General features: G+C 43.8%; 1 protein-coding gene across 1 annotated transcript; it reads left to right on the forward strand.

Annotated features, from left to right (window-relative positions):
- Positions 1–4,211: 4,211 nt before the first annotated feature.
- Positions 4,212–108,045, forward strand: LOC144783919 (extracellular calcium-sensing receptor-like). The gene is made up of 6 exons (XM_078662655.1): positions 4,212–4,469; positions 32,235–33,059; positions 56,816–57,043; positions 94,412–94,535; positions 104,769–105,645; positions 107,940–108,045. The coding sequence occupies exons 1-6, from the start codon at positions 4,212–4,214 to the stop codon at positions 108,043–108,045; spliced, it is 2,418 nt and encodes an 805-aa protein (XP_078518781.1).
- The last annotated feature ends 36,134 nt before the right edge of the window (positions 108,046–144,179 follow it).

Consider the following 144,179-nt stretch of genomic DNA (forward strand, 5'->3'; position numbering starts at 1 on the left):
CAAGCATGTAAAATTACTATAACTCTCAATGTGTGAAGCTCAAAGTCAAATATTATGTGGAAATTAGAGACATTACAGGAAAGTCCAATATATCATAAATGTAATACATTTTCCTAAACACCCAATCCCGTTCTTTTGGAGAGATGGACAGGAAGCCAACATATGAATTAATATTGAATTGATACCAAGGGCATCATTTAAGGCATTTGGCATAGGGCAGTGAAGCAGGGCACCTTTCTATGCTGACCAAGGCCAAAGTGAAAGTGCAGGAATGAATCATATTTAAGCAATACAGTACATTGCTGTCCTTTTTCCCTGCGCTTGCTCTGTTTTGGCACTCTAGCGCCAATGTACGCACTCTTGCACCATGGTGCATAGGTACCTCCATTGTATGCAGGATAATTTTTGTGCAGGAAAGGGCACCTTCCTGTACAAAAACAATCCATCGTTGTGTTTTCCTCTTCCTATGTCTGCTGCAGAATGCGTACAGATGTGACTCTTCCCCAGTGTTTCATGACTTTGTAAATCTGGGGCAGCATCAAATTCCATGGGTGTTGCATGGAAAAACCCACTGCAACTCCCAAGGAATGCCTCCCGGGCACAGAGCGATTTGTGCAACATCACCCTACTCTTTGTTTAAGAGGCCACTCAAAGTCACACAATGTTGCTTTGTGAGGCTTCAGAAGTCAATTTGAGAGCCCTGCATCAAGCATGTACCACGTTATGTGGTGCAATAGTAACACAGGGCTCTCATAAATAAGCCCCCAAGTTCTTTGGACTTTACCCTTGTTAAGATTTCCCGATTTATGGAACTTCTCAGACATAATGTGTGTTCTAAATATAGTATAATAGTATTGCATACGGAGTTTATCTGGACTCACTGGCCACTTTACCAGAAAAGTATCTGACCCTTTGTGCCAGTCCTGTGAAAATCACACAAAATAAATAAAAGGAAACTAAAATGAATCTGCTATTTGTTTCCATTTCTAGAGCCATTGTTGCTGCATAATTACAGACAATCCAACATGTTGCTGATATACATGATTCTGATGCTTAACTTGTGCGTAGAAAATAAATCTGCTCTGGAGACCCTTAGATCATGCTGTGCACTTTCCAGCCTCAACATGGCGGCGTACACCATGGAAGGAGATTTCATCTTTGGGGGTATTGCACCTTTTTTTGTGGAAAGCTTTTTTCCGGCTTCCAATTTACAGTTCCAGGACATCCCAGCTCCCAGACGCTGCCAGAGGTATTCTATTCATTTTATTTAATGTTCTACTAATGATAATATATGTACTAAACAATTGCTGGTCCTGGAGTGCTGTAGAACTCACTTAAATATTATAAATGATATATACTGTAAAAGATCAGAATACCAGTTTACACATTCACCAGATTAAGGAACACAACCTTAATGGTTGACTGATCTGAAACAGACAAGCACTAAAAATAATGAATTCCTAAAATAGAATGGAACATACTTCAGATTCTCTCTCAAATCAAGCTAGCAGGAGGCTTTCTAAGGAGCAGCATAAATTCATCCCACAATCTATGCACAGACTGAAAGCAAGCCTTTGTGATTTTAACATTTCGAATGCCAAGCAGAGCCACATTATGAGCAGAGAGCAATGGTGTTACCATAGTGAACAGGTACCTAGTGGTGCATACATAAACTGCCCTGCAAAACATATATAAGAAAAGGAATAAAAATATCAGCCGCTATATTTTTACATGCCTTTACTATGGCAATAAAGTTTTCCTTCTTTTTTTATTATCTCAAAGCCATATGGGTTGACAAAATAAAGGTCTCTTCAGTCGTCCTCAAATCCAATGCAAAAAACAAGCATTATTCAAAACATAAGAATCATATATTAAATATAATAACACCATCTTATCCCACTCATTGATGTAGTGTATTTTGTAAATGTAGTGTATTTTGTAAAGCGCACAGCTGCCCCAACGGGGCGTCCCGGCGCTGTATAACGCTGTGGAACCCTTCCTGCTCTCCATGTGAGATGCCCCTCCTGGGCACCCCCAAGGCGAAGCCAGGCATCACAGTGTTGTAGGGGCCGTTGTGGAGATTAGGCAAGCTATTGCCCAGAGTTGCAGCGTGGGACCCATGATTAGAGTAGGCACCGAGGCGATAATTATCGAGTCCACGGACATTGAGCCCAAGACCCTGCCGCGTCGGGACTTGAACCTTGGTCCCGGGCCTGATCTCTGCTTCAGAGTCTGCCGCTCAACCAGTGAGCCACACTTCTCCACTCCATTGACGTCTCCCCTTATTATCTTAATACTACTCCCCCTGTACACCTCAGGTTAAGAGGTGTACTGAAGAGCCCAATATTTATACATGGTGCCAGCTTTGAAGTAGACATTTCTGGAGGTTTCCACCCCTAGAGGTGTTTTGAATGTTCTGCCTCCCTGCCCTGGACCCAGCCTGTCTGAGGTAACAAAAGGCTAGTTTCAAACCCTTTGTGGATGTGCCCAGGCAGAGCCTTTGTGATGTGTAAGTGCGGTAGAAGACAGCTTCTCTCCCTCATAAAGTCAGAGTTGGCCCATTTTGCCATCACATATTGGCCTTTTTTCACTGTCCGGGAGCAATAAACAAAGACCAACAGCTAAACCTAGTCATGTGGCCCAGTTTAACTTAAGTTTGTCATAAATTTAATTTAAGACAAAATCCTAATTTAAGACAAAATCCTAATTTAAGACAAAATCCTAATTTAGGACAAAATCCTAATTTAAGACAAAATCCAAATTTAGGACAAAATCCTAGCTTAAGACAAAATCCTAATTTAAGACAACATCCTAAATTAAGACTACTAATTGCCTTCTGTGAATACCAAAAGTAGCAAGTTTAGGAATTTGTCTTAAATTAGTTCTGTGAATCTGGCCCGTAGTGTTTAAATTGCTGGCCCTGTGCACATGTAGTACCACTTTACTAGGGACTTACAAGTAAATTAAAAGGCTGACAGGTCTAACAGTGGCTTTCTGTACATCGAATTGTTTTCAAATAAGACATTTGCAAAGACATTTTTTAAAATGTGGCGAACATATAATGTGCATACACTACACGTAGCACTTAGATCGAACAGGCTGCTAGTAGTCATAGTACCTCATACTTGGACGTATAAAAATCCACAAATCCAGTGAAATCGCAACAAATGTCAGAGATTGGTGAGATTGTAAATCATACCAAGAACCATTTCTAAAACCAACATACATAATTATGTCTTAAAGTTTATGAGCTACATTCTCTTAAAATGTAAGCACTGTTTTAGAGCACATGCTCACATACCCACATCCTATTAAAAAAAACAGGCAGAGCAAACCTGAAAATGCATTCAATATTAGGGTTATGCATTGCACACGTGTCAGAATCTCAGGACCTCCAAACCAGCAGCTACACTGCTTTTTTACTTTCTTTTCTTTCTCTTTTGAATATTCAGGAATCAAGACCAATTCCTGCTATTCATTGGCTCTAGTAACTGTTTCTGTGCCTTGCCTGGTGGTATATTTCAAATACTGTATACTATCAGTGCTTAATTTGAACCATTGGTTGCATATAGAGGCCCAGTAAAAATAATAGTTGGAGAATACTGCTTATCTTTACTCATCAGACCTTGACTCAGAGCAAGAGAGAGAAAAATACACAAGAAAGAAATAGGAGGAAGAGAAAGAAAGAAAACTTTGCTCATGGGCAGTTGTTCTTTTACAAATTAAGCACTGGATATTAACAGTTTAGCATTCACCTTAGCCCTCAATGACTTTGCCTCCTGTATGCTTTGTATGAGATCTGATTCTTAGAGGTGATAGAGCATTGGGGCAAGTATTATGCACTGTCACAAACCATTTTGAGTTTGACTTCTAATTCTTTTGTCCCTGGATGCGCAGCTCATTCTTCAGCGCAAGCATTGTTGTACCAGAGAATAATCAATATGTGCACCAATATTGCACATGTAGTATGTAAAAGAATATATTGTATGACAGAATAATACCACTGCTATTATTGTAACCCATGGCATAAATTAGTACTCATTTTAATGTTAAATACACTATTTGATCACTTGTCTTTTTGTAAAGATAGTTACTGCAGTAAATTCATTCTTAGATGCCTAGTTTTAACCATAATGTCAATTCAATACATTTCTTTGCTTTCCTGCTGTATCTTCAGTCCTTCTATTGACTCCTACATTACTATCCTGGCCATGGTCTTTGCCACCAATGAAATCAATCAAAATGAAGAGCTTTTGCCCAAAACAACGTTGGGATTCAAGATTTTTGACTCTTGTAGTTCAGATTCTGGACCTATTGCAGTGGCGCTGCACCTACTCTCAGGCAGAAATAAGACCACTCCAAACTTCATCTGTTGCTCAAAACCCAAGATGGTTGGATTTATTGGAGACAGTCGCTCCACAGCAGCTGTGTCCATGGCCAGAGTCCTAGGGGTCAGCAGCATCCCTCAGGTATGTGACAAATCTTTAATTTAATATAATAGGCATAAATACCCATGAGAAACGAGGTTTATTTAGGGCTATTACTCAGATGTGCCAGGTATGCCAACACAAACATGAACATACAAATCTGAGCCCAATATCAAATACTTGGCACCCGCTTTTAGCATATGGTAAGTGTATCCATTTCTCTGCCATGGAACTGCCATCCTGTAAGAGAGTCTAATTTCAGGGCCAATTATCTTGGTACAGATACAGTGATGCACTCATGTAGGGTGGGGTGTACACACACTAAAGGTTTCAACAGATAAGATGTGTTAGCAAATATGGTAGATGATCAGTCATTTCAGCAAATCTGAAACTTTTTGTGAAATACTAGATCATCCTAAAGGAAAGGTGAACTGGAGATTGTAGAAATATAATGCTGGTCTAAAAGTTCTGATGTTTCAACTGTATCCATGGCCAGAGGTCTAGGGGTCAACAACACCCCTCAGGTATGAGGCAAACATTTAATTTAATAAAATTGGCATATATAACTATGTGAAATAGAACACATTTGGGGATATTCCTCCGATGGGCCAATTATACAAACACAAACATGAACATGCAAATTTGAGGCTGATATCAAATAATAACTTCAGGGGATAACTTTCTTGGTACAGATATGTCTGATGTGCATATGTGCAGAGTGTGGTGTTACATAAACAAACAAAACGTATCAACAGAAAATATGTTTTAGCAAATATGGCGGGTATCAGTCAGATCAGGTACTCCGAAAACATTTGAGAAATAATAGTTCATCCTAAGTTGCAGATGGCTGGAAAATACTGTTGAATTAGGTCTAGATATTTCACATTGGCTGGCAATTAGAAAAAACAGTGTATTTTGTGACTAAGGGCCACCTGATTTCAAGACAGGCTGATGGGATTCTCCATCCCAAACATGATGGTTATCCCTTCCACTTTGTTACAAGTGAAATAGGACACAATTCACTTGTAATAGGGTGGATCCATATTGTTTGTGACAGTGTATCCCATCTGCAATGCTCTAAATCGGTCATGAAGGGTCTTAGTTAGAGTTTGGTGGTACAGGGCACTCTGCCTCAAATGTGGCTGGGTACCCTGTCTTCGAGTCTTTCTGTTCCCCCCTCTATTTATAGTTGAGTGTGCTGCTTTTTTCCAGAGAGTTTCTCTTCCTCTGCCTCTACTAGCGGAAACCTTTGACAGATGGCTCAATTGATGTCAGTCAATAGTAATAAGGCCACAATCGCAATATAAGGTCCGTTCAAGGCCTCAGTAAATTATTTCCTTGCTCAACCCTTGGTAACTGGCTGCAAGCAGGCAGGCTTAACTTAGGAGACAGGTGTGTATAGCATTTACAAATACCAATACAATAAATAAGTGAGACACAACACACAATGAAAGCCCAACACTAAGCATCGGCGGATTTTGCGGATTGGCAATCCGCGAACTTGCGTATTTACGGATTCGCAATCCGCGAAGATCCGCGAACTCTAGCGGACTTGCGGATTTTTCCGTTTTTTGTGTTGGCGCGTGTTCGCGCCGATTTTGGGACAAGTTCGCAATTGCGAACTTACTTTTCGGCTTGCAACGGCCGCGACTATGTTGTTTCTACGTCTGGTTTATCATCACAGGTTCACAGCACCCTCTGTTTCACCACTGCCACCCTCTGGGACACCCATGCCACCCTCTAGTACATCCTCACAGGCACCTATTAGGTTTATTTATTACTGTAGATTATGGTGGTTGAAAAAAGCTAGCACACCTGCCCTTCTTCAACTGCCATCAATTAATTTGTGTTTCATTAATGTGTCAGTAATTTTGAAAGTTCCAGTCTGGCTGGCACCTGCTTCCTTCCTTATCTGTAATTTGCTTTTTGTTGCAGTGAAATTTTTTTTTTACAGGACCTTTATGGTGCTATTCTATGAGCCTGCTGTTTGGGTCATAGCAGGGTCATAGAATTGTTGCAAACTCTGGAGGGGCCCATCAGGAAGCACTACCTTGAATGTTACTAATGTTAAGTTTGAACTTTTGCACCTGCTCATTGCTTTCATTTTAGCTAAAATCGTTTTTTTTGCAATTTCGCGCGTTATTTGGGGCGCGAATCCGTGCGAGATCGATTTCGGAAGCCGCGAATACGTGCGAATACAAAATTGTTTTTGTTGCGACGTGTATGTTCGCGTGATCTTGCGCGTGTTCGCGAGGCGCTTCTAGCTATTCGTTTGCCAAGTTACCCTATCGGTCGTACACGGGCGCGGCCATCTTGTTGGCGTGACGTAATTCCGTTTCCGCCCGCTATGTGTAATCTCGCAAAGTGTGCTGCTCGCGAGTACAAGTTCGCGCGTACTCGCAAGGAAAATCTCGCGCGAACTTACCCACGCGGTCGTGAACGGGCGCGGCCATCTTGTTTCTCATTCATTGCTATGGTTCTGGGCATGCTTTCTCTATCCTCTCTCAATCTCTGCCATCCTTTGCTTGTTTGAAGTTTTTTTGATCTAATTTTACTTATTATCTAACCCTCTATTTTTCTAGCTCTATATTTTTGTGTTTTCTGCAGCTTTTATTTACTTTTAAACTACTTTTTTAAACTCTTTTCTTTTCTTCTTCACTATTCTATTTCTTCTTTATCATTTAAGTTTATTTCTGCCCAGACCATGGTAAAGGGAGCCGGGAAGCACCCTGAGAAGGGGAAGGGTCCCGCACCCCGTGCCCGGCTCCCGTGCGGGCGTTTAAGGGGGGAGCAAGTGGTCCCGAGGGAGATCTTTAGCGCGGAGGAAGTGGCGGCACTGATCTTCCATGTCCAGCGCCGCCTCCCCAAGACGATCCTGGGAGGCGGCAAGATCGCGACCGGCTATGGCATCCGGGAGCGCCGCCAGCGGTGGGAGAAGGTGTGCCGGGCCATGTACAAGATCTCTGGGGTCCGGCGCACATATAACCAGGCCACCCACCGCTGGACCGATGTCATGGACCGGGAGCGGGACTTGCTGGACGCGCTCGGCGTAGAGGTCCCCGGGCTTGGTGAGTAGTAGTAGTAGTACATTTACTACTCTGTTTTATCCTGCTCTGTTATTTGCAAATCTTTGTTCTTTACCAAGAGCAATAATGCTGCCGATTACATCGAGGTAAATTATATTTCAAAATCTTCTATGCATTTCATTTTCAGGTGCACTGCTCTCCTTCTCAGTAGCCTTGCTTGCTACTATGCTTCTTTGTTTTGTATGTTGTGTTCAGAAGCATTTCATTGGCCTGAGAAATTATGTATCAGTGTACTGTAAAGAAAAGAACTGCGTAATGCTAGACAGTAAGGGTCATATTTTCAATTACCGGCGCATCCCTGCAAAGTAGCAGGGATGCGGCAGTAATTGTGTGCCATGCCACCACCACCCATTGGCCCAAAACGTCACAGAAGCCTTACGCATCTGTGCCGTAAAGGCAGCGCATTGCTGGAGTTGCGTGCCAACGATGGCGCAGCTCCAGCAATGCTCTGGGGTACCCTATCTCCCCAATGCTGCATCAAGCCGTACGTCGGCTTCAAGCGCGCAGGGTTTGAGTCATGCATCATTGTCATAAAAATGACTGATTGACATCTTGTAGATTTCCCTCAGCCACTTTTAGGATTCGTTCCTGCGCAGGTACGCCCTCCCTTGCGCCGGAACGCCCCCTGATGGCGCAGGGCTTTACAACGTGATGCATCGCCCATATGCCCATATGTGTTTTTTTTTTTTATATATACGCCGCACCAACACCATGGCGAGTCTTTTGTTCTGCCGCTGCGTCAGAAAAGGCACGCAACAATGGAGGAAAATCAGCCGCAACTTCCGCAAGGGACTTATAAATCAGCCCCAACAGACTGAAGTCCAGTGTCCTTCCTTTAGACAGTCACATGGCTATCAGAAGAAATAGTGGCGGTGGTGGCGGGTGGATTGATAGTTTGAGTATTCACTGATCTGCAAGCAGGATGGACTTTGTCTGTCACGTGTTGTGCACTACTGCCTGCAGTGCCAGGCCTAGGCAAACCTCTTTAGTAGTCTGTTTATTGAGTTACATAGGAACTTTCTAAGTCAACGTTCCGCAAATCAGGCAATACGAATAACGTAGTATACCACATGAGATAGATCCCGTGGAATAGTTGTCTATCTATTTGCTATTTTTCCAAAATATGTTGTTATTGTTCTTTTGAAATGTTTGATTTGGTTGAAAAATCTCATCCATGTTTTATGGTTTTTCTTTCTTTCATGTTGTACATCAGCTCCCCCCAAGGGCAAGAGGACACAGGAGGAGGGTGCTGAGGATGCAGGCCAGGATCGGGCAGGCGAGGGCTCCTTTGCTGGCCCCAGTAAGTTTACATTTTACTAAACAGTACCTATTTTTTCCTAGCGTTCCTCATTCGATTTTTTCTAAATCGTCTTTGATCTTCTTGTAGACTGGATATAAATTCTTATCCTGCCTCGAATATGATGACTCCCTGTGGTATTACTAGACTATTCTTATTAGTCTGTCTGTGTAGCTAACTAAGATTGGACATTTGGCAATTCCATTGGACTCCCATTATATTCAGCAATACCTCTATGCACTGTCTCCTTACTGACTAGATAGTGTGGCAGAGTCATTCAGCTCCCGAAGTCACCGATTATAGATCCCCAATGATCTCTAGATTATCGTACGCAGGACAAGAGAGTAGTACGGAGTCACAGCACAGTCAAGAAGTGTCAGAGGCACTCATGCTTGCAAAAATTCCAAAACCTTTAGCTCATCCACTCTAGTCTAGAGGAACAAAAACCACAGAGTCTATTTAAGTGTAAAAGCTTTATTAAAAGTAAACACATTTATTGAAATCTACTTTGTCATAAAACTATTTAACTGTAAACGGAAAAGTGGTTAGTGCTGACGATTAATTGGACACATTTCTTGTGGTCGAGCCGAACTCTCACCTACTTTGAACTTGATCCTGGTCGTGTTCTTAGGACTCAGGAGTCAAGCTTCTGTCTGTTAGGAGAAAAAGTGGTGCGTGTTAAAAATCAAAAGCAAGCATTCATCAGTTGTGCATAAAAGTGCAGCAAGACAACAGCCTTCCCTGGAAAATGGGACATTTTTACTATGGAGTAGACAGTCACAAATTATTACATTGTATTCTGTTTTTTTAACATTTCTCCTAGACCAAATATTATATAGTAGTGAGTGGTGTATTCTAACTTTCTTAAATGTACTTTGTAGGTGTAACATCTGGTGACGGGGCCAGCGCGGAGGTGGCTGATGTGTTGGACTTGGACTCGGAGGCCTCTGGGGAGGATGCGGCGGTAGAAGAGCTGGTGGCCGTTCCTGTGGGGGATCAAACGGTGGTGGCGGAAACAGGTAAGCTATATATTCCTTACTTATTGAGATTGAAGACTGCATAGTGTGCTTTCTGCACGGGTGTATTACAATTACAAATCAACCAGGTAGTAGCCTCCTCGAAATGTACTTCGACTTAGCTGTGAAGTTTTTGGTGAGAAGAATCCCAATAAGTTCTTAGACGAACGTGATGGATGGGATGAACGAAAAGCGAAAGAAGGGTGTAAGTAAGTGGGACGCGAACTTGTATGATGGCTGGCAAAGAAGAACGATATGTGTTTGCTTGGACCCAGAGGTGGCTGGGAAGGAAAGAATATGGTATGGTGCATGGCTGGGTCAATGATGAAGCAAGGATGGGTGGAAGGACAGCAGCCTGGGTGGGTGAAACAGAAACTGTATGTGTGCGTATACTTTGAATGAATGGATGCCTGGAGCATGGTATTCTCTGACTCTTACATAGCAAATGTGTATCTAGAGAGAGTAGATGGTCGCCAGGTGAAGTAAGTGTTACCTTGAAGAGCATGTACCACCGCACCCGCACGTCCGTCCCAGTGCAGGGAAGGCAAGGAAAAGAAATTGTAAATGTGTCCAATACTTCCATGAATAGTAGCAGTACTTTGTATTGCGTTTGCATTCACAGCATATATCTGGTTATTACGGTGGACACTCCGTACCTCTCTTAATAACTTTAGTTTACTTGTAGTACGTCATTCATGTGTGGGTGTATCACTGTGTTCACTCAATATTAAGCAAAGCACCTAAAGTCATCTCATCTGTCATTAAATACGTCCCATGTGAAGTGATAGATAATCAAATTAGTTAGCTTCTTCAGTTTCCTTTTCTAGTACTCATTTGCACTGTAGGGTGAAAGGTAAATTAATTAAGCAGTAGCCCTTGTAACAGAGTATTCTCAGTGCCACCCGTAATAGAAAAGTAATAGCTTCACCACCTGCATGTACTGGACCGGTACAGTAACGCAAGTCTGTCTCCATCATCATGGTGTGCAACTTTTTTTCTCGGGTGCAACTTCACTGTGCTGTGTCCATGTCATTCTGCCGGCTTGCATAAGATAACGTACCCATTTCCCTAAACAAGAGAGAAGAAGAAGAATAAGACTGGTGTACTGTCATAGTCGACTGTAATGGAAGTCCATAGTGGTCGTAGAATTAGTTCATTAAACTACCACTACTGTTAGAGCAAGGATGCAGAAGTGGGAGGGTTACATAGATACTGTCCTCAATAGTTATGTACTGTGCTTTCAATTTGCTACTTGTACTCTGTGACCCAACTTTCGGCTCAATCACTTTGTGTTATTAATAAGGAGCATTGGTTACAGACTATGTCTTTCTTTCTTCATATAGTTGCTCCTTCTTCCAAATCAACAACAAGGAGGGAGCAGGCTAGATTGGCCCGGCAACGGAGGCTGGAGGCCACAGTCGCCGAGTATCGGCGGCTGGTGGCCCTGGAGGAGGAGGAGGACACGCAGTCGAGCGGGGCAACATCTTCGACTGCATCCTCCTCCGTGACTAAACCAGCGGGACCGAGCCGGGCTAAGAAAGCCGACCGCCACCGCCAAGCACCCGAAACACCAGCTGCCCCCCACAGGAGCTGCAAGGAACGCCAACACCGCCTACGAGTCCGCATGTCCAACCTGGAGCAGGAGGTCCTGAGGTATAAGACCTTGGTTAAGGGCCTCCGCTCCGAGCTTGCCACCCTCCGCAAGGAGTATGATGCCCATGCCGCATCATGCACCAGCACCAGCACCCTCCAGTAGTGGAGTGTCCCTTGCCCTTTTTTTATAGACTTTTGGGGGGTGGGATTTGGGAGTTGGGATCGTTTTGGGACGTTTCAGAGACAATCGTTGGGGTTAGGGTGGGTGAGGGAGATTATTTTGTTAGGGATAAATAAATATATTTTTCAACTACTTTATCTGACCATACCTGTTTTTTACTGCTTTTCAGTCTGGTGGGTGGGGGGCGGGGGTGTAACAGTAACTTTGTTTTCCTGAACAGTCGTAGGACTTTAGTAGTACAACCGTCAAACTCTTGTCTACTCCGAAATAATACTCCATTATACTACCTCCCACCAAACGCTTATCTTACCTGTAATTTGTGTTAGAAATTAGGGCTAGGCCCAGGGCTGGCTCCAGGTGAAATGGGGATTAACGTTGTCATTCCTGGGCGGGTGACATTTCCTCATTGCGGTGTTACTAGTGGTGTGACACAGTGGCAGTTGCATGCCTATGGAAAAAAAGAAAACGAAACCTTGTTTGTACTCCTTACTGTAGCATTACAACGGTTACGGTACGATCGAGAAAATAGCAGGTGACAGTACACTAGAACAGTGCCATAATGTAGCCTAACAAATGGTAAAGTATTGCAAGTATAACTAGTACTTGCGTTGAATTTATTTGACATTGGCTACTACTACTAGAAGATATAGTACTGAAGCTGAGTAAGTCTAGAAGATATCCTCGTATTCCTTCACCAGCCTGTTGCTGCTATCACCTTATCCTCCCCAGCAAGTGTGTGGAATTATTGATGTCATTTTAGTCAGACATCAAGCAAAACAACACAGCCCGGGGGAAGAGGGTTAGGGTTTGTAAAATGGATGGGAATGGGGGTTTCTTTTTGGGTAGGTTTTGTTGAGAGAAGAAAAAAAAAGCAGAGCATGGACAAACAATAATTGAAGATACAGAGTTTACAGACAATCTTTGGTTACAAAGTAAAGGTAAGCACATGCAGTCACACTCATAGAATAAAAGACAACAATGGATACTGTATCTGTATTGCGTATGTTGTTGGAGTTGTCCTGTTGAAATTGGTAAGTAAGTTGCATGCAGCAAACAATTCCTCTTATTGGCGGCACTCCTCCATTCCAGCTGACGCTTCGTCCATCAATGTGGTGGTGACCACTGACAGAAGAGACACCCTGTCCACTGCCTGCCTGGCGGATGTTGACTGAAACCCGGCCTGTAATTATTGAACGGAAAACAGGAAGTGCTATTACAATACCACTGATAAATAAATAAAAGGTATGTACGCTGTGTGGTTCAAAAAGTCACACTTTGATGATGCCTAGCAGAAAAATGGTTACAAAACGTACTTTGAAAGTAACAGTAGACCCAAATACAGACCGTGGATTGTATTCAAACCACTTGCCTGCAAGCAAAAGTATCCATAGCCAGCATCGCTCCAACAGTGCTCTACAACAACAGAACCGCGTTGCAATAGAACCCCCCTAAACACATGCAATCCTGCTGCTAGGGCTAACCCTAACGAACCCTAACTTACAAAGTGCCAAAACTGGTGTTTCCTTATGGATTTTGTCCAACTAACTTCTAGCCGGTATTAGACCTTCCCAGGAATGCCCCAGGCAAGACCCGCCAACCCACCCGCAAAAAAACACCCGACACAACACCACCAAACAGCGAAAAAGCTAAATCTCATACTTACAATGTCTCTCGGCCTTCGGTCCAAACGCGGCGCTGTGCAGCTAGGTCGTCATCATCATCATCAATCATCATAACTCCTGTTTTCCACCACGGATTTCCTGAAAAGCAAATGCAATCAAGATTAGACTGTCGCAGCAGTGCTTCGACAGAGACCCCGGCCGCAACCCACCCACGAACAGCAGGAAGCCCCCCAAAACGCTACATTGAGCAAGATGTCTGAAGAAATGGCAAAAAAAAGGCTGTTCCTTATGGATTTTGTCCAAAACACTTGTATCCGGTATTAGACCTTCCCAGGAAAGCCCCAGGCAAGACCCGCCGGCGCCAACCCACCCGCAAAAAAACACGCGACACAACACCACCAAACAGCGAAAAAGCTAAATCTCATACTTACAATGTCTCTCGGCCTTCGGTCCAAACGCGGCGCTGTGCAGCTAGGTCGTCATCATCATCAATCATCATAACTCCTGTTTTCCACCACGGATTTCCTGAAAAGCAAATGCAATCAAGATTAGACTGTCGCAGCAGTGCTTCGACAGAGACCCCGGCCGCAACCCACCCACGAACAGCAGGAAGCCCCCCAAAAGCTACATTGAGCAAGATGTCTGAAGAAATGGCAAAAAAAAGGCTGTTCCTTATGGATTTTGTCCAAAACACTTGTATCCGGTATTAGACCTTCCCAGGAATGCCCCAGGCAAGACCCGCCGGCGCCAACCCACCCGCAAAAAAACACCCGACAACACCCCCAAACAGCGAAAAAGCTAAATCTCATACTTACAATATCTCTCGGCCTTCGGTCCAAAGTAACGCGCTGTGCAGCTAGGTCATCATCAATCATCATAACTCCTGTTTTCCACCACGGATTTCCTGAAAAGCAAATGCAATCAAGATTAGACTGTCGCAGCAGTGCTTCGACAGACACCAAAAATTACACACAAACCCCCGGAACCCCGCCAAAGAGCACCTCAAAGGCAAGCAAGTCAGCAAAAACGGCAAGAAATTTTCACCTCATATTTGGTCCAAAACACTTTTGTCCATTATTAGAGCTTCACAGCAATGGGCCCAAAACCGTCAACTCACCCGCAAAGAAGTACAACACCCCCACAAGTGCTGAGTCTTTCTTCATTGTGCGTAATCCAGCACTCTGCTTGGAGGGAAATCGCAGTCTGGAGGAGGAGGATAGAGGAGCATGTTCTTCAGAACTTGTGAACCTGAGGAATGTAGACTGCGGCACCTTCAAATCAATAAGCAAACAAGTGAAGACAGTTCTGATGATGGTCTTCTTTTTGGGATTAGGTGATTAAAGTTTGAATTAAATTAACTGTGCAAAACAAAGAAAGAGAGACACAAAGCACACAGGAATAAAAGTGAATAAGGACGAAAAAGAAAGTTCTTGATTGATTGTCTCATTTTCAGGGCTCGGTGTCAGGGAATAAGAACAAGATTTCGTCATCATACTCTGCGAATTCAGGCTGGATGAGGTCAGTGGCACCGAACAGAGAAAAAATCCCCTCATCTACGTTGCTGTCCTCATCGTCTTCATGTGGCGTGCTTTCTCGCACTTTGTAATCTGGTGGTATGAGGTGCTGATTCATCTTGATCATTGTCAGCCGCTCCACATTTTTGGGCGATAGGCGGCTCCGTTTGGCAGTTACAATGCCACCAGCAGCACTGAAAACACGTTCAGAAGACACACTTGCGAGTGGGCAAGACAAATAGTTTATAGCCAGGTTGTAGAGCTGTGGCCACAATTGTTTTTTGCCATGCCAATACTGCAATGGCTCCTCATTAAGAAAGACCACTGTTGAGTCATTCAGATAGTCCTGCACCATCGACTCAAGGTCATCAACTGTTCCTCCACTTTGCTTACTTTTTGCTGTGCCTGTGACATTTTTTAGAGAACCATACCCCATCAAACTTAGCCAATCCTCCTCCCCAGCCACTGTTAGTGTTGTCATTGTGTGTGGTGCAGATGATCCAGTTGCCGGTGTCTTTAACGGCTGAGAGGTCACTTGTGCCCCAGCCACAGGTGCAGAAGTGGATTCTTGTGACTGCGGATGGCCTGCTGATGCTGATGCTGATGTACTGGCTTCTCCTTCAATAACCTGCCGTTCTTTTTCAAACCTCTTGGCTGACCAGGCTAACCAATGTTTGTACTTTTGAACATCTGCATCAGCGAAAGGAAAGAATGCGTTGTCTGCCAGCGCCTTTTTGTAGCGTGGATCCAGAATAGTAGCACAAATGTAATGCTGATCTGAGTTGATGTTTTTAAGACGTTCATCACCACGTAGGCGATGTAATAATTTCTCAGACAAAATGAAATGGTTTTTTTTTTTTTCATCTTTTTCAAACTCAGAAGAAACCGCCATCAGTTGGTGCTCCAGTATGCACAACAATGGGATAGCTTTTCCCAAATTACAGTCCTCCTGGCTGACTGCACGCGTGAAGAACTCAAAAGGACGAAGCATGTCTGTCAGGCTTTTAACTATGGCCCATTGCGCCTTACTCATCCGCAGGTCCTCCTTCTGAGATGTAGCCTCTGTCAAGAAATAGTGATCGAGTACCGTATACTGCTCATGCAGACGCTCAAGCATGTAGAAGGTTGAGTTCCAACGTGTTGCCACCTCCTGGATGAGTGCTTTCACTGGCATTCCACGTTGAAGTAGCAGTCTCCGCAGATGCTTCCGGGCCTTAAAAGAATGGCTGAAATGGTTGCACATTTTGCGGCAGGTGGCCATTACCTCGAACGCTGGACTCTCTTTATCACTCAAGAATTTTTGAACTACCAGGTTGATACAGTGCGCCAAACACGGCACTCTAACATGGTGACCCTGTGACATGGCCTTAACTACATTGGCGCCATTATCCGTGGAAACATAACCAATCTTGCGTTTTAGGGGGGATAGCATTGACAACACCTTTTTGTCAAACTCTTCCAAAAGGTTTTCTGCTGTGTGACTTTTCTCCAAGGCAAACATGGCTAGTGTTGCATGTTTCCGAGCAGCTTTGAAAACTTGGTCCGGGTCAACACCTGCGTTTAGCTTTGCTATAACACCTGAAAAAGAGACCCAGTGTGCAGTGATGCACATGTAATCATCGCCTGGGCCACTGGTCCACATGTCTGTTGTCAGATGTATTGTGTGAACAGCACTCTTCTGCAAAGCTGCCCCAATCGCCTGCAGCACATCTTCATGTAGTGCTGGAACCGCAACTCTGGCAAAATAGAACCGGCTCGGAACCTTCCATTTAGGGCAGAGCGTTGCAACTAATTCAAGAAAACCTACCGCTTCTACAAAAGAAAAAGGTAGAAGGTCCACAGCTAGCATTTTAGCCAGCTTAGTGTTATACAGACGCGTCAGTGGGTGGTTGCGTTCATATGGCACGTCTGAAGTAAGCATTGTTCTAATGTTGGCCTGGACCAAGCATTTACGGGCTGATAATGACTTCGTTGACCCAATTTTGCTCGCTGGTGAACTTTTGTGCGTTGGTGTCTCACTCGCTCCAACACTCTTAGTGTGCCTCACATTGGGTGTGCTGCTGAGAGGGGTACTGGGTGTAAGGGAAGTGTTTGACACGTCTTCTTCCTGCTCGTCAACATCAGATGAAACATCAACGTTTCCTTGATTTTGGCCTTTCTTGATCGCAGCTAGGTGCGCAAACCATTGGACACCGTGCTTTCTGTCAAGATGACCACTCTGGCCGCCGGTACCATAGTTGCTACCTGGCTTACCACGACTAACTGCAAGCTTACAAAGGGTACAAATGGCAAACCTTGGATTTTTGGGACAAACAGTAAAGAAGTCCCAAACTGGGGACTTGAAGTGTCTGTGGGACCTGGAGGAGGCGGCGATACTGGTGGTGGTGGTGGTCATGAAGCTAATGCCAGATGAAGTGGAGGATCTGGATTGGCCAACTTTTGTACGTTTTCCACTTTCACCGCCACTAATTAAGGTCGAGGTTGACGCAGGTCTCTTCTTGCCAGAAAGAAATATGGAAGCGGGACGAGTTGGTGTACTACTTAACTCCAATGATTGTGGTGTTTCCACTGCCTCCTCATCGACAACATCATCATCATCATCATCACGCGCAGCAGCTCTTCGGGCTAGGGTCAAAATGTCTGTTTGCTGCATGCCCGCTGGGGCTGCAGTGACCTTTATGATGACTGGGTCGTCGTTGGCAGAGTCTTCATCAGCAGCAGTATCCGCCACTTCTTGTTGAGCCTCATCACACTCCATAAGTACCTTTGTTGGATCATGGTGTGCCTCACTCTCAGACGGCTGTGGTGCTGGTTCCCAAGTTTGATCCGTATCATCAGAAGGAGGTGTGCTTGAAGAGGATGTAGACACCACCCTTGATCTCTTCCTTGCTAGGGTTGTGGAAGACAATGAAGGATCATCAGGAGGAGTGGCTTCCTCAAATGATACCTCGCCTTGATTGTCGATTTCCTGATGTGCCCCTACTTCGGGAGGAACAACTATTGTGGGCACTTGTTGTGACCCTCCATGCACCTCTGCATGCGCATCTCCTTGCGCTGCCTCTCCTTCCACATGTACTTGGGCTTGTACTTGCACATGTGATTGTTGTTGCCGCTGTGGTTGTTCAACACTCGTCAGATGAGCTACAACAACCTGTGTTGATTGAGGGACATTGCTGCTGCTTTCTTGCGATGAGCCAACATCACTGGTCGATGGTGATTGAAGAAGTATACTGGCTGCCTCTGCAGCACTCAAGGGCTTGGACTTAAGTTGGCGTGGTGGTGGTGGTGGCACTGAGCCCAATGGAGCGGGGGTGCTGCTGCCAGCTTGGTCCCCAGCAGATCCCGCTGCAGCTGCTGCAGGCATACTTTTTTTTTTACTCACAAAAAAAGGGGCGGGCGGCACACCAGTGTCCTTGGTAACTTGCTTCTTCTGCTCCTTACTGGCACCTTTCTTGCTAGAGGAGCTACGGGTTACTTTTTTTGGGGCCATCTTCTTCAGAGCAGGTCAGCAGGCAGCAGTTGCACGAGTTGCAGAGGGTTCTGTGTCCAGACGTGACGTCGCGTGACGTTATGCTGCACACACCGCTGCAGGACTTCTTCCTGGCACTGGTGGTTCTATTGAGTCTTCTTGTGCACCTAAAAGCAATGGAAGACAGAGGAACATCAGTTCAGTTATACACCCCAAAAAATCGACAAAACACAGAAAAATGAGCACAATCCCATGCCATCCATGATGTTTACATTGAAGACACCCCACAGAAAGACTAGGGACATGCAAGTATGCAACACTCACTACCCCTGGGCATAAGGGATGAAAAGTAGGCAAAATAAGTGCAGGCCTCAGACACTGCCTCTCCTCAAAATGGCCCCCTTACACCCCAAGCACATGTTGCTGCCTGTACCAGCCAGCACTCAAGATGGCCACCACCACCACCCACATGGCCAGTCCACATCAACAGTACACCCCCAAAAAACAGAAAAACAGCCAGAAATCACCACAATCCAATGCCATCCATGATGTTTACATCAAAGAGAGTGAGACAACACCACAGGCACACTCAGTCCATGCACCACCACCACCCCTGGGCAAGCAAAAGGCCACACCAGCAGCCCCCCAAAAACGACAAAAAACAATAAAATAAGCACAATCCCAGCCCATCCATGGCCTCAATTATGTTTAAATTCAAGAAGACACCCCTCAGAAACACTAGGCCCATGCAACACTCACTACCCCTGGGCATAAGGGATGAAAAGTAGGCAAAATAAGTGCAGGCCTCAGACACTGCCTCTCCTCAAAATGGCCCCCTTACACCCCAAGCACATGTTGCCTGTACCAGCCAGCACTCAAGATGGCCACCACCACCACCCACATGGCCAGACCACATCAACAGTACACCCCCAAAAAACAGAAAAACAGCCAGAAATCACCACAATCCAATGCCATCCATGATGTTTACATCAAAGAGAGTGAGACAACACCACAGGCACACTCAGTCCATGCACCACCACCACCCCTGGGCAAGCAAAAGGCCACACCAGCAGCCCCCCAAAAACGACAAAAAACAATAAAATAAGCACAATCCCAGCCCATCCATGGCCTCAATTATGTTTAAATTCAAGAAGACACCCCACAGAAAGACTAGGCCCATGCAACACTCACCACCCCTGGGCAAAGGGCCACACCAGCAGGCCCAAAAAAACGACAAAAAACAATAAAATCTGCACAATCCCAGCCCATCCATGGCCTCAATGGTGTTTAAATTCAAGAAGACACCCCACAGAAAGACTAGGCCCATGCAACACTCACCACCCCTGGGCAAAGGGCCACACCAGCAGGCCCAAAAAAACGACAAAAACCAATAAAATCTGCACATTCCCAGTCCATCCATGACCTCAATGGTGTTTAAATTCAAGAAGACACCCCTCAGAAACACTAGGCCCATGCAACACTCACTACCCCTGGGCATAAGGGATGAAAAGTAGGCAAAATAAGTGCAGGCCTCAGACACTGCCTCTCCTCAAAATGGCCCCCTTACACCCCAAGCACATGTTGCCTGTACCAGCCAGCACTCAAGATGGCCACCACCACCACCCACATGGCCAGACCACATCAACAGTACACCCCCAAAAAACAGAAAAACAGCCAGAAATCACCACAATCCAATGCCATCCATGATGTTTACATCAAAGAGAGTGAGACAACACCACAGGCACACTCAGTCCATGCACCACCACCACCCCTGGGCAAGCAAAAGGCCACACCAGCAGCCCCCCAAAAACGACAAAAAACAATAAAATAAGCACAATCCCAGCCCATCCATGGCCTCAATTATGTTTAAATTCAAGAAGACACCCCACAGAAAGACTAGGCCCATGCAACACTCACCACCCCTGGGCAAAGGGCCACACCAGCAGGCCCAAAAAAACGACAAAAAACAATAAAATCTGCACAATCCCAGCCCATCCATGGCCTCAATGGTGTTTAAATTCAAGAAGACACCCCACAGAAAGACTAGGCCCATGCAACACTCACCACCCCTGGGCAAAGGGCCACACCAGCAGGCCCAAAAAAACGACAAAAACCAATAAAATCTGCACATTCCCAGTCCATCCATGACCTCAATGGTGTTTAAATTCAAGAAGACACCCCTCAGAAACACTAGGCCCATGCAACACTCACTACCCCTGGGCATAAGGGATGAAAAGTAGGCAAAATAAGTGCAGGCCTCAGACACTGCCTCTCCTCAAAATGGCCCCCTTACACCCCAAGCACATGTTGCCTGTACCAGCCAGCACTCAAGATGGCCACCACCACCACCCACATGGCCAGTCCACATCAACAGTACACCCCCAAAAAACAGAAAAACAGCCAGAAATCACCACAATCCAATGCCATCCATGATGTTTACATCAAAAAGAGTGAGACAACACCACGGGCACACTCAGTCCATGCAACACTCACCACCCCTGGGCAAAGGGCCACACCAGCAGGCCCAAAAAAACGACAAAAAACAATAAAATCTGCACAATCCCAGCCCATCCATGGCCTCAATGGTGTTTAAATTCAAGAAGACACCCCACAGAAAGACTAGGCCCATGCAACACTCACCACCCCTGGGCAAAGGGCCACACCAGCAGGCCCAAAAAAACGACAAAAAACAATAAAATCTGCACAATCCCAGCCCATCCATGGCCTCAATGGTGTTTAAATTCAAGAAGACACCCCTCAGAAACACTAGGCCCATGCAACACTCACTACCCCTGGGCATAAGGGATGAAAAGTAGGCAAAATAAGTGCAGGCCTCAGACACTGCCTCTCCTCAAAATGGCCCCCTTACACCCCAAGCACATGTTGCCTGTACCAGCCAGCACTCAAGATGGCCACCACCACCACCCACATGGCCAGACCACATCAACAGTACACCCCCAAAAAACAGAAAAACAGCCAGAAATCACCACAATCCAATGCCATCCATGATGTTTACATCAAAGAGAGTGAGACAACACCACAGGCACACTCAGTCCATGCACCACCACCACCCCTGGGCAAGCAAAAGGCCACACCAGCAGCCCCCCAAAAACGACAAAAAACAATAAAATAAGCACAATCCCAGCCCATCCATGGCCTCAATTATGTTTAAATTCAAGAAGACACCCCACAGAAACACTAGGCCCATGCAACACTCACTACCCCTGGGCATAAGGGATGAAAAGTAGGCAAAATAAGTGCAGGCCTCAGACACTGCCTCTCCTCAAAATGGCCCCCTTACACCCCAAGCACATGTTGCCTGTACCAGCCAGCACTCAAGATGGCCACCACCACCACCCACATGGCCAGACCACATCAACAGTACACCCCCAAAAAACAGAAAAACAGCCAGAAATCACCACAATCCAATGCCATCCATGATGTTTACATCAAAGAGAGTGAGACAACACCACAGGCACACTCAGTCCATGCACCACCACCACCCCTGGGCAAGCAAAAGGCCACACCAGCAGCCCCCCAAAAACGACAAAAAACAATAAAATAAGCACAATCCCAGCCCATCCATGGCCTCAATTATGTTTAAATTCAAGAAGACACCCCACAGAAAGACTAGGCCCATGCAACACTCACCACCCCTGGGCAAAGGGCCACACCAGCAGGCCCAAAAAAACGACAAAAAACAATAAAATCTGCACAATCCCAGCCCATCCATGGCCTCAATGGTGTTTAAATTCAACAAAACAGTTGTATCATGCACCCATAACCAACCCTGGTCCTACTGGATACTGTGGCTACCCACAATATAATTTATTTAATTTTCTGAAAAAGTTCCAAAATTGTACTTGCAGCAACTGTAATGCCCCAAACAAACTTACTTGTGAAAGTTGATTTCTAATCCAAAAGTGATCCAAAGACAGTCAAAAAGGCCTCAAATCCAAATATCCAGCAGCACCCACAAAAAGTAATCCTTCCAGCTCCAGATCCAAATGAAAGTGACCAGGAGATGGACAAAGCACTGGGAGGAGCCTGCTGGACAGGAACAGGAAGTTGGAGACTGTGGGGCACTTCCTTCCTCCCCCCCCCCCCCAAAATGGACTCCTTGCAAAAAAAAGGCCATGCAAATGTCAACCTGAGGAGTGATTCTGATAAAAATCATAATTTTCTGAAGGTTTATCCTGTTTGCTGGTGATTTTCTTGTGCGAAATTGCAAAATCTCTATTTCGCAAGTGCGAGATTGTTCCTTTCCGCCGCAACTACATGTTCGCAATTGCGAACTCTCGCGAGGTGTGCTGTGCAAGGTGGCAAGCCGCGAGTACGTATTCGCGGGCGACAAACTCCCGCGGGAACACGCAGCAAGATCTAAAATGGCGCGTCACTCGCAAAGAAAAACAACTCGGCAAACGCTAAAATGACGGAAAGTGAACGCCGTGCACCACGCCGCGCTCCGCAACCAAGCAAAAAATCCGCCGCGAGCGGATTCACGGATTTTCGACAAATTCGCGAGCGTTCGCGGATTGCGGATTTGCCGAAAATCCGAAAAATCCGCGAGCGGAGCGGATTTTACGCCCATGCTTACCCAACACCAATGATGTCAAAATGACAAAAATCCAATGTGGGGAACAGGAGAGATGAATTTTTAAAACATAAACACTTTCTAATGTCTGAAAGGCAAAAGCGCCACTTTGAGAAGTTTGGTCACGCTTGACCAGGACAAAGTCAAAGTTTGATCCTAACCGCAATGGAGTGGGGTCGGATACACTGAGTAGGAGGCCTCGGTCAAGTTTTTACCTTAGTAATTTTTCTGTGGCATTTTCAGCTGCTTGGTTCAGCGAAAGGCCTCTGAGAAATCCTGGAAGTCTTGCGCTCTGGAGCCTTTAGCTAGACAAACCGGAAATACAGGCCGGGTCTTGGTTTGACGTCAGTGTCTTGACTCTTGTCACCGTATGGTGCTTTTTTCTAAAAGGAGCTCCAAATCTCTGGAACTTTTCCAGAAGGTTAATTTGTGGGTTAAAAGTGTCCAAAGCACCAGTCCAAGGGTCTAGAAGCTCTGTGATGGTATTTGGGATGTTTGGACTATTTTTACCACAATGCATCTGGCCAAGTACTTAAAGGTCCACTGCAGGGTGTCCAGCTGCCATTCCCTCTTCGAAGCCCAGTTCGGTTACTCCACCCCCACCCTGTCATTTAGACAGCTTGACTCAGACTGGCAGAGGCTTGCCAATTTGAGAAGAGCTGCGAGAGAGCTGCAAGAAGGTTGGATTTTGCAAAAAGAGCAATTGATGGATGGAATGCTGAACAATATCAAACATCCACCTCTAGTACAGAGATCCGTTTTTTGGTTCACCACGCCGTTCCAGTTTGGGCCTATCTGTATTCAAATCACTCTTGATGCTGTTCCTCATGGGCTCAGCCCAGCCAAAACTGCCAGACCAGGTCCTCGTACACATATTGCCATATTGCAGAGATGGGGTACATAGTGTACAACGCATGCCCCACATGTGTCATTCATGTGTGTACAACTGCATGTTTTCTGTGCATTTGCACCAACTTGCACTGACATGTTAGGGGAGAGGGACACCGCTGACAATAAGAACTCCCTGGTAGCAGAAATTGCATCTTTCCCAGACGTGTCTCTAGTTACTGAGCTATCTTCAAGTTCTTGCAGATGGGAATTATCCATTTTGACCTTGCCGTATAATACTCTGAGCATGCACCATAGATTTTGTCAGCCAAGCCACAAGTCGGACAGTCCTGCTCCTCTGAGTTATTAGGCAATGCCAATTTATGGGTGAATGAGCACAGATGGAGGGACCCATGTCTCAATCAGATGTAGAGGTTCCTAGCTAGGTCGGGTTCCATCTCATCCAATAATTCTTCAGTTTTATATTGGACATTGCGTATTATAAAAACAATTTGCCAGTGCAACCAAAGTTGGGGTTGAAAGAAGACTACTTAGTTTATAGTTTTTAAAGCTAATATTAAGTTCCAGTTTAGCGATTTGCATGTAGGCTTACCCAGGGTCATCCCAGGGCCTATCTTTACCCATACAGCGCAAAATATCTCTGACATGTTTGAGTCAGGGTAGGTCCCCTGCCCCCTAAATGCCCAATATCTCTTCCAGCCATCTTCTGTAAGAGAGCTGCTAATAACAGTCCCTTCGGTGATTGGTAAACCCCCAAGAATGAACATTCTTTTCCATGGCTTAGCCTGTGTAGATTACTTCTATTTCCAGGCATGACAGTAGAATGTACCTGATATGGTAAATAAATAAGACAACCTGGTGAATTTAATATATGACATGCATGTTCTATTAAGGACATTAAACACTGGTATTGTATCTGTCTCTATTATCTCCTTGTGGTAACAGGAAATTCCTGGGATTGTCTTCCAGTTGTAAATGCTTGTGCATGCCTAGGAAGTAAGCAGAGGGATTACCATGGTACATTAGGCTGCAGGAGAGATTGACGCTGTCTCAATCTCCTTGTTACTTAGGGAATCCACAGGTGTTCCCTTAGCCTGGGGAAGAGGGGTATCAAGTGGCAACTTCAAGCTGTTGGGCTCCACCACCACATCACCACCATCCTGCCTCTGCTACGGCAATGCCAAAATTGAGCACTCTTACTTGGCAGTCTTTGGAGGAACGCTGGCCTGAGGAAAGGCAGCAATGCCACCATCTGGATGATGTGATCCCCACATTCCCCCCTGCCTTGAAATTGGATGGGAGGCAGGTAATGAAACCTTGGTTAAGGGGAGTGGAGAGAGTACTGCCATGTTCCACCAGAATTTAAATTATGGTTTTATTTTACTACATTCCATTTCTACTTTCTGCTGGTGCTCTTTACTCACTGAGCTCACACCATACTTTTATCTTAGAAAACATCTAAAAGAAAGCTTGCTCTGAAATGTTCAGAATTAATAGTAAACTTGTTTGGATTCCATGATAAACTGCCTCTTACAGCAGCTCGACTTATATGCATATTATTTTATTTTATTTTATTTCATTCATTTTATTTTATTTTTGGGCGTTTTGTAAAGTATACAAACAACAGTTATGGAATCCTGTTGCTAGACGTAACTGATGTGACTCAAGCAGGGGACACTTATTGTGTCTTTGACACGTTTTCTGGTTGGTTAACAGAGTTGTAAAGTCGGCTGCTATTTTGGGTTTTGCAAAGCGATTGGGTGGGAAACCCTCTGAGGCTATATTGACCATCTATAGAGCCAAAACCATAGCCATTGCAAGGTATGGGGCCTCGATATGGGGCTCCAAAGACTCTGCCCTGATACAGAGAGAGGAAAATAGATTCCTGTGATCCCTTATGGGTCTCCCCCAATCTACACCAGCGTTTGCAGTCCACATGGAACTAGGGTTGGGGTATATCGAAGATACCCTGTCTATGGCCCCACTTTTGTCATGGATCAGAAAATGGCTAAATCCCAATCTATCTCTAAATCATAAAATCATTAGGGACTGTATGGGGCGGGACAAAGTGGTGGAAATACGGTGGTTGGCATTTATTAAATCTACAGCAGGTTATCTGGGCCGACCTGAACTGTACACTAACCCTGAAAACCTGACAAGAGAAGATATTAAATGGGTAAAAACACACTTCACAAAAAAACGAGAATCGGAGAAGGAAGCGTGTGAAATTATGAAGCCAACTGTAAGGTCACGTTATATGTTGATCACGTCAATCTCTATACAATCATATTTGACGATTGTTACTAAACCATTCCATCGGTGGCTTCTTACAAAATTCCGCTTTAATCAGGTGCATTTTCTGCTGGGTACTTATGATAAGTGGTGCAATCCTCATGAGAATGCACCATGTAAATGTGACGATTTCTCTGACCAGGATTTACTGCATTTTGTGTTTTTTTGCCCCTTTTTTAAGACTGGCAGGGAAAAATTTATCAAGCCAATACTAAGGGATAAAGGGTTTAAGCAGATAAAACCTGCCTTGCTGTATCTGCAACTTATGGAGTCTCCACTAGTCATGTTCGGGGTAGCCAACTTTTTGACTACCTCTATTCTCTCCAGACAGAATAGACTTCGGTCGATCTCTGCTTTACACTATGTAAATGTTGATCAGTGATAGATGTCATGATTGATTTGTTTGTATTAAAAGAAAGAACTCCTGAAATTACCATTTTATAGGTATTTGTAAAGTTTTAGCTATTAATCTCCTCTGACTGCCACTGAACATTGTGCACATATTGAATTTTATTGTTTTTAATTTCTGAACTGCTTTTTAATCAGTTACTGTTATTGATATCCCAATGTATTTGTATAGCATACTTTTATGATTTTAAAAATAATCGAATAAAGTGATTTTGACCTGAAAAGAGTTGTAAAGTGCGCAGGGAATTGAGTTCTACTATGCCAGGAGGAATGGAAATGAATAGCTACCTTTGCCTATTGTGCCAAACTCTCTATCTTCAGGTGACAGACAGAGGTAGAAGTGAACAGTACAGTTGAGGCAAACCTATCAGCTCCTGAATGTTAAACACCTGACCATGGGACAGATTATTAGAAACTGGCATACAGCATGGTACTCTTAAGAGCATGTGTGGAAAAGAGAACTGAATTAGTTGAATGAGCTGCAAAAGGCAGTGGGAAGACCAAAGTAAAGGCCATATCCTTAATCAAGATTAACACTCAAGAATGACCAAAATCACCACAATGATTCTGGCCTGGAATGAAAGGAAGGACCTTTTATAAGGAACTCTATGTTAAAAAAGCAGGTTGAATTGACTGTAGCGGAGAGATAGTAAAAACAAGATCAATATTAAACCCCAGATTGCAAGCAGAGGGGACTAAGCATACAGGCCTCCACTACCAATAAGGACATTTTGTTTTGTTAATGTTGAACTTTATACTGTTTCTTTATTTGTGTTGGTGGTTGCCAGTGAACGCCATTGGCTCGCATTTTACAGGAACAAGAAATCAATGAATAGTGCTTCAGATAGCAGTCCCAATAGTAATTTTGCTTCTCTTAGATATGGAATTAATAATTTATTTCCTGACTACCTCAACAGGCATTATATCATGTATGTTAGACCATTACATGTTGTCAGTGTATCAACATCACATGTCAACAGTCTTGTGCAGTCCTCATTTTGACGAGTCATTCCACACTGATGCTTTGCTTGTGCATGCTCTGCCTTGCCGGACATCTTTACCTCTGTCTCAGACTTGCCGACATTTGATAAAACATCACCTTGCGCGAGGAGGTGTTGGGACTTTGATGGGGCAGTCATTAGAGCCAGGCACAGCCGCAGGCACTACTGCCCACCCAAGCTTCAAAGCTTGGGCACAGCCACATTTCACAACCCACATGCCCATCGGCTGTGGAGGGCCTAGAAGCACAAGCTTGCAGCCCACACTGCAATTGTTTCCAGTTCATCTTTTGTGCCACTACATGATAGAAGCTGTTTACTGGCAGACTGTGTTAAGGGGTTTGATATTGTGTTTTACAAAGTGGCACCATGTGATTTGGCAGGTCTGCTGCCCAACTGTGAAGTGTGACTGGAAGCAGCCATCAGGAAACAATAATGGGTAAACCATTCAATCATAGCGCTTGTTTCTAATATGTTTAATTTCACAATGCTTGTGGGTATACAATATGTTTTTGTCCATCCTGATGTATGTAGACTAATGTCTATACGCGTCCCTTGTATTTGTTGCACAGCAACCAAATCGATAGGGTCTGTTTGGGTTGCAAAGTGAACCAACTCCTTCCCCCTCCCTCCACTCACTTCCCGGTCTGCCATCCTGACACCAACTGTCCATCCTAATATATGTAGACTATTGTCTATAGGCGTCCCTTGTATTTGTTGCGCAGCAATCAAATCAATAGGGTCTGTTCGGCCTTTCGATTAAAAATACGCGCGTATTGGACACGCGCGTATTCAAATCCAACGTTGTGTATATATGAACACACGCTAATGTTGCAAAGGGAACCAACTCCTCCGTCTCCCTCCAACCAATTCCTGGTCTGCCATCCTGACACCAACTGTCCATCCTAAAATATGTAGACTATTGTCTCTATGCGTCCTTTCTTAATGTTGCAAAGTGAACCAACTCCTCCCCCCTCCCTTCTCCCACTTCCCGGTCTGCCATCCTGACACCAATTGTCCAATGTAATATATGTAGACTATTGTCTATATGCGTCCCTTGTATTTGCTGCGCAGCAACCAAATCAATAGGGTCTGCTCGGGTTGCAAAGTAAGCCAACTCCTCCCCCTCCCTCCACCCACTTCCCTGTCTGCCATCCTGACACCAACTGTCCATCCTAATATATGTAGACTATTGTCTCTATGCGTCTATTGTAGGTGTTGCGTAGCAACCCAATCAATAGGGTCTGTTCGTCCTTTAGATTAAAAACAAGCGCGTATTTGACACGCGCGTATTCAAATCAAACTTTGTGTATTTGTGTATATATAAAGACGCACTTATTCGAATTCAAGGTTGTGTCAAAATTTCAAATTAATCGGTGAAGAACTTTCGTAGATTTAAGATTTTTATCAAACGCACATTGACATTTTTATGTGTCTGTTTGTGCTCTCGATTAAAAACACGTGCGTATTCGACACACGTGTATTCAAATCCAACGTTGTGTATATAAACACACGCGCGTATTCGAATGCAACACTGTCTCAAAATTTCAAAGCAATCGGTGAAGAACTTTCTGAGATTTGAGATTTTGAACAAACGAACAGTTACATTTTTATTTATATAGATAAACATAAGGGCCTGATTATGACTCCGGCGGGAGAAACATATGGAACTACGCCGCAAGAACGACGCATTCCCGAAGCCCGCAAGCCTAATCATGCATGCCCGAACAACACAGTTGCCTAAACCACACATATGCATCATTAAGGTGAATGTGCTCTAGTGCTCACTTTGCCAATGGATTCAAGCTAGCGTGGTTAATGAGGGGACTTAGCCCCAAAACCGGTTCCAAGATGATTGTTTCGAGTCCAGGGAAGACCTGGCTTGGCTGTTCAGGTTGGACTGTTCCCATGAGGCACGGGGTCGACTGATTGCAAGGGTGGTGAAGTGAGATAACGAAGGATGATGGATTCAACCCAGATCTGTGACTGGGGCTGAGTGTCTGAAAAGTTTCAGTGCTCCGTCCATCATTCCCTTGTGTTTGCTTTGTTCACCCTAAGTTGACAGGGTATGCCGGGACGTGGGTCCATTGCTCACTTTGCCTCTGGATTCAAGCAAGCCTGGCCAATGAGGGGAATTACCCAAAAACCGGTCGCAGGATGCTTTTTTCCGGTACAGGGAAGACCTGTCTTGGCAGTTCGGGCTGGACTGTTCCCATGAGGCACAGGATCAAGACTGATTTGCATATAGCCTACCTGGATCGTCCAAGCTTGATCCGTAACAAATTTAAAAAAATCTCCTTCTGCCAAAAGTAAAAGATGACGATGCTGTGTCTTAATGAAATATTAATTTAATCGTCAGCTGCTGGACGCGTTTCGCCTGTCCTGCAGGCTTGTTCACCAACAGTTACAATAAAGTTTTCAGCCATTTTAAATGCCAAGAACGGCGTGTCACTTGTTGAAAACTACTACAGCAGTGTATCAGAAGACAGACTAGTAGTTCCAATTACAAACTCTGCATTTAAACACATTAGTATGATTAAAAAAACTGTTTACGATATTCATTGGCTTTCACTTTTTAATAAAACATAATGTCCCGATCTTTATCAAGTGAATGTGCCCTGAAAAATGAAGGCAACCAAGATAAATCAAAATAGCAGTTTACCTGTAAACAACATTATGAACAAATCACTGCAAAGTTATTCAGCTTCGGATCATTTCGCATGCTGTGCCTGTGGAAATAAAGCCTTCATCTCCGGTATTGGGCCTCTGTGTGGTATGTTACGGAAGTTAAATTGATGGGCTGCGCCGTGCCCTTTGTTAGAGGCCGCCCTGTAGGGTTGGAGGCTCCTTGCTCGGAGTCATGTTGTTGTATATATATATATCAGTGGATCCGGGCGAAAAAAAAAAACGAACCGCGAGTATGCGCCAGGGAGCTGTGTTGCAGAGATGTGTTCAGAGGCCACACCCCTTTTTACACCTCACTGCAACGCAGCTCTGTGGTGCTTACTCGAGGTACCTAGTGGGATACTTGGAACCTAGGGACCCTCAGGATTCAAGGGGACTTAATCTCCCAAATTAAAATGGCCACAGGGCGTGTTTACACAGTGGTGAAGGGTGGGGACGGGCCTGAGGTGACGGGTGCAAGCATGCCCTGTGGTGTGTTTTAAGTTGGGAATTAAGTCCTCTTTAGTCCTGAGAATTCCTGGGTCCAACTAGCCCACCATGTACCTCCAGTAAGCACCACAGAGCTGCATTGCATATAGGTGGTCCGAGGCCATGCCCCATTTTGCACCTCTCTGCAATGCAACTCTGTGGCACTTACTGGACATACCTGGTGGGTTAGTTGGGCCCCAGGGAACCTCAGGTTTCAAGGGGACTTTATCCCCCAACTTAAAATGCAAACAGGGCATGTTTGTACACATGTCAGCTCAGGCTCCCCCTTCTCTAGTGTGCAAACGCACTTGTGGCGCATCTTAAAAGGTAGTATTAAGACCCCTGCCCTAATATATACCAGGGGCTTACAGAGGAGGTCATGCTAATCACGGGGGTACCCCAAGGCATAGTGTTCCCTAGTGTATGTAGGTGTTATCACTGTATTCTAAGTGTCTTTTAGCATACCACTGGCTCTAGGTCTGGTTAGTCAGAGTCAGTTAACACCAGTAACTGTCTGAAAAAGTTGTGGACACAGGATGATTTGGTAACAAGGCCTCTTTCTGCTCCTCTGTTGGTTCTTTCTGCACATATCTTGCTTCTTCCTGCACTTTTCTTCACATTTGAGGACTTCTGTTGCTTCTTTCTGCATTGCTTTTGCTTCTTTCTGTGCATTTTTTTCTTCTTTCTTCTCATGTCTTACCTCTGTAGGCATAGTTAGAAAGTAGCATTTAAAAAACCTTTGAAATTCACTGAAAAAACCATAGGTTTCAGAGACGTTATAGTTAGGAATTAGCATTTGAAAAGGCTTAGAAATTCACTGAAAAAACAATAGGTTTCAGGGGCTTTATAGTTAGGAATTAGCATTTAAAAAACCTTAGAAATTCACTGAAAAAACCATAGGTTTCATGGGCTTTATAGTTAGTTGGACATTTGACTCGTTCAAAACCATAGAAATTCTCCTGTTATAGTTAGTTCAGCTAACTATAACTCGTGCGCCCGCAATGCACAATATTTTTGTTTCACCATATTTAGGGTGTTGATATTTTGTCAGTGAACCATTTAACCATTTAAAACTTTACAAATTCACATATATCGAGTTACCCTTATTGGAATTTCGTTGTATTGTTCATTGAAATATTCTCTATTTTTATAAATTCCAGTTATTGTGCTGTGTTTTTGACTTTTTTGTTTTTTCATAATTCTAAATGCTGTAAACTTTTTCTTAACTTAAGCCTGTCCTGTCTGTGTTCTAGGAAAAAGGGTTAAGCTTAGGCTTAAATTACTGAAACCTTGCAGGAATAGTGACAAAACTCACTTGTGGAGAACTTCCAGCCACCCCAACTAATAATCCACTTTTTCACAGCTACCGTAGATGATGTTCATGGAACGGGACAAGATGGTGGAGGATAACCCAGGTCAGGTCCCTTAACTGGTACGGATATCCAGAATCAAACTGATGCAGTCTGCATGGGAAAGTTCCTCAGAACCTGATTCCCTCCAATAGGCAAGAGTGCAAAATATTGTCTGCCAAGCTATGTGTGTAGTGTAACAAACTCTGTAACACGAACAGTGTAATAAGGCAATGAATGATCATTATTGAAAAAGAAAAAGATAGCAATAATCTCCAATGCTGCGTACACTAGACAAAGAATTTTATAATAGATTGTGTGATTAAATCTCATCTAAACCTTTTACTATGAACAGTTTTAAATCAAATTATTTTCCTCTTAAACAGATCAGTCATGGAGCAGCACTCTCAGTTCTAAGTGACAAAACACAATTCCCATCATTTCTCCGAACAGTGACCAGTGTTGACATCCAGTCTTTGGCATTAGTTCAGCTTTTTCTCACATTTAGATGGACATGGATTGGAATTTTGATCTCCAACAATGATGTTTGTCTTCAAGGCAGTCAGATGCTGAAAGAAGAGGCAGAGAAAATGAGGATCTGTGTTGAGTTTTTTGAGACACTGCCAACAGTTCCTAGCCGTGCCTCCCTAGACCGTTTCATCGGGTTACTGCTTCGATCCACCGCCACTGTGATTGTCTGCTTTGCCTATGAAGTTCATATTCTCCCAGTACTGAAGGAAATGTCTATGCTTGGCTTCTCTGACAAAATGTGGATTGGAATTGCAAGCTTGATGGCATCTCCTATGTTTTCTCCAAGAGAATTATGGAAAATGCTGAATGGCACATTGGGGGTGGCAGTGGTAAACAGAGAAATTCCTGGGTTTAAAGAATTCACCTATGGAATCCATCCTTCTAGGAACCCAGGTGACATATTTCTGACAAGGATTTGGGAGCAGGTCTTCAGCTGCACCTGGGTGAGAGATTTGAATCAAGGTCCAGGAAATGCTTTAAATCGGACGACACTATGCTCTGGGACAGAAAGTCTACGAGGGCTTGATTCTTCAGTTCTTGACGCAAAGTTTACATTAACTGCATACAATGCCATCTATGCTTTGGCACAAGCTCTCCATGATTTGATTTCCTGCAAACCACACAAAGGTCCTTTTGCCAATGATTCATGTGCCGATCCTCAGAACTTCAAACCGTGGCAGGTGAGAGCACTAGTGTACTAGTGAACGAAATTTTGCTTTTCCGCATTTGTTTAGCTCACATATAAACTTGCATCAGTCAATCACTCCATCCTTTGCAAGCTGCGTAACTTGAACAGTTGGGGGCAGATTTATAATTTTTTAGGTCAACCAGCACAACAAATTAAGTTGCTGCACTGTTTTGTTTAACAGGGAGAAATCGATGCATAGCCACATTTTTAAAAATGGCCTGCTGTTGCTGTCATTCCCTGTGCTGGTGCACTATAAATACTGCCTAGCATCACAGACAACCTTTAAACCTTAGTACAAATGAATGAGCATGCTGTGTAGCCTATAATGTGCACTGAAAGCATAGCCTTCCAGTACAAAATCCTATGATAAGACAATTCTGACACATTCCTCACATTGTTTGTGTGCTGAACAGTGCATCACACATGCAAAGTGTGGAATGTTTGAAAACATTAAATATTTCTTGTTGTTAGTACCGGCTTCAAGGAGGCGTTGGTTTTTTATGCGATGCCCAGAGTGTCTATCTTTGTAGATTAGGCTTCAAAAATGAAGTAGACATGCACAGATCCACCCACATTGCAACAAAGTAAAGCCCCCTGGATGCAGAGTGGTGTAAAGTAGAGCAAAGTGCTATACGTGCTCAGAAACATGCACTCTTCCAGTCAAAATACCTTTTGCATGGGAAAGTAAATTTACTTGTAAGGCTTTAAATTGCTTTGTGTAACTTTGTGCCAACACACAGTCGATGGACATTATGGCCCAGACTTAAACTTATATAACCCATTAGAAAATGAGTTTATTTTAAAGCAAGATAGAAGCTGTGAGCATCCATCAGCAGGTGTCCAGTCTCATTCAGTCTGACTGCACACCCTTGATTCCATCTTTGCATCTCATTTATCTGTTACTGAGAAAGGAAACTGACCATCAACTGGATATACCACCACACCATATAATTATATAAACTGTTGTAAATGGCAAGTCCATCAGAACATGAAAGAAAGACAACCTGACATTTTTACAGTCGCTACTCCTGCTAATTAACTGTGTGATAGTTGTACAGTGTTTATTAGCTTGGCTCACTTATATCTTCTTGTTACTGATGCTACTCAGGATCCCCAAACCACACTAAACCCTGTGAATTTCCAAAGCATTAAAGGCTGTAAAAGAGGAAAAAAACCTATGGCTGGAAATGTAAAACACTAATCAAAAGCTTTGCTATGAATTGGGATGACCACTCTAAAAAAGCCTGAAAGATGATGACCCTTTGGCAGTTAGGTCACCACCTGTAATTGACAGCATTGAAGGTCAATAAGGAGTTCACTCTCCACCTACTGCTTTGTCAATGAATTTAACATAATATCAACTGATATAGTTTTTACACTTTAAACCAGATAGTGAAGATTAGGAAGTTAAATTGTTGACACCATCATATGCAAGGATCTTAGATTAAAACGTTTGGCATGATCAGAGATGGTGATAATATTAGGAACATATGAGACAACGTGTCCGGGCAGTTTACAGTTCTGTCAGCAAATAAACCATTACAGTCAATTAAATGAGCTTAAAATCAAAAGGGATACTGTCCATTAAAATTTAGAAACCACAAGGTTTATTTTTAAAATTGAAGAGCAATACAGAAGGCAACATCAAGGTTAATCAGAAGCATGGTAAATCAATCAGTTGCAGTAAAGTCTGACATGAAGTTAGTCTCAAAGCAAAAAACAGCCTGACCAAAATTCTACTCTCATAGAGTCGGGGCAAACTAAACTGACACACCTCCAATATGTACCAACTTTCAAGGGAAAATTCACATTTAAAATCAAGGGAAATCGTACAATCAGCATAAGGCGATCACAGTTAAATGACTCACTGTTTGGAAATATACAACATCATCTATTTCCATCAGTACCTTTCCTAAATGAATATTAATGCCCCCCTAGTAACATACCAATCTAGTTACACACAAAAAATTAGAGTCTCCTAAATTGCCTACAGTATTTATGACAGAAAGAGGCTTGAATGTTGCAAAAGGCTTCCTCCATGGTTCTTCTAGAGTAGCATGTCAATACAGAGCATAACATAGTGCACATTTTGCTTATGTTCGATGAAAAGGGAAATGAAAATGCACTTCATGGATGTATGAAGAATCAAAATGGAGTTGAGGCCTATTTCAGTGTCAAGGTCAGGAAATATATATTCCAAAGGGAAGTGTTTTGCTAGTAATCAGAAATGTTAATAATGCTAGTCATACATATTTACTAAATCAAAATCAACTCTTACAATACTCAGAGTTCAACTGTTGCATGATTTTGTGTTGACACCTGGTCAGTGATTTCCTAAGCCTTTAACTCGCCATAAACTCTCCTTAGTCTCCTGGTCAGTCTGTCCTCATTACACAGTTACATTATCCAAACTCCCTCCATTGCCACAAACACTTAACTTTTTGCCATCCATTCAAAATAACGTCAATCCTAACAGCTGATCGTGTACCCCCAGTCTACAATTGTGCAAGTAATTATGAAGTAAATAGCGGGTGTCAAGGTTTCTGCTAGGTTGGCACCAGCCTGTTTGTGAATTCTCAGCATTGTACTTTTTCATTCACACAAACACACACACGCACACACCCCCACACACACACACACACACACACACTCAAATACACTCACCCTACATGTTTGGTTGATTGAATTGCACAAATTGCAAGGAAGAAAAACACAGACAAAAGAAAAATATTTCATGGTTCCCTTTTAACCATGGATTTTGTCAACATCATGATAGCCTCCTAAACCACTCTGATGACCTTTACCATTGTCAGGACTATTATAATTATGTCTCATGGAGGACTAAGTTATGTTGCAAGTCTAAGTTAGTAAACTTGTGTCTTAAAGTAACTATAGTTCACACCCCACCATTCACAATTTTGTTATCAATTATGTAATGTCAGATGTCATTAGGAATGTTATCAATGCAGTCAATGAATATGTCATGAGTGATGTAATATGCGAGGGTAGAAGCAGTGCATGGCAAGGGCATGAGTTATAGTTACTCTAGGGCCACATTTATAGTTACAATAGCTATAACTGGGGAATTTCTGTGATCTTGTTAATTAAAACACTATTTTTTAACTGACATTTTAACCTAATAATAATGTCCCTTTAATGTTTGTGATATTCAGAAAGTTTCTAAGCATCTTTTTTTCATTATAAAGTAAAATATTATTCCAGTTCCTAACTACAACCCCACTTTAACATCTGTTTATTTCTGTGAATTCTGTTTTAACATAAAGTAAGAAGTTCATCATCGTGTGCAGCACAGGGCGAAGCACCCAACACCCTGCAATGGATGTCCTTGGGACGACATGCATGGTGTGGGGTTGGGTGTGGGATCTGACCAACCCACTCTAGGAGCCCAAACCCCGCAGGCACACAACTGGTTTTTAATAATTATTTTGGGTTCTGTTGATCCGCAAGTCGACCGTGATGCCACCAGACTCCTTTGGGGATTCATTCTGGATCCTCAGATCCACTGTGAAGACCCAAGGGTGTCGAGATGCATCTGTGCATGCTCGGGAGCCTGCGCATGCGCATTCTTGGTGAGGAATGCGCATGCGCAGGCTCCCGTGCATGCGCAGATGCACCTCGACACCCTTGGGTCTTCACAGTGGATCTGAGGATCCAGAATGAATGCGCAGTTTCAAGAAGAAGGCGCGATAGACCAGGAAGATGACCCAATGATAAGGTAAGTGATATTACATCTTATTTTAGGCTTTAATCATTGTTTATTATTGTTGACGGCAGGCGGGCAGGAGGCGGGTGGGAGGCGGGGGGCCAACTTCAGTTCCGCCCCAGAGTGTGCGGAGATTTGCCCCATTTCTCCACCTTCTTTGCAGAAGGCGGAAGAGGCAAATCTCCGCACTTTCCGTGGGCGTAACGGATATGTCCGCCAACCCCTGGTTGTGGGTACAGTGCTTTTTTCAAACAGAATGTTACCACTTAAGATGTGGGAGGAAACTAATGATTTCCCTGTGACACTCTCAAACACAAACCAGGTCTCAGACCCCACCACGAGGCATAGGGGATCAGGGTATTCCTACCGTGCCCCAATGTTTTTCTTTAAATGTTTTCTTTCCTGGGACCCAGCCGAGTCCGAGTCCCAAGAACATCTTAAGATTCGTCAGATCTGTGGAGGATTTGCATCCCTAAATATCTCTAAATCTTTTATCTTTAATACCTCAAACACCTCCGAACAGATTTTCATCAAATTACATAAAGGGATCTTTCTTGACCAAGAGCTAGCTTTCTGCTAAATTTGGTGTAATTCCTCTCAGTGATTTCAGTTGTAGTCTTGTCTAAAATCTCAATGGGAAATTTCGCGGGGAAAACATGTTTTTAGACCCCCCCTTTTTCTTGGCCCCACTTGACGTATCACCCAAAAACTTTCCAGGCAGCAGCTGAGGCGACCAGTACACTACTTATGGAAATTTGTTGAATATTCTTCAAACAGCACTGAAGCTATTAGCAAAATAAAAAATCCTTCATCTATGGATGTATTACTTATTTACAAGCCCCTTGCACTGCTGTGGCAGCAGTTTTTATAATGCTCCGGTGGCGCAGCGTGCTGACCAACATCTATGAGCCCATGCAAAGCCACTTTGCATGACTCTTCTTTGCCTCCTAAATATGGTGTAAGGCAACTCAGCGCAAGATGCTCCTTGCCTTACATTGTGTCATGGGGACATTTCATTGGTGTTGCAGTGGGTTTCCCACGCAACGCCTATGTGTTTTGGCACATTCCCAGATTTACAAGTATCTGTATTCCTGGGAATTCATCAAAACTGTACGCCACCCCAGGGGAGGCATAGCGAGGTGAAATATTTTTTATTTCTCCCCATTTTTTCTTCTTTCTATGTGTGCTGCAGAAGCTTACATGGAATGTTTTTTGCAGGAACGTGTCCCTTCCTGCACAAAACAATCCTGCCAACAACGCAGAAACTCTTGCACCATGATGCAAGGGTGCCCGCTTTGTTCATCACCAACCCCTTTTCTGAATCATTTTGTCCACCATAAGCGTGGAAGGGTATACTCAGATGTGAGTCCCTTGCTCATTGCACCATCAGGATTCAAGCAAGCCGGGCCGACGAGGCTGAAATGCCAGAAACCGGTCCCCGGTAGCTTGTTTCCTTCCCAGTATAAGAATTGGCTTGGTAGTTTGGTTTGCCCTGTTCCCATCATGCACTGGGACAGGAACAGACTAATTTGCATGTAGCCAGGTTCTGAGCTGGGATGGTGCAGTGAGCTAAAAAACGGTGATGGATCAAGCCCTGATCTTTGGACTGGGTAAGAGTGGTCTGCTTAATTCAGACACTCTGTTCATCACCACCCCCTTTTCTGAATCGCTTTGGCAACAGGCATCAAATTGTGCGCCAGCTGAAAGGACAAGAAAGCACTGTATCTTGTAAATACGGTGCATGTCTGCCCTTTGGAATTGGCGTACGGCAGCGCAGCAAAAAGACTTGCTTTTTAGAACAACAGTGGTCCCATGCATTTAGAGATACATAAAACAATAAATATAGATGAGATCAAATCTATATTTGAAATGACATGTCCAGCCGGACAGAGGTCTTTCAGGTTTATTCAATAAACAAATGATCCATGCAGAAAGAATACCTTCCACAATCACACCAGTGTGGTACACAAGCCTGTGCCCAACACTCAAGGATCAAATACAGAAAGTAAGTTTGAAGAACACAGAAGGGCTTTTCAAGGCAACATAACGTTTCTGTTATTAATCCAATTGTACAGAAATGTCATCAATGCACCATTACATAACATAGAAATCAAGTATTGTATAGGGTGCTAGACAGGTCGACGGCGTTTCGGTCCCCCTCTTTAAATCATGGGGACCATCATCAGGACATACAATAATTGCCTTTACGTTAATTAGCCTCTAATTGCCGGGGCAATGTGCTAGTTGCAGAAAAACAGGACAGGGTAGCCTGTATTTTCGTGACCGCAGCCCGGAATAAGGCGCGGTATACCGTGTTGCAGTAATGCAGTCCCACGGGGCTAGGCATCAGGGAGCAGACAGACAGACCGACTAAACCGGCACTTCCCTGGCCCCGTGGGACTGCATTACTGCAACACGGTATACCGCGCCTTATTCCGGGCTGCGGTCACGAAAATACAGGCTACCCTGTCCTGTTTTTCTGCAACTAGCACATTGCCCCGGCAATTAGAGGCTAATTAACGTAAAGGCAATTATTGTATGTCCTGATGATGGTCCCCATGATTTAAAGAGGGGGACCGAAACGCCGTCGACCTGTCTAGCACCCTATACAATACTTGATTTCTATGTTATGTAATGGTGCATTGATGACATTTCTGTACAATTGGATTAATAACAGAAACATTATGTTGCCTTGAAAAGCCCTTCTGTGTTCTTAAAACTTACTTTCTGTATTTGATCCGTGAGTGTTGGGCGCAGGCTTGTGTACCACACTGGTGTGATTGTGGAAGGTATTCTCTCTGCATGGATCATTTGTTTATTGAATAAACCTGAAAGACCTCTGTCCGGCTGGACATGTCATTTCAAATATAGATTTGATCTCATCTATATTTATTGTTTTATGTATCTCTAAATGCATGGGACCACTGTTGTTCTAAAAAGTATGTTCCCCGAGGTCCCCTGCTGACTGAATTGGGGCCCCTTGTTGTTACTAATATGCAAAAAGACTTGCAGCACTGACCTACCCCGATTCATTGTAAATGAGTGACCTAGTCTCCACAGATGAAGCATTTTTTATTTCAGGTATATTGGGGTTAAACTGTTTCAGAACCCCAAGGTTCAAGTATGTCCAGTGGAGCCTGCTTTCCCGGGCAAATTCTTTTCTGAAGATGCAATGTGCACAATGTCCTAGAGATGGAGAACACTTTGCTGGTTTTGAATTACTAAGTAATTTAGGGGCATATTAGCAACAACTTGGGAAAATTATCGCAAACCACACTTAGCGTGAATTTTTTATCGCCTCCTATCACTGGATTTTATTGCGGAGATAACGCAGTATTAGCAGGTTTATCTCCACAGCAAAAAAAAATCCATCAATAGCGGCAATTCCCATCTATAATGTGAGATTTCCAGTGATAAAAATCCTATCTCTAGGGAAAATCTCGCTAAGAGGCAGATGGGGACTTGGCCATAGAATCCCCCTCCCATTGACTATTATGGCTAAGTCAGGTTTTTACCAGGTGTAAAATTCTAGTGCTAATCGTTGTTAGCGCACGTTTTTTTATCGTGCACGGGTATTGCTAATAGTCGATAGCTGTGTTAGCGACTGCTTTCAGTCGTTACCAGTTTGGGTACGTACACTTTGGATGTCATTAGCGATAAATATCGCTGACATGCAAAGCGGGCCCCAAATCTGTCGCCCTCGCCTGGAAGCTGTCGCTAACTGCTGTTAGCGACAGCTTGGTAATTGGGTGATAAAAAAATTGCGGCTTTATCTGCAAAAAGTGCAGCTAACGCTGCGATAACGCCCTTACTAATCAGTCAGTCAGTCAAAACTCTTTATTTCGATTAGTTAAAATCATAAAAGACACACCCTTACTAATATGCCCCTTAGTTTGTAGCTGGAATGTTTTGATGCTGTTGCATATGTACCATATGCCTTCCTTCTGAGGAAGGTCCTACAGTTTGTTCCAAACTACCAGTGATGAGCTGGGAATTCCTTCCAGAAACTTTGTCTCTGACAGAAATCAGATTATTTTGTTTTTTCAGAGCTCAGTCACAGATCACCATAAGGATGTGGCCTCTCTCTCATAACTTAGCACTAACTCAAACCTTAATTTGAGCGCTACAATATTTTCACAAACTGCAATTACTTAGATGGAATGACTAATGTATGGAAAGGAAATCAGCAATAAAGAGGTCACCATTGGAAAACACATCACATTTTCTTGGGCATCACAGAAAATCACATGATTTGGCCCCTGTGGCCACCCTTATCCTCATTAGCACAGCATCATTATTTCAAACAGTAGTCCTCCTAAGGCATGCATCGAAATAGCTGCTGATCAATGTGGTATTTTCTTTATTATTCAGATAGCTGTAAATTATCAGTAAGTAAAATCCAGTGTCCCTAAAGTATTAGACTGATGTGTTGCTAAAAATAAAAAGCCCACTTCCTAATCAGTATGGTTGGTAAACATGGACTTGTCCTTCTGCAACAAGAGAAGTATGCCTGCAACAAAAGCTTTCTGCAGACCTGTTCATCCTTCTATTCTCGCTCCCAGTAGACCTCAACCTGTTAAGAACACAGCATTCAAAGTCAGTGTCCTGTTCCCTTGGAGGCCTTGGGGTATACATTCTTCTCCTTGCACTATTAATAATGAGCCATCATTTAGACTGATGCCCTACACCGGACAACTACTTACCACAGCCCAGCTGCCCACAGAGAATGTGCCTACCCTTGCCTTAACCGCTGCACACAGTACCACATCCAGATACACCTTATGTGTCACTTGCCTCCATCATCATGGAAGTCTGGACATCTACCTTACCAGGATCACTCTCAGTGAACGTCTATGATAATTACTATCTACCATAACCCCTTTGGGTACAGTGAAATCTTTCTCGTCCAGCCACTTGTCATATATTCTAGAAGGTCTATATGGTATTTTACTAATACAGATGAAAAGACTTTCTCCTATGTTGCAGCCCAATCTATCAAACAGTAACCTCAGAGTACATGTCCAAGAAAAAGGATCTCAGTGCTGTTTCATATTGCTCCGATCATCCATAACATCTACCACATCCAAAAATTCAGATAAACAACACTAATTCAAAAACATTACTTGCAGAAAAAAATACTTTCACACACACACACACAGTGTAGCTGTGGTTGGAAAAGGTATGGATAGGAATTTAAGAATGTCCAACAAATGTAAGAGCAGGGTTCACACACTTTGAAGACTAACCATATCTATGTAAGCACAGGAATGGCCACCTTCCTATCAATTAGAAGGACTCACTGGTGCGGAAAACTCCACACTTGTAGTGGAGATCTCTATTCTCGTAAATGGCTTTACGACTGCAGGGAACCACTCTGTAAATTCCTGGCAGGCATGCGTAAGGTAAAAAGTAAACACACATTTATGGTTGAATATACCTTTGTGACCAGGGCCCTATGTTCCCATTTATGTCAGGAAGTATGTTTTGGAATTCTCCACCTACTGATCATGCATCATGATAGAGGAGAGTGAAACGGGGAAGGTCTGGTGATCATTTTCAGAACCCTATATCAGTGCACCCTTTTCGACAGAGCATTTTAGCAGAAGCGGAAGGGATGGGATTTAACATCTACATTTCTCTTAACTTCTCCCTGTCAAGGGCTCTTGTCTAATGCCCTCTAGGCTATGTAGCAGAATTTGTAAACTCTTTGCATGAAGTATCTGAACTTCTCCTTGGTGGGAGATTTCAATTTATATGCCAATTGCACAAGCAATACCCTGGCTGACACCATACTGGAAATTCTAGCTGCCTTAAATCTTCAATAACTGGTATTTGTCCCCACTCATGTTGTGCAACACATTATTTGCTTGATTTTCTCAAATCTGAAGAGAACGGATGTGTTTCCACATATAACCTTGGTCTGCTTATCCCTTTTGGTCTCACTACACCTTGCGTACCATTAGGAGCAACAAAACATGCACCCGGAAGAAATTCAGTATGCAGGATCTTACCAAATTCTGGAGAGATCTTCACCCTCCTTATGGGGATCTATGGAGGAAGATGTTGAACAAATACATTTATGACTGTCCTCCGCTACAGGTCAACTTGCCATAGCTGAACCATTTCATTCCCCTAAGCTGTCCGTCTCAGCCCCTTGGTTTTCACCCCTCCTCATGAGGGAAAAAAAGGTTGTCAATTATTAGGGAGGAAACGGCAACAAGCAATATCACAGAGGATAAAAAAGTTTATAAAAGCTGTAAATTCCATTTGTAAAGCTATTAAAATAGCTCAGACATGTGAATCAGTGCAGCTACAAATGTTCTGCATGAAATATTTCAAATTGAAAAATCCTTCCTCAATGATAAGGCTTTCATGTAAAAATTCCCCAATAAGAAGAACTATGCAATAACAGTGCCACTAATTTTGCGGAGAACTTTTTAAAATCCAACAAGCATTCTCTGGTGCTGACACCACAAACTCACAGTGGAAGGAGTCATAGGAATCTTTTTTGAAGGTCTTGCGTTCCTCTCCTTATTTTAACCACATTTTCATAGAGGAAGCCCGACATTGGCCATTCCTAGCTGTGATTCCGGTTCATTCAGCATCTCATTTCCACACAGGATGCTAACTGTGGCTGCCGATGTTATTAATCCATTCGTCAATGCAGTATTCAATACATCACTAGACACAGCCATGGTTTCTAATGAATGAAAACAGGCCAGAGTACAAGAACTGTTGAAAAATAATTCATTTGCTGATTGTGCCACCCTCTCACATTTTAGACCTATCTACTTTCATCCAGCAGCTTCTTCAACAGTGAAGATGCTTATCAATATCCACCTATCAGTTGCCTAAAGTAGTTTGACTTTCTTCATCTGCCGCACTATGGCTTTAGACCTAGATATTGCATCAAAACTGCCCTCCATTCAGACTTCTGTAGATCAAGGTAAGACTGGTCTTCATCGATCAGCCGCAGGCATTCAACACAGTTTCCCATCAGACACATCTATAGTGACTAGCATATAAAGGGGTCTGTGTAACTGCCATGCAAGGGTTATAATCGATTCTCAGCAGCAGAGGTCAATTGGTATCAGTGAACACCTTCTCTTCTGCTACTAAGTCTGTCAACTACAAGGTCTTTCAAGGATCGTCAATAAGTCCTATACTTTTCAACGAGTACATGGCCCCACTAGTCACTATGACAAAATGGCATGGCATACAGGCTATCTCATATGCACATAATACTTATTCTCTCCTTGGTGAAAAGGCTGGGGTATCCAGCATTCTTATAAAAATTGTTTGGTTCATGTAATTGAATGGATGGAGCAGGGTTGTCTGAAGTGCGTCTGATAAAGATATTGAACTGGCCATCAAGGGTATGCGCTCCTCTGGGGCGATGGGCCCGGATAAACTCCCAATCTCGGTCTTGAAACAAAACAGTGCAATGTGGAGTAAAATCCTTTTCTCGGTCTTTAGATTCTGCTTTGCAAATAAAACCTTTCTCCCATCTTGGAAAGGGAGTATTTTAGTCCCCCTCTTCAAGAAGGGAGACCGTGACGCCCCACACAATTACCAACAAATTGCACTTTTGGATGACGTGGGTAAAGTCTTCGCCAAATGCCTCCTGATGCAAATCAATATCTGGGTGGATTTAGGCGAAGGCATGGAACCATGGATAATCTAATGGCATTGCAAGTAATAAGTGAAAAATATGTTAAAGTCCGAGGAGGGAATGTGTATGCAGCTTTCATAGATTTCTCCACAGCATTCGACAAAGTAGATCATCCTTAGCTGTGGAGAAAACTATCGGACCTTGGCATGCCGGCCACCCTTCTGGAGTTGGTTCAAGCTCTCCATACTGACACTTGGTGTAGAGTCTTGATGATGGGGGGGGAAGAGGTCTATCCCAAGTTATTTCTACAGCAAACGGCCTAAAACAGGGTTGCTTGTTGACCCCCCTATTATTTTCTTTATATATATCTGATCTATCCAATGCCCTGTCCTTAAGTGAAGGTATCGCCCCATTATTGGGGGGAAAATCGATAGTCTGTTTGCTATATGCCGACGTCATATTAATACTGGATTTAACACCAAGGGGATTAAATAGTCGTCTGCAGGTATTACATGAATATACGGTGGCCCAACACTTAAAGATAAATGTGTCTAAAAGTAAAATAATATGCATGCGGGGAAGAAAAAAGTTGAAGTTTGGGAACTATGTTTGGTCTGTTGGTGGACAAAAATTGGAAGTGGTAAATTCATATGTCTTCCTAGGAAAAATAGTGTGTGGAAATGCTCATATAGGAAATAATATTAGGAAAGCAATGGCACAAGGTAAAAGCTTAATCTCCCTTTACAGATCCACAGGCAGAAGACACTTCGCACTTCTACTAGAGGTTTTCCGTGCTAAAATCCCAGCGTCTATGTTGTATACTATTTAACTACTCGTCATAAGAAAATGGGGCTTTTTAAATACAACAGAAGGTAACATTTTTCGGAATCTAGCCTCCGTTAACTCTGCCTGTTCTGTTGCGGCTCTTAGGCTGGAATTTGGGCTGCGCAGTAGTGGGTACAAGGTCTCGCAGGGATAGTGCGCTGGGTCTCAAGCCTTGTAAAGGGTGATCTTGGTACATTAAGATCCTTTATTCAGAAACAATTATTAGGAACCCTAAATGAGCAATCGTTAGTTGTAAAAAAATTTAGAACTGCGGTGGAGTTGCTTCAATTGGATGAATCAGTACTTTTTACTTTATCTTCATATCAGCTTATGGCAACTTTGAAGCAGGCCATCTGGAAATTAAGTTTTACTATGGACAGGGAAGCGCGTATTTCAAAGAGAGGCATTCATCCAGTTATCGATTCTTGCCTGATAAACAAAGTACAGTCTTATATTACTTGGAACCTCCCTCTTGGGGTGCGTCGTTTTTGGCTTTTACTGAGGCAGGGTTCTCTTCCACTTAATAATGTATTGTCCAAATGGTACGGTTCCTCCCCGATGTGTAATTTGTGCAATAATTTCACCCAGGATATTACACATGTGCTCTTTGTTTGTCCGGATTTTTTATTGCATCGACGTAAGTGGATGAGGCCAATCTGCCTGTGTTAGACCTGTCTGGCTTTTTGCGTAGTCCCTCCAATTTATTATTTATTTTGTCCCCTTTTTGCCCCTCATACCCTTAATAATTGTTGTGTCCACTAGTTTTTAAAGGTGTTGGCCAAGGGGATAGGTGTTCTTTTGTCCCTCATAGTTTTTCACCTTAGGCCCAGAGGCCTGTTCTGTCAGGAAACTGCTGTAATTCACAAAATGGAGGGCCTTAACTGTTTCCAACTGCCACACCTTAGACAGCCCCATAGGATAACCTTAGGCCTTCCAGAACCTTCTGGACCCTACTGGACTCTGTGGGGGTTGTCTATAAAAGGGCAGGGGTTGAACAGCCATTTTGTCTACCTGAGAGAGTCAGCTGGAGGACAGGCTGTAGCTAAGGGTGGGAAGAGGCTAGTCATAGGGTTGACCTCCTGGACTGGGAAGCTGCCTTACTGAATCACCACACTGCCCCCTTTAGGTTACTTGTCCTGACCCCGCTGTTGAGGGTTACTGAAGACCCTGGGCGCCTAGCTTGCCCCTCGTCTAAATTATACAGGGGGAGTCTACAGGAGAAGGAGACTGCAGCGCTGCGAAGCGCAGTCCTCTGCCCAGTAAAGGGACTTAAGGGAAGTGATCCCCAGGACATCAGTACAGTGACTGTGAGGATTGTGAGCTGGTGAGGAGCCTATCGCCACGTATTACAAGTAATCCCCCCCTTTCCCTGTACCTGGGGCTGTCCTTGTCCAAGTGAGCTCCCGGTGACTGAAGTGGAGCTGGGAGCGTGCTCCCCTCGAGGCGCTTTGTGGGGCACTGGCTGCTTGATCAGGCCGCCTGTGTGCCTGTGACCTGTGGAGGCGGTGGGCGCTGGAGTGGAGGATCGTTTCCTACGCTGTGTCCTGTCGGCGCGGATCCGGCAGAGGGAGCAAGTGAGCCGGTGTTGGAGGGCGGAGCCGAAGGAAGTAAAACCGAGCAGGCTCCAGCAGAAGCCGCTGCTCGCTCGCGCATGCCCGGTCGCGCTGCCTCTCTTCAAGTAGGTGGAGGCGGGTCCAGTCAGGGAAGCGTCGGAGCTTAGTAGCAGCTGGGAAACGTTGTGGAGTCATCTCTCCCTCGCTCAAGCGCCACACGGAAGAGCCGGCGCGAGCGAGAGGGGGGAACTGAGGAGCAGTCAGCCTGCTGTGAGAATTGCCAAGATCTCTTCCCCGCTCGAGCGCCACCAGAGGAGCTGGCTCGAGTGGGAGGGGGGAAGCTGGGGTGCCCTGGAGGCTGGTGTGCCTCGCCGGCGCTTGGCCCATTTATCCTGACAAGTGGTCCCCCCCACTCTCTCTGGCAGTACAAGACCTCAACCACAAGTAAGGAGAGTAACGAAAGGGCAGGGGAGCGAGACCTGACAAAGAGGGGAATAAAGAGATCCTTCCAGAGGGTGAAGCGCTCTTGGGAAATCCCCGGATGGCCTAAATGAAACGTGGCTCTAATTAGAATAGTCACATTAACAGTTAACAGAAGGGAGGAGAAAGGAAAGGAGTCCTCTTTGCTAGAGGAGTACAGGCTTTGTCCAAGAAACAACTGATCTTTGATTGGGAAGGTGACAAGCCCAGAAAGGGGAATTGTATGGTTGTCAATGAAATGATTACTAAATATCTGACCAAATGTAAAGTGCTAACACTGTTTCTTTGAAAGTAAGGTTTGGGGTGAAAGTTATAGGAAGTCATAATAGCAAAGTTTAAACAATTATAGAGCTTAATGAGATGTACTGCTAATGCTGATTAATGTGGTAATTTGATACTTTTGAGAGTGCTATTATCGATTTCCTGACAAATGTAATGTATCTTGGAATCTAATGGATAAATTCCTTAGCAGTCTAAAAGTATACTTGCTTTTTCACAAGACAGCCTGAAGTAAAGAAGTTGTGAAATCTAAAAGTAATGAGCAACGATATTATTTTTATAAACCAGTACATATTTTCATAACAAATTGGTGTAGCGTCCTTTTTAAGTGTTATTGTGTGGATTTACTGCTGGGTGGTCTGCAACCTTCACACTTGTGCCTCTAGAATTGCTTGTCTTGCCCCTAGGCCAGGCTACCCTAGGTGACCTGACATCCCAGGTTCCAACATTTGGTGCCTAGCGGTGGGATTCTGACTTGGTTGCAGCTACTCATTAGTAATTCAACGCAATACACTGACCTACACCAGGAGTTTTCTCCTTGCGGCCCTCCTAATTTGAATTTTGTTTTTTCCAAATTTATTTCTGGTGGTGGGTGGAGGTTAACCTCAGGTCACTTCTTGGTTTTCTCCTGTGTGTTAATTTTATTCCATAGTGAAAGATGGAATTGAATTTTAAAGAGCCAGAATCCTATACTGTGACCCAACTCAAAGAATGGTGTCAGCAACAAGGGGTATTCTTTAACAAAGGTGCCAGGAAAGGCGAGTTGCTGACAAGCATAAGGGCATGGGTGGAAGCTCATTTAGTGGAAGAACCAGATACCGAAGAGAGTGACGGGGACACTGTCCTTGAGATTGCAATGTTGAACCAACCTTGAAGGGGGAATATGCTGACAGGTCCCAGGACACCTTCGAGGGCGAGCAGCAGCATCTCAGAGAGGGGTTTAACTGACGCCGAGCTAGAAGATAGGAGGGAGGAGAGGAGAATGAAGTTGGAATTAGCTAGGATGGATATGGAAAGGGAGGACAAGAGGTTAGCCCATGAGCGAACCATCAAGGAGATGGACCTACAAGCCTTAATACGAAGGTCTCCCAATCCAGATAATGGTGGCAGCGAAAATAAGATGAATACCAGGGAACCCAGACCCTATCTACCCAAGGATGTCATTGCCAGTTATACCACAGGCGATGACATTGCCAAATGGTTAGCCGCATACGAGGTTTCTTTAAGGGCTCACGGGATCTTAGAAACTCACTGGGGGGGTGGGCTGTATAAATACATGCCACCTGCTGGCAGAGACACCTTGTTGGCTCTGGAGCAGGATGAGCAAACCCACTACCCTACAATGAAGGTGGCACTGGTGAAGAAGTTTGGACTTACCCCTGAAAGGTACAGACAGAAATTCAGGGGAAGTCACAAACTGAGTACCCAGAATTGGGTAGACTTCTTAGACTACGCCAAGAAAGCTTTGGAGGGTTGGGTCAAGGGCAGCGAGGTGAAAGATTATGAGGGGCTGTACAATCTATTTTTGAAAGAACACCTCCTTGAGAAATGTTTTCCCGAGCTGCGCCAACACCTGGTGGACAGCAAGCTGACCAATCCCCGGAAGCTTGCAGAGGAGGCGGACACTTGGGCGAGTACCCGGGTGTCCTCAAAGGGGACTGGAGGGGATTCTCAAAAAGCCGGACAGGGCGCCCCCCAGAAGAAGGAGGGGGGAGATAAAAAGAAGGAGTTCTCCAAAGGTCCCCAAAATAATTTCCAAGGTAAGGGAGCAGGTTTCACCCCTAAGGCAAACCCGCCCAGAAACCCTAATCCTGGCCAAAGCCAGCAGCCAAGGGTTCTCCACTGTTTTGAATGTGGTGGTGTTGGACATTATAAGGGAGATGTCAGATGCCCAAAGAGACCACCCCCTCCCACCGGAGGAAAGTCATCGGGAGTAGCTAGTGTAGCGCTCGGGGAGGAGTTGCCCTTAGATAAGGGGGGTGAGTGGGCGGGTGTCACTTTAGTGTCCCTGGGAGAGCGGGAGATGGTTCCAAAGATCCAGGTGCCCCCAAATACTACAAAGTATGGGCAATGGGTCACCATCAATGGCCAGAGAGGGGAGGCTTTGAGAGATACAGGAGCCAGTATGACTATGGTGAGGAGTCAACTGGTGTCTCCAGAGCAGGTTGTTCCTAATGTACTCCACCCCACCGCGATGGCTGACGGCAGAATGGGCCACTATCCAGTGGCTGAGGTTCCCTTTGAGTGGGAGGGGGTTGCAGGTTCACTTCGAGTTGCCGTAAGCCCTGTCGTGCCAGTTGATTGTCTGTTGGGGAATGACATGGAGCACAACACTTGGAGAGAGGTGGAACACCGGACGCATTCTGCGATGCTGGGTACACCTGACTGGGCCTGTGTAAGCACACGGTCTGCGACTGCCCGGAGAGGGAGTTCGCCTGGGTTGGAGCCTGGAACAATGGCCCAACCCGCTGCTAAAAAGGGACAGACCCCGAGACAGGAAGAGCCTGCTCCGGCTTCCACACCCCATGAGACAGATCGGCCACCTGCAGTGGTGGACCAGGAGTTCGTGGAGGGGGAAGTAGACTCTCTGGAGGATTTACCCATCCCTGCCGAGTGGCATGTGGAGGGAGGTCCTACCAGAGAGGAATTCTGTAAGGGGCAGAGGGAGTGCCCCACCCTTGAGGGACTGAGGCGACAGGCTGAAGCCCAAGCAGCAGGTGATGTTACGGGACCCTACCACATTTACTGGGAGGATGGACTCCTCTACAGTGAACCCAAGGTACCCTTACCTGGTTCGTCAAGGGCCTTGGTAGTACCGCAACAATTCCGAGCCTTTCTGCTGGAATTGGCTCATGCGATACCACTGGCAGGACACTTAGGCCAGGACAAGACCTTTGCACGGCTTGTCCTCCACTTTTACTGGCCTCAGATGAAAGTGGCGTCCAACACTTACTGTCAGACATGTGTATCCTGCCAGGCCAGTGGGAAAACAGGGGTGAAGCTGAAGGCTCCCCTGGAACCACTTCCAGTCGTTAGCACACCCTTTGAGAGGGTGGGCATCGACATTGTAGGGCCTTTAGATCCACCAACCATAGCTGGTCACAGGCCCGAGGTCATTTTAACGATGGTGACTGATGGGGAAGAGGAAGCAGAAAGCGAGCCTCTCCCGGATCTCTTTTCATCCCAAGAGAAGGATGGGTCGGTGGAGGGAGTGATTCTCTCCCCATCCCTAACTCCTGAGCAACGAGAGGATTGCCGCCAGGTATTGGAGCAGTACTCTTCGCTGTTCTCCCTTGTCCCGGGAAGAACCCACCTGTGTACCCATGATGTGGACACAGGAGACAGCCCCCCAGTGAAGTCAAAGACCTACAGGCTGTCAGACAAGGTGAAGGCTAGCATCCATGGCGAGGTTGCCAAGATGCTAGAGCTAGGAGTGATAGAACCTTCCAACAGCCCTTGGTCCAGTCCGGTGGTGCTAGTGTCAAAAGCCGCCCCACCAGGCACCACACCAGAACTGAGGTTCTGTGTGGATTACCGAGGACTGAACTCAGTTACAAAGACTGATGCTCATCCGATCCCTAGGGCGGATGAATTAATTGACCGGCTAGGAGCTGCCCAATATCTGAGTACCTTTGACCTCACTTCGGGGTACTGGCAGATCTCCTTGACAGATGGAGCAAAGGAAAGGTCAGCCTTCTCCACGCCTGAGGGACACTTCCAGTTCTGTGTGATGCCCTTTGGGCTCAAGAACGCCCCTGCCACATTTCAGCGGCTGGTGAACCAGGTCCTCTCTGGAATGGAGAGTTTCTCTGCTGCTTACTTGGATGACATTGCTGTCTTCAGTAGCAGTTGGGAGGACCATTTGCAGCATTTGCAAGCAGTTCTCCAGGCCCTGAAACAAGCTGGATTGACAATCAAGGCCAGCAAATGCCAGATTGGGCAGGGGTCGGTTGTGTACCTTGGACACTTGGTGGGTAGGGGGACTGTGCAGCCCCTGCAGGCGAAGATTGAGGCAATCATGGCCTGGGAACCCCCCAAGACACAGACTGAGGTCCGAGCTTTCCTGGGCCTCACAGGTTACTACCGTCGCTTTGTGAAGGGGTATGGCACTATTGTAGCGCCCCTCACATAGCTCACCTCAAAGAAACAACCTCGACGGGTAGTTTGGACGAGGGCTTGTCAGCAAGCCTTCGAAAAGTTGAAGCAGGCAATGTGTGCAGCACCGGTCCTGAAGGCCCCAGACTTCTCCAAGGAGTTCATTGTCCAAACAGATGCATCAGAACATGGCATTGGGGCAGTGTTATCGCAACTAAATGAAGAGGGCCTGGATCAGCCTGTAGTCTTCTTATCCAGGAGACTGCTTCCCCGGGAACAGAAGTGGAGTGCAATTGAGAGGGAAGCTTTTGCGGTGGTGTGGGCTCTGAAGAAGCTGCAGCCATACCTCTTTGGCTCGCACTTCCTGGTTCAGACTGACCACCGACCCCTTCGTTGGCTGATGCAAATGAAGGGGGAAAATCCCAAGCTGTTGAGGTGGTCCATCTCCCTACAGGGAATGGACTTCCGGGTGGAACATCGGCCTGGAGTGGACCACGCCAATGCAGACGGTCTCTCCAGGTATTTCCGCCTTAGTGATGAGGACTCCCAAGGGGTTGGGTAGTTCTCCCCACTTTCAGCTGGGGGGGACGCGTGTTAGACCTGTCTGGCTTTTTGCGTAGTCCCTCCAATTTATTATTTATTTTGTCCCCTTTTTGCCCCTCATACCCTTAATAATTTTTGTGTCCACTAGTTTTTAAAGGTGTTGGCCAAGGGGATAGGTGTTCTTTTGTCCCTCATAGTTTTTCACCTTAGGCCCAGAGGCCTGTTCTGTCAGGAAACTGCTGTAATTCACAAAATGGAGGGCCTTAACTGTTTCCAACTGCCACACCTTAGACAGCCCCATAGGATAACCTTAGGCCTTCCAGAACCTTCTGGACCCTACTGGACTCTGTGGGGGTTGTCTATAAAAGGGCAGGGGTTGAGCAGCCATTTTGTCTACCTGAGAGAGTCAGCTGGAGTACAGGCTGTAGCTAAGGGTGGGAAGAGGCTAGTCATAGGGTTGACCTCCTGGACTGGGAAGCTGCCTTACTGAATCACCACACTGCCCCCTTTAGGTTACTTGTCCTGACCCCGCTGTTGAGGGTTACTGGAGACCCTGGGCGCCTAGCTTGCCCCTCGTCTAAATTATACAGGGGGAGTCTACAGGAGAAGGAGACTGCAGCGCTGCGAAGCGCAGTCCTCTGCCCAGTAAAGGGACTTAAGGGAAGTGATCCCCAGGACATCAGTACAGTGACTGTGAGGATTGTGAGCTGGTGAGGAGCCTATCGCCACGTATTACAAGTAATCCCCCCCTTTCCCTGTACCTGGGGCTGTCCTTGTCCAAGTGAGCTCCCGGTGACTGAAGTGGAGCTGGGAGCGTGCTCCCCTCGAGGCGCTTTGTGGGGCACTGGCTGCTTGATCAGGCCGCCTGTGTGCCTGTGACCTGTGGAGGCGGTGGGCGCTGGAGTGGAGGATCGTTTCCTACGCTGTGTCCTGTCGGCGCGGATCCGGCAGAGGGAGCAAGTGAGCCGGTGTTGGAGGGCGGAGCCGGAGGAAGTAAAACCGAGCAGGCTCCAGCGGAAGCCGCTGCTCGCTCGCGCATGCCCGGTCGCGCTGCCTCTCTTCAAGTAGGTGGAGGCGGGTCCAGTCAGGGAAGCGTCGGAGCTTAGTAGCAGCTGGGAAACGTTGTGGAGTCATCTCTCCCTCGCTCAAGCGCCACACGGAAGAGCCGGCGCGAGCGAGAGGGGGGAACTGAGGAGCCGTCAGCCTGCTGTGAGAATTGCCTAAGATCTCTTCCCCGCTCGAGCGCCACCAGAGGAGCTGGCTCGAGTGGGAGGGGGGAAGCTGAGGTGCCCTGGAGGCTGGTGTGCCTCACCGGCGCTTGGCCCATTTATCCTGACAAGTGGTCCCCCCCACTCTCTCTGGCAGTACAAGACCTCAACCACAAGTAAGGAGAGTAACGAAAGGGCAGGGGAGCGAGACCTGACAAAGAGGGGAATAAAGAGATCCTTCCAGAGGGTGAAGCGCTCTTGGGAAATCCCCGGATGGCCTAAATGAAACGTGGCTCTAATTAGAATAGTCACATTAACAGTTAACAGAAGGGAGGAGAAAGGAAAGGAGTCCTCTTTGCTAGAGGAGTACAGGCTTTGTCCAAGAAACAACTGATCTTTGATTGGGAAGGTGACAATGAAATGATTACTAAATATCTGACCAAATGTAAAGTGCTAACACTGTTTCTTTGAAAGTAAGGTTTGAGGTGAAAGTTATAGGAAGTCATAATAGCAAAGTTTAAACAATTATAGAGCTTAATGAGATGTACTGCTAATGCTGATTAATGTGGTAATTTGATACTTTTGAGAGTGCTATTATCGATTTCCTGACAAATGTAATGTATCTTGGAATCTAATGGATAAATTGCTTAGCAGTCTAAAAGTATACTTGCTTTTTCACAAGACAGCCTGAAGTAAACAAGTTGTGAAATCTAAAAGTAATGAGCAACAATATTATTTTTATAAACCAGTACATATTTTCATAACAAATTGGTGTAGCGTCCTTTTTAAGTGTTATTGTGTGGATTTACTGCTGGGTGGTCTGCAACCTTCACACTTGTGCCTCTACAATTGCTTGTCTTGCCCCTATGCCAGGCTACCCTAGGTGACCTGACATCCCAGGTTCCAACAGCCTGCAACTATCCATTTTGTCCGCCACCGCATTTATGGATGCCATTTATAATCCTCCTAATAAAATGTTTTGCCACAGGATTTTTAACTTTTTTAAATGTTTTTTTAGATATATATTAAAATTTCTAAAGGATGTTATGACTATCATCAGTGATTATACTTGACGTTTTACATGATTATGTATATTTGTATATCTTATTTTATTGTTCAAAATGTATGTTTTATCTTTTGTGTTTCTTTTTATGTGGATCTCATCTGAGTTCCAAAATCATAAATAAATTGAACTTGAACTTGAACTTGTCTGATAAAACAGAAGTGCTTCTCCATAGACAAGCCACAGTTAATTGGTCAAATAATTGGTGGCTGACCGAATTTGGTGTCTTCCTCCACCCAAACCAGCATCTATAGCCAAAAATCTGGGGGGTAAAATTTGATAATGAGCTTTGTTTTCACCCTTAAATTCTGGCCATAGCAGGAAATAGTTTTTCCTTACTGTGTGCATTGAGGAAGACCTTGGACTTACTTCCTTGGAAACCCGCAAAACCCTAATGCATACAATGATTTCATCTAGAAGTGATTATGCTTATGCTCTCTAATTGAGCCTACTAAATTATCTATAGTTCAATATCTAAAAAAATGAATTTGCTGTGAGTTATAAGTTACATTCTTTTGAAATCCTTTTTCCTAGCTCATAGCTATTGTTAAGTTGGCTACAACATATCTTAGAAATAGACTCACTCATTATCATACCCTCAGTTCTTCGAGATCATCAGAAGTCCACCTCCTGAGGACTTCCAGGATGAGGTTGACATGAGGCTGTTGTTCCTTTACCTAACAAGTCTCCAAGGCCTTGGAATGGCCAGCCACCTATGCTCCAAAACACTTCCAATGAGGATCTCTTCAGAAGACTCTGGAAGATATGGCTCTTCGACTTGTAGCATTGTGTCTTTCTTATCAGCTAAACTGCTTACTTTCAAGCAATGGGATGCTCAGTGGGCAGCTGCACGCTTTATAAATATGATATGATTAATTGTTGTGAAACCATTTATCACTTACATCAGTCAATGCCTTACAACTATGGGACATACTCTCAAAGTTAAATTTACACATTAGAAAATGCACCTGTGTAAATTTACTCTAACATTTTGAAGTAAATGTAGTAATTTTGACTATTCAGACTTTACAAGGGAACATTTTACTACAAAGTGTTGATTAAATGTCTTCCCCTTTAAAATTAGTTGCTAGTTGTAAATTTTGACATGATGATAGAGCTCTCCAAAAAAAGGATGGAGATCTCCTATTGGAAATGTAAAACAAACATTAATAAAGTTTACAAAATTTTAAATAAATTTAGAAACCTTATTTAATGTTACATAAAAATAGAAGACAATAGAAAAGGCTACATCCCTACGAATTTAGTTTGAAATATTTAACCATTTTAAAAACACTATTTAAAATCCCACCTAGGATGTCTAAATCTATTTATTATGTTTTAAAACTCTCTAAATGTACATACAGAATTAAACTATTACATTATTTTTAAAGTAAAGTTTAATTTTAATTTAAACAAAGATACAATATTTATTTCTTATTTAAATATAATGTTTTACATTAAATTAAACAAATTCTTATTTTTATCAAGTCAAAATAAGTTAATATATTTTAACAATATTTCCTGTAAGGTTTTATTTAAGTCTGTCTTCATTGTTTTCTGCAGGACAGTATTGCAGTACCTGTGAGTGGCACAGGGTGGTGCTGGACTCACTACAGGTCGGATTTGAGTACTTTTTGGCAGTTGTAACTTTAGAAGAGCAGTGTGTAAATAAGAAGAGGCTTAATGTTTTGTGGGTGTCTTCATGTCCTATCCAAAACCAATCCATTATACTTACTTACCCTATCTTACTTCCACTTAAACCCCTCCAAGTTAGTTGCAAGTATTCCTATTTGCCAGACAACCCCTCTACTCCCAAATACTAAAATGCAGGTGTAAATGTTCGCAGATGTCCACAGATGGTCATATTTCCACACAAAAAATATTGGAGATGCGGAACTTCCACACTTTTTTAAATAAAAAGAATTTTATAGTTTGTGAGTAGCACTAAATGTAGTACTACGAAATATAGTTTGTGAATAGACCCCTATGAATGTAAGTATTTAGCTTGTGAATGGCAAAAACCTGCCACTGTTCACTTGTACATTGTAATTGGCTAAGCTGATAACCTTTCAACCAGGTGACCTTGATTACATGCACAGTTAATGAGCCTGTGATTTTGCTAAATCTTTATTATATTCTTGATTTTCAAAATGCAAAAAGGGGTAATTTAACTAAGTCAGATTATGTCTGGTTTTGTAACAAAAGGTAGCTGTGGATTGAGTGGGCATTACCACAGCATATTTATTTCCCTTTGGCATGTTCCTTTGTTGTGAAATTTAAATGACATTCATCTAGTGCAAACAACATTTTTAAAAAGATGAAAAGGCAAGCATCACTCCTAATTATATGTTTTCTTCTGTATTTAGATATTGCACTATGTGAAGAATGCCCGCATGAAGAACTCTGCTGGAAGTGAGGCTTTCTTCGATGCCAAAGGGGACTCGCTACCCTTTCTTGATCTGTTGTACTGGCACATGACATCCAGCAACACTAGTAGCTTTGTCAGGGTGGGCACCTATGATGGAAATGCCCCAGCTGGTCACCAATTCACTATTAACATCAGCAATATCCACTGGGGTGGAAAGTACACTAAGGTCAGAATTTGGTGATATTCTTCTGAGCTCACCTTTAAGGTTTGTTTACTGTTGATTTGTAACTCTTTCTGCATTAGCACAGTACTAGAGCATAATGAATGAGATGTATGAAGTAACTTTGGATTTATAAAGTAAGAAGTACACAAATAGACAAAGAATTTTTGAAGACTAAATTCTAACCAGGGCTGGTCACAAAGGAAAGTAGATCTTCCCAGATTCTACGATCACCAATGCCTGACCATAGGTCACAATGAGACGATAAGTAAAAGCTAGAGAAGAATGCTGACTGCTCTCCCTCTTCAATGTGTTATAAGCAAATATGTTTCATGGTAAATGCATATTACCTGTGTGTTTTAACACAAAATCACTTACTTTCCGGCTTACCGTATAGTTCAGTTATAGCCCCTCCGCAGTGTCATTTGATGTAGGAATGAACAGAGGCACCCCTGGTTTCAAACACACAACCTTTTAGTGTGTTAGTTTAGTAAGCTATATAAGAAAAACCACAAAACAAACGGTACTGCAGGAAAGGCAGAGGACAGAACAGCACCATATCTATTATGATATAGTTCTGTCTTCTTTTATCCTTGGGCTGGCATACTTTAGGCTTTTAAGCACTAACATACATATTTGTTCCCCATAGTGCAAGGTTGCATGCCTAATGTTAAGCATAGGTTTTGTGCTGGGAGTGTTCCAGTACAAAATAAAATGCTTTGACATCTTTTAACCCATTTCCCTACTTTGTAAGTATGCTGTATATAACGAAATAGACAAAGTGACAGCCTAAGACTTTGTAAATCAATAAAGACTGAATATATCATATCAAAGGTATTTATAATTTACATCTCACAGGACGAGGTCATACTTTGACTAACTCTGGTTCTTCCAGGAATCAGGCCAGGAGACAACTGCCCAAGAGGAGGATCCACAACTGCCAAAAAGTAGTGAAGCAGCACACTAGGTCAGCATGATGATTGCAGATATTACATCTTGAAGTGATAACAATGCCACAAAGCACAAATATGTAATGGAGCAAAAACGCTTTGCAGACACAAACAGGTAAACAGAAAACAAATGATAGAAAGCCAGGGATTCACAGGACAAGCAGCGGTGGGAAATTTGGGAGAGTAAAAATAACAGTCAGGGCTAGCGTATGCTGAGTGATAATGTGACAGAAGAAAAGTAAGCCAAAACAACTGAGAGATATTTCCAGGCACCAACCCAATCCTTGCACAGAACTTTTGTCAATCATTGATCCATGAGACTCTAGGCATCCTGTCTGCAACTGTGAAATAAGGAGTTGCTTAGGTTCCACTACTCCTATCCTCATCTAAATGATCTTCTTCTGAGCATAAAGTGGGGTTTATATTCCTCTGTGCATTGGTAAGGGTACTGCACTGGCAAAATCTTTCCTGATATTCCTGACAGTACTACCCCAAAAATCCCTCAATCTCCTATGATGGGGCCTCAATTATTTGCATACTGTTAATGAAATTAAGTCACCAGTCATTGTGCATGTACAGGTCAGCTCCCAGGATCTTTCTGAGGCATCATATACTTTACTAGAAATTAAATCCTAGATCTGACCAAAATATATATGGTGATAAAGCATAGTTCTAACTTACAGTCCTGCGAGACATCAACCGATATGGGTGGCAGTTGAATTTCTCCCTTAATGCCTCCATGTTTAATACGGTACACATGAAATAGAGAATGTTTCACCTTCAAACTGAACAACTGATTGTCCTATTAACTTAAGGATAGAATGTAGACCAACAAATCTGGGGGCAAACATATGGTTGAACCCTGGTAGATATAGATATGTTGTACACAGACATACCTTTGCCCCCAAACTAGTATTCTGGTAGGAAACATACATGCCATAAAGGAGTAGGGTGGATAGCTGCATAACATAGAAAGGAGTGGTGTCTAGGCAGTGCAAAGAATTGTGTGGGCAAACTCTGCCATGAAAATCTAGTTGTTCAACTCATACTGGTCCTCTATAAAAAGAAAAATTTTATTGGAATCAAAACAATTTAGGAACGTTGGAAATAATATTATGGACCTGAAAAGCATACACAATACTCAATAAATACACCACTAGGTAAAAAAATATGTATTTTTTATTCTTATTTTATACAATAATCACATATTGATGTTATTTAAGAACAGAAACAACAAAATATGCTAGAGGTAATGATGACCTCTGTATTTAAAAAACGTTTAGACATTTAATTTAATCAATTGCTCTAGACAAGGAATCAATTGTTCTAGACAGAGAATACAATGATATCTTTTGTGTCTGAAATTCATTAAACATTTATCAAAATATTGCACCGAATCCTATTTAATTGTTGGGATAAGGAACATATTCATTTAGGCATGGCTCTGGAATTGTTGGATCCAACGCGCATTTCGGCTTGGAGCCTTCATCAGGATGCCATATATGTTTATCATATAAAACCTTTTATTGCGTATTAGGTTCTTATGACCTCTAAAAAACTTAAAATACAGTGAAAGTCTTGTACGTGAAGTTCTTGGATTGATTTCTAATGTCAAGAGCGTAGTTTTAAAGTTGTCTTTGGCAATGCCCATGATTTCCTGCCTGTATATTTAATCAGCAGGTCATAATATTCCACTCGTATGTCATGCACCAATTTCGATACTTGCATTGTCTGATATACAAAAGGTGGAATATAATGTGTGGTCCGAAACAACTACCGCTATGGAGACCTATTAAAGGAACGCTGTATGGTGTCCTCAGTGCCGTGTCTAGGCTTTGTTACATGAAAGGGGAGGACACGACTACTCCGTCCGCAGCTTTGTTATTGAAAAGTTTGGAACAACTGAAAAAATTCGGATTCACAGGGACCGAGGATTTGCTCTAAGTATTTCCTCCGAATGTGGTATCTGCTCACCTGGTGGACGCCATCAGTAGAAATGGAAGTTGTTGACATCAACGGTGTTTAGCACTTTTTAAAAAACAATTGGCTTCTTAGTCAGTGAGGATAACATCAGCTAATCCATAAACCTTGATGAGCTATTTTTAAAGCTGTTAACAATTCTCTCAGAGGTACAAAAGATCCCATAATTTACCACCAGCAGGGTATGAAACCCTTGTGATAATGGTTATTCAAAAACAAAATCCATATAGATCATAGACCACATCTGGGCCAGGGTGTGAAGATGTTGAAGTAATCCTATAGGTTTAGCTTTATCTGTTTTTGCCTTAGTGTAAATTTAACATTTCTTTATGTTATCATTAACAGATCTGAACTAATTTGGCCACCACAGGTGCCTTTGTAGTAACTCTTACATTTTTCTTGGCCCATTGTGTTCTATATTGGGAGAATTGTGTCACCACTTCCTGTTTTGAAATTGCAAATCCCAATGAGGCAAATAAAAGGAATGTTTCCTGTATAGTTCTGCTTCCTCCTCTCTACATCTTGCAAATCTTTCTGTAGAAATTGTTCATCATTCATCTGTCTTTGTCTGATATGGACTTAGTTAATTAATTGATGTAAAATTTCTCTTTCTTGAGTAGTATCCAATTAGGTATTAAGAGCAGGTACCGGTTCTTCTTTGTCTTCCCATTGTCTAAGCAATGAATCAGCCTTGTCATATCTATCTCCTGGTATATAGGGAAAGGAGTTATCCTAAGGGCTAGGGTGGTCAACCTCGATTCTGGGGAACTGGCTTCGATTCCCGGCAATGAAGATGAACATCCTGTGATTCTCAGTAAATCACTTAATCTCCCTGTGCCTAACAAAAATGAATGTGTCCTCATGTAACGCAACTGGTGCTATGTAAAGCGCTCTGATATCCAATACTTTCAGGTCAAGTTTGCGCTATATAAAACTCCGGAAAATAAAAATTAGAAAAATAAATACAGATAACTTTGTATCAACATCAGGACACAAACAAACTCATCTCACATGCCTGGTGTTCAAAAACCTCCAAGATAAAAAACATCAAGGGGTTTTCTGGTCTGTTCAGACTGTGTTCTCTTCTACTGCTTTTCCAGGTAATGTTGACACTATGTGAATGCCTATTTAATCAAAGTAACTTTTCTGTGATAGATACTATAATTGCATTTAGAAATGGTAAGCAGTTGGAGTAAAATGCACCAAAAAACACAGCTTTTGTTGTTGCATCTCTCTATGATAGTACAAATCCAATTGCAAATTCTAAAGCATCAGATATAACAATGATAGAGCAAACCAATTTGATTGGCCTCACAATTGAGCAAAACTATTTATTGAAATGTAGATTCGAATTTGCTAAGCCTGGGAATGTTTGCATTTCCTTGACAGTCGTAGGAGTGCTTTTTAAAGCCTAGCACCTAATCTGTTTAAATATACACATTTTTCTGCTTTAGTGTACAGTGAATATTTTGTTAACCAAGACAAGACTTCTCTTCCTCGAACATGTGTGTGATGCTGTTGGATATCTTTGGAGTAATTACCCATCACCTCCACCGACGCCAACTCCGCAGCCAAAGAATTTCACCAATGGATCTCCAGAAAACCACATAAGACCATAACAACCACAAGAGCACCCTGAAGGGGTACCACCAACTCATAAGGGACACCCGGCGGACTTCATCAAGAGCAAAATCGACACCAACTCAACCAACGACAAGGAACTCTTACACAATAGTTTCATTTCTGAGACAATTTTATGTGGGAGCAAATACTAGGATTCGCTATGGGGTGGGAGGGGAATGCACTAAGCACTTTAGGGTGAGAAGGGGCATGAGACAAGGATGCGTGCTGGCACCTTTTCTGTTTATATTATATATCAACGACTTGGGAAGTACTCTCGGGAAAGAGTGCCAGGACCTTCCACAAGTGGGTAAGAGGCCCATACCAACATTAATGTATGCCGCTGATGCAGTCCTGATGTCCCGTACCCTGTTAGGGATGCAGAGGCTAGTTGATTGTTTTGGTGTTTATATGGCCAAACTAGGACTAAAAGGTAATATTTCTAAAACCTTTTTGATGATCTGTTGGACAGGGAATACTAATTTTAGACCCACATTTTCACAAAGAGTGGGTAGTAGCATTCTGTAAATAGAGAAACGTCTGCACATTCGTTAGCCTCACAATAATGAGTAATATAGTAAGAACGTAGAAGTAGTAGATAACATAATCAAAGTTAGAAAATGGGTGCTCAATTTGCCCTAACAACACCCACTACCCAAGGGTGTATATAGCACACAAAGTGTGCATGAAGCCACAACACAAAAGAAAGGGCTCGGACAGCACACCTATAGTCACTAATAAGTCAGTAAACAGGTGTCACAATCAATGCGTATTCATTAACCCCACTCCAACCCAACAGAAACAACATCAGCAGCAATATTATTGGTCAAAATATAAGGATCCAAGCCATGTAGAAATCTTGATTATCTTTATTCCAAATAGTATTCTTGAAACTTCCCAGCACACGACTTGCCGACACGTGTTTCGTCTAAAAGACTTTTTTAAGGCAAAGATAGCAGTCCACTGTCCCGTGGTCCGCAACGGTTGTATCCCAATAAAGACTTAACATTCATATATCGTCCCCCTGTAGGCATACGCTTATTTGTACATAAATCAAGAAAAACCAAAAATGATTGGCCACACTGCAAGGACATAAAGCCAATCAAGTATCCATACAAAAGGGGGGGATGATGGACGGAGCGTTTGAACAAATCAAACACTCACCCCCAGTCAACTGATCTGGGTTTAATCCATCACCATTCTTTAGTTCACTCAGCCAGCCCAGTTCAGACATGGCTATATGCAAATCAGTCTGACCCTGTGCCTCATGGGAACAGTTCAGCCCGAACTGCCAAGCCATGTCTTCCCTGGACCGGAAACAAGCATCCTGGGACCGGTTTCGGATTCTTAATCCTCATCAGCCAGGCTATCTTGAATCCAGTGGCCAAGTGAACAAGGGACTCACGTCTGAGCATACCCTGACACACTTAGGGCGAACAAAGCGATACAAAAGGGGATGATGGACGGAGTGTTTGAACAAATCAAACACTCACCCCCAGTCAACTGATCTGCGTTGTATCCATCACCATTCTTTAGTTCACTCAGCCACCCCAGTTCAGACATGGCTATATGCAAATCAGTCTGACCCTGTGCCTCATGGGAACAGTGCAGCCCGAACTGCCAAGCCATGTCTTCCCTGGACCGGAAACAAGCATCCTAGGACCGGTTTCGGATTCATAATCCTCATCAGCCAGGCTATCTTGAATCCAGTGGCCAAGTGAACAAGGGACTCACGTCTGAGCATACCCTGCCACACTTAGGGCGAACAAAGCGATACAAAAGGGGATGATGGACGGAGCGTTTGAACAAATCAAACACTCACCCCCAGTCAACTGATCTGGGTTTAATCCATCACCATTCTTTAGTTCACTCAGCCACCCCAGTTCAGACATGGCTATATGCAAATCAGTCTGACCCTGTGCCTCATGGGAACAGTGCAGCCCGAACTGCCAAGCCATGTCTTCCCTGGACCGGAAACAAGCATCCTGGGACCGGTTTCGGATTCATAATCCTCATCAGCCAGGCTATCTTGAATCCAGTGGCCAAGTGAACAACGGACTCATGTCTGAGCATACCCTGCCACACTTAGGGCGAACAAAGCGATACAAAAGGGGATGATGGACGGAGCATTTGAACAAATCAAACACTCACACCCAGTCAACTGATCTGGGTTTAATCCATCACCATTCTTTAGTTCACTCAGCCACCCCAGTTCAGACATATCTATATGCAAATCAGTCTGACCCTGTGCCTCATGGGAACAGTGCAGCCAGAACTGCCAAGCCATGTCTTCCCTGGACCGGAAACAAGCATCCTGGGACCGGTTTCAGATTCATAATCCTCATCAGCCAGGCTATCTTGAATCCAGTGGCCAAGTAAACAAGGGACTCACGTCTGAGCATACCCTGCCACACTTAGGGCGAACAAAGCGACACAAAAGGAGATGATGGACGGAGCGTTTGAACAAATCAAACACTCACCCCCAGTCAACTGATCTGGGTTTAATCCATCACCATTCTTTAGTTCACTCAGCCACCCCAGTTCAGACATGGCTATATGCAAATCAGTCTGACCCTGTGCCTCATGGGAACAGTGCAGCCCGAACTGCCAAGCCATGTCTTCCCTGGACCGGAAACAAGCATCCTGGGACCGGTTTCGGATTCATAATCCTCATCAGCCAGGCTATCTTGAATCCCGTGGCCAAGTGAACAAGGGACTCACATCTGAGCATACCCTGCCACACTTAGGGCGAACAAAGCGATACAAAAGGGGATGATGGACGGAGCGTTTGAACAAATCAAACACTCACCCCCAGTCAACTGATCTGGGTTTAATCCATCACCATTCTTTAGTTCACTCAGCCACCCCAGTTCAGACATGGCTATATGCAAATCAGTCTGACCCTGTGCCTCATGGGAACCGTGCAGCCCGAACTGCCAAGCCATGTCTTCCCTGGACCGGAAACAAGCATCCTGGGACCGGTTTTGGATTCATAATCCTCATCAGCCAGGCTATCTTGAATCCAGTGGCCAAGTGAACAAGGGACTCAAGTCTGAGCATACCCTGCCACACTTAGGGCGAACAAAGCGATACAAAAGGGGATGAGGAACAGAGCGTTTGCACAAATCAAACACTCACCCCCAGTCAACTGATCTGTGTTTAATCCATCACGATTCTTTAGTTCACTCAGCCACCCCAGTTCAGACATGGCTATATGCAAATCAGTCTGACCCTGTGCCTCATGGGAACAGTGCAGCCCGAACTGCCAAGCCATGTCTTCCCTGGACCGGAAACAAGCATCCTGGGACCGGTTTCGGATTCATAATCCTCATCAGCCAGGCTATCTTGAATCCAGTGGCCAAGTGAACAAGGGACTCATGTCTGAGCATACCCTGCCACACTTAGGGAGAACAAAGCGATACAAAAGGGGATGATGGACGGAGCATTTGAACAAATAAAACACTCACACCCAGTCAACTGATCTGGGTTTAATCCATCACCATTCTTTAGTTCACTCAGCCACCCCAGTTCAGACATATCTATATGCAAATCAGTCTGACCCTGTGCCTCATGGGAACAGTGCAGCCAGAACTGCCAAGCCATGTCTTCCCTGGACCGGAAACAAGCATCCTGGGACCGGTTTCGGATTCATAATCCTCATCAGCCAGGCTATCTTGAATCCAGTGGCCAAGTAAACAAGGGACTCACGTCTGAGCATACCCTGCCACACTTAGGGCGAACAAAGCGACACAAAAGGGGATTATGGACGGAGCGTTTGAACAAATCAAACACTCACCCCCAGTCAACTGATCTGGGTTTAATCCATCACCATTCTTTAGTTCACTCAGCTACCCCAGTTCAGACATGGCTATATGCAAATCAGTCTGACCCTGTGCCTCATGGGAACAGTGCAGCCCGAACTGCCAAGCATGTCTTCCCTGGACCGGAAACAAGCATCCTGGGACCGGTTTCGGATTCATAATCCTCATCAGCCAGGCTATCTTGAATCCCGTGGCCAAGTGAACAAGGGACTCACATCTGAGCATACCCTGCCACACTTAGGGCGAACAAAGCGATACAAAAGGGGATGATGGATGGAGCATTTGAATAAATCAAACACTCACACCCAGTCAACTGATCTGGGTTTAATCCATCACCATTCTTTAGTTCACTCAGCCACCCCAGTTCAGACATATCTATATGCAAATCAGTCTGACCCTGTGCCTCATGGGAACAGTGCAGCCAGAACTGCCAAGCCATGTCTTCCCTGGACCGGAAACAAGCATCCTGGGACCGGTTTCGGATTCATAATCCTCATCAGCCAGGCTATCTTGAATCCAGTGGCCAAGTAAACAAGGGACTCACGTCTGAGCATACCCTGCCACACTTAGGGCGAACAAAGCGACACAAAAGGGGATGATGGACGGAGCGTTTGAACAAATCAAACACTCACCCCCAGTCAACTGATCTGGGTTTAATCCATCACCATTCTTTAGTTCACTCAGCCACCCCAGTTCAGACATGGCTATATGCAAATCAGTCTGACCCTGTGCCTCATGGGAACAGTGCAGCCCGAACTGCCAAGCATGTCTTCCCTGGACCGGAAACAAGCATCCTGGGACCGGTTTCGGATTCATAATCCTCATCAGCCAGGCTATCTTGAATCCCGTGGCCAAGTGAACAAGGGACTCACATCTGAGCATACCCTGCCACACTTAGGGCGAACAAAGCGATACAAAAGGGGATGAGGAACGGAGCGTTTGAACAAATCAAACACTCACCCCCAGTCAACTGATCTGGGTTTAATCCATCACCATTCTTTAGTTCACTCAGCCACCCCAGTTCAGACATGGCTATATGCAAATCAGTCAGACCCTGTGCCTCATGAGAACAGTGCAGCCCGAACTGCGAAGCCATGTCTTCCCTGGACCGGAAACAAGCATCCTGGGACCGGTTTCGGATTCATAATCCTCATCAGCCAGGCTATCTTGAATCCAGTGGCCAAGTGAACAAGGGACTCACGTCTGAGCATACCCTGCCACACTTAGGGCGAACAAAGCGATACAAAAGGGGATGAGGAACGGAGCGTTTGAACAAATCAAACACTCACCCCCAGTCAACTGATCTGGGTTTAATCCATCACCATTCTTTAGTTCACTCAGCCACCCCAGTTCAGACATGGCTATATGCAAATCAGTCTGACCCTGTGCCTCATGGGAACAGTGCAGCCCGAACTGCCAAGCCATGTCTTCCCTGGACCGGAAACAAGCATCCTGGGACCGGTTTCGGATTCATAATCCTCATCAGCCAGGCTATCTTGAATCCAGTGGCCAAGTGAACAAGGGACTCATGTCTGAGCATACCCTGCCACACTTAGGGCGAACAAAGCGATACAAAAGGGGATGATGGACGGAGCATTTGAACAAATCAAACACTCACACCCAGTCAACTGATCTGGGTTTAATCCATCACCATTCTTTGGTTCACTCAGCCACCCCAGTTCAGACATATCTATATGCAAATCAGTCTGACCCTGTGCCTCATGGGAACAGTGCAGCCAGAACTGCCAAGCCATGTCTTCCCTGGCCCGGAAACAAGCATCCTGGGTCCGGTTTCGGATTCATAATCCTCATCAGCCAGGCTATCTTGAATCCAGTGGCCAAGTAAACAAGGGACTCACGTCTGAGCATACCCTGCCACACTTAGGGCGAACAAAGCGACACAAAAGGGGATGATGGACGGAGCGTTTGAACAAATCAAACACTCACCCCCAGTCAACTGATCTGGGTTTAATCCATCACCATTCTTTAGTTTACTCAGCCACCCCAGTTCAGACATGGCTATATGCATATCAGTCTGACCCTGTGCCTCATGGGAACAGTGCAGCCCGAACTGCCAAGCCATGTCTTCCCTGGACCGGAAACAAGCATCCTGGGACCGGTTTCGGATTCATAATCCTCATCAGCCAGGCTATCTTGAATCCAGTGGCCAAGTGAACAAGGGACTCACGTCTGAGCATACCCTGCCACACTTAGGGCGAACAAAGCGATACAAAAGGGGATGATGGACGGAGCGTTTGAACAAATCAAACACTCACCCCCAGTCAACTGATCTGGGTTTAATCCATCACCATTCTTTAGGTCACTCAGCCACCCCCATTCAGACATGGCTATATGCAAATCAGTCTGACCCTGTGCCTCATGGGAACAGTGCAGCCCGAACTGCCAAGCCATGTCTTCCCTGGACCGGAAACAAGCATCCTGGGACCGGTTTCGGATTCATAATCCTCATCAGCCAGGCTATCTTGAATCCAGTGGCCAAGTGAACAAGGGACTCATGTCTGAGCATACCCTGCCACACTTAGGGCGAACAAAGCGATACAAAAGGGGATGATGGACGGAGCATTTGAACAAATCAAACACTCACACCCAGTCAACTGATCTGGGTTTAATCCATCACCATTCTTTAGTTCACTCAGCCACCCCGGTTCAGACATATCTATATGCAAATCAGTCTGACCCTGTGCCTCATGGGAACAGTGCAGCCAGAACTGCCAAGCCATGTCTTCCCTGGACCGGAAACAAGCATCCTGGGACCGGTTTCGGATTCATAATCCTCATCAGCCAGGCTATCTTGAATCCAGTGGCCAAGTAAACAAGTGACTCACGTCTGAGCATACCCTGCCACACTTAGGGCGAACAAAGCGACACAAAAGGGGATGATGGACGGAGCGTTTGAACAAATCAAACACTCACCCCCAGTCAACTGATCTGGGTTTAATCCATCACCATTCTTTAGTTCACTCAGCCACCCCAGTTCAGACATGGCTATATGCAAATCAGTCTGACCCTGTGCCTCATGGGAACAGTGCAGCCCGAACTGCCAAGCCATGGCTTCCCTGGACCGGAAACAAGCATCCTGGGACCGGTTTCGGATTCATAATCCTCATCAGCCAGGCTATCTTGAATCCCGTGGCCAAGTGAACAAGGGACTCACATCTGAGCATACCCTGCCACACTTAGGGCGAACAAAGCGATACAAAAGGGGATGATGGACGGAGCGTTTGAACAAATCAAACGCTCACCCCCAGTCAACTGATCTGGGTTTAATCCATCACCATTCTTTAGTTCACTCAGCCACCCCAGTTCAGACATGGCTATATGCAAATCAGTCTGACCCTGTGCCTCATGGGAACAGTGCAGCCCGAACTGCCAAGCCATGTCTTCCCTGGACCGGAAGCAAGCATCCGGGGACCGGTTTCGGATTCATAATCCTCATCAGCCAGGCTATCTTGAATCCAGTGGCCAAGTGAACAAGGGACTCATGTCTGAGCATACCCTGCCACACTTAGGGCGAACAAAGCGATACAAAAGGGGATGATGGACGGAGCATTTGAACAAATCAAACACTCACCCCCAGTCAACTGATCTGGGTTTAATCCATCACCATTCTTTAGTTCACTCAGCCACCCCAGTTCAGACATGGCTATATGCAAATCAGTCTGACCCTGTGCCTCATGGGAACAGTGCAGCCCGAACTGCCAAGCCATGTCTTCCCTGGACCGGAAACAAGCATCCTGGGACCGGTTTCGGATTCATAATCCTCATCAGCCAGGCTATCTTGAATCCAGTGGCCAAGTGAACAAGGGACTAATGTCTGAGCATACCCTGTCACACTTAGGGCGAACAAAGCGATACAAAAGGGGATGATGGACGGAGCATTTGAACAAATCAAACACTCACACCCAGTCAACTGATCTGGGTTTAATCCATCACCATTCTTTAGTTCACTCAGCCACCCCAGTTCAGACATATCTATATGCAAATCAGTCTGACCCTGTGCCTCATGGGAACAGTGCAGCCAGAACTGCCAAGCCATGTCTTCCCTGGACCGGAAAGAAGCATCCTGGGACCGGTTTCGGATTCATAATCCTCATCAGCCAGGCTATCTTGAATCCAGTGGCCATGTAAACAAGGGACTCACGTCTGAGCATACCCTGCCACACTTAGGGCGAACAAAGCGACACAAAAGGGGATGATGGACGGAGCGTTTGAACAAATCAAACACTCACCCCCAGTCAACTGATCTGGGTTTAATCCATCACCATTCTTTAGTTCACTCAGCCACCCCAGTTCAGACATGGCTATATGTAAATCAGTCTGACCCTGTGCCTCATGGGAACAGTGCAGCCCGAACTGCCAAGCCATGTCTTCCCTGGACCGGAAACAAGCATCCTGGGACCGGTTTCGGATTCATAATCCTCATCAGCCAGGCTATCTTGAATCCAGTGGCCAAGTGAACAAGGGACTCACGTCTGAGCATACCCTGCCACACTTAGGGCAAACAAAGCGATACAAAAGGGGATGATGGACGGAGCGTTTGAACAAATCAAACACTCACCCCCAGTCAACTGATCTGGGTTTAATCCATCACCATTCTTTAGTTCACGCAGCCACCTCAGTTCAGACATGGCTATATACAAATCAGTCTGACCCTGTGCCTCATGGGAACAGTGCAGCCCGAACTGCCAAGCCATGTCTTCCCTGGACCGGAAACAAGCATCCTGGGACCGGTTTCGGATTCATAATCCTCATCAGCCAGGCAATCTTGAATCCAGTGGCCAAGTGAACAAGGGACTCATGTCTGAGCATACCCTGCCACACTTAGGGCGAACAAAGTGATACAAAAGGGGATGATGGATGGAGCATTTGAACAAATCAAACACTCACACCCAGTCAACTGATCTGGGTTTAATCCATCACCATTCTTTAGTTCACTCAGCCACCCCGGTTCAGACATATCTATATGCAAATCAGTCTGACCCTGTGCCTCATGGGAACAGTGCAGCCAGAACTGCCAAGCCATGTCTTCCCTGGACCGGAAACAAGCATCCTGGGACCGGTTTCGGATTCATAATCCTCATCAGCCAGGCTATCTTGAATCCAGTGGCCAAGTAAACAAGGGACTCACGTCTGAGCATACCCTGCCACACTTAGGGCGAACAAAGCGACACAAAAGGGGATGATGGACGGAGCGTTTGAACAAATCAAACACTCACCCCCAGTCAACTGATCTGGGTTTAATCCATCACCATTCTTTAGTTCACTCAGCCACCCCAGTTCAGACATGGCTATATGCAAATCAGTCTGACCCTCTGCCTCATGGGAACAGTGCAGCCCGAACTGCCAAGCCATGGCTTCCCTGGACCAGAAACAAGCATCCTGGGACCGGTTTCGGATTCATAATCCTCATCAGCCAGGCTATCTTGAATCCCGTGGCCAAGTGAACAAGGGACTCACATCTGAGCATACCCTGCCACACTTAGGGCGAACAAAGCGATACAAAAGGGGATGATGGACGGAGCGTTTGAACAAATCAAACGCTCACCCCCAGTCAACTGATCTGGGTTTAATCCATCACCATTCTTTAGTTCACTCAGCCACCCCAGTTCAGACATGGCCATATGCAAATCAGTCTGACCCTGTGCCTCATGGGAACAGTGCAGCCCGAACTGCCAAGCCATGTCTTCCCTGGACCGGAAACAAGCATCCTGGGACCGGTTTCGGATTCATAATCCTCATCAGCCAGGCTATCTTGAATCCAGTGGCCAAGTGAACAAGGGACTCACGTCTGAGCATACCCTGCCACACTTAGGGCGAACAAAGCGATACAAAAGGGGATGAGGAACGGAGCGTTTGAAATAATCAAACACTCACCCCCAGTCAACTGATCTGGGTTTAATCCATCACCATTCTTTAGTTCACTCAGCCACCCCAGTTCAGACATGGCTATATGCAAATCAGTCTGACCCTGTGCCTCATGAGAACAGTGCAGCCCGAACTGCCAAGCCATGTCTTCCCTGGACCGGAAACAAGCATCCTGGGACCGGTTTCGGATTCATAATCCTCATCAGCCAGGCTATCTTGAATCCAGTGGCCAAGTGAACAAGGGACTCACGTCTGAGCATACCCTGCCACACTTAGGGCAAACAAAGCGATACAAAAGGGGATGATGGACAGAGCGTTTGAACAAATCAAACACTCACCCCCAGTCAACTGATCTGGGTTTAATCCATCACCATTCTTTAGTTCACTCAGCCACCCCAGTTCAGACATATCTATATGCAAATCAGTCTGACCCTGTGCCTCATGGGAACAGTGCAGCCCGAACTGCCAAGCCATGTCTTCCCTGGACCGGAAACAAGCATCCTGGGAACGGTTTCGGATTCATAATCCTCATCAGCCAGGCTATCTTGAATCCGGTGGCCAAGTGAACAAGGGACTCACGTCTGAGCATACCTTGCCACACTTAGGGCGAACAAAGCGATACAAAAGGGGATGATGGACGGAGCGTTTGAACAAATCAAACACTCACCCCCAGTGAACAGATCTGGGTTTAATCCATCACCATTCTTTAGTTCACTCAGCCACCCCAGTTCAGACATGGCTATATGCAAATCAGTCTGACCCTGTGCCTCATGGGAACAGTGCAGCCCGAACTGCCAAGCCATGTCTTCCCTGGACCGGAAATAAGCATCCTGGGACCGGGTTCGGATTCATAATCCTCATCAGCCAGGCTATCTTGAATCCAGTGGCCAAGTGAACAAGGGACTCACGTCTGAGCATACCCTGCCCCACTTAGGGCGAACAAAGCGATACAAAAGGGGATGATGGACGTAGCGTTTGAACAAATCAAACACTCACACCCAGTCAACTGATCTGGGTTTAATCCATCACCATTCTTTAGTTCACTCAGCCACCCCAGTTCAGACATATCTATATGCAAATCAGTCTGACCCTGTGCCTCATGGGAACAGTGCAGCCCGAACTGCCAAGCCATGTCTTCCCTGGACCGGAAACAAGCATCCTGGGACCGGTTTCGGATTCATAATTCTCATCAGCCAGGCTATCTTGAATCCAGTGGCCAAGTGAACAAGGGACTCACGTCTGAGCATACCCTGCCAAACTTAGGGCGAACAAAGCGATACAAAAGGGGATGATGGACGGAGCGTTTGAACAAATCAAACACTCACCCCCAGTCAACTGATCTGGGTTTAATCCATCACCATTCTTTAGTTCACTCAGCCACCCCAGTTCAGACATGGCTATATGCAAATCAGTCTGACCCTTTGCCTCATGGGAACAGTACATCCTGGGACCGGTTTCGGATTCATAATCAATCAAGTATCCAGGCAGACGAACTTCCAGTAGAGTTCAGATAGACTCATGCGATCACAAAATATTGTAAGGTGAGTGACTTCTATAAAATACAGTACTCCTAACGTCCCACCAACCTGTAAGCCAGTTGTGCATAGATATCAACTGGTCCAATACGTTTTCTCCTCAAAGTTCTACAGGGGTCGTAGTAAAACCACCTCTATCTGTTATTAGAGTCATGGACCATGATAAGTCCAGACCAGCAAAACGCTCGTATCCGAAGTTCCGATCAGCCCTAACAGAGCTTCCTCAAGGCTAATACTGCAATTCTGTAGTCATTTAAATGTGGTGATACTTCCAACCTACATTGGGGTTCAGTTCTTGCGACGCGCCCACGCGGTAAACAAGTAAACTTACTTGTTTACCGCGCGGAGCGCCGTGCCGCCTGCGTGGAATACAGAAAGATAAGACACATGAACTATGAACACACAAGGGAGATATTAATCCTCACTGAATTGAGTGGAACCCCATTGTGGGTTCGAAGTATCACCACATTTGAATGACTACGGAATTGCAGCATTAGCCTTGAGGAGTTGCGGGAACAGACCCCCCAATAGCGATGAAACACGTGTTGGCATCAGCTGTATTGACTACAAAAAGTAAAGAACAAAGAAATAAACCGACAAATATACTAGAAGAAATTATTTGCCTGTATGAAGTTGAATAACTGAATGTCTTGCAACCATAATAGGGAAACCTGTATTTGTGAAAATTGACATGTGCTGAGGAGTTCGAATATTTGTATATTGAGTCTAGGCTCTTAATTTGTAGAGTTTTTGTGGTTCTCTACACCTTGCAGCACGTCTCATATATTTTTCTGTGAATCTAATTTACGTGTGTGAATTGCACTCATAAGCGCCAAGTAGCCTAGGATTAATACCACAATCAGGTTTTTCTATTGAATGATGCCGGAATACAAGGAAACCCCTCAACTGGATCCAATCCTTTCTCTCCGGCAGAACCCATAGGAGCAGACTCCCCCATTCATCTCCAAACCCACTGAGATCAACTGCAGAGTACCACACGGATCATCGCTCAACACCACGGTCTTTAACATCTACATGACCCCCCTCACCAGCATCGTCAGACAGCATTGGCTCAACATAGTATCTTACACCGATGACACCCAGCTCATCCTCTCCCTCATGAAGGAACCCGAAGACACCAGGCTCAGCCTCCAGGAAGGAATGAGAGATGTCGCTCCCTGGATGAAGGCAGGTGCCTGAAGCTCCACACAGAGTAAACAGAGGTCGTCATCTTGGGGCCCTCGACCTCTGCATGAGATGACACTTGGTGGTCCTCCACCCACGGGAGCCCCACACTCCGACAGACCACGCCCGGAACCTCGGCGTCATCCTTGACCCCTCACTCACCATGATCCGCAAGTTCAATGATGTCGCCTCCACAAGTTCCAACTGCCTCCAAATCCTCCGAAAGACCTTCAAATGGATCCCCCACGAGCACAGAAAAACCGTCACCCATGCACACATAACCAGCAGGCAGGACTATGGAAACTCCCTCTATGCTGACATCACCAAGATCCTTCTCCACAAGCTCCAAACCATCCAGAACGCGGCAACCAGATTCGTTCTCAGGACCACTTGGCACGAAAGCATGACTCAACACCTTCATGACCTACACTGGCTCCCCATCGAGAAGAGAATAACCTTTAAGATCCTCATCCACACCTACAACTCCCTCCACAACATCGGACCCAAATACCTCAACAACAGAGACCGTTTCCACGCACCCAAAAGAAATATCCAATCCGCCAACCTTGCCCTAGCAGAGACTCCCTGCATCCACAGAAGCATAGCAGAAGGAATGGTCTTCTCCTACAACGCAGCCAAAGCCATGGCACAAGCTCCAGTCACTATCAGACTCTCCCCGAACCTGCACGTTTACAGGAAGGACCTCAAGACCTTGCTCTTCATCTGAGTCGAGCTGCCTCCCCCCTCCCCCAGCGCCTTGAGACCCTCACAGGTGAGTAGCACACTCTATAAACCCCCTGATTGATTGATTGACTAATGGATCTCTAAAAATGTCCACAAAATTCTGGAATGCTGTAGGGCCATTACATAAACTGAATAGCATCACGAGATACGCTTTGTGCTATAACGAGTGTTGACGCTGTTTCACACTCATCTCCCTTATGAATTTTTACCAGATTGTAGGCTCCTCGAAGATTCACCTTGGAAAATATTTTAGACTCCTTGCAAATAATTAAACAATATAGGTTTTGAGAGGGAGAGGGTAGTGGTTTTTGAGGTTGATAGCCTTTTACTCTTGATCATTTATGAATAAACAATAGTTCCTATTTGATCTTGGTATAAAAACTATTCAGGTATCTGCAGGTGAGGTGGCATTGTGACTAAACCTCTTTCCTAAGTTTTCTTGCAGATATTGTTATCATGATTCACCCTCTTTCATTTCTAATTGTATAACTAAGGGCTCAGTTTTAAGATAAGTTGAGTGGACCATATTGAGGTGTAATTTGTTAAAAAGGACAAGGAAAATCTAATCATTGACTTATCAAAAGAAAAACATTTACCTTAGCTTCAAACACTAATTGTCACTATTCTAAAAAGGTTAGGAACAAACAGGGTTCTCCTACACATTTATCAGATGAGATACTATTACTTGGGACCCCATCATTCATGCCAGTCTCAATTTGAAGACCTAAATATGAAGACCCAAATTAGAGACAGATAAATTGAGCCCACCGTTGGTGGTGGTACTAGTCTCCCCATGTGACACATTGGTGGTGTCAGTAGATTGAAACTAGAGGTGACCGTAACTCATGTGATTCCTTGTAGTGGAATCAAGAAGAATCAACAAAAAATTCTGCATCCATAATGAGAATTACTACCACAACACAAAATTAAAATGTATTAAATATTTTTAAATTATACCTCACAGGTAAATAAGTAAATAATAATGCTAACATTGATTAATATCTCAACAACAAAATAGATTGTAATAAACAATTTACATTATAATGAACATTTTAAAAAATGACAAATGAAAAACATCAACCTTAACACCAGAATAAGATTTAATAAACAATTTAAATATTTTTTGACATGTAAATTAAATAAATCAATTAGGATGAATTATATATAATTTAAATAAAATCACTACTCATCCAAACTCCGGGTTTCCCCAACTACCAGAAATACATTAAAATCATACTACTAACCTTTACTTGGGGCTAGGGGGTGGGCATGGCGCTCCCTTACACAAGACAGCTCCATGCCGTCATGAGTCACAGGTGGTGTGTGCTCATGATGGCGTGCAGCTGTCATAACCCAACCCACTCACTAATTTGCCCGCACAGACGGGGAATTAATGCCGCGTAGGCAGAGCGTGGGCAGAGCGGCAGTTGCATGACGGCTCCACGCCATCATGAGCACATGCCGCCCGTGGCTCATGATGGCATGGAGCCGTCATAAGCATGGAAAGGGTTAAATAATCAACAAGAATATAATTCACAATAACATAAACAATGAGATAAAAACATAGGGGCCCCATTAGGATGCCAGGGTGGCGGGCGCATCCTAATCTAATCTCTGCAACGGGACCCTCGCACCGATGGCGAGCGGTCCCATTCCACAGGAGGATGGGGGCGGACAAAGTCCGTCCACCATTCTAATGACCCCCATAATGCGATGCATGTAGACAATAATAATAATAATAATAATAAAGTGTCTTATAGAGCGGGGGTGTCTCGGCGCTATGTGGAGGCAAGAAAAAGGGCAGTTATCGAGAGGACTAGGTATGGTTAAATAGCCATGTTTTTATTAGCTTTCGGAAACTAAGTTCAGAGGGCGCTTTTCTGATATGAAGGGGTAGGGAATTCCAGAGGGTGGTAGTTTTAACTACAAAGGAACGTCCATCTATTCTGGCTTTAGCGAAACGGGGTGTGAAAAGGAGTTTCAGACGGTTGGATCTAAGGTTCTTGTCTGGCTGGATATGTAGATGCGTTTTCTCAGGTAAAGGGGGCCGTTACCTTTTATTGCTCTGTAGGCAATGGTAAGAGCTTTAAATTCTGTGCGCCTTTTTCACTGCCAGCTAATGAAGGCTGCGTAAGTGGGGGGAAATATGATGCCTGAGTGGGATGTTTTTATGAGCCTTGCTGCTGCATTCTGGACAATTTGGACTGTTGACATAGTCCAGTTGTGATGAAACCAAGGCATGTACAATTGTTTTTCTGCATTCAATGGGTAGAAGATGGAGAAATTTGTGCAGTGCTTTGAGTTCAGGAAGCAGATGGAGGAGACATGACCAATTTGAGATTTACAAGATATAGTATTGTCAATTTTGAAACGCAAGCTTCTAGCAGAGGAGACTGGACAGGGGGGAGGGTCAAGTACCGAAAGCCACCAGAGATCGGGTCTAGGAGGGGTGGGTTGATTAAAAAAGAGGACTTCGGTCTTGTCAGTGTTGAGGCATAAACAGTTGGTGGACATCCACATGGAAATGTCTGTAAGACAATGTTTGAATTTAGAGAACGCTTCCTCTGAATGGTCTGTAAAGGAGAACATCAGCTGAGTGTCATCAGCGTATGAGATGACACCCACCTCATGCTGTTCAATGAGTGAGGCTAGGGGAGCAAGATAAACGTTAAACAGGGTGGGGCTGAGAGCCGAGCCCTGCAGGACTCCACATATCAACGGCCGCGGGGAAGAGATATATGGTTGTAGCCTGACTCTTTGGACACGTCCTTCAAGAAAGGATTGAAACCACGCAGGTACCGATCCAGTAATCCCTAACAGGTTAAGTCTATTAAGCAGAGTCTTGTGGGCCACCGTGTCAAACGCTGCTGACAGATCGAGCAGCACCAGCATTGGACAGCAGCCCTTGTCCATGGATTCTCGGATGGTTTCTGTTACTTCCAAGAGTGCGGTTTCAGTGCTGTAGCCAGCTCTGAAACAGGTACTGGATGTCTTGCAACAGTTTATTGTTTCCAGGAAATTTGATAATTTCTTTTGTACCTCCTTTTCAAGGATCTTGGCTGGGGCAGGCAAAAGGGATATGGGCCTAACATTTTTTAAGATGGTGGGGTCTGCGTTTTCTTTTTTTTAAATGGGTTGTATAAGGGCGGTTTTCTATATATCTGGATAGATGCCGGTTTCTAACGAGGCATTCCAAAGCCTGTTAAGTGGAGGGTTGAGAAGATGGGCCAGTTCTTTGAATCGTTTAGCCGGGAGAGGATCTGGGGGTAGCCCGATTTAATTTGTTGTAGGAGTTTCAGCGATGTGTGACACCTAATAGGATCAAAGGCCGACCATCTGGCTAAGTGAGGGAGAGGGGGATGTGACAAGGGTCTCCTTCACAGTAAAAGAGGAATAGATGTCCTCATTTTTTGCTGGAAAAAATTAGATATATTTTCACAGAGGACCTCTGAGGGCGTGATGTTGCTTTTCATGGATGCGGGTCTCATAAAGTTTTGAACAATTTTATAAACCTCTCTGGAGGAGTTTCTGGCCGTATTTAATTTTGCGGCCATATAATCTTTTATGGCTATATATTTTAATTTGTGAAAACGCTTCACTGCTATTCTATAGTTAATTTTGGCTTCAATACTATAGTTCTTACGCGATGATCCTTCGAGTCGCTTGCATTGACTTTTTTCAGCTTGAAGCTGCTGCGTAAACCAAGGCGCTGATGGTGTTTGTCTGGCAGACTTAGTAGTCTTCAAGGGGGTAATAGTATCTAAGGCAGAGGTAATCCACTGATTGAAGCTTTCAGCATCTTTGTTAGGATCGCCTAGAAGTATCAATGGGGAGTTAAGAATAAGTGGGCCCATAGTGTCGGAAGAAACATTCCGCCAGTTCCGCCTGACTTCCTGTTTATTGTCCTTACAGTCCTGGTTTGTTTTAAGAGTGATATTAAATGGGACTAGAAAGTGATCAGACCAAATTAGAGGGATAGGTTTTTCTACCACAAGAATGGGTATATTTGAGAAAACCAAGTCCAATGTGTGGCCGGCTGAGTGTGTAGGATCAGTAACCAGTTGGTTAAGATTGAGCCCTTTCAGGGAGTCTACTAGTTGAGAGGCGTTGGGACATCGTTCATTGTCCATGTGGACATTGAAATCCCCCAGGACTATGTAGTTAGTATATTTCAGGGAATGATCAGCTATGAGTTCACACAAGTTCCATAATTCTGAGGCTGTTGAGTCTGGTGGTCTGTAGACTAACGACCCGGGTATAGCAAGTGTGGGTGAGATGGTAATCCTAAAGAATATGGCTTCGAGTGACTCAGAGGTCTGGACCCTGTTGTGTGTGATGTCCCAGTCTTTGTTAATAATTATAGCTAGTCCTCCTCGCTTATTTCCTTTACGATTATCAGTGACAATTTTATATCTGTCAGGAATAGCCAGATAAATTGCTGGTGAAGTACTTTCTTTCAACCAGGTTTCCGTGAGGAAATCCAAGTCCCAGGCATTGGACTCTAGGAGAAGCCAGATGTCATCAGCGTGTCTGGGAAGTGACCGACTGTTAATCAAGCAGGCTTTAATAGAAGTAACAGTAGGACAGCTAGATGTTGTGTTCGAAGTGGTCGTTTTTTCTAATGGTTTGTATGCCGGTTTGGGGGTCTCAGTAGGCGTAGAGGAGCAATTGTCACAGTGAAACAATTGATCTGTGCAGCTATAGGTGATTGTAGAAGTGTCGATTTTAGAGGACATATTGCAGTCTTTAAAAAGATGTGCCAAGATTTGTTCTCTTGTGAGTCCTAGTCGGGGGGCTGCTAGCATACAGGTAGCATGGCCGGCGCAGGACGCGACCGGGGCGCGGACGGGCGCAGGCAGGCTTGCGCGCTTGTTTAACCATGTATTAATGAAGGGTGAATTCGGAAATGTTTCCGCCCCTCCCCGCCCCTAAATGGCAGCTGACAGAGTTTGGCCCCGCTCTCCACTCAAACGGCTCCTGCCGCGGTGGACCGGGGCTGGGGGCAAAGTCCGGACGAAGGAGCCGAAGGGCTGTGCAAGAGAGCAAGTGCAAAGGCGCAGGTAAGGGGAGTCTGGGGGATTAAAAAGGTTAAAAAGCGAGTGGTTCCAAAGTATTAAAAAGAGTTAAGAAGAGTGGGGGGAGCACTGTGGGCAGCGTTTCGCTCGGGGGCAACAATCAATCTTTCTGCCTCACCTCACTCCGCTGAAGGTCCACGGTCCCCTGGGCTTAATGAAGGGTGAATCCGGAAGTGTTTCTGCCCCTCCCCTGCCCCTGAATGGCAGCTGACAGAGTTTGGCCCCGCCCTCCACTCAAACGGCTCCTGCCGCGGTGGACCGGGGCTGGGGGGAAAGTCCAGACGAAGGAGCCGAAGGGCTGTGCAAGAGAGCAAGTGCAAAGGCCCAGGTAAGGGGAGTCTGGGGGGATTAAAAAGGTTAAAAAGCGAGTGGTTCCAAAGTATTAAAAAGAGTTAAGAAGAGTGGGGGGAGCACTGTGGGCAGATTTTCGCTCGGCTGCAACAATCAATCTTTCTACCTCACCTCACCCTACTGTAGGTCCACGGTCCCCTGGGTTTAATGAAGGGTGAATCCGGAAGTGTTTCTGCCCCTCCCTTGCCCCTGAATGGCAGCTGACAGAGTTTGGCCCCGCCCTCCACTCAAACGACTCCTGCCGCGGTGGACTAGGGCTGGGGGCAAAGTCCAGACGAAGAAGCCGAAGGGCTGTGCAAGAGAGCAAGTGCAAAGGTGCAGGTAAGGGGAGTCTGGGGGGATTAAAAAGGTTAAAAACCGAGTGGTTCCAAAGTATTAAAAAGAGTTAAAGAAGAGTGGGGGGAGCACTGTGGGCAGCGTTTCGCTCGGAGGCAACAATCAATCTTTCTGCCTCACCTCACATTAAGGGCCATATGTAGGTAAATAATATTTACAGATTCCTAAATACCAAATTTTACCGATTCGGTAATTAGGAATCGGTAAATGAGATGTAGGTAAAAAATCAAAACATTTACCGATTCGGAAAAATTCGGAAAATGTGTACGGAATCGGTATTTTCCGAATCGGTATTTACCGAATCGGAATTTACCGATTCGGAATTTAACGAATCGGTATATATCGAATCTGTAAATATCGAATCGGAGATTAAAAAAACAAGCAATTAAGGAATCAACCAATCCTGTGCTTCCACCTCACCCCACAACCAGGAAGTGGCCACACCCATGCAGGTGCAGACAATCAGAACCTTCTGGAGAGCTGTGAGTGCAGAAGAGATCAACTGAGCCACTGGCTGAACATTGCTGAGGAGAACTGCAGGATGGCATCCAATGAATCTGAGAGGGAAGGAGCAGAAAGGAAAAGGAAATTGAAGTTCAGTGCCAGTGAGCTTCTGGTCCTTGTGGAGGAGGTGGTGAAACACCACACACAGCTTTTTGGAAAGCAGTCCCTGCAGGTAGCAGAAGCAGTGAAAAGGAAGACCTGGCTGGCAATCCAGGCGCAGGTGAATGGTATTGGGGTGAGCCCACGGGACATCGATGACCTCAAGAAAAGGTGGTATGACCATCTGATCATCACCAAGAAGATGCTGGCTGCACAGAGGAAACAGACCAGTCTCACAGGGGGAGGAAGGAGCAGGGCACCTGTCCTCACTGACCTGGAGCAGCTGGTTGAGTCAACCCTGGAGCCCAAGAGTGTGTCTGGAATCGGGGAAGCAGACAGCTCTGTCAGTGTGACTCACACTCCAGTACAGGTTTTAGTATACACCAGCAATGCATTATGGGAGATGTAGTCAGTGAACCACCCATCATGACAGTCATCACAATAAACAACAAGGCATGCCACACACATCAGTTAGAATCAGCAGAGGACATTGAGATAGTGTGACAGGAATGTAATTTAATATTGAAATGCAGGGCTGCAGGACCACTGAGCTAGTCCATATCTATCCACAGGAGAGTCATCACGCAGGACGGTGCAGGAGAAGGAGGGAAGGGTACCCCGGAAGGGAAGAACAGAGGATGCCAGCATAAGTGCAGGTCCCAGCACTCAACCACCACCGGCATCAACACCACAGGCAGCTGCATCAACAGAGCCAGCCACAACACCAGTGCTAGCATCACAACTGCTGATTGACTCACCAGCACAGCAAGCCTCACCACAACTCTCAGCCTCACCAGCAGCAACATCACCTGTAGCGGTAAGGCTCAGGAGGCATGCTGTTGCCACTCTCCATGTCATGGAGTCATCCTCTTAGGACACAAGGGAAGTGACACAAAAACTGGTCCACTGGAGGAAACAAATGCTGGGCTGCAGTCCACCGCCGAGGGTGCGCACACAGGTGCGAGACACTGCAGGGCCCGGGAGCACAGCACAACTCAGCAGGGTGATGGGGTCTTCAGTGGGCTGGAGGCCAGTATGGTTAAGGTGCAGCTCCTGCAGGGGAAGGTGATTCAATCAGTGCAAAGACAAATGCGGCACCTAAACCATAACATGGTTAACAATGACAGGGGCATCAGCTCTATGGCGGAGGGCATCAAGGAGATGGCTGAGGACATGCGGGACATGTCCTAGTCTGTGATGGTGCTGTGTGACAAACTGGACGAGGACAGGGCACAAAGGCGCAGAGAGAAGCAATAAATGGAGTAGCACACGAGGGCAGTGAACCGCCTGGCAACTGCCTCTTCCCTGCTCTGCAGGCGCTCAGTGGCAATACAGGAGGGGCTTGTGCACTGCTGCACTGATGTCTCCAGGGGGATGGGGATGGTGACATATGCACTGGAAGTGCTGCTGACCTCCCATTCAGCCAGTGCTGGTGCTCTAGGTGTGGGGGAGAATGATGAGACCACCAGCAGGAGCAGCAATACCCCCCTGTACCAGACACCCGGAGGAGCAGCAGGCGGCATGCTGAGGGCCCTGGCTCAACAGCCAGTGAGGATAGGCAGCTGCAGGCATCCAGCACTGTTGTGCGTGGGTGCAGACATTAATGCTGCCCACACATTTATGTACATATTTAGAGTGAAGTAACCCATGACTACCTATTAAGGTTGTCACCAATTGGACTGGCATGTTGTGCCATTTGTTAATTGTCGTAGTGCCCAGTTATTAAACTATGGCATGCACATGCAACGCCTGTCTGTGTCTCCTTACTTATGTAAAAATAGTTGTGTGTGATCTCTGCCCGTCTTAGTCTCCCATCTGTTGCTGGCGCTACTCATGCTACGTAGGGCTCTGGCTGTGTAAGTCCATCATCATTGTCCTCATGGTGTTATTTCAACTTCTGTGCCTTTCTTTGTGGCAAGGTTGTGCAGCATAGCACAGGTTGCAATGATTGGTTACAATGGTTGGATGCAATGTGTGTACTGACGTGCACCTCCGCTTTTGTGAAGGCAGCGGAACCTGCTTTTCAATGGTCCAAAGGTGCGCTCCACAACGTTGCGTGTGAATTTGTGTGCCACATTGTAACGTCTCTCACTCCGGGTTGATGGGTTCAGGTAGGGAGTGATGACTAAGGACCGCACAGCATAAGCGCTATCTCCTAGGTGGGAAAGAGAGTGCCATTAGTTACATACACAAAAACACATTCAACTGCAGTATCTATCAGAGTGTGTCACAGTGATTTACCTAGCAGGTATCCTTCCCCAAATTCTCCAGCAGCCAGGAGTGTGTGGATCCCACTGTTCTGGAATATGTATGAGTCGTGGGAGCTCCCAGGAAATTTGACCACAATGTTAGTGATTATGTTGCCAGCGTCGCAGATTACCTGCACATTTATTGAGTGGGTGGACTTTCTGTTCCTGTAGATGTACTCAGTGGCTGCAGGAGGGCAGATTGGAATGTGTGTCCCATCAATACAGACTATGATGTGCAAGAACTGTGCCATCTGGTAAAAGTCTGTCTTGGTTTTCTGCAGTTCTGCCTGTGTGTTTGGGAAGCTGATGTAGTGGTGCATTCTTTGCATCATGGCATCCAGGAACTTTCTAAAGAAACGGGACAGGCAACTCTGAGACACCCCGCCTACCGCAGCTATCACCCCCTGGTAACTGCCAGATGCAAGGAGATGTAGGCTACAGAGCACCTGCACATGTGGTGGTATGGCGTGCGCCCTTTGTATTGCGTGCTCCAGGAGTGGGTGCAGGTCCCTTATCAAGTCCAGGATGGTTTGGGGGTGTAGTCTTTACCTTTCATGTATCTCTACCTCAGTAAGTTGGAAGAGTGTGATCTGCTGTCTGTAGACTTGCTCCTCCCGTCTCCAGATCCTCTCTCCTGCTGCCTGTAGCTGTAGCCGCCTTGCAATCATGTAGAAAGCTGCCATAGTGATCACATAGTTGCATTTTGGGATTGCTTATATACCATGTGGCTGATTACCACCTGCTTCCAGTTAGTGTTAATTACCGACTCTTAAATACCGAATTTCATGAAATTCGGTATTTTAGATTTTACCTACATATCTTTTCTTGTTTTTTCCGTTTCTTATTTATTGAATCGGTAAATAAGAATTCGGTAATGATGAATTGGTATTTACCGATTCATAATTACCGAATCCTTATTTTTGGCCTCCTACATTTCAAAGGCCTAAATACCGGTTGGTAACGGCTAATTTACCGAATTTTGGCCGGTAGCGACCACTATTAAGCTACCTACATATGTCCCAAAATTACTAATACACTAAATTATGTTTTAGTCTTTGATATTATTGTAACTAAGTGTAGTCACATTTTTTAACACAATATGGTCAAGACCCTGCACACTTGGCTGTTGCTGTTTGCTGGACTTTTGCCAGGACTCGAAGCCTGAGAGAGCCGCGGGGGCCGTCAGGAGACCGCCCCGACTCTCTTCCTCACACCGGGAACTATTAAAGCTTCTTGCGTCTCCCGCTTCGCAGGAGACGCTGCACACTTGGCGGTTGCTGTTTGCTGGACTTTTGCCAGTACTCGAAGCCCCAGAGAGCAGTGGGGGCCGTCAGGAGACCTTCCCGTCTCTCTTCCTTACACCGGAAGTACTTTAGGAAGCCCTGGTCTCCGCTGCGAGGACGCGCGCTGGGCGAAGCCCGGGCCAAGGGAGGGCCCGTTTGAGCCCATTAGAGACCGGATGAGGACGGAACGGGGCCATCCTCTTTTATCTGTAAATTAAGGTTAGTGCACCCAGACGGAGTGGTAACTATATTAGCACTTATCTAGGAAGTTTTCTTCCTCTTATCTCCGTTATTGCCACTATTAGGGAACCGAAGGGGAGGAAGTATAGCATTAATGGCTTACTTATGGGCACCTTGGATAATTTTATTACTAGGGCATCATCCGTGCTGTCTCATGAAATAGAACTAACAGAAAAAAGGCTGTCACTGGATTCCGCTTTTGATAAAAGGTCTTCTCTGGGCCCATTGTTGCATGCAGTGTCCCCAAACCACCAATCGGGGACTGCCACTCGTTTAATAAGAGCTAGCAGTGAGGTGGGAAATCAAAATCAAGGCAGTGAAGATGTGTGCATTTTGACAGATAGCACGAACGCTGCACTACCTAGCATAAGGACAGCTCTTCCTAATCATGAAGATTTTGGCCCCTCACGCTCAAGGCCAAAGACGAGATCGAAATAAAACTTTAAACCTGAGGCTGCAAAGAAGGTAGTCGAGTCGGGTGCCAAAAGGAAGCGTGGGGGCGCACCCTTAAAAAAAAAGAAAGTGAAGATTCCAAAGAGGAACAATGAGGGCGATGGACCAAGTGCCAGACTTTTGAACTCCCCAGTGACACGCCCGCAGAATACTCAATTGGCTACTGCTGTAACGAACTTTAGGGATGTGGACCCTGCAGAGTTAGGAACTGCATTTTGGGCGAAATTGGAATTCATTTTTACTAAAACTTTTCTTCCCATCTATGACAGACTCAGTTTGATTGAAGACAGACCCCTGCATTTAGAGTTGCGTTTTGATTCCGTCCAGGCATGGGTAGATTCTCATGTTACGGGGGGTGATGGTACTTCTGATGGGTTACAGCATAATGTAGACGGAGAAGACAACTCTAACTCTAATAACCCGCTCATGACTTACCTGCTGCATCTCCCGGGGTGGTAAACCTTAATTCCCCCTCCAATGCTATTCCATTAATACTAAGGGAAAGCAATGTAGACAACAATAATGCTCTATCTGGAAGGGGCGTGTCAGGGGGTGTCAAGGGGTGTGGTCCAACAATCCCTACCTAGCAGAAATATTACAGGGGTATAGGCTCGTAAAAGGCTCGTAAAAGCCCTACCCCGCATTGATATTCCCCCAGAGTCACTACTGTATGTGGTGGTGCTTGCAGGGGTTCCAGTCTTAAGCCAGGGGATAACTGAGGAATACGCCGAACTTAAAAACAAATGTATGCATTGGCTTAATCTTAACAGGCCTCTCCCCTTACAGGTCTCTGCTGAAATACTCTTTGTAAGACGAGTCGATTGGCTAGGGACAAGACAAAAACCCATCATGGGAGACTGTGTAATAATTAATTTTAGGAACACTTGTGCTGTGGATCACATTTGTAATGGGGCCCCAGTTCGGTCTGGAACACAAATTCAACCCTTACATTTATCCTATTTTTATCCTGCTCCCTTGTTTGGTCCTAAACAAAATAGAGGCGTGCAGCCCTGGGGGGCTAAGAATATGCAGCCTAACAGAGATCATGAGGGGGCACCAAATTGGCAGGGCTCATATCCATCTATCCCGTTACTTTCATTGTTTCCCCAAAGTAAAAGGTTTAGTACTTTAGATCAAGTGGATTGACACCTTGAGAGTCAGCGGACCGTACCCTCAATAACCAGTGATCCAGGCCCCCAAGTAGTGAGAGTGGGGAGTAATGTTGATGTTAATACTCTCTACACCCCAATTATTATTCAACAAGAGGGGGTAGGGGGGTAGGGTGGCAATCAGGGATAATGTGGGGCAGATCAAGGGGAAGGATAACCCGGCTGTAGATAATGGTCCCCAATCTCCTGAGACACAGGCGGAGGTAGGTGACACTATAGTTGAGTTGCTAACTGTAGGGGACAAAGAAAGTACGCAAGAAACCGTGAGGCCAATGGGTCTTAGTGGGGCAGAAACTGGTGAAGCTTTACATGTTGGGAAATATATCCCAGTGAGAGAACTAGGTCTAACAGGTACCAGGGCAATAGAGGGTAGTATCAAAATCCTGTCCTAAAATCTGGCAGGGATTAGAAACTAACTATCCGTTCCTGAGTGGGGTCTTTTTATACAAAAACACGACATCTGCTTGATGCAGGAGACGTGGACGTTGGAAGAGACTGCAATGGCCAGATTTGCCACTTTTAATATCTTGGCTACAACTCGGGGAAGGGGCAGACCCTCGGGAGGCCTAACCACATTGGTGGTTATGCACCTGGGTGCAAAAGCATCCCATATTCCCACTGATTCACCCGATGCCCAATGTGTTCTTTTAATGCTTTTAGATTCCACCCGGATTGCCTTACTTAACATCTATTCCAGGCCTCTGAAGAGTGGGCAGGAACCTGGCACTATTGATACGCTAAGGCAGTTTATCCTGACTCTCGATCCAACAGTAGCCCTAATAGTTGGCGGTGATTTCAAATGTCAATTTGAACCTCTTAGTAGCTTAGATATGGGAGGATTAGCCGATGAGGACCAGTATTGGTGCATCCCAGACCCGCAGATACCACCTGCCAGAGCATGGACCCCATTGGCTCTTCAAATTAAATCTTTCTCCCTTACGGCGTCCTTGCAGGCGTGTAATGGGAGGGTAGAACCAGATAGACCGGGCTCATCAACTTTTAATAGAGTAGGGCAAAACTCTATTATTGATTACATAATGGTTGAGCTCAGACATTGGGATAAGATCATGGATTTTAGGGTACATACGAGGAAAGACAGTGACCATAATGCCCTGGTCCTGACAATAAAACCTGGGAGTTTTGGGCTGTCTAACCCCGCCCCTGAGTCTAATGCTGCTCAACAGTCCCTCCTTCTAACTAATAACAGGAGGAGAGTCAAATGGTGCCATTTGCAGGGTTCTCCAGCTAAACTTGCTGGAATATACCAGCTGGCATTACCACAGTTGGTAGAAATAGTTGGGAGCAAAGGATACCCAGTGTGATTCTCGGATCAAGATCTTAGAAACGCATAAGCAGTTGGTCGCTAAACTGTCGCTAAACTGTCTGATGCGTTTTATCCTCATGATAGTAAGATGCTAAGCCCAGTTCTAACCCATCCCTGGTATGATGCATCCTGTCGGAAAGCAAAAAAAGATCTGCTAACCGCAATTAAAGAAAAGGATAAAACCGGCATTAAACAATGTCGGACTAAGTATAATCAGGTTATCAACAGGGAAAAGAAAGACTGAGAGATGAATAGATGGGAAGAACTAAGATCAGCACTCTTAGGTAAGGATTCCAAGTCATTTTGGGCCATTGTCAGTTTTGGCGTGCATAAGGGTGGATTAGCACCCGTATCGAACATAGCACCTGCGGTCTGTGAAGCCCATTTTGGAGCACTTTTTGCTAATCCCATTGAGGAGGCCTTTTTCAGTTTTTACCCCCGGACCCCTCCATGAGTTTCGATTGGCGGGGCCGATGGATGCTGTGCTGCGTGAGGTTGAAGAGACTCCCTTGCTTTGTACCCCAGGACCCCTCCATGATTGGCGGGGCCTTTGGACACTGCGCTGGGTAGGATCGTAGCGCCCCCCTTGCTAGCTTCACCAGGAGACCTCCATGAGTATGGACTGGATGGGCTTTTTGACATCACGCTTGTTGAGGTTGAAGCTGCAATAGCTAAACTTCTACTCAACAAGGCGCCTGGTTTAGACAAGTTGCCTGGGGATCTATTTCGGTCTCAACCGAAAATTTGGGCTCCATATTTGGTCGTTTTATTTAATGCAATATTGAAGGGGATGGACCCACCAGAAACCTGGCTTGGAGCAGAGATAGTCCCTGTCTATAAAAAAAGTTGAAAAAGTAGAAAGGTAGAGGGAGAAGGAGGATAAACAAAACTAGGTCGGCCTCCAAGTCAACGTAGCAGAAAACAGTAAGAATCCAAAGTACAGGATTCGGAGACCTAGTTTGTATGATGAACGCTGATGAAATTTCCAGCGCAGACCAAAAAAGATAGAAAAATTTCTTTCTAGTGTCCCCTCACTATATATGGGGCAGAATTATGGGGACACCAACGTATACCCAGCCTCATGAAGGTTGAGCAAACCTTCATGAGGAATCTATTGGGTTTGCCTAGCACACCACTCATTCCCCTACGTATGGACCTGGGGTTAGATCCTATAGAGGAGGTAGTAGCTGCACGGCCGATGCTATACTGGAAGAGACTATGGTCAGTGCCTGAACTGGCTTCTTACAAAGAATTTATAGAGGTGTGGGATTCTTTAACAACAAAGTACATTCCATGGCTCCTACATATCAGGGCACTTAGCAACTGTATCGGCTTACCTGAGCTGTGGGATAATCCCAAAGAAAGTTGTCCAGGGATAACCAAGGCAAAACTGTTACACCATCTCAGGTACTACAAGTCATTATCCTTACAGAGGTGTGCTACCGTAGGAAAATTGACGATAGAGTTCCTCCAAGTAAAAATCAAACCTTAAATTAAAAGGAGGATTTTTTTAACGTAATTTATCCCTCACTTGCGAGGAAACTCTACATGCAGTTTAGGATCTGTAGTCTTCCGCTCAGGACATTTACCTGTAAATGTGCTAATACAGAGAACGCTGGGTGCCCTGCATGTAACTATAAGCGAGAGGATGTATTTCACGTTTTGTTTTTTTGCCCTGCTTATCAGTTCACAAGGAAATGTTGGTTGATCCCACTCTGTAGGAATCTAGGCTTCAGCCAATGTGCCCAAGCTTGTAGAGTCTTAAGGTATGACACCCACCCCCTATTGTTTTTGCTGTCGCACTGTTCCTACTCGGCATGTGGCATAGACGAAAAAGCTTTTTATGATAAATCATGTCTATTTCTAGATTTTATTATGTCTATCTTGATAACTATTAAGGTTTAATCTATTCTTAGCTGTAAATTTTACAGGACATGCTATTTATTGTTTTATCTATTTCACGTTTGTATGTATGTATTTTATCTGTACTTTTATGCTTTGTGGTGACCGAAATAAAGTTATCAATGATGATGATGAAATATATTTATGAGTTGATAAGTCAGGGGAATGCATTTCAGATAATCTAGTCATACCTGTCCAACTTGCTTCCAGTCTTTCATCAGCAAGAGGTGTTTGATCTTGCTAATATAAATTATGCTGATCCTGGTGACTCAACCCATGGTCCTACGATTAAAAACATCAGCACCTACCATAGACTTCCTGGAATGTTAAACTCAGTTGGTTGGTGCAGTGAACCTAAGCTTTTCCCACACTAGAAATAGGAGGGGTCATGGGTAGTTCTTTTTTACCAGGAGTCAAAACTATGTGCTTTTGCAATTTGACATGCCCTCTCGTTATATGTTTCTAAAAAAATATACTTGATTGAAATTTTTCTCCCATTAATTTCTTCATCCAATCCTTCAAAGTAGTTTCTAATTCATATATCTGAGCACCTACTTGGAAAGTGCAGGCTGAGAGAATAAACAATTACACATATCTCACAGGCACAGGAGGTAGACAACTGAGATATTCCTCAAATTAGACCACTCTTACAGGCTTAAAGAGCTGAGATACCATTAATATAGCAGAGAATGACCAGTTGTAGATGTCAGAATATCCATTACGTTAATGTAATCCCACAAGCCCAGGCGTATATATGAGTAAAGGCCTCCACATGACAAACAGTATATTAATTTTTGCAATCAGCCTTTCCTTTTAAGCATATAATAGCACTCAAATATAGTTTTTAAATATATTTTTAAAATGCAACAACTTGGACCACAAACACACAAACTTGATGTTTTCTCAAACTGGCACACATTTTGCTACAAATGCAACTTTTTACTTTTGAATGGTATAGGAAATTCAACTTAACATGAGTGCATAATTTTTTGAAAAATACTAATTAGGAGAAATTGGGTTGTTGGTTGACTGCGGTGTGAGCCCTGGCCAAGAAGCAAACACAATCCTTGTCAAGGGAGGCACAAGCTAAGCCAAAAATAACCTGTGTTCAACCCTTTCTTAGCTTGGCACAGAACAGTCAGGCTTAACTTAGAGGCAAGGTGTAAAGTATTTGTGCAACACTTCAAACAGTAATAAAGTGAAACAACTACACAGAAATGGTCCCACACCAAGTTGAAGTGCAAAACTTTCTTTAGAAAATAAAACAATATCAAAAGGACAAAAATCCAATGACTTGAACCGGAGATAAAAATGTTAAAGATTTAGGTCAAAATAGTGTTAAAAAGCAGAAAGTGACAACTGTGGCTATCTGGTTGCGCCGGACACGTACAGCGTCACAAGTTCAGGCCGACTGCAATGGAGCATGGATGTGCTACAGGGACCCAGTTGAGCCCGCTGAACAAAGTTACTTGAATCCTGGTTTGCGGACCATTGCTTGGAGAAGCATCGAAGATGCATCATGCATCCGAATCATTGCCAGGCTACAATGGGAAGGCCTGAGTTGTCATTGAGAATCCCGTTGATGGAGCTTTTGATGTAAAGTTTGACTTCGGGAATGTGGCATTCAGTCAGCGTGATGCTTCGTTTCCAAAGAGCTGAAAACCTGTGATGCATAGCCGCCATCATCCAGCCATCCGTCGATGAGGGATGCAAGACTGCGGCTCTAAAGGTGATGTGGGCTGTGGAGGTGAGGCAACTATTTGTAATGTGTTCAATCCACACAGCAGGGGAGATGCATTGTTTCTGCTAGGGGCTACGCCATGCAGCAGGGGAGATGTGTTGATTCTGGTGGATCCACAGAGGCTGGCAAGCACCTTAGGCCCACTTCCAAGGGTCCAGGACTGGGGTGGCACCATTGGGTATATAGACTAATAGATGTTCAGGTGCAGGTGCAAGGTTTTTGGAATCATGTTATGTCCCCGAGGCTTCAGATCAGGAGGCTAGCTATCTAGCCAATTAAGTCACTCTGGGATCAAGAGATGCAGGTCCAGTCCTCCTAACCATAGCGAGAGTGTCAGTCCTTTCAGAAACATAGCAGTCCTTCTTCCTGGCAAAGTATCCACAGGTCCAGAAGTGTACTGAAGAGTTGGTGTCTGAGGCATCTAGAGGTATGCTTTTAAAGTGCAGAGATGTCTTTCCTTCCTAGCGCTTTATCCAAAATAACTACGCCTAGTCATGTGATCAGACACAGGCTACAGGCGCCAAATGGCCGAGGCAAGAAAATGTCAGCTTTCTAAAAGTGGATGAGTCATTGTTGAGCAACTGCACACCTTCCCTTCAATAATTGTTCTTGTAATCCAACTCACTGAATGAAATGCGTGCGAACAGAAGCCGTGAAAACACCCCTAATCACAGCAAAATTTGAAATAATACGCAAAAGGGCACATTTCTCCTGCACCCAACTGTCGCACTGCTGAAAAGGAAATCCTTCCTGAATGAGAAACTTCCTCCAAATGTAATTTTTGTCAATTCATCAATTGTAGTCCAAAACCTTATGTCATACTTATTTCTTAATATTCCACCACGGAGACAGCATGTTTGCGCTTTGATGCTTTATTCAACATTTTCAAGTGCCAAACGTTGCCAATCCAGGCTTTTACGAGGGCATGTGAGGTCAAACATGTTCTGAAAGTGGTCTTATTACAATAGAGTTCTCCCAATGCATTTCGAATCTTTACAATTCTTCGCCAGGGGTTAACTAAAATTAAATAATAATTTAAAAAAAAACAATTCAACTCGTTGCTCAACCATTACTAATGTGTAAAAAGCCCCACTCATTGCTCTGCCTCCACCCACACTCAAATTGAACTACAAACGATTCGCTGGTAACACTAAAAGTGAAACCCCCATCGTGCTCACAACCTTTGCCAACTCACAAGGTGAGCATCCCCCATTTTACCAACATATACAGTGAATCTCAACTCCCTGCCAACTGACAAATTCCCCAAAACTCCAAACCACCCTCCTTATCTCCCATTTACCTTCTCAGCGCCACAACCGGCAGCATGACCTCATTTCACTTTCTCTTCACAAAATCTAGTTCCCTTTCCTTGCCGCTCGGACCGTTTTTAAAGAAGAAGCTCTCTCACCTGTAACCAATCAAGTCATAGTTCACTCCACCCCCATGACATGTGCCTGTGCAATACACTACAAATCCCACAATACACTCCCCTGTTGTCACAAAAAACAAAACTAATACACCCCCCTGGATCCTTCAACATATGAAAAAAACAATATAGCGTTGAAAGTAACCTTCCATAACCCCACCCGTCAAGTGTGTTACCTAAAATTAAATGAATGTTTAGAAAAGCATTTAATAAAAGAAAACCATTAAAGCAGCAAAGTTCAACTGTCCCATCATTCCTTTTTGCGGACGCAAACGGACGATTTTTGCGAATCGCACTGTTTGCTCTCGCCAAAAAGGTTGATGCATGTGCCTGATGGAGACTAACACATACAACTTCCATATTTTTCTCCCACTTTGCACCATCACATTTGTGGCATAACCTCCTATAGTGTACGGCTATCCGAGATTGTCACCTTTTTCTAGACCCTATTTGTGCTGGCTCTTAACCTCTGCTAAACAGGAGTAAAGTGCCCATGCTCTACCTCATTAACTTGCCTATAAGTCCATTGCATATGAAATAGAAAATAAACCAAGGTCCTGGAAGTTAAATTGGTGTGGTATTTTGAAGTTGTATTCTTTACTTCTGATCCAATTCTGCTATTTTAAAGTCCAATCATTCAATTCTAGGTGATGCACGATTCCTACAACCAGAATGGTAACCCGAGGCTTTTATTATATTTAAAAATGCCGAGCAACATCACAGGGTGTGCTCAGATGTGAGTCCCTTGCTCACTTTGCCACTGGATTCAAGCAAGCCGGGCTGAAGACGGCTGGAATGCCAGAAACCGGTCCTCGGAAGCTTGTTTACGGTCCAGGGAAGACATGGCTTGGCAGTTCGGGCTGGTCTGTTCCCATGAGGCACAGGGTCAGACTGATTTGCATATAGCCATGTCTGAACTGGGGTGGCAGAGTGGGCAAAAGAACGGTGATGGATTCAACCCAGATCTTTTGACTGGGTGTGAGTGTTTGATTGATTCAGATGCTCCGTCCATCACCACCCCCTTTTTTACCGAGCAACATCACTATGGCACACCCATAAAGGGGTCAGAAGACTAAGACACCGACAGCATAGACCTGTCTATCATCTGATGCTCAAAATGATCCTTCCAGTTTGTTGAATTAACTTCCTTTCATGCTGGGTTGAATATAATAGGAAGTCATCCTGTAGGATGGTCCTTTTGGTAGCATTATCTTACTGCCAAAACCTAACCTGGTCACTAGGTAACAAGTAAATAAATGCCATCTACATAGTTCTGGAGGTAATTTGTGCAAAGAATAATATATGTTAATCTAAACATAATATCCATTCAGAGTTAATAGAAGAGGTAAATGCTTTATCAGGAAGACAGCTCCAATGGAGACATTTCGTCACCCATCTTTCTTACTCGCTCTAGTCCTCTCTATCTGTTTCTCTCTCTCTCTCTCTATTTGTTCTTCTCTCACTCTTCTTCTCTCTCTTTCACTCCCTCTCTCTTTCTTAGGCCCCTACGTCGGTCTGCAGTAAAAGCTGTCCCGCAGGAGGGAGGATATCAGCAGTTGCTGGACGCCCTTCCTGCTGCTTTCAGTGTTTACCCTGTTCTGAGGGGACTATCTCCAACCATACAGGTGAGATTAATTACTCTATGAATATATTTGAAAGAGGTAGCGGGTAAATATTTTTGACACAATATTTTCGTAATTTACAATATATTTATAGGACCAATGTTTTTTTGACAAAAATATTTTTCACAGAATATTGTTGGGTTCCAATATTTTTGCATACAGTGATCCTTTCACGTTACTCTACATTGCCAACATATATATCACACACAATAAATGTTAATGAACACGCTATAAAAAGTGTGAACATGTTTCAGCTGCTCAATACAACTTTGTTTTACTTTCATCAATCAATACATTGATGCAATAACAGTGATAGGTTGATATATTTACTTGCTGTTACGTCTGTGATGCTATATTATTAACCAAATCACATACTCATTGTGATAATAGCACAATGATTCGGTCTTAGCATTAATAAGGTACAAGGTTAGAGGATGTCTGTTGGACCTGGCAGCCGTAGGGTCTTTCCCCCATCTTTATGCTAACCTCCTCAACTTCGCCTGCCTTGTTTTTGCTGGCTTTAGGGCTCTATACACTTTAGCAGTGGTAAAGTGCCTGTGCTCTCACCCCAATTGGCATCTTTCATTTACTTATAAGTCCCTGGCAAAGTGGTACCTCGGGTACCCAAGGCCAGTTCTTTGAACGCTACTAGTGGACCTGCAGCACTGATTGTGCCACCTACTAAATTTGCCCTTTAATCATTTGTCATGCCTGCCACTGCAGAGCCTATGGCCCACATGCATCAACATGGCCATTTGCGATTATTAGAACAATAAGGATTCGCTAATAAGGAATCGCAAATGGCTATGCATGAAGAAATCTTAAAATTCCTTAATTGCGACTTGCAAATTGCGAATCACAATTAAGGAATACCTTCCCATTCATTCCTATGGGCCTAGAGGCCCATAGGAATGAATAGGAAGACATTCTCAATTTGCAATTCTCAATTAGAGAATCGCAAATTGAGAATGCAATTTCAAGGGTGCCAGGGTGTCAAAAGGACACCCTGTTGCACCCCTGAAATCTGCCTATAAGTACATCTTGCACATGCACATGCCCCAAGGGCATGTGTGTGTGTAAAATGGAACTTTGAAAAATGCACTTTAGTGCATTTTTCATAGTTATTGCAAATTACCATGAAGGTCAACTTAATGGTAATTTGCTCCCCCTATTAGCGAAATCGCTAATTTTTTTAGTTTGATGCATTGCATTTAAGGAATCTCAATTTGAGATTCCTTAAATGCAATCACAATTTAAGTAATCGTAATTTTGCGATTTCTTAAATTGCGAAAAGTACAAAAATTATGATGCATCCCAAAAGTTCAAATTGCATAAGCAAATGGCCGATTTTTGCAATTCTCACCATCTGCAAATGCAATTTTTAATGATGCATGTGCCCCTGAGTGTGCAGTTTTACACTGCCATCTCTACCTGGAAAAATAAACCTTTTGCATAGTCCACACCTTTCCTTTATAAAGAAGATGCTTTTCTTATCTCGGATCAAGGGCCTGGAACAAACTCCCTCTGGAACTGCATGCTATTACTGAGCATCCGGTTTGCAGGAAGTGGCTAAAAACCTGACAGGTGGCCTACAACGTTCACCTTTATTCTGCAGGTTACCTTACTGTCTAGTGCAGAGATACTCCCAGGAGTATGCAAGTGCTCTACAAATGCCTTTTCATTTCATTTCATATAAGCAACCCCTAAGGAAGGCCCAGGACAAACCAGAGGGCAGGGTGCAATATATTTTAAAAGGCAGGTCATGTACTATTCAGATTTACATGTCCAGGTAGCGAAAAACTCCCTAAGTCAATTTTCAGTACAGCAAGGCCTATCTCTCTCCTAGGATACCATTGGGATTACCTTATTACATTTTATAAGCACAAATTACTTTGGGAGAGATAAGACCTCCAAATCTGGAATCCTAATCTAAAAACCTAATTTATGGCAAAATTAGATTTTAAATTACAATTCAGGAAATGCCACTTTTAGAAGGTTGGATTTTTTTTACTTTAGCAATTAGGTGCCTGCTGCCTGTCTCTGATCAGTCTGGGGAGGCTGAAAACAGGGCTTTGTGTATTTCGCCTCCATAGGCACACACAAAGGGATCTTTGATGTGACTTGAAGGGCCATCCTGGGAGGATGGCATGGAGGAGCTGGACCCATACTCACTTACACCTGAATAGGTTGTGTCCCACCCCCACACAAAGGGCTGCTTGCCCACCTTTTGTGAGTCTGGAGCCAGGGCAGGAAGGGAAGTCCTCTGTGCACTTCAAAGACCTATTTTTGAAGTCTACCCCATCCTTAAGCCTCACTGGTAATAAGTACTGGACCTCTGGCACCATCACTTCAGTACACCTCTGTACCTGTGAAGCCTCTGCATGGAAGAAGGACTGACGTGCTGCTGAAGGACTGCCACTCTGCTGGATGTCTGCTGTGTTGGACTTCTGCCTTGCTGTACTGACCTGCAACCTGCTGTTCTCTTGAAGGGTGAGAAGTACTGGACCTGCATTACTTGAACCCAGAGTGATTCCAAGAGATAGCTGGCTGGCCTTTTGATTTCAAGTCTCTGGGACATACTTCCAACCGCTCTTCTTCTACACCTGGACTCTGCCATCTGTGAGTGTGGCCTGTCAAGTGGGTCCACCCCATTCCCGGACTTTTGCAATTGGGCCTCAGGTGCTTGCTCAGCAAAACCCATGCATACTCTGTCAAACCAGCGCATCACTACAGTTGTGCATTGCCCCTGTTGTGTGTATCAGAACTAGTGATTCGCTCATGTTCCATTGATCAGGTGATTTGCTCCTGTCGCATAGACCAGAACCAGTGCATTGCCTTTGCTGCGTGGATCGTCCCCAATGCATCGCCTTTGGAATCATTACTGCACAAAGCTCTACATTGCAGCTCCTCTTTCATTGGAGACAATGCATCACTACTTGTGCGTTGATCAGGACCAGCACATTGACACCACTGTGTCGATCAAGAGAGATGCTTTATGGTCCGCCTGAACCTTTGACTTTGTACGGCACTACCCGATATCCCAAATAAGTGCCTATTACTTCTAAGCTCAATTTTACAGTTTATTTTTAAAAGTTCGTATTTCAAGTTCTGCATATTGGATTTTTGTTGTTTTGGTCTTGCTTTCTTTAATAAACTAAATACCATTATTCTAACATAGTGTGTAATCTTTTTGTGTGGTGTGTAATCTTTTTTACCATTCAAAGTGTGGCATAAATACTTTAAACGTTGACTCTAAAGGTCAATCTGAATGCTCTGTGCCAAGCTACCAGAGGATGAACACAGGTTAATTTATAGTTTGCCTGCCTCTTACCTTGACTATGATTGTGGTTATTGTTTGACCAGGGCTTGACCCAGTCAACCCATAACCCAAATGTCTGCAATGTTCATTCCAAGGTGTAATAAGGTGTTGAAATTAAACATAAATTGAAGCAGCCTGCAATGATAATATTGAATAAAACTGCCTGCAATTGTCATCAATGCTTCCTATAACCGATGTATTCATAAATATAGAGGATACTTCCTGCTACTGATTATCACCACATACTTGCTAATATTGTGCCACTGTAGAGTAGGTTAGAAATTATGTGCTTGGATGTGAATTAGGAATCCTAGTTGAAGAGTAGGAGAGTGATCATCTCTTTACCTATCTTGGGTGTAGTACATCTAACATTGTCCAGTTCCTGTCTTTAATACAATGTGGAAATGTTGGTCCCTTAGATAAAAACAGATGAGGGAGTAGGCCCTACAACGAGATATGATCCTCCTGAAAGATAGCTCAGCCATTCATGTGCGACTAAAATACTGACTGGGTTTGTCAGGATGAAGATTGCTTGCAGAACATCATGGGTGAGGTGGCCATATTGTTTGGATTTAAAATGAACCACAGGTGTATCTTGTTCATCACTAGCAAGGCTAAAGAGGGAGACATTATTGTAGCTGTTACATATGGCTCAATTCTGATTAGCTTTGCAAATATCAATGTGCACATTACTATTTAGGTTTGACTCAATGATAATAGGTGCACCTTGTTTATTTCACCTCCCTGTTTTGGACCTAGTCAGGCAAATAACACCCATGCACAGTTGGGAGATCTCAGATTGGTAGTTATTACCCATTCTGACCTAAAAGAATCCAAATGGTTCACTACTGGGCTTCTGATAAATCCTTTACAATCGATATTTACTTGGTTTGCAATTTGCACAATTTACACACAGGAGTCTATGTTTCATGCATGGCAGTTCATTATGTGGCCTATTTGGCCTATTTGTTTCTCAAAAGGAGCCTCTTAATATTAATTATAAATAATTCATTATTTAATGTTGTTTATTCTTGTAAATATTGTGTTAATTAATTATTAATTGGTAATTAATTATTAATTGGTAATTAATATTTGTCAATTAGTTAATTTATAAGTCCATCAATCTAATTATATTAATGGTTATTAATTGATTAATTGATATTTATATTAATTGTGTTTTTTTGTATGGGTAGTGTGTTGTGTGTTAAAGGGGGAGTAGCGGGGGAAGTAATTTTTTTGTTATTTAAGTAAATAATAATTATAAATATTTGGTATTAGTAATATATTTTGGTAAATAAAATATTATATCTTCTTTTTTTGTTAAAAAAAATTATCTAATTGATAAGTATGTTAATATAACGCTTACGCTATTCTGCTCTTTTGCTACTATTGCACCCTCTGGAGTGGGAATAGTAATTTTTACCCCTATGCTATCCAACGCTTACCCTACAGTTGCACCCTTTGGAGTGGGAATAGTAATTTTTACCCGTACGCTATCCAACGCTTTCCCTACTGTTGCACCTTCTGGAGTGTGAATAGTAATTTTTACCCTTACACTTTCCAACGCTTTACCTACTGTTGCACCCTTTGGAGTGGGAATAGTATTTTTGACCCCTACGCTATCCAACGCTTTCCCTACTGTTGCACCCTCTGGAGTGGGAATAGTAATTTTTACCCCTAGGCTATCCAACGCTTTCCCTACTGTTGCACCCTCTGGAGTGGGAATAGTAATTTTTACCCCTATGCTATCCAACGCTTTCCCTACTGTTGCACCCTTTGGAGGGAGAATAGTATTTTTTTCCCCTACGCTATCCAACGCTTTCCCTACTGTTGCAGCCTCTGGAGTGGGAATAGTAATGTTTACCTCTACACTATCCAATGCTTTCCTTACTGTTGCACCCTTTGGAGTGGGAATAGTAATTTTTTCCCCTTTGCTATCCAACGCTTTCCCTACTGTTGCACCCTCTGGAGTGGGAATAGTAATTTTTACCCCTACGCTATCCAGCGCTTTCACTACTGATGCAATATGTAGAGTAAGTATATATATTAATTTATATGTAGAGTTTTTAATTTATTTTAAATGTATATGCATTAGTTATTATTTTTTAAAAAAGTTTTAATGTTTATATCTATAATTTGTTAAATTATATGTATTTTTAAAATATTTTTACATTATTATTAATACATTTAAAAAAACAATATTTGTGACTTCCATATTTTGGTACTACGAATTTTTTTTTCCGATATTTTTGTACTTACCTTTATGTAGATAGAACTTCGATATTTTTGATGTCGATATGTTTGTTTCGATATTTTTGTATGTCTATATTATGTCTGTCGATATTATGTCATAGATTCCAACCAGCGCATCATGCAACATCGTTCCGGGATCAAAAAGAAGGTGGTAGCTGCACCAATGGTGCAACACTTCATGGATACCTTGCACAGGGAAAGATACTTTAAGTGGACAGTCCTGTCAGGTCTAGATACAACCAAACGTCTGATAAACATTGACAATGCATTGCTACAAAAAGAAGCTTACCGAAGTCTAAAGTTTAATAGTGCAGCAACTGGGTTGAATGGGGTGACAGAACTTTCAAGAGTAGAGCTCGGAACTTCATGTCCCAGAATGCACTAGCCCGGTCTTAACCACAATGGGACCTGAACATCAATGTAATTGGTCCAAAACATTGTCCCATGATTCATAGGGTAGAAATACAGGAAGGCCTAGCTGACAGTGAAGTTGCAGTTCATATCGCATAAAGAATATGGATGTGTTCATACTTAAAAACAGTAAGTGAGCTTCATGCTAGAATCGAGCATCTATATAATATTGTTGTCAAGTTGATCGCTTCAGTAATATGTCCCCCATTCATTTGTAGGAATGCAATGATTACAGAAATAGACGCCTGCCTCTGAGCAACCCGGGAACGTTTGAGAGGTACCTTTTGACCATGTCCCGTCGAGTTGCCCAATGTCCATGTATTTAAATATACTAAAATTGACACAATCATTTTAATGTTTTGTAGAAATTCCCCCCGGCATAAACTACGAAGCACACTGCAGTAATATTCTGTTGCGACATTCTGGTTACCACGCAAATAAGAGTCAGAGCAGCAGCTCTGTCCATCAAGCATGTACAGAAAATTAAATTAAGCATTTTAAAGGAGAGTAGAGTTTAGTTTTCATTTTCACTGATGCGGAGTTTGCATCATTCATTTATGTTTTTTAGAAATCGCTGACCATTAACACGAAGACTGATGAGAGTCCCGGTACCAGAGGACTGGGTCTTAAAACGCGTCAGCACTTTTTTTCAACACAGAGGAATTTGAATAAACTTGTTGTGACGTGAGGGATTTGCATTGAATCGTATGCCCGACGCACACACTCTAAATATTTTCCCTTGTTTGGCACATGTTTGGCCCCAAAAACAAGATAGTGATAAGAGTAGTCTATTTTCTGATGTTATGTTGCAAAAGTTTAACGTTGTTGTATATAAATGTGTTTGTATATAAGTATTTCAGGCACTGTCTATTGTGAATCGTCATAAGTATTTTTCATGTTGTGTATTTTAATTTGAAAAATGTTTGTCTCTCTACTTCTCATGTAACTAAAATCTTTTTGGTAAACATAAACAATTGCAAAGAAAGGAATGGTTTAATAAAAATTCCATTCAAACAGAAAAGATAGTGGTCTGTTTGTTGCTCAAAAATAATAAGAGTATAACGTCAAACGGAACCAGGATCCTCTTTTTGTATTCAATTTTGTCCGGCCCTACCTGGTTCTGGTTCTTTGGGACTACCCCCCCCCCCCCCCCAACTTTCTAAGAGTGGCATTTTCAGAATTGTGTCTTAAAATCTGACTTTACATTAAAGAGGATTTTAAATTATTAATTTTAGTGTAAACAGTATATCTCTATCTGCTTGCAGTTCAAATTTATCACAAAAGTAGAAAATGGCTTTTGAGGTTTTCAAGTGTTAAGATATGTAAAACATAGGCACACATGTCCTACTTTTAACAAACAATGCAACCTGCATTATAAGCCTTTGAGCCTCCATTAGGGGGTGACTTATAAGTATTATAACACCCTAATTTACTGACATACAGAAAGTGGGCCACTTGTCTAATTACTGATCAACTGTGGGAAAAGTAGGTTGTATTATATTATCCTGAATTCAATGCATTGTATGAGCTTGAACACACCCCCAACTCCCCAATCTTTGCTTCCCTTTTCTACTCAAAAAAAAGCCACCAGTTAGAAGTGGATGCACTGCTGCATTATTCTTTATATTTAACAAAATAAACACTCATGTAAAAATCACAGCTAAAGTACTGAATACTGTTACAAAATGTTGTTAGCAAGTATTGTTCAGGGGACTGAAGGCATCCTACATTTGGAGAGCTAACATATGATCTGGTCTCAACACTTGAAGGAGATGGCAATTATCACTGGTGGCAATAGTACCTGGCTCAGTGTACACCAGGGTGCTACGCCAAAAAATGCTGAAGGGGCATACAAGAGCCCCTGCTGGTGTGCCCATGACTGGAGGAAGGAGAGTGCAGAAAGCAGAAGATGATTTCATCCTGACGCAATTAAATCAGCTCCCCCTTCACCAAATCTAGCCTGGATCAATGGCATGAGGGGCTATGCATTTACTCCAGTGTCGGAGATTAGTGGACTGCATGATCCAGGCGGTGGTGCTGATTCTGCAAGAGGGGTAGCCATGCACTACCTGGGCACATCCCCTTAAGCTACTTGATACTGCATTTGGTATTTAACAAGGAGTCACCTCAATTCCACCAATAAGTAAACTGCTGTGTGTTTGCCTCTGGACACTCAAGCATTGTGCCCATGCCTTTCCATGGAACTGTGAGTGTACATGACGAAGAGCACACAAATGTAGAAGGAAACTCTGTGCAAGTGACCAAACATGCTGATCTCCAATAACGATAAACAGAAGAGGTGCCCAAGTGCTTGCAGTGTATATGCATCTGTGGCAGCCATCTTTGAATGTATTGCACAAACATTCACAGGAACCATTTCTAGCAGAATATATTCAAAGATACTCCTGCTCATCTTTTATTGTCTTTTGTATTTTTGTTAAAGCATAAACAAAATATATTTAAATATGCCTGCTCCATTTTTATATGACTGTCATTCTATAGAGCTGTTGATGGTCCTCAGTTGCAAAGGGTCTGAGAAGGCTTGAGAGGTAAGCAGCCACTTCTTATCCCCCATTCCCTACTGCCTTTAGGGGAAGTAGGGAATGGGGGATAAGGAGGAGGGGATTGAAGGAGAAGCAAGGTAGACGGAGATAGAATGATAGATGGGAGAAAATAGTCCCTCACATACAGCACAATTCAAAGTGTGCCTTCAGCAGTGTAAGGATACATCATCCAGTTGAAACATTGTACGACCAAAGTAGGCCTGGGGGGTGGTGAGATAACAATAGTGAGGGAAGATATCAAATCAGGAGCCGGGAATTCAAAAAAGAGAAGAAGGCCATCCAATCATGAGTAAATTGCTGCAAATTAGACCACTCTTAGTTTATGTAAGTGACTGGCATAAATATCTGTCTCCAACAGACAGTTTATGGTGTCTGCAGCTGAGACTTCAAAAGTGTAGAAAAGAAAACACAAGATTAGCTAATATTTCTATCCCTTACTTTCACGACTCACAACACAAAGCTTAGTAATAACAGTTGAGCCAAGGGCAGGACGTCTACAGGTAGTTTAATATATCTGGCAGATAATACTGAATTTTAAATCCTTTGAGAACCCCTAAGGTTCAGTAAGCAAAAGGCATGAGGACATTGTTTGGGTAGATAGGGTTTCTTAGGGAATGATAGCAGGGTCCAAGCACTGTTAATAGTAAAAGAGGGTGTGTTTAACTCCTGAGTATTACAAGATTCATCCTTTCCATTTCTCTCCGATTTCTAACAGGGTACTTCTTAATGCTCTGTTTGTAATTTGAAATTGACATGCATTTAAATGTATGGTACGCACTGACTTAAAAGCCCCAGGTGAACAGAAAGAATTATGATTTTGGTCCACCCAACATGCTTTGTTTTATAGGGAGGCAAACTACAAGTGACAACTTTTAACTGAAGTGAAAGGAAAATTAGTGCTGCATATTTGCAATTGTAGATCCTGGCCATCCATGCAAGAAGAAGGAAATCCAATATGCCCTTGCATATCCATTTGAGAGTGAAAACACATTGCTGGTCTTTTCATTTGGGGGAGGGGGTATTGTTTTATCATCTAAAATTCTTACACAATGCCAATTATTTTGTAAGCATTCATACAGCATAGTCACCTGTGGGAAAAATTACTCTTTGACAACATAAATATGTTTTTGTCACTTCCAGATCCATATCGGCACAATATTTAATTATTTACCTATATATATTTTTATCTGTGAAATTAACATCTTAATTTGATTTAGTAATGAATCAATCCAAATCCAAACATAATTAAGGGTATAATTAATAGTGAGTGGGTACAATCTAAGGCACTGTAGGTAAAAATAAAATATTTTAAATGTATTATTTTTTTTTTCCATAATATTATGGCTCCAAGGATGTGGTAGCATGCTGCTCTTGGTCCTAGGTGTTGTTGTTGCTTTTGATTCTACCTAGGGAACGGGGATCACAACTGAAATTCAGTGACATAAATAGAATTTGAGATTTATGATTAATGGTGTTTCCTAGTAAAACCATTTTAGCTTTAATGGAAGAAACTATTCATCTTCCTTAACCATGGGAAACATATCTTTAGATTGAATTACAAATAGCAATATGTTTGCTTGCATGTTATCTCTAACGCTAGAAAACCTTCTCCTGTTTACTACTTTAAAACCATCAGTAGCATTAAAGTCATCTTTCTGTAGACATTAAACTATTTTATATCTTCCTCAGATTCCTTACATTGTTTGAAGTGCCCGGATGACAAGTGGTCAAACAGGAAAAGAGATGGTTGCATCCCAAAGGAGATTGAATTCCTGTCCTTTGAGGAACCCCTGGGATTTGTCTTAGTTTTGATCTCTGTCTTCCTTTTTCTTAATACCACCTGGGTCCTGTGGCTCTTCAGATGGTACCGTCACACAGCAGTGGTTCGAGCCAACAACACCCAACTTAGCTATATTTTACTTGTTGGCCTCATGCTGTGCTTTCTCTGTTCCCTGCTTTTTATTGGACATCCTAGAAGGGTGACATGCATGCTCCGGCAGGTGATCTTTGGCATTTCATTTTCTCTCTGTGTTTCCTGTCTATTAGCCAAAACAATCACAGTGGTCATCGCTTTCAAGGCCACCAAACCTAATAGCAACCTAAAGAAATGGATAGGACCCAGGACTTCCTCCTCAATTGTCCTGATGTCTTCTTTGACCCAGTTTGTGATTGGAGCCATCTGGCTGTGGACCTCACCTTCTTTCCCTGAACTTAACACTAAGGCTATCCATGGGAAGATGACGGCAGAATGTAATGAGGGGTCCTTTTTAATGTTCTACTGCATGTTGATTTTTATGGGACTGTTAGCTTGTATTTGTTTTGTGGTTGCTTTCTTAGCACGGAATTTGCCTGACACTTTCAATGAAGCAAAGTTTATCACCTTTAGCATGCTGGTGTTTCTCAGTGTTTGGCTCTCTTTTATCCCAGCCTATCTCAGCACAAAAGGAAAGTACATGGTAGCTGTTGAAATTTTTGCAATTCTATCCTCTGGTGCTGGTCTTCTGTACAGCATTTTTACTCCCAAAATATATATCATCTTTTTGAGACCAGAAATAAACACTAGACAGTATTTAATTTCAAAATCAGTACTATCTGATAAAAGAAAATAGGATGCATATTATATTCGATGTCTTAGCATTAAATATAGGATTCACGTAATCCATTTTGCTTCTACAACCTATACATAAGTACCAAATCAATTCAATGCTGGCTCTTTTTCCTGTTTGAAACCTTTACATGTATTAGTTAGAGTGTTGTCTAGTACTGAGAATGCTATCCAGGAATTAAAAACTATGTTTCAAGAACCATCTAAATCCATTCAGAAATGTCTTGGGACAAAAGAGCAGGAGGAACTTGCCCCAATGTTAGTCACGGGACATGATATTGATGGGATACAAGTTAAGGCAAGAGACATTTAAAAAATATACATGTATGCTAAGAATATGATTTAGAATGCTCTGACTTTACAAAAGCTGGCTACCATTTAATAGACATATATGAATTAATGAGGGGTCCTTTTTAATGTTCTACTGCATGTTGATTTTTATGGGACTGTTAGCTTGTATTTGTTTTGTGGTTGCTTTCTTAGCACGGAATTTGCCTGACACTTTCAATGAAGTGAAGTTTATCACCTTTAGCATGCTGGTGTTTCTCAGTGTTTGGCTCTCTTTTATCCCAGCCTATCTCAGCACAAAAGGAAAGTACCTGGTAGCTGTTGAAATTTTTGCAATTCTATCCTCTGGTGCAGGTGTTCTGTACAGCATTTTTACTCCCAAAATATATATCATCTTTTTGAGACCAGAAATAAACACTAGACAGTATTTAATTTCAAAATCAGTACTATCTGATAAAAGAAAATAGGATGCATATTATATTCGATGTCTTAGCATTAAATATAGGATTCACGTAATCCATTTTGCTTCTACAACCTATGTCCTATTCAATTTTCTGTACATAAGTACCAAATCAATTCAATGCTGGCTCTTTTTCCTGTTTGAAACCTTTACATTTATTAGTTAGAGTGTTGTCTAGTACTGAGAATGCTATCCAGGAATTAAAAACTATGTTTCAAGAACCATCTAAATCCATTCAGAAATGTCTTGGGACAAAAGAGCAGGAGGAACTTGCCCCAATGTTAGTCACAGGACATGATATTGATGGGATACAAGTTAAGGCAAGAGACATTTAAAAAGATACATGTATGCTAAGAATTTGATTTTGAATGTTCTGACTTTACAAAAGCTGGCTACCATTTAATAGACATATATGAATTATTCACGGTTGCAGTAACTGAGTATCACAGTTGCATAGCAAGACAGCAATGGACTATGAGGAACTTATGTTCTAGCTATTGAAGATGGGTGTGGTATCCTTTACATGAAAGAAAGTTCAGGAACCAGGAAAGTAAGCCAAGAGGTATTTATTAAACCTCATCCACAGAAGACAGTCTAGTAACTGAACATAAGGGAATCCAACCAAGGCAAGATTCCAGAATCACTACAGTAAAGATTCTTGGTACATTAAAGGTACAGTATTAATAAATGAACACCTTCACATATCTCCCCCCAATTAAGAAGGAAGAACAATGAGTAAAACATATAAAACAAAATTCAAATGAAGAAGAGATTGAAAAGTTCATAATGCATAATCTCTCAAATAGGAGGGTGGTCTACGTATTCTTTGACTTCTAGAGGGAAGCATGAGTAGGTTAGAGTTATTGGCAGAATTGGAGAACATATGAGATGAAGCTTGACTATCATAAGAGGAAACAGGTATAGGTATCCTTGACTTAACAACAACAACTCTGCTTTTATTCCAAATTCTACCATCCTCTGTTTTAATGGCATTCCTAAATATTTTTACAACAGCTTTTACATCTGAGAATTTGGACCAATTTCTGCAACCAACAGGAGCTTTGATGCGAACCAAGTCACCAACAAGAACTTTTTGAGCATTTACACACTTTCTTTTATCAAAATAAATCTTTCTCTCATCTTGCTTCCTCTCCTCCCTCCTTCGCCACTCACCTATTCCATTATCAACCAGGCCTTTATCAAGATCCATCCAAGCAGGACACAGATAGGTGTTGGGAGCCCTTCCTTTAAACAAAACAAAGGGGGATCTACCAGTGGTTGTGTGGGGAGCATAGCGATAAGCATTTATTCTGTTTTGTAGGACAGATTTCCAATTTAAGCCAGATGATCTTGCTAACTGTATAGCCTCCTTCAGGGTTTTGTTAACTCTCTCAACAGCACCGTTGGTCTCTGGGTGGTATAAAGAACACTTCTTATGTACAATACCTGATTTTCCCATAAACTCTTCAAAAACCCTTGAACAGAATTGTGGACCATTATCTGACAGGAGACTATTGGGGAAACTTTCTTTTTTAAAAATGGCATCCAGAAACTTTATTACTTCTTCAGATGTGATTTCCCTTACAGCGCTCACCTCAATCCATCTGGAATAGAGATTCATAAGAACTAAAAGGTAAGGTGTATCACTTACACCTGATAACGGACCAACTATATCTATGGCTAGCTCATCCCAAGGATGTCTTGGGAGGGATCGCTTAACCATTGGCATCTGTCTAGTTTTAAGTATTTTATCACTTGCAGAACATTCTGGACAATCCCTCACTAATCTTTCTATCTCCAAATCCATCCCTGGCCACCAAAATTGCAAGCGTAATATTTCTTTGGTTTTTACAATACCAAGATGTCCAGAGTGAGCATGAGATAAAAGTTTTTTTCTAATACCCAGTGGAGGAACCATTTTTGTTCCCCTAGTTAAAAAACCAGAGTGAATAGAAAGTTCATCGGAAACCAAGGTCTAGGGTTTCTCTAAACGAGAGTTATTGCTCAAGGACAGCATAACTCTTTTTAAATCTTCATCTTTTTCAAGTTCATCTCTCCACTCTTTTTCCTCAATCGCTCCTTCTGTAATTTCACATACATTTATAGATTCATCACAACAACCTACAGCATCATCTTCATCAAAATTCTCTTGACCAACCATTCTCGAGAGACAATCAGCAGACTTGTTTGCGACACCTGGGATATATTCAACGGAGAAATCAAACTCTTGTAATGAAACAATCCATTTTCTAATTCTTGAAGAGATTGAATCTAATCCCTTCTTATCAAAAATTTCTTTTAAAGGTTTATGATCTGAATAAACTAGAATCTTGGTACCCCAAACTAGGTTTCTTAACTTTCTCAGGGCCCAATAGATGGCAAGAGATTCTTTTTCTATAACGGAATAATTTAGTTCCGAGCCCCTTAGACATCTCGAGGAGCAGCAAATCAAATTGTCCCTCCCATTTCTTTTTTGTATTAGGACAGCACCAAGTCCTTTTTCACTTGCATCAGTGAATACAATTGTGGGAAGACCTGGTATAAATGCCTGTAGAGAGGGAGCCTTGTTCAATTCAGATTTAATCCCTACAAATTCAGATTTGCATACATCTGACCACACATACTCCACATTCCTCGATGTCAACTTTCTCATAAACTGTGTTTTGTCCGCAAAATTAGGAATAAACTTCCCATAGAACTCCACCATACCAAGGAAGGAAATTAATTCTTCCTTATTCTCTGGATCTTTTATTTTGTTGATAGTGTCAACCAGCTCTTTTTTTGGAAAGATGCCCATGTCGGTTATTCTATGGCCTAAGTAATTTACTTCCTTCACACCAAATTTACATTTGCTTTTCTTAAGTGTCATACCTGCATCTTCCAAACGTTTGAGTACAGCACAGACACGACCAAAATGTTCTTTTGAACTATTCCCATAAATAAGTAAGTCATCTTGGTAACATCTTACACCAGATATTCCTTCTAACATTCTTGCCATGATCCTTTGAAAGACTGAAGCCGCTGACACCAGTCCGAACGGCATCCTTTTATACCTAAAAGTACCCATGGGGGTGATAAAGGCAGTTAGGTCTTGGGAATGTTCATCTAATACAACCTGATGATAGGTTGAGGCAAGATCAAGTGTGGTGAAATACTTGGCTCCTTCCAGGGTGCTAACCATTTCATCAATATTGGGAAGAGGAAACTTGTCCACAACTACCTCCTTATTTAATGCCCTTAAATCAACACAGAGTCTAATCTCACCTGTAGGTTTCTTAACTATGACAACGGGGGCCAACCACTCAGTAGCCTCAACTTGTTCAATGACATCATTCTTTAACAATTTGTCTATTTCCTCTTTTACCTTATCCTGTTCCATTAATGGTATTCTTCTAACTTTCGCTATGACAGGGACAGCATTCTCTCTTAATCTAATGTGATGTTTATAACCTTGTAAACAACCTAAGTTTTCCTTAAATACTTTTGGAAATCTACTAGCTAAATCCTCTCCCAATTCCTTATTTGACTCATTTCTTTCCAGTATCTCTACCTGATGAATTTGTACTTGTGGATCTGCATTGGGATCTAAAGTTACACCAAGTTGACCTTGATGTATCCAGCCTAACAAGATATCACCCTTCTTTGCCACATATATTTTCCCTACAATAATTCTATTCCCAAGTTCAATCTCCGCCATAAAACATCCAACCATTTTAATTGGGTTATCTGAGTACCCAAGGGGCCTAATATCTGATCTCATTAGTATTACTTTTCCAGCAAAATGCTTATTAAATAATTCCTCATCAATTAGGGTGATGCGAGAACATGAATCGAATTTAAAATCTATCATTACATTTCCTACTTTTACAGGATGAATAGGATGATCTACTTCTCCACATTTTATCTCAAAAGTAACAGTTCTGACTTGTGGTTGGGACTGATTCCAACGTTTTCTAGACATGTCAGGTCTAAACATTTTTGATCTGCAACATTTACCATAATGTCCCTTTTTGCCACATACATTACATACAATTCTTAATGCAGGACATAGTGGAGAATTAGCCAAATGTCCTACTTGGCCACATCTAAAACATGTAAATTTATTACTTTGTCCTGGAAAATTATTTTGAAAACCAGGATTTGTAGAAAATTCATCTTTTCCTGAGGCAGACTGAGTTTCATTCTTGTCTTGTTTCTTGACTTGACAAATTATTTCTTCAACTTTTGTGTCTTCTTTCTTTTCAACAATAGATGTTTTATCTTTTTCTTTTCTTAATTCTCCCACGCACTTTGTCATGTGTTCTACTTGTTTAGCTATTGCTAAAACTTCTTCAAGGGGCGGTTCATCTTTTAACCAAAGTTCTTTTCTTATTTCATCATGGGAACATCTGAGGACAAATTGATCCCTAATCCTTTCATCGAGTGTTAAGCCAAAATTGCAAGAGGAAGCTAGTTTCCTTAATGAAGAAACATAGTCTTCTACAGTTTCATCTCTCTTCTGTTCCCTTAAGCCGAAGTGATATCGTTCCATGATGGTACTAATCCTTGGAAGATAGTGTTTATCCAGTTGTGCAATTGCAATTTCGTATTCATTTAAATTGCGTTGTTCTCCAGCAGATAGATCAGGGAGGTGTTCTAGGACATCTTGTCCTTCTCCTCCTAAACAATGTAAAAGGAGGGCTAGCTTTCTTTCAGCACTTAGGTTAGTTCCACAAACTCTTGCGTAGTTGGCAAAAATCTTTTTCCATTTTTTCCACTTTATATTCGGTTCTCCTGGAGTATTTAAAAAAATGCGGGTTGAGTTACATTTTGCATTTCAAGGATTTTCTTTTAAAGTTCCAATTATATTAAATTCCCTTTTTTTTATTTTTTTATTTTTTTTTAAAGAAGAATGTTCACAACAAAGAGAGTTTATTTTCAGAATCTTTCTTTCTCTTGCTGTGTTCTTTTCCCTCTAGGCTAAATAATTGTTGAGTTAAAGAAGATTGGAATCCTCCAATAATGGTTAAATTGGAATGATCTGTCTTGCTTTCTTGTATTCAATAAGATTCTATTTGATGACACACAATGTGAGGTGATTGCGCAAGAAAACGTTCTTTTATTTCATTGTTTTGCGTTTTTTTTTTTTTTTTTTTTTAAACAGGGCAGCAGAGGGCGCTGTTGTATTACAATAGCAGAACAGCGCGAGCACGACAATCCATGCGCGTGTATTGCTCGTGATGTCTATTCCATGAACGCGAGCCAGGTGATTAGCGCGAGCAAAGGAATCAAAGCGCGTGTAACATTCGTGATGTCAGTTTCATTAACGCGAGCAGGGCAATTTGAGCACGAGCCCTGTTCAGCGCGAGAAATGTTCGTTTTGACTTCTCAATTAAAGACAGTCTTTTCTTTTAAGTAAAATAATCTCCTCGAGAAGCCTCCCACCTTACTCCTCACCGTTTTTTTTTTTTCGTAACCGCCGCTGGGAAGACTCCGCTTCCTTTTTCTTTGTATAAACTGCCGCTGGAGGAGAAGGGGAAATTCTCTTCTTTTCAGTCTCTGTGTTGAGGTGAAAGGTGATGTGGGTTCACCCGATCGTCGCCATAAAAATGTGGTATCCTTTACATGAAAGAAAGTTCAGGAACCAGGAAAGTAAGCCAAGAGGTATTTATTAAACCTCATCCACAGAAGACAGTCTAGTAACTGAACATAAGGGAATCCAACCAAGGCAAGATTCCAGAATCACTACAGTAAAGATTCTTGGTACATTAAAGGTACAGTATTAATAAATGAACACCTTCACAATGGGCACAGTAGTTTGAAAGTCTCATGAGACACAGGGGGCATGCAGCGGTTGTTGTCTTTACGTTTAACGTTGCACTTCCCTCGGACACATAAAATGTCTCTCCTAGTGGCTCCTCCATCATGTGATACTCTGCACCCACTTCAGCTCCAGAATGTTTTTCAAATTAGTGCATTGAGTGGGACTTTCATGCAGAGATAAAAGCAGATCGTGCTGCAACTTGACAGTGAAGTACACCTGGCTGAACTTATAACAAAATTAATATTAGAGAAATCCAGAGCATTTTACATTTCATTAACTATAACTCGTGCCTTCTCCATCCACTGTGTATGCCTTTTCATATTACATCACTTATATAATCTGAAAGCATAGCATTAATAAGAACCTTCATGACATCGCAGATCCCATCATTAGTGAAAACACAGTCCATGGTAGAGTAGCGAGTTAAAGTTAATGTAGTGTGGCTACCATGTTCCCAGTATGGTGGTCTGTGTTATAATAATTTGAAGTCGGAGAATACATTTAAAATTTAAGGTATAATTCCAAGTTTGTCAAGTTTGTGTAGTTTAAGTTTGGCTTGTATAGAAAGAATAAATAAAGTTATAGTAATTTAAAGGTGGTGAGTGAAAGTATAACTTTAGGGTATAACTATACATATATATAACTATACATAACTATACATTTAGAATTTAGTTTAAGTTTGTTTTATAAAGAAATAATAAATAAAGTCCTCCTAAATATAAGTAAGCTTTAAAAATAGTTTTTATTGAAGTGCAATGTTTTATATTTTTTAATAAAAAATATTTCAAATGATAGAGTGGCACATCGTTGAGTTCAGTGGTATTATCCCCTTCGACGCTCATGACGAGCCCAGCTCGTCATGGAGTTTCCATTGACTTCAATGGAAATTACATGGGAAGCCATAAAACACCTTAGCATCCAAGTGGTTAATGGAGGTTCATTCACTATAGTGGGGGAGAGTTTCGAAGAGAGTAGTGTTGTACAGTGGAGTAGAGTGGAGTGATGTACAGTGAAGTGGCATAGAGTGGAATAGTGTAGAGAGGAGTGGATTAGAGTGGCATAGAGTTGAGTGCAGTAGTGTCAAATACTGTAGACTAGAGTGGAGTAGAGGGCAGTTGCATACAGTGGAGTGGCGTAGAGTGGTACAGCACAAAAGCACAGAGAAAGGTCAAGGCACCAAAGTCCTGCACCAGTCAATACCATGCAGTGGCAATAGGAAAGATTTAAGGAGTGGTGCCAGAGACGTGACCCTCCTACATCTCCAATAATTGGGAAAGAAATCCCCCAGACACAAATGGCTCTGCTCTCAACTATAGAAGTGGATTATTAGTCAATGGCTATTAATGTCCATAGCCCATCACAAATAAGAGGGAAATGGTATCTCCCAAATAAACCATTGTGCAAGTAATTTTTTCTGGAAAAAATAATTTGTATTCTTTATTCTTTTATGGAAAGTTTCCGGCATTTCCGCCATTGGGATTACAATGCTCTGTTTTTCAGGCATGGAAAGCTTGTCGGAAAGGTACATTGAGGGCCCCTAGGATTGCCCCATTCTCTTTGTGGTCCTTGGATGTGGGCTGACCGTGAGGCGCCTGCCACGCGGTGCAGGGATGAACACAATCTCCCATTTCTCTATGGGAGGTTGTGCTGTAGCTGGTTTACGGCCGCAGTTCAAGCTCCCATGTGGAAATGGGAGTATGCAAGTGCACCATGTGCGGGCACATCATAATTCTGTGATCGGGACCGCCGACAGGATATTGATTGGCCCTGATCCCACGATGATTTCAGTTGGAGGGAACTCCGACCAACATCATAATTAGCCTGTAAATGACTGAAATATAGTGTATTACAGTTTATTTAGAATATTTTGTAGAGTTAGGTTTTTTGTAAGTAGTGCAGAAATTTGTAGATATTACCACGTTACTCCATAAAATTCTTAGGCAGAATTAAATATATTAAAAATTGATAATACACTGTAGTACACTCTATTTGTGAAGTATAGAGTAGTACAATGTATTTAGTTTTTTTAAGTACTGCAGAACTTCAAAGGTAGTACAGCAGAACTCTGTAACGTAAAAAAAATATGGTAAATTATAATTATTTTTTCCTACTTATACCCAACTTTAATAAAGTGCCATTAGGTAGGGAGAACATTGAAAACCTCCCACTTACCTAGATTTAGACTTTTTGGAAAGAGTTAAATATGTTAAAAACTGAAAATACACTGTAGCACCCTGTGGGTTATATTTCTAAAGAAGTAACACAGAGCGATGCTACACACTATTTGGCTGTGCCGTGTTGAGTTACATTCGGAGCAAAGGGATATGTCATATTTACAGCAATATGACATATCCCTAAGCTCTCCCCTGTGCTGGCACATAAATGTAATTGTCATTAGGATATTGTGATTGTGATAACTTTGTTTATAGAGGTATTTATATAGTGATTTATCTATTGTGATGGTTAGAATTATTTATATAGTTATACTTTTTTATTGTGATGCTGGCTATTGAATTTCTGCTTTTGCTTTCTGCTTTCACAACATAACCGCGGGGATCACGACTACGGATGTCATTGCGTTCTCAGGTCTCACCGCAAAAATACAATTTGGTTTTAGAGATGGTTGTTCTAACACTAGAAAAACATGAATTTAAAGTGTACTGTAATAAACCCCTTGTGTGGAAAATATCGTAATATGCATAGATATATGTGTTTCACACTTTATAGCAAAGGTATGATCGTTGCGGTTAAGGACGTCATCGCGATGTCCTGAAGAACTGCGAAAACTGAAAATAGGCCTTAAATACGGCTTTTAAAGGAACTTAGTACAAACATTTGAGTTTAAACATGCTTTAAAAGAAGTATGTATATAGTAATATGTGTAGGGAAATGTTTAGAATGGATTTTTTTACATATTATTTTTGGATGAGTTTGTCTGCTTTTGTTTTCCATTTTCGTGACGTGCCTCCGGGGATCGCAATAACCGATGTCATTGCAGTCTCTGGGGTTACCAAAAGAAAAGATAAAATAGGTTTTAGAGATAGTTTTCATAGAAACTCTCTAGAAAAGCCTGACTTTGGAGAATAGTGTAAGAGACCCCTAGTGTGTAACATATGTGGGAACATATGTGTTTTACACTTCATGGAAAAGGCACATTCATCACAGTTAACGACGTCATTGCGATGTCCTGAAAAGCTGTGATAAAGGTAACTAGGTCTGAAAGATTGCAGAAAGTTAAAACAATATTTGCTAAATATATAGACATCAAATTTATTTAAAACGTGTTTTTTTCAGTATTTGAAATACATTTACTGATGACAGGTTCTCCACAGCAAATGCAACAATGTTGTGTCGACTTACAAAATTGTTAAAAATAAAAACAGTTATTAATGTACTATCTGATAATCACATATTAAATTAATAAATGAGTGAGGTATGAAATAAATATAATACACAATATTCAATTATAGAAAGAAAGTGCTAAAATCTTAGTGGATGTAGAAACTGAAAAAAATAAATGTTAGAGACGGTTTATAGTTTGAGTGCTATTTCACTCGTACACAACCATAGAAATTCAGCAGTTATTGTTAGCTGAGCTAACTATAACTCGGGTCTCCGCAATGTAATGCTTATGACCTTACATATACAAACACTCATGACATCATTGATGACATCTCAAATGACATCACTGATGACATCATCCACAGAATATCTGATATACCCACTCACACCCCATGAAACCTTTCATACACTTACTTCAACTTCCACACTACCATTCTCGAAACAATTGACACACCCATACCAGTACTTACACACCCACCCACTGATTCATAGGTCTACACAAACATCCACTCAGTCACCCATACAGCCACTGATATACCAACTCACTCACTAATACAGCCACTGATATTGCCACTCATACAAAAATGTAGCCACACACACTGTCAGTCGCTCATTGAGCTACTCACACGCCTACTCACTTACATAGAGAATCACTCACAAAACCATTTACTCACCTTTACAGTTATATACACTGAGTCACCTATTCATATCGAAACTTACTCATACTCACTCTCCTATAGTCACTGACGCAATCACACAATCACCCATATAGTCACTATCACAATCCCTCACTCACACCTACAGTCTCTCATGTACTCCAGCACTCACCTATACTCGCCTTTCACATATACAGTTACTCTCCCATATACCACTGACTCATTCATTCACTTACTGACACACCCATACACATGCTCAGTCTTGTACATAGACCCTCACTTACACACTTACTAACCCCTACAGCCACTGACTTACCCACTCACTAATCTATGCAAGCAGTCACACATCCTCTTACCCAGCGACACAGACACTCATACACCCATACAGGTATTCAGACACCCAATCAATCACAAATATAGCTACTCACATACCCACTCAGAAATCTATACAGCGACTTAGAAAGCATCAGAAAGACTGACACAGACATTCTCAAAACCTAGTCACTCACCCATACACTCACAGAGACACCTAATCACTCACTTATACAGTCAGTCATGCACCCACTGAATCATCCACACAGGCCATCATACAGCCACTGATATCACTTTTTGCCCTAAGTGAGATGGTTATGCCCAGATGTGGGTCCCTCGCTCACTGTGCCACTAGATTCAAGCAAGCCTGGCTGATGAGGGGTAATACCATGAAACGGGTCCCAGGATGCTTGTCTCCAGTCCAGGGTATACCTTGCTTGGCAGTTCAGGCTGTACTGTTCCCATGACAAACAGTGTCAATACTGATTTGCATATGGCTGGGTGGAAACTGGAGTGGCATGGTGAACAAAAGAACAATGGATTTAACCCAGATCTCTTGACTGGGGGTGAACGCATGATTTATTCAGCATTCCATCCTTCATGTGTTTGTGTAGCACTTTTCAATATAAAAAAAGTAATATCACATGTATTTCAAACCACAACAAGTCATGCAATTCCTATTACTGCAGGAGAGACCTTGTGACCTACATATTGCAATATCTGTGTCCTAAGATGTATGTGGGTAGTACTACTCACATGGTACATGTGAGGATTCTGCAACATTTGAGAGGTGTTAATAATGAAGATAAAACCTATCCAGTTGCTCAACACATGCATGAATCCCACAATGGCAAAATGGATGAATTGGTTTACTTTGTCATTGGTTCAGTTCCTAAAAGCAAAAGGGGAGAGAATAGGGAACTACAGTTAAGGAAATTAGAATCAATACAATAAACACAAAAATTCTCAATGGACTGAATTCTGATGAGGAATTATATGTTCATGGTTTACAGTAAAATTCTAGTCAACCTTTTTACTTCTTACAGAACCAGTTGTAGACAGATGAAATAGCACAGGAGAATTTTAGACAAACATAGTGTTAGAACCTGAGATGCCAGGTCACCTAGGGTAGCCTGGCCTAGGGGTAAGATATGCAATTTCTAGAGGCACAGTGTGAAGGTTGCAGACCACCCAAGAGTAAATCCACGCAATAGCACACAAAAACAACACTACACCAACTTGTTAGAAAAATATGAGCTGTTTTATAAAAATAATGTCTTTGTACTTTTACCTTCAGAATTCACTAATAAATTTACATTTCAGTTTCTTTGGAATTTAGCAAGAATACTTTTAAGTTCTAAATCATATTAACAACTAGCATTTATAATATAGACAGTTCACTTAACCAAAACTGGCAGGTAGCTCCTACACTTTCTTTAACTCAGTTAAGCATTTACTGTACTCTGCTTACTTTATATCATCTCTATACACAGAATTACTTTAAAGTTTGGCAAGAACAGCACTTAAATCAGATCAGAGCAACACTTTCCTTTACATGGATAACAGTACAGTTTTTCTACTAAACCTATTCAAAGGCAATTGGTTAAGAAACACTTAAATCAACAGTTAATTAAGCCCCTTCCTGGGCTTCCTTATGGACCCTGTACTCCTGGGGACAGAGTCTCAGTGTACTCACTGGAAAGGTATCTAGCAAGAACACCAGTTTCTCATGTAGAAGGCTCTTCCCCCATGTAACTACCTCCTTACTTGTAACCACAATGTTGATGAGTCGTTTCCTGTGTCAGGAGCAGAGGGAATAGCGACAGCGGGGGGGGGCTCGAGGAATCGAGGCTGAAGAGGCTCTCGCGCCTCAATAGACTCCTCAGTGCTCCCCCCAGCTCAGGACGACTCCTTATTGTTGCCCTCGCACAGGAAAAGAACCACAAGGGCAGACACCACAAGGCCCCAGACTCCTACCGGGCCGCGAATCTCTCCCTCCCTGCCCGGGCCAGCTCCTCAGTGTGGCGCTTGGGCAGGAGGGACGAGCCGATCACTCCGCAACTGGTAGAAACCGCCGGCGCCTCCTCTCAGCGCTGGGCGGCAAAGACACCGGTTCAGCAGCTCCGCCTCACAGAGCCCGGGGCTCTATTGAGCATGCGCGGGAAGCGAGTGTCTCACGGACAGAGACCGCGCTACCGCCCTTCTCCTCAGTTCCAGCCGGCGCCGCCTCCTAGAAACCGGCGGTCTCACAGGGCATGCGCAAAGGAGCAGTGACTCCAGCCCAGAGATCGCGAACTTGTGTCAGCGCCTCCCCTCGCTCTCCTCACACACTGGGGCCAGGGAAATCACTACAGGACTGCTCCTGCGTCCAGCGACGGCCTCGCTATTTCTCCTCAAAGTTCCAATGACTTTAGCAATGATCCGGCGCCACTCCACCAGCGCTGGCTTGGGGGTCACCTCGCTCAGCCTCACCCTGCTTCCGCCCCTTCAAAGGAGGGCTCCTCCTCACAGCAAGTCTCTGCCCCAGCCAGTAAGTGAAGAACTTAGGAGGAGGGGGGGGGAAAGGCTCTGCCAGCAAGTAAAGTCACGGCAGCCAGTGGCAGGATACAGTTGGCCACTGCTACTGGAGGGGGGGGGGGTCACAGGATCTACCCCTACCTCTACTAAACACTGCTCAAGAAGAGCCTCTCTCTGCTGGGCAGAGGACTGCGCACCGCAGCACTGCAGTCTCCTTCTCCTGAAGGCTTCCCCTGTATAATTTTAAACAAGGGCAAGCTAGGCGCCCAGGGTCTCCAGTAACCCTCAACAGCGGGGCCAGGACAAGTAACCAAAAGGGGAGTAGTGGGGTGGATCAATAAGGCAGCTTCCCAGTCCAAGAGGTCAACCCTATGTCTAGCCTCTTCCCACCCTTAGCTACAGCCTGTCCTCCAGCTGACTCTCACAGGTAGACAAAATGGCTGCCCCGCATTCCGCCTTTTATAGGCTGCCCTTCAGTGGTCCAGAATGGACCAGAAGGTTCTGGAATGCCCTATGCTGGTCTATGGGTAAGTTCTGGACTTGGCAGTTAGGGCAGTTGGTAGCCACCATTTTGTGGTTCCAGCTTTCCCTGTCAGAACAGGCCTCTGGGCCCGAGGTAAAAGATTATGAGGGGAAAAAGAACACCTATCCCCTTGACCAGCACCTATAAAAAGTAGTAGACACAAAAATTATTAAGGGTATGAGGGGCAAAAAGGGGACAAAATAAATAATAATGAGGAGGGACTACGCAAAAAATCCTGACAGGTCTAACACGCGTCCCCCCCAGCTGAAAGTGGGGAGAACTACCCAACCCCTTGGGAGTCCTCATCACTAAGGCGGAAATACCTGGAGAGACCGTCTGCATTGGCGTGGTCCACTCCAGGCCGATGTTCCACCCGGAAGTCCATTCCCTGTAGGGAGATGGACCACCTCAACAGCTTGGGATTTTCCCCCTTCATTTGCATCAGCCAACGAAGGGGGCGGTGGTCAGTCTGAACCAGGAAGTGCGAGCCAAAGAGGTATGGCCGCAGCTTCTTCAGAGCCCACACCACCGCAAAAGCTTCCCTCTCAATTGCACTCCACTTCTGTTCCCGGGGAAGCAGTCTCCTGGATAAGAAGACTACAGGCTGATCCAGGCCCTCTTCATTTAGTTGCGATAACACTGCCCCAATGCCATGTTCGGATGCATCTTTTTGGACAATGAACTCCTTGGAGAAATCGGGAGCCTTCAGGACCGGTGCTTCACACATTGCCTGCTTCAACTTTTCAAAGGCTTGCTGACAAGCCTTTGTCCAAACTACCCGTCGAGGTTGTTTCTTGGAGGTGAGCTCTGTGAGGGGCGCTACAATAGTGCCATACCCCTTCACAAAGCGACGGTAGTAACCTGTGAGGCCCAGGAAAGCTCGGACCTCAGTCTGTGTCTTTGGGGGTTCCCAGGCCATGATTGCCTCAATCTTTGCCTGCAGGGGCTGCACTGACCCCCTACCCACCAAGTGTCCAAGGTACACAACCGACCCCTGCCCAATCTGGCATTTGCTGGCCTTGATTGTCAATCCAGCCTTTTTCAGGGCCTGGAGAACTGCTTGCAAATGTTGCAAATGGTCCTCCCAACTGCTACTGAAGACAGCAATGTCATCCAGGTAAGCAGCAGAGAAACTCTCCATTCCAGAGAGGACCTGGTTCACCAGCCACTGAAATGTGGCAGGGGCGTTCTTGAGCCCAAAGGGCATCACACAGAACTGGAAGTGTCCCTCAGGCGTGGAGAAGGCTGACCTTTCCTTTGCTCCATCTGTCAAGGAGATCTGCCAGTACCCTGAAGTGAGGTCAAAGGTACTTAGGTATTGGGCAGCTCCTAGCCGGTCAATTAACTCATCCGCCCTAGGGATTGGATGAGCATCAGTCTTTGTAACTGAGTTCAGTCCTCGGTAATCCACACAGAACCTCAGTTCTGGTGTGGTGCCCGGTGGGGCGGCTTTTGGGACTAGCACCACCGGACTGGACCAAGGGCTGCTGGAAGGTTCTATCACTCCTAGCTCCAACATCTTGGCAACTTCGCCATGGATGCTAGCCTTCACCTTGTCCGACAGCCTGTAGGTCTTGGACTTCACTGGGGGGCTGTCTCCTGTGTCCACATCATGGGTACACAGGTGGGTTCTTCCCGGGACAAGGGAGAACAGCGAAGAGTACTGCCCCAATACCTGGCGGCAATCCTCTCGTTGCTCAGGAGTTAGGGATGGGGAGAGAATCACTCCCTCCACCGACCCATCCTTCTCTTGGCATGAAAAGAGATCTGGGAGAGGCTCGCTTTCTGCTTCCTCAGCACCATCAGTCACCAACATCAGGATGACCTCTGGCCTCTCATGGTGGGGTTTGAGGCGATTGGCATGCAGCACCCGTAGGGGCTGCCGCGGGGTCTTAAGATCCACCAAGTAAGTGGCCTTACCCTTCTTCTCCAACACCTCAAATGGGCCTGTCCAACGACCTTGAAGGGCACTTAGCTCTCCAGGTTCCATCACCCATACTTTCTGGCCAGGCTCCAACTCCACCGGGTGAGCATTTTGGTCGTACCATTCCTTCATGACTGCCTGACTGGCCTCCAAGTTGTCAGAAGCCTGCTTCCACAACTTGGCCATCTGGCTTCTGAAGGCCAGCATGTAGCTCACCACATCCTGGGGAGGTTTTCTGGGAGACTTCTCCCATCCATCCTTCACCAGGCTGAGAGGCCCACGCACAGGGTGCCCATACAACAATTCAAAAGGGCTGAAGCACACTCCCTTCTGCGGCACGTCTCTGTAAGAGAACAGCAAGCAAGGTAGGAGAACGTCCCACTTCCTCCGTAAGCTCTCCGGCAGACTTCTTATCATGCCCTTCAGGGTCTTATTAAACCTCTCAACCAGTCCATTGGACTGGGGGTGATAAGGAGTGGTGAACGGGTAGGTCACCCCACACTCCTTCCACATTGTCCGCATGTAAGCTGACAGGAAGTTGGTCCCCCTGTCGGACACAACCTCCTTGGGAAATCCTACGCGGGTAAAGATTCCCATCAGGGCCCTAGCCACCACAGGTGCAGTAACAGTCCTCAGAGGGATGGCCTCTGGTTACCGTGTGGCATGATCCACCAGAACCAGGATAAACCTGTGACCAGCTGTTGTTGGTGGATCCAATGGCCCTACAATGTCGATGCCCACCCTTTCGAAGGGGGTGCTAATGACAGGAAGTGGTTCCAGGGGAGCCTTTAGCTTCACCCCTGTTTTCCCACTAGCCTGGCAGGATACACATGTCCTACAGTATGTGTTGGACGTCACTTTCATCTGAGGCGAGTAGAAGTGGAGGACAAGCCGTGCAAAGGTCTTGTCCTGGCCTAAGTGTCCTGCCAGTGGAATCGCATGAGCCAATTCCAGCAGAAAGGCTCGGTATTGCTGCGGGACCACCAAGGCCCTTGATGAGCCAGGTAGAGGTACCTTAGGTTCACTGTAGAGGAGGCCATCCTCCCAGTAAATATGGTGGTGTCCCGTAGCATCACCTGCTGCCTGGGCTTCAGCCTGACGCCTCAGTCCCTCAAGGGTAGGGCACTCCCTCTGCCCCTTACAGAATTCCTCTCTGGTAGGACCTCCCTCCACATGCCATTCAGCAGGGATGGGTAAATCCTCCAGAGAGTCTACTCCCCCCTCCATGGACTCCTGGCCTACCACCGCAGGTGGCCGATCTGTCACATGGGGCGTGGAAGCCGAAGCAGGCTGTCCCTGTCTCCGAGTCTGTCCCTTTTTGGCAGCGGGTTGGGCCATTGTTCCAGGCTCCAACCCAGGCGAACTCCCTCTCCGGGCAGTCGCAGATCGTGTGCTTACACAGGCCCAGTCAGGTGTACCCAGCATCGCAGAATGCGTCCGGTATTCCACCTCTCTCCAAGTGTTGTGCTCCATGTCATTCCCCAACAGACAATCAACTGGCACGGCAGGGCTTACGGCAACTCGAAGTGAACCTGCAACCCCTTCCCACTCAAAGGGAACCTCAGCCACTGGATAGTAGCCCATTCTGCCGTCAGCCATCGCGGCGGGGTGGAGTACATTAGGAACAATCTGCTCTGGAGACACCAGTTGACTTCTCACCATAGTCATACTGGCTCCTGTATCTCTCAGAGCCTCCCCTCTTTGGCCATTGATGGTAACCCATTGCCCATACTTTGTAGTATTTGGGGGCACCTGGATCTTTGGTACCATCTCCCGCTCTCCCAGGGACACTAAGGTGACACCTGCCCACTCACCCCCCTTATCTAAGGGCAACTCCTCCCCGAGCGCTACACTAGCTACTCCCGGTGACTTTCCTCTGGTGGGAGGGGGTGGTCTCTTTGGGCATCTGACATCTCCCTTATAATGTCCAACACCACCACATTCAAAACAGTGGAGAACCCTTGGCTGCTGGCTTTGGCCAGGATTAGGGTTTCTGGGCGGGTTTGCCCTAGGGGTGAAACCTGCTCCCTTACCTTGGAAATTATTTTGGGGACCTTTGGAGAACTCCTTCTTTTTATCTCCTCCCTCATTCTTCTGGGGGGCGCCCTGTCTGGCTTTTTGAGAATCCCCTCCAGTCCCCTTTGAGGACACCCGGGTACTTGCCCAAGTGTCCGCCTCCTCTGCAAGCTTCCGGGGATCGGTCAGCTTGCTGTCCACCAGGTGTTGGCGCAACTCGGGAAAACATTTCTCGAGGAGGTGTTCTTTCAAAAATAGATTGTACAGCCCCTCATAATCTTTCACCTCGCTGCCCTTGACCCAACCCTCCAAAGCTTTCTTGGCGTAGTCTAAAAAGTCTACCCAATTCTGGGTACTCAGTTTGTGACTTCCCCTGAATTTCTGTCTGTACCTTTCAGGGGTAAGTCCAAACGTTTTCACCAGTGCCACCTTCATTGCAGGGTAGTGGGTTTGCTCATCCTGCTCCAGAGCCAACAAGGTGTCTCTGCCAGCAGGGGGCATGTATTTATACAGCCCACCTCCCCAGTGAGTTTCTAAGATCCCATGAGCCCTTAAAGAAACTTCGTAGGCGGCCAACCATTTGGCAATGTCATCACCTGGGGTGTAGCTAGCAATGACATCTTTGGGTAAATAGGGTCTGGATTCCCTGGTGTTCACTTTATTTTCGCTGCCACCATTATCTGGATTGGGAGGCCTTTGTATTAAGGCTTGTAGGTCCATCTCTTTGATGGTTCGCTCATGGGCTAACCTCCTTTCCTCCCTTTCCATATCCATCCTAGCTAATTCCAACTTCATTCTCCTCTCCTCCCTCCTATCTTCTAGCTCGGCTTCAGTTAAACCCCTGTCTGAGACGCTGCTGCTTGCCCTCGAAGGTATCCTGGGACCTGTCAGCAGATTCCCACTCCCAGCTTGGTTCAACATTGCAGTCTCAAGGACAGTGTCCCCGTCACCCTCTTCAGTTTCTGGTTCCTCCCTTAAATGAGCTTCCACCCATGCCCTTATGCTTGTCAGCAACTCGCCTTTCTTGGCACCTTTATTAAAGAATACCCCTTGTTGCTGACACCAATCTCTAAGTTGGGCCACAGTATTGGCTTCTAGCTCTTTAAAATTCAATTCCATCTTTCACTATGGAATAAAATCAACTCACAGGAGAAAACCAAGAAGTGACCTGAGGTTAACCTCCACCCACCACCAGAAATAAATTTAGAAAAAACAAAATTCAAATTAGGAGGGCCGCAAGGAGAAAACTCCTGGTGTAGGTCAGTGTATTGCGTTGAATTACTAATGAGTAGCTGCAACCAAGTCAGTATCCCACCGCTAGGCACCAAATGTTAGAACCTGAGATGCCAGGTCACCTAGGGTAGCCTGGCCTAGGGGTAAGACATGCAATTTCTAGAGGCACAGTGTGAAGGTTGCAGACCACCCAAGAGTAAATCCACGCAATAGCACACAAAAACAACACTACACCAACTTGTTAGAAAAATATGAGCTGTTTTATAAAAATAATGTCTTTGTACTTTTACCTTCAGAATTCACTAATAAATTTACATTTCAGTTTCTTTGGAATTTAGCAAGAATACTTTTAAGTTCTAAATCATATTAACAACTAGCATTTATAATATAGACAGTTCACTTAACCAAAACTGGCAGGTAGCTCCTACACTTTCTTTAACTCAGTTAAGCATTTACTGTACTCTGCTTACTTTATATCATCTCTATACACAGCATTACTTTAAAGTTTGGCAAGAACAGCACTTAAATCAGATCAGAGCAACACTTTCCTTTACATGGATAACAGTACAGTTTTTCTACTAAACCTATTCAAAGGCAATTGGTTAAGAAACACTTAAATCAACAGTTAATTAAGCCCCTTCCTGGGCTTCCTTATGGACCCTGTACTCCTGGGGACAGAGTCTCAGTGTACTCACTGGAAAGGTATCTAGCAAGAACACCAGTTTCTCATGTAGAAGGCTCTTCCCCCATGTAACTACCTCCTTACTTGTAACCACAATGTTGATGAGTCGTTTCCTGTGTCAGGAGCAGAGGGAATAGCGACAGCGGGGGGGGGCTCGAGAAACCGAGGCTGAAGAGGCTCTCGCGCCTCAATAGACTCCTCAGTGCTCCCCCCAGCTCAGGACGACTCCTTATTGTTGCCCTCGCACAGGAAAAGAACCACAAGGGCAGACACCACAAGGCCCCAGACTCCTACCGGGCCGCGAATCTCTCCCTCCCTGCCCGGGCCAGCTCCTCAGTGTGGCGCTTGGGCAGGAGGGACGAGCCGATCACTCCGCAACTGGTAGAAACCGCCGGCGCCTCCTCTCAGCGCTGGGCGGCAAAGACACCGGTTCAGCAGCTCCGCCTCACAGAGCCCGGGGCTCTATTGAGCATGCGCGGGAAGCGAGTGTCTCACGGACAGAGACCGCGCTACCGCCCTTCTCCTCAGTTCCAGCCGGCGCCGCCTCCTAGAAACCGGTGGTCTCACAGGGCATGCGCAAAGGAGCAGTGACTCCAGCCCAGAGATCGCGAACTTGTGTCAGCGCCTCCCCTCGCTCTCCTCACACACTGGGGCCAGGGAAATCACTACAGGACGGCTCCTGCGTCCAGCGACGGCCTCGCTATTTCTCCTCAAAGTTCCAATGACTTTAGCAATGATCCGGCGCCACTCCACCAGCGCTGGCTTGGGGGTCACCTCGCTCAGCCTCACCCTGCTTCCGCCCCTTCAAAGGAGGGCTCCTCCTCACAGCAAGTCTCTGCCCCAGCCAGTAAGTGAAGAACTTAGGAGGAGGGGGGGAAAAAGGCTCTGCCAGCAAGTAAAGTCACGGCAGCCAGTGGCAGGATACAGTTGGCCACTGCTACTGGAGGGGGGGGGGTCACAGGATCTACCCCTACCTCTACTAAACACTGCTCAAGAAGAGCCTCTCTCTGCTGGGCAGAGGACTGCGCACCGCAGCACTGCAGTCTCCTTCTCCTGAAGGCTTCCCCTGTATAATTTTAAACAAGGGCAAGCTAGGCGCCCAGGGTCTCCAGTAACCCTCAACAGCAGGGCCAGGACAAGTAACCAAAAGGGGAGTAGTGGGGTGGATCAATAAGGCAGCTTCCCAGTCCAAGAGGTCAACCCTATGTCTAGCCTCTTCCCACCCTTAGCTACAGCCTGTCCTCCAGCTGACTCTCACAGGTAGACAAAATGGCTGCCCCGCATTCCGCCTTTTATAGGCTGCCCTTCAGTGGTCCAGAATGGACCAGAAGGTTCTGGAATGCCCTATGCTGGTCTATGGGTAAGTTCTGGACTTGGCAGTTAGGGCAGTTGGTAGCCACCATTTTGTGGTTCCAGCTTTCCCTGTCAGAACAGGCCTCTGGGCCCGAGGTAAAAGATTATGAGGGGAAAAAGAACACCTATCCCCTTGACCAGCACCTATAAAAAGTAGTAGACACAAAAATTATTAAGGGTATGAGGGGCAAAAAGGGGACAAAATAAATAATAATGAGGAGGGACTACGCAAAAAATCCTGACAGGTCTAACACATAGTATACACTGTTTTTGCACCGTTTAACTTTTTTGTATTTAAGAAATTACATGAATGTTATCGATTTTTAAATATTCATTCATAATGATTACATACATTATGAGGAGGATGCCAGTAAGAATGAATTACTGTAGTATCGAATCTGTTCTATTGATAGACATATGAGAAGCTGGCACTGCCTTAACATTTGAAAATTTGTGTTTTCCATGAGTCGGGGGTGAACCAGGAGAATGAAGTCCAGAAATCATCTAGTAATGTCAATAAAGTTCGTTATTTTCAACGTATACAAATGGCACCAAGTATATCAAGGCTCAGCCAACGTGTTTTATTCCCTCTCGGGGAACTTCATCAGGGCTGAAAAGATGGTGCACAAAGACAGTATCAATACCCAACATTTAACATGTTATAAACACCATTGTATGTGAAACATATTTAAACAACATTGTACAGGACTTCCAAACAAAAAAAACATCAATAAACAATGATCACACAAAAATAAATAAACATTACATAGGACTTCCAAAGAAAGAGAGAGACATGAATGAAAAGTGACTCCCAAAAATATATTACATATATTAAACACAATACCATGACCAAAGGTCCAACATTGAAAACAACATACATAGAACATGACACAATGACAACTTTAAAATCTACAACTAATTTAAAATGTATACATAGTGAGAAACGGGGGGCATGTGCAGTGTGTTTATAAAGCCCATATTAAAACAAGACACCCTCTTTTTTATAGTTTACATAATGTTAACTAACAGACTCGAATTTAAGGTCAGGGTTTGCTGGGGGGCATTAGAAATGTTGCTTTCAAGGGAATGAGTAGACCAGGGATAGGTTGCGCTCAAAAAACAAAGGTTGCAATGGGGTCTAATTTGGAAACTGAACTATAACCTTAAGATACAAAAGAGAAGTCTTTGAGTTAGGAAGGTTACAAAGAGCTGCAGTTAACTGGTCGTTACTAGATGTCCTTCACGAGTCAAATGAAAAAGCATTGAAATTATTCTTACATCAAGCTGCAGTTCCACTAGTTGTTACTAGATGTCCCTGATGAGTCAAATGCAAAATCATTGAAACCCTTTCATCAAGCATTTGCATTTCACTCGTGAGGGACATCTAGTAACCACCAGTTGAACTGTAGCTCTTTGTAGAATTATTTTGATATTGGATACTATAATATTCACTGCCCACTGCTAATCTCATCCCATAATGCTTTGCAGGGCCTTTGATTGGGATTGTTTTTTGACCACGATAACTGTGTTTGGGGTGGTCCTAAGAGGACGGGATCACCACCAAATTGTTCAACAAGATGTGCTTTTTGTTTTCAAGGCATCTGCTTGGTTCTCTCTCTAGGTTAGGGAGGATCCCAAAATCATCACTTCTCTCACTGCTTGCTAATTTTTCAGTTTCACTTTTGTGAAAGTATTATATGCTCTTTAGCATGTAAAGATAGAGATACTTGTTTTATCATAACTGGCACCCACTGTGCAAGATACCATTTGCAATTATTTCACAGTGTGGACAAGTACACAGTGCTATCAGCTACGCTACGCAGTACTACATGACTACGTGTAGTTCAAAGTATTCTACTTGCAGCTACAATTAGTGCTGCTTGGCAAACTATGCCCAGGGTTATCATATACCTAAATGTGAGAGGGTTCACCATGCATCCAGTGCTGTACAAAGTTGATATATGATGACATAAGAAATTAATGACAATAATAAACATGGCCTCAAAAAATAATGATGATGTTGTAACGTTATAAATATTTGATGTTTGCCATATTTGTATACCCATACCAGATTTAATCTTTTGTAAAAGAAATATAGGTCCAAGGGCAGTGGTCTCTGGTTCATCAAAGTTGATATATGTCCAAGTTATGCAGTTGGTAAACCCAGTTTGTCACCATACTCAACCAAAGAGTATCCTAAATCTTCAAAAAGCAAAAAGTGATCTAAAAGGTTAATAAAACGGTATTAAAGGTTCATTTACCTGTAGTTTCAAAGGGCCGATAATAGAAATTATATGGTCAATCTCGAAGTCAAGGTCCAGTGTAATAAACTGGGACAGTCTGGAATGCTAGCAGTTAAAATGAGTTTCTTCAATAGAGAGCCTGGGGGGATACAATAACCAGTTGTGGAAGACGAAAGAGGTAAACACAAGCCCACTTAGAAAACTGGCAATAATAGCTATCACCAATATCATATAAGGTACGTCATGTCACGTCTACCTGTGGTTTTCACGAGCCAAATATTCATAAACTCATGTAGCCAGGTCAAATATCAACGTCCAGTGTGTGAGACTGGAATCTACTGAAAGGGCAGCAGTTATAATAAATCCTGCACCAAGAGACCTAAGGAAATACAAATTTAATCATTTATATGATGTAAAAAGGACCAAAAAAGTTAAAGAAAGAGGGATCTAACACCCAATAATTGAGCCACAGTATGGGACGCTTAACCATATCACCTATTAACAAGGGTCCCTGCTGCGGGCAACTTATAATTACCTTGTCACCATTATATATCTGGTAATTGTAAACTAAACGGTGGAGAGCACCAACTCGTAACTTTAAATACCCATTTTATAGTCTTGGCAATCAAAGTAAACGAATGTGGGGCCCGATTCACAGAACTAACTTAAGACACAATTCTAAACTTACTACAATTTTGGTATTCACAGAAGGCACTTACTCATTTTGGTATTCAAAGAAGGCACTTCCTCATTTCGGTATTCACAGAAGTTAGGAGTCCTAACTTTATGACTCCTAAATGCCTTCTGTGAATACCGAAAGTCTTAAAAATAGGATTTTTCTCAGTTTAGGAGTCCTAAAGTTAGGACGCTGTGTTGTTAAACTGGACATTGCCGGATATTGCTGGGACTCGGCGCTACTGGTTTTACCTCTTCACTCCTCGCGGTACCCGCTTCGCGGGTCCCGCTTCGTTTCGTGGGAAATCCCGAGTGCACGTCTTGAACTGGAAACATCACTGGAGGCGCCCACAGGACATCGATTGAAGGTGTGCTGCAACAGCAGGCAGCGCTGCGAGTGACCAGCGGGCCCTGGACTTCAAATACCAGGAGCACCCGCTAGCCCTCATCATCGGCACCTGGGCCACTCTCCCTGCTCGCTCCGCCCTCTGCAACCGGGTAAAAACCTCAGTCTTCGACTGCAACTTGGGACGCTGTGTTGTTAAACTGGACATTGCTGGATATTGCTGGGACTCGGCGCTACAGGTTTTACCTCTTCACTCCTCGCGGTACCCGCTTCGCGGGTCCCGGTTCGTTTCGTGGGAAATCCCGAGTGCACGTCTTGAACTGGAAACATCACTGGAGGTGCCCACAGGACATCGATTGAAGGTGTGCTGCAACAGCAGGCAGGGCTGCGAGTGACCAGCGGGCCCTGGACTTCAAATCCCAGGAGCACCCGCCAGCCCTCATCATCGGCACCTGGGCCACTCTCCCTGCTTGCTCCGCCCTCTGCAACCGGGTAAAAACCTCAGTCTTCGACTGCAACTTGGGACGCTGTGTTGTTAAACTGGACATTGCTGGATATTGCTGGGACTCGGCGCTACTGGTTTTACCTCTTCACTCCTCGCGGTACCCGCTTCGCGGGTCCCGCTTCGTTTCGTGGGAAATCCCGAGTGCACATCTTGAACTGGAAACATCACTGGAGGTGCCCACAGGACATCGATTGAAGGTGTGCTGCAACAGCAGGCAGGGCTGCGAGTGACCAGCGGGCCCTGGACTTCAAATCCCAGGAGCACCCGCCAGCCCTCATCATCGGCACCTGGGCCACTCTCCCTGCTTGCTCCGCCCTCTAACTTCACCCAACCCCTATATCTTCAAGAAGGCACTCTCGCAGCGCGAGAGCGCACGGGAGTGCCCGGGAGAAGCCCAGGACAAGGGCGGGGCCGTCTGCGGCCATCCGGGGTCGGCCGTGTTTGGGTTGGGCCACCCCCTCTGGCCCTCGGACACAGGTCTTTTCGTTTTTTGCTACATTTGATACTAGGTACAGTGGGCAGGTGGTCTACCCACCCTTTGTATTCTTTCTTCTTAAACGTGTTGTGCTGTGTTAACTAACTGTTTGTATAGCCTGATCCGCCCTAAGCATGTCCCTACGCTCAGGTAAGGACCGTTCCGTTACCCTGCAGACTACTAAGGGGTGGTTTCTGGTCCCTTGGATGCTTTCATTATCAAAGCCAGGGGAATTTTGGAGAAGGAGATAGCCTTTGCAGAAAAAAGGCTATCACTAGACCTGATTAATGGGAAACGTTCTTCCCCGGGGCCTATTGCCTCTGTAACCAGTCCGTTACCCCCACCATTACTTTCTCCTAGTCCAAATATGACTCCCGTCTTAGTGGATGTTCACTGTGAAGCTGGAAGTCCTTCCTTGTTGCATTGTAGTATCGACTCTGATAATGTCGATACAATAGGGAGTAGGGTGGAAGGTAGTGAGCTGTCAGACAGCCCTTCTCTGCCAGTCCCGTCCTCTGAAGGGGAATCTCCGATAAGTAACTTCCCTGGCAAAAGGAAGCGAAATAAGGGACGACAGAGAGGAGGGTGTCTAAAGCACTAAAAACGGTTTGCCATTCCCTGCCAGCTAACAACCACGATATAACTAGTGGCTCCCAATACCCCCTGCTTCCTAGTGATCATGTCTCCTCTCCCATAGCTCCTTTAGGGGTCCCAATTCTTTGCCCAATAAGTATGAGTAGTAATGATATCGACATACTTGCAAAAATGGAAATCTTATTTAAGACACTCCTGCTGCCGGTGTTAGAAAGAACCAGGTTGATGAACTTAAAATTAGATGGTCTTGAGAATCTTGTAACTGCCAATTCCTGTTTGCTCAAAAAATTGGTGAACGATCCAGCAGTACTGCTGGCTCCTGTACCCACTGGCAACACTAAGCCCCAGGAGAAAAAACTCACTTCCACCCAGGCTCTCCCATCTGTCAGGCAGTCCCATATCAACCGCAATGGGGTGGATCATAATGGTGGGAATTTAATATCAAATATTGTCCCTAACCCATCACTACCCATTGTAGTTCATGCTCCAAATCATAAGAAGGCAACCTCCAAATCCAATAACTTGCCACAGCCAAGCTCATCTAAACGAACAACTAACATGCAGGCCCAGACCTCCAAGAAGGGCGAGCCTAAACCCTCCTCCCATCTCACAGGGAATTCTGGTGCTGCTGCTGGGTGTGCTAAAGTTAATATTACTCAACTTCCAAGGAAACCTTTTAAAAGGGGCCCCCTGCCAGCGGACCTACCAATAGATGCTACGCCCTATACAATTGTTCTCACAGGTGTTGCACCCTTAAGGGAGGTTCATTCTGAATCCCATGGCGATCTTATGAATAAGGTCGCCTTCTGGTTAAATAAAAAACGTTCTCTCCCACCTTCCTCTCCAACCAAGATCCTGACCGTTCGCAGAGTTGATTGGGTGGGTTATTGCCCGAAGGATCTGGAAGGCGACTGCATGCTTATAAACTTCCGGGACCCCTGGGTGGTAGAATATATCCGCAGGGAGGCCAGGTTTGGGAGGTTAGGGGATGTGTAATCTTTGGGCTTGAATTATTTTTATCCCAAAAGACCTAGTGTACCTCGTCCTAATTGTTTTCCAATGCATCGACCCGTAGGGAGGAACATGGTAGAGAGGATACCCCACTCTCCCTTCTATCCCTGTCTGTCAAACCGGTTTGAACCTCTGTCCGGTCTCGAGGGCATTGACTGACTGGAATCAGACAAAGGGTTAGAAAAAATATGTAGAGAAGTTGATGGTATCAACTTGGTGATCAATAACCCAGAACAGTGCAATAATGAGGGCTTCATAGGGAAAGTGAGCGATATTGCTAGCTCAACTGCTTCTAACCAGATATTTAGCTCCCCCCTTAGAATGGCTGTAACTACAGAGGAGGATTTGTGCGTATTAGAGTCTAACACATCTCCTAGTCAGGTTGGGTCGCTCAAGGTTGCCTCCTGGAATATTGCGGGATTAAAGGGTCAAATCGATTCAGAAGACTGGGCAGTTTTTATTGATACCTTTGATATCGTCATCCTTCAGGAGAGTTGGGCCCCTGACCCTATATATCGAGTAGGGTACCTAAGCTTTTTTAAGCCAGCGATCCAGGGCCCTAAGAGCAGAGCCTCAGGAGGCCTAGTTGTTTGGGTGAGGCAGTCCACTGGGTATAGACCGACAGAAATTACAGTGGCCAATCCTGACCTATTAGGAATAAAGCTTAGTAGGGCTAACGAACAGGACATAGTAGTCATAAATGTTTATGCCCGTGGACGTCCAGGTGGTCGTAGGCCGGTCATTATGGACGATCTAGATCTACTTCTTGAGGCAATAGGCAGGGACAAGTTTATCCTCCTAGCCGGGGATTTAAATTGCTCATTTGAACCACTGCTTAGCGTGGGCAAGGGTTTAGGGGTAGTGGAAGATGGTGTCTGGGACATCCCGCCTCTATTATTAAACAAAGGTGTAAAGGCTACTGAGGCGGCACTTCTCTGGCTAGGGCTGTGTTTGGAGTGGGGTCTGCGAGCAGTAAATGGGCGCACGACCTCCGACAAGGCAGGGCATCCCACCTTCAATAATGGGGTCAGTACGAGCCGAATCGATTACATCTTAGTTAAAATAGGATTTTGGTCTTTGGTGATGGACATGGAGGTTGTGGCTCGCCCAGAGAGCGATCACAACCCCCTTTCGTTAGGTTTGAAGCTCCATGGTGATAGTGGCGGGCCTCCTAAAACCTCTTGTCTTACGTCTGAGGCTATTTTGACAAATGATAGAAGAAGAGTAAGATGGTCCAGAGTAGTCGAAGACCCTTCCCTAATAAATGACATAGAGAAGGAAGTTTCGGAAACACTGAATGATATGAAAGCCCTCCCATCCTTCTCGGGGGGTATCCCTCAGATTAGTGACTTGCATGACCAATGTTTCTCGAAACTTAAAACCCTTTTAACGCAACCGCTAAACCTAAGGAAAGAAAAGGCACCAGGTTTCCAAAAAAAATGGTATAACAAGAGCTGCAGGGTAGCGCACCGTAGTCTGATCAGGGCGATCAAATCTCGAGTTACTGGTGACATCAAAATAGCGCGGAAAACTTACAAAAGAGCTCAATGGTCCGCAAAGAAAGAGTGGGATGAGCACCATTGGTCCGAGCTTCTCTCGGCGTGCCAATCATATAACCAAACTAAGTTTTGGGAAATCGTAAAGTGGGGTACGAACCCAGACTCTCGAATTCCAGTTAATTATGTCTCCCCTGACGACTGGGTGGTTTTTTATTCATCTCAGTTCAGGGCTTTAAATATAGATTATCACACTGAGCAGACGAAGGGAGTATACTCACCCTCTAACTCTTGCCTCACGCTTGTTTTTACCCCTTTCGATACAGAGCAGGCCCTCAGAGTAGTACAATCTGGGAAAGCCCCAGGAATGGATGCAATACCGGCAGACCTTTTTAAAATTAACACTCACATCTGGGTTCCCTATATAACTATGCTCATTAATGCCATTGCTAAAGGGGCAAGAATCCCGGATTCCTTGAAAGGGGCGGAAATCTTACCAATTTTAAAAAAAGGAGACCGATCAACACCGGCAAACTACCGCCCGATAAGTTTAATCGACTCAATCCAAAAAATAGCCGCTAGGATGGTCCTTGCAAGAATCCAGGGGTGGATGGAGCAGGATAACATTCTCTCCCCAATGCAAGCCGGATTTAGATCAGGCACCAGTACAATAGATCAGGTCTTCAGACTAACCATGTTATACTGGAAGGTTGTCCTGGTGGGAGGAGGTGCAATCTATGCCGCCTTTGTGGATCTCAAGTCAGCATTCGACCTTGTGCCCAGGGAGAAAATGTGGGATGCTCTCAGATCTATGGGCCTGCCGCCAGAACTCCTGGATATGGTGGTTAGGCTACATGAGGATAATTTTGCCAGGGTGAGATGGGGAAAACAAGGGCAGGTGACGGACAGCTTTCCAGTAACACGCGGCATCCGTCAAGGGTGTGTGTTGGCCCCGACTCTTTTCCTCTTGTTTATTAATCAGGTAGTTAAGTTTTTTGCTGACACCCCGACGGATGCCCCAACCCTGGGCGGGACAAAGTATCCGATGTTAATCTTTGCGGACGATACCCTGCTTCTCTCAAAAACTCGGAGGGGGCTACAGTTAGCACTCAACAGCTTTGATGAGTTTTGCAGGGTAAACAATCTGCAAATTAATATTGGTAAGACCAAATTTATGGTCTTCAGCAAAAACCGCCCCATTAAAAGCTCGGTTAGTCTAAATGGTGCCTGTATCGAACAAGTGGAGGTAATGACTTATTTGGGTGTGACATTAGACTACCGCCTTTGCTGGAAACCCCAGGTTGAGGCATTATATCTTAAATTTGTACGCCTCACGGGTTGTTTAATCCAGGATCACAAGAAGTCCTTCACCAAACGTATTGCCCCAGGACTTAAGATCTATGAAGCAAAAATAAATGCAGCCACTCTGTATGGTGCTGATCTTTGGGGTTTTAAAGACCTAACCTCTCTGGTCAAAGCCCAAAACAAATTCTTGCGGAATTTGATAGGTCTTCCTCAATCTACACCTATTAAACCTCTGCTGTTTGACTTGGGCTGTAAGCCCATCAATGAGTTGGCTCGGTATCGTTTGGTGGCGCTGTGGCGACGGATCTGGACTTCCTCAGAGCTCAGCCTTTTTGCCAATGAACTAGCTGAGGTAAAATCATTATGGGGCGCCTCAAATATTGCATGGCTGAGGGAAGTGAAATTGGTGTTGGAAGAGATGGTTTTAACCAGCTTTGGGTTTCCCCGGGGACCTCCACATTCCCTTCTAAACAGGACTTTAAAGATCTGTATTGGGCTTCAGTCAAACACTCAGCTGTTGCCCAGTCAGATGCTACTAGTCTAACAGGTCTTTTTCTGGCCCATAAAGTGACCCCTTCCTTAGAGATCTACTGGGATGTGATCTCTAAGACTCTCGACCGGAAATTATAACACCAGTTCCGAGTTGGGTCTCTACCCATTAATTCTTTTACAAAAAAGTGGTCTGCTAATTCTATTGATATTTGCCCCTTCTGTGCTGACCAGTCGGAGAGTGTGGGTCATCTCCTTTTTGCCTGCCCTGCATATCATGCCCCAAGAATGAAATGGATTAGGCCTATTTGTTGTAGGCTAGAAATCAAAGGGAGCACTGAAGCCATGAAGATATTCCGCACCAATACTTCTGAGATGGTAGTGGTTGGTGTTGCAAAATTCCTTGGGTGGGCATGGGTTATTCGCACCAGGAACCCAAATGTATTTTAATATGGAAATGTTTTATGTGGTATTAAACTTACAAAGTCTTATTATACTGTTTAATATATTTTTAGAGATGATTGTAAAGATGGTTTTTATCAAATTTTTTTCTTTCTATGTCCCTGATATTTCTGTCTTTTATGAATTTTATTTTTGAAATAAAGACTTATGAACTGAACTGAACACTTGCTCCTCCCCACAAATTTCTGACAGCCAATCAGTAAACCAGTGAGGACAGTATGAACAAAGCTGGTGCGCACCACACAAGTAAGTAGTAACTGCAGCCACCATATTGGAAGGGTAGAGTAAAAGTCAAAGAACTAATTAAGCGCCTGGACAGAATATATTTTCATGATGGGAAAAACCCAGAATAAACATACAAGGACAGCTATCCGAAAATATAGGTATAACGGGAGCGAAAAACCGGCACCGTAGTCAAGGCATACGGCAATTCGTGGAAACAATTGTAAAAATAGTTCAGTTTGAAGAACCCAAAATTAAATCACAGTTGACCCCAATAAATCCGTATGGTAATTGCAGACTAAGAATATTGTGTTGGCATCCTAAAGAACAGAGAAGGTACAGTATGACCACAGTGGGTTACACATTCAAGGAAGTGGGTGGTGACTGCAGCCGCCATATTAGAAGGGTAGAGTAAAAGTCAGAGTAAAAGTCAGCAGTGGATTAGTGTCTTCCTATTAGTATCATAGTAGAGACCTAATATGATGCATATACATTGTTGATTGGCCCCATAGGATCTTTCTAGCAAACAAGGAGTAAGAGTGATGTCTGGGCATTTTAAAAGCAGAGTTGGTACCCGAGGCGGCTAAACAGCAGGGAAAACGCGCCACCATCTAGGGAGGGTAAATTAACCAGTCTCCCATAGCAAAAGCCAGTATGAAAATAATTTAAAAAAAGGACTAAGAATAAACAGAAACACACCATCTTAATATGATGTAACAAGAGGAATGTCACCTCAAAAGCATAGGCAGATCTTAAGGTGATGTCTTACAAAAAACAATACAACACAGAGGACAACACAGAAACGTCCACCATGGGAGTAACCAAGGGTCGACTATGGATCATGTGTCTAAAGTTAGGGTGCCCCTAGCCAGTGTATAAGATCGGGGTAGTTCTCAAATCGCAAGGGCTATAATGAGTAGGGAAACGGGTTATCCATATGTATGTGAAGATCTGTACTTAAAAATACAAAAAATAATAACCTAACCATATGCCAATTGCTACCCTAGGTTCCAAAAACTGTTGCAAAATGGTGTTCCAGTAGTGATACATCCTAAAGAACAGGTTAAGGGCAGACAAGTCCAAGGCAGAGTAATACAAGTACAAAGCAGTGGTACCAACTGTACCAGTTGATCCTGAGCCGTTCATTACCCATTTCCCAAAAATAAATGCATCTCATTGTCAATGTTAACTCCCTGACTAATACTTTTCAGCTTGCATATCCATTGCCTAAGGCTCAGTTCTCTATCATGGCCCCTGATTCCCACCTCCACATGGTCAATGCCATGAAACCAGAAGCTGGCTACATCACAGTGGTGTAGGCTATAGTGTTCAGTCCTCGGGTATCTTAAGTCACCTCTAATGATTGCCCTTCTCTGCTCCTGAATACGAGTTTCAGACTTCTTATTGTGCTATCCACATAGATTTTTCTACATGGACAGACAATCACGTAGACCACAAAGGTTGTATTATAGTTGATGAATTTTGTGATTTGGTAGTTGGCAGATCCATTGTAACAGAAATTTCTGATCTTATTGATCCTAAAGCTACAGCTGTTACAAGAGCTACATGTGTCAAACCCTTTGGGTTTGACTGGAAGCCAAGTGGCCCCCTTTTCCTTATTAGGTGTAACATAGCTAGGGCAAAGTTGGTTCCTCAGTGTGTTACATCTTCTGTATGTGACTGATGAATGCCTTCTTATAGAGCCCTGAAGACTGGGATCTCCTCCAGTAGGTGCCAGTTTTTCCTGAGCAACCTGAAGATTGCATCACTATGTGTAGTGTATTGAGTCACAAATCTGATGTCTTTAGTGTTTCGCTTGTTGTTAGTCCTGCTACTGCCCGACAGGGTGGTCTCCATTGCAAGTGTAAGACCCCTTCTTTCAGATGTCTCTAGGATCCCTCAGTTGTACCCCCTATTCAAGAATTAACATTTGAAAATTCATGTTTAAAGTTAGTAATCAGGTCATGTCATGGAGTAAATGTAAATGTAAATGTAGTTGAGCTTATATAGCGCACAGCTACCCGCAGTGGGTTTCCCGGCGCTTGCTTAGGGAACCCTTCCTGGTATTCCCCTGTGAGATAGCAGGGTATCCACAAGGTGAAAGTCAGGCATCCCGCCGCGAGGGGCCGTTGTGGAGATTAAGCAAGCTATTGCCCAGAGTCGCAGAGTGTGAACCCGTGAGTCGAGGAGGCACCGGGGCGAGAATTATCGAGTCCGTGGAATTTTTAGCCCAAGACCCGCCGAGGCGGGGAATTGAACCCTGGTCCAGGACCGATCTCAGCTTCCTGGAGTGGTTAATAAGTGTATTATACAATCCCACTTGCGAGTTACAAGTCTGATTAGAGCTTACTCAGCATCAAAGGGTGATAAACATGTGCCATTGACAAACCAAGTATGTTATTTTCATATTTGTATAGTGTTTTAAGGCATAACCGGTTGATTTGTGAGACATGTTACCATTAAGAAAGTTACTAATCATACCCTACTTGGGACATGTTTTGGCTTGAGTTATTTAATACAAGAATCCATTCAGTTCCACAGGAAGGCCAAAAATCTCTGCCATTGGGAACTTGTTTGAGACTACCTCCTAATATATTGATTGCTTCTTACAGCAACATGTTCGAAACTTGCCATCTTTTATTTAAGATATAGGATATTTTCTGAGGAGGATGCTGGACCTTGCATGGAAAGACACCTTTGTCTTTATGACTTTAGATGTCACCTCCGTCTACACCAATATATCCTACAAGGATGGTCTCAATGCAATGAAATACTACCTAGGCACAAGACCATACATCAACACCAACACATAACAATGCTTCTAGAGATGACAGAATGGTGCCTACAGAACAATTTCTTTATTTTTGGACAATATACTTATAAATAAATCAGACATATGGCCATGGGCACCTGCTTTACCCCAGTTATGCCAGTCTCCATATGGACTTGTGGGAGGAGCAGGTGCCCATGGCTGACTATACCACATAATGGGCAGAAAATGTAGTCCTCTGAACACGTTTTATTGATGATCTTTTTATTCTGTGGAATGGCACCCATTCACAGCTAAATTTAAAAACAACTCCTTAAACCTTAATTTTACATCAAATGTTAGCACTACAGAAATATACTTATTGATTTGGCCATTTTTATAAAATACACCCAAATTCATGCCAAAACATACAAAAAACCAACCGCAGGAAATTCCTTCCTGGATGCAGACAGTTACCATCAGGCAAATTGAAACAAATCATCCCCTATGCTGTGCAACTCCATATGAGGAGAAATTGTTTTGATGAGACAATGTTGAAAGAGACCCTATTGGAACTCCAGAATATATTTGCGGCAAGAGGTTACAGCCATGAGACACTAGACCAAACTAAAAGGAAAACAGATATGACAAAGAGGGAGAACCTATTATTCTCCTAGAAGGAGAAGAGAACATGTAAGAATAGAGAATTTAGGATGATGACAGATTATCACACATATTACCAGAGAATGTGAGGTATACTAACAAATCATTGGAACCTCAATAAGAGTGATAAGTCATCTAGTCTCAGAGAAACTCCTGCTCACTTTCAGACGTGCAAAGTCAATGCGCCAGAAAATCAGTGGTCAATAGTTCAGAAGCACAACACCTGGACGCTTGTTTGAGAGGGGACCCTGGGTTCCAACTGTGCCATAGTTGTACGGCATGTAAACATGGCTTCAATGTAAAAGAAGTCACATCCTCTTTATTCAAAACCATAATCAAGATATGCAATTCCTAAAATTGCACAAGCAACTTTGTGATGTATACATTACAATACCTGTGTCCTAAGACGTATGTGGATAGTACTATTCACATGGTACACGTGAGGATTCTGCAAAATTTGAGAGCTGTTAATAAGGAAGATAAAACCTTTCTAGTTACTCGACGCATGCATGAATCCCACAATGGCAAAATGGATGAACTGTTTTACTTTGCTATTGATTCAGTTCATAAAAGCAAAAGGGGCTGGAACAGGGAACTACATATAAGGAAATTAGAGTCAAGATACTTCATCACTCTAAACACAAAAATTCCCAATGGGCAGAATTCCCATGAGGAGTTTTATGTCCATAAATAAGTTGTTTACAGTAAAATTCTAGTCAACCATTTTACTTCTTAAAGAACCGGTTGTAGATAGATGAAATAGCACAATAGAATTTTAGATAGATTTTTCACTTTACTGTTTAACTTTTTCTTTGTTTGTATTTAAAAAATTACACTGATGTGATTGATTTCCAAGTATGCATTTGTAACGATTGCATACATTATGAACAGAATTCCAGTAAGAATGAATTACTGTATTAGTGTTTTTGTTCCATTGATAGACATATGACAAGCTGGTTTACATGGGGTAGATTTGACACAGGTTTAACATTTGAAAATTCACAGGACATGTTACCTTTAACCATCTTACTGATCATACCCCACTTGGGACATGTTTTAGCTTGAGTAATTGTATAACAAGAAGATAAACATACAATAATTGACTTGTACATTAATAGTGTGAACCAACTATGAAATGTAGATGCCTAATGCATTGTTGTGTTTACATATTTTATATTTTACAGTTGAACATATTATCAGTAGTTGTATGCACTGTAGTTAAGTATTTGCACAAATAGCACTTTCACTGTTGAAGAGAAAAAAGAAAAAAGAAGGAACAACTAAATTAATTCAAAGATGTATGTTTACAATGTCTATGCCGCTGTGTCCATAACAAGTGGCGTTGCTTATATATGATCAGGAAAATGGCATCTACGCTATGTGAACAAGGCAGTGGAGACTGTTGAAACGCTTTGCAGCCATGGCAACAATAGACCACCTATTAAAAGATTCGAGGAGTGTCATATATATTTTCAAGATCTAAAAGCCTCCATGTAGCAAGGACTTCACGGCACCATGAAGAAAATTCTGAACAGGTAATCTCTTATTTTCAAATTTGTATTTAACCACCATTCATGCAAAAAGAATATGGACGGTCTACGCGTTTCGGCGCTGTACCTTCAACTGGACCATAGAGTCCGGCTGTCTAGATCGCCATTTTAAAGTGATAAGTGCTCATTCAAGTCCCTTATTGATTTTTACCTTATGTGCAAATACTAGACTTCTAACCCACCTAATACTGTGGTGGCGCTTTACATCTGCCGATTTCCACACTCCATTGACTGTAAAGTACATCAATGATCGTTTGAATCTTTAAAATGCAGCATGACAGAAGGTACAATTGCATAATTTTCAAAAGAAGTGCTAGTGCGAATAGTACATTTAAGAAGGAAATTGAGCAAGTTGTTTCGGAACCCAGTTTCAAACTATTTCATGAAAAAGAGGGGAGGGGTACTTAGAATAGCAGCAACAACTTTAAGTCTCTATTACTTTTCATAGAGTCTTTAAAGTTCATGCAAACAATTCATACAATTTCATTAGCACGCTCATAGAGAATTTAATCACTAAAATTATATAAAATATCTTCAATGTTTAAAATCCAATGATATAAATGTATATGTATATATATCCCCACAAACTCCTTCTCCCACGATGGAAGGCTTCTGTACATGCGTATGTAAGTGACTGAAACTTAAATGTACGTGTCTTACCTTTTAACTACAAAGCGCACTGCCATTTGGGCTACATTGGGGTTTCTTATATATATAAACAGGAGAGTTTAATCATTGGCAAAGGATATTAAAGAAATTTGCGCACACAGGCTCAGCAGTAGCAGCCCTCAGTCAGTTTTAAAGGTCTACTTGAATGCAATAATCAATTAGTGCTGCAGGCCCAATACTAACATTTAAGTTACTGGCCTTGGGCATAGGTAGGGCACTCTACTTGCGTTTTACAAATCATTTAAATATACCAATTGTGGATGGTTCACTGACATACTATTGATACAACAAATATCGGGTTACAGAGTTATTGAAACCTTAATATCATTGACAAAAATATTGAGACCCCCCACTTAGCTTAAAAAGTCAGTAATATCATACACATAACTATCAATGTCAAAAGTATCTAATCTAACATATCGGTGCCATTACTATGTCAACTGGTAACATTTTTAATGGCAGTTGAAAAATTTCTAATATAATATGGCAGATCCCCACTATTTTTAAGGCTTTGGTGACTAACAGTTTTAACCGCTTATAAATGTTATCACCTAATAACTTTTGTTGCAAGGGTAATAATTTGAAATGTAACAATAGCTGGGTTACCATTGCAGTAAATTGATGCACTTTTATTGTTTTAAAATGATGGTTGTTGCAATTATTGCACATTAGCATTTTCAAAGGTAATGGGTGCAAGAAATGTGTAATAGAAATTTCTTCGCTTTAGACACTTCTGCACTTTACCATTAGCACTTTGAAATATAACATGTGTAGTGTTTCATAGTGGAAATGAATGGTTATTTGTTAGAATAATTTTCCATTATGTACATGGAAATAGTATGCAATGCACACTGTCACTTTAAAATGTAAAATGTGCAATAATATCCTGCAATTAGGGATGTAAGGTGGTTAGATTTGGGTTTATTGATAAGTTTTTCAATTGTATTTATGGGACAGTTTTTTTATGACGTGATGAAGAAGATGTTTTGTTTGTAATCAAATGTGTTTTTCTTGGAGTTGTAAGATTTTGTGATTGCAATGTTTTTAATTGATCAAGCAATAAAGATTATATATATATATATATATATATATATATATATATATTCTAACATATATATTGAATACAAAAAAATTTGAAACTAAAACATTGGGAACAATAACTAACCAAAGACCATGTCAAAAATATCAAAATCAACAATATCGACTATTGTTAAAACAAGTAATAAGTAGGAGTTAAAAATATGAAAAACACAATATTTAAACAAATAAAAAAAACATGTATCCCACAATTATGAAATACAATTCATAAAGAAAATATCATAATTTACTTAATCAAAAAAATATAAAGCATACATATATCAAGATAAAACTCTTCTAAACTGTAAACTTCACAACTTTACATCCCATTTACATACAACACACATGTGCAAAATCCACTATGCTGCTGAACGTAAAGATAAAGAGAATTTTGGAGATTGGTAAATCAATCCACCAGTAGGAAATTTCAACAATTAACGTCAAATATATCTGAAGACGTGTGGGAAAACACCTGGGCATTATGTCATGGTGGTATAAATTCAGCAACCGGATTATCAGAATCAGCTACTTATAATTATACTAGGGAACACTTGCCTATTGAAAGATACCCTAAAATTGTGGAGACAATTATGACCAACAGTCGATGGGATGGTGCCCCGGGGCTGAACGTTCTCCCCCAAGCACTTTACAAGGAGAATCCGCAATATTGGGCAAACAAACTGACAACTTTATTCAACCATATTCAGGTGAGCAGAGAAATTCCAGACATTTTGGGGGCTCAATCCTGGCTCCGATTTATAAAGCTGGACAAACCACGGACCTCGCCAATTATCAGCTGATAGCCCTGATGGACTGTGAGGCAAAAATTTTCGACAAATGTCTGCTGGCTGACAT

This window comes from Lissotriton helveticus, chromosome 10, assembly GCF_964261635.1.
Source record: "Lissotriton helveticus chromosome 10, aLisHel1.1, whole genome shotgun sequence".
NCBI lineage: Eukaryota > Metazoa > Chordata > Amphibia > Caudata > Salamandridae > Lissotriton > Lissotriton helveticus.

Bases quoted from the DNA above. Each gene is read 5' to 3' on its own strand.
- LOC144783919 (XM_078662655.1), top strand. From the start codon at position 4,212: ATGGTCTTTGCCACCAATGAAATCAATCAAAATGAAGAGCTTTTGCCC. The intron at 4,470-32,234 runs GTATGTGACAAA...CCTCTTAAACAG, and splicing joins GGGTCAGCAGCATCCCTCAG to ATCAGTCATGGAGCAGCACT. The intron at 57,044-94,411 runs GTCAGAATTTGG...TCTCTTTCTTAG, and splicing joins GGGGTGGAAAGTACACTAAG to GCCCCTACGTCGGTCTGCAG.